The sequence below is a fragment of the Uranotaenia lowii genome, chromosome 1 (assembly GCF_029784155.1).
Source record: "Uranotaenia lowii strain MFRU-FL chromosome 1, ASM2978415v1, whole genome shotgun sequence".
Taxonomy (NCBI): domain Eukaryota; kingdom Metazoa; phylum Arthropoda; class Insecta; order Diptera; family Culicidae; genus Uranotaenia; species Uranotaenia lowii.
In genome coordinates this window covers 214,525,351-214,657,622 of record NC_073691.1, presented here as the reverse complement: position 1 = coordinate 214,657,622, position 132,272 = coordinate 214,525,351, and the positions used below count along the sequence as shown (strand labels likewise).

The window sequence follows — 132,272 nt, the reverse complement described above, 5'->3', positions numbered from 1 at the left end:
TGGCATAAAATTTTTAGTTTTTTTTAGTTTTCAAAATGCTGTTTGTAGAAGTATAAAAATTTCTTATGTCTCTTTGACTGATAGAAGATCCGAGTTGCCAAATTACCATTTAAAATTTCTTCTTGCAATGGTAGGAGTTTCAAAGCAAAAAACAGTTAATTGACATAAATTCAAAACTATTATTTGGCATTTCTACAGATAAAAAATGTTGTCGGGGTACTCTTAAGTATTAAAAAACTGTGAAGACAATTCTGCAATATTGGCAACCAGTTTAATAATTCTTGTTGCAGTCAAACAAGACAACGACGCTCAAAGATTGGGCAGCAAATTTATTCTTCTTGCCCAGAGAACCCTTATCGGCTCACTGCTGCTGCTTCCATCACCCGGGTAACCGAGCATCGAACGACGACGCCGACGACGGTTGGTTGCAACATCAAATCCCATCTTCCAGAAGCACCAAGTTCCGCCTCATCCTTGTACTATGCAAAACGGTTTGGTTCACTTTCAGCCAAACGACACAGCATTATTGCCACCGCCATCCACCAACCTCCATGCGATATGCGCTCTACGATATGCTTTTACAATGCGATGGGATGGTGGCAACACTTTCATGTCCTTCCCTTGCCTGGAAACTGCGATATGAACCAAACGAGAAACAGACTGGCGTCTCGTAGAAGGAAACACAACCATCGTCGTCTTATTTGACTTCTTCTTCGTCGTCCTTCTTCGGTGTCGTGCTGTCGTCCCGTTGGAAATTTGCATACCAAATATATATCCCAAGAAGCTCATACATGTGCGAAACAAAATGTCTGCGATTTCCCTCGCAGTCCAAATTTCCTGACACCCCTTGCCCTGCGCCATGGCCATCTTTGATTGGCTTGTGAACAGTTTATTGCCGGTTCCATCGGTCCCTTTAATGGGTGCATATTTTATACATTACACCATCAAGCAAGGCAAGAAGAGCCAAGGCAAGGCTTACTTTGATGTGGTGAGATGGTACCTATTTACATTCTGACATTCCTCGGCCAACTGCGACAGCCTTCACTCGGATGCCTTCTAAGCTCCATTACGTTGTCCTACACACATAGGTACACAATCAAAAGTAAAATGATTGTAATTTGTCGTTTGGAATTCGGAGCAGTCCGTCTCCGGTCGGTAGTCCCCATTGGAGGACGGACGAGTTCTATCGTCCAAAATGGGCTTTCATCGTGTAATCCTCTTACACGGTCCTACCCACCTTACTATCATAAATGGTCAGAGATGGGTTCACCTAATTTACATCAGGTAATCTTCAAAGCAACCCAGCCCCACGACAACATCACATCAACGGGCTAAGAGTACACCGCATCAACTTTGTCTAACAATGTAGGACGTTTGTTCGTGGGAACATGAGGTGATTATTCTAAAAAGTTAGAATTTGGGAGTAATCGGCTTAGAACGTGAGGGAAGCGAATAATTTGGCCTTTTGATAGTTTGAAAGGCAAAGAGGTCCGGTCTCCGGAACGTAAAAATGCTAGCATCCCTGGAACCATCTTATCTACAAATGGCAACAAAGTTGCATGCGCTGAGTAGTTAGTATTTATTATTCAATCGAGTACCTTGTTATGAATCACTCAATGAACTGAAGAGAGCGCTTGATTTGCGCTTCGAAATGACGCATCATGGCAAACTGAACTATGGATTGAGTTTCATTGTGTCGGATAGAACTGCATCAGTTGTTGTTCTATTCTCGTGAACTACGGATATCTTTTCCAAGTCAAGATTACCTAGTTATGGAAAAACTCCAGAGATGTGTGTCCGTGCAAGGTTTGAGCAACGATGTGACCAAGGAATTGCTAAGGAGTACTTTTGAACCGTTTGGCGAAATTGAAGACTGTTCTATAGTGTGGAGAGCAACTACGCGGAAAATTATACATGCAAGTGTGACGGTAAGTTGAGGTTTCAACACAGACGAGTAGTCATGTAGTTTCAATACCTTAGAGTAATGGATAATTTTTAACCATCTCACCAGTTCCGTAGAATCGAAGATGCGAGACGAGCCGTGAAGGAGTTGAATGGGTTTTTGCTAGCCGGACAACCGATAAGTACGGGTTTCTTGGAATACAATTTGGCCAAGAGGTGATGAAGTGACAAGATGCCGAGCAATGTTTTGTTATACGGATGTCAAAAGTTGTGATTAATTAAAGGAATAATAGGAATAAATATGATCAAACGTTCAAAGAACGGCAATGTTGTATTAATATATAATTGGTTTTGTTGGGAAATGGTTTTGTTTCAAATTGCTCATCATCAGGGCCAGATTAAGCCATCGGGTGGCCCAGGGCGTTTTTTTTCACGGGGGCCTCTATCACCCCTCGGGCCCGAAGGGAAAATAATTTTCTTTTTATGATTAAATGCAAATCATCGAAAGCAGAATAAATATTTCCATCATGACAACTGGGAAACAACACTAAAATCTTAGACTTAGAATTTTAAAATAAAAAAATATAAAAAATTCAAAAAATTCAAATTCTATACAGATACAGATATACAAAGTTCAAGAGTAAAATTCGAAACCTATAATCGGATTTCATTCAGAACCACAATTCAGTGTCTCAAGTTAAAAACATCATTTACAATCAAGATTTGAGAAACAAATGAATTTCTAATTCAAAATTGAGAAACCAAGTTGCAATCAGAGCCACAGAAGGAATTGCCAAATGTACCGTCAACTGGGGCAACATGCAACAATTTTCAACTTCAATGGCTTCTAAAAAACTTATGGCCACAGTTAACCTTACCCCTTATGCATCAAAAGTTTTTAGGATGATGGTTGATGTCCCATTGGCTTAGTTAAAAAATTATTGATTTCTTTTATGAAATTATTTTATCGGCTGTATCGGTGAAATTTTATATTCATTGAGAAATAATATTTAAGAATTGAAAGAATATAGACGGACGGTTCCCTGATAGACGAATGTACCGGGTTTGGAGTTTTCAACCAAATTTCAAGTGCATCTTACAGTCTTCAATCTCCATGCTCAGTCTATATTGCCGAATTACCAGCTATACATTGGGCAGTGGAAAATATAGCCACACGACCCGTTGGACACTACTTCATTGTAACGGATAGCCTCAGCTCTGTTGAGGCTATTCGTTCAATAAGGCCCGGAAGGCACTCGCCGTACTTTCTTGAGAAGATATGGGTAACGTTGGGTGCCTTCACATTGCTCAATAATGGGCAATGAGAAGGCAGACTCGCTGGCAAAGGGGCAAAGGTGGGCGCGGTTGAAGGCGACATTTATCAGCGTCAAATCGCCTTCAACGAATTTTACTTTCTAGTTCGAAGTAACTCTCTTGTCAACTGGCAGCGAAAATGGGATGAGGATGAGTTGGGTCGGTGGCTTCATTCGATTATCCCAAAGGTAAGCCTTAAACCTTGGTTCAATAGATTGGACCTGAGTCGGGATTTTATTAAAACATTTTCCCGTCTCATGTCCAATCATTGTTCCTTAGACGCGTTACTCTTTCGTGTGAATCTCGCTGGCAGCAATTTGTGTCGCTATGGCCAGGGTTACCACGACATCGAGCATATTGTTTGGTCTTGTGAGGACCATCTTATCGCCAGAGCGAATTTGATAGACTCCCTTCGGGCCCGAGGGAAACCACCTAGCGTTCCAGTGAGGGATGTGCTGGCTGCGCGGTAGACCTTGACTGCATGTTCGAAATATATCTTTTTCTTAAATCATCGATCTCCGCGTTTAAGTATCCTTTTCATCTTTTTCTTCCTTCTTTTTGGCTATATTAGTTTTAGAATAATGAACTGTAAATAATTAAACCAGACTACATAAAACCAATAATTGACCATCAAACGAAAAACAGTGTGGAAAATAAATCTGTGACGTAGATTTAAGCAATTGATGTAAAAAAAGGAACTTTGGCTCCGTAATACTACAAGGTCTGAGCCGGTTGAAATAAACGAATAATTAAAAAAAAGGAATATAGACTGATAGAAGATTAGAATAAGGTGAAAGATGTTGAAAATGAGCGGAAGGGTAATTTTAATTTAAAAAAACTTTTCATCACATTTCATCGTTTTGTTCCTCACAGGCCTACTATTTTGCAGTGGTTGATACTGATAGAGTTGTAGCAACCACCACACAATAGTAGGCCTAGCGTGGTTCGGCCGAATATTCGGCCGAATATTCGGTCGAATATTCTATTAAGTTTTCAATGAAAAAAACAAAAGCTATTATTTCAATTTCCTTCTATTTCTTCCATATAAATACACCTCATGATTTTTAGTCGATTATTTTCAACCATATCATATAATCGGATGATGTATTACAAATTATTTTTTAAGTAGATGTCTTTCTGATTTTTTTTATTTTATTTTTTTTGCAATGATTTTCATCCGTATGGATGATTCATCCCGATTGCCGGGATTCTCATCCTTAGGGATGATTTATCTCAACTGATTTTTAAAATGTCACAAATAACTGAAAAGCATCAAATGACTAGTCGCATCTAGGGCGTTTGTCACCATAGAGATTGCGTTCCTGTGAAATGTGGGATAAAACATGTCGAAACAAGTACCAAGCTATTTGAAATTGCTTCTCTGATATTTAATTAGATGAAGGTCGAATTTGAGCAAAATATATATATAACTAGCTGATTTTACCCGGCCTTGCTCGGGTTCATAAAATATAAATCGAAATGAGTCGTTTGACTTTTTTAAATTTTGAAAGCTTTTTGTTCATCATCATAACAAATTGGACCATGTTTGGCCATGTGAGCTTTGTAAGTTTTGTCAGTCTTCTTAAAGTTTTAATTGGGATTATTAGCAAAGTTTGTCGTTTTCATATTATTAAATAACTATTAACTCAAGCTAAAGCTTTGCTAATAGAAATTTGAAAAAATTTCCCTTGAATGCTAACCCATTCTATCACGAAAAACATTTCAATCTAAGGTTGCCAGGTGGCCAGGATTTATCCGGATTTGTTAGAACATTTGAATCAAAATTTGAGGTAAGTCCGGTCTGGCCCGGTTTCCAGGTTTTTTTTTGCAAAAAGCCAGGATTTGCCCGGATTTATTCACATCATTTTTAAAACGTAACATAAACTTGAGATGTTTTCATTTTTACTTTCAAAAAGAAGTTTTAAATGGCAAGTTTTAGAAATAATTATGACTCGTGTTTGGAAGCTTGGTATACAATTTAAAATCTGCTGATGTGGTTTGTTGAAAACAAAATAATTGCAAGTATATTTTTCGTTATTTTTACTTAATAAATCCTACAATCAAAGTGTTGAGATCGCAGCCTTGAACTTACAACACAACTTTCAGTTTTATGAATTGTTTTCCCATGAGAAGTTCCGAAAATATGAAAATGGTTGGTTCCTAAAAGCTGGAACATAAGTTTTCTGTCCAAATAGTTATTCAACTGAAGAAGTCAATTCATAATGAACATAAATTAATGTATCCATACTTTACACACTGCATATTCTAGGAGATTCTCAACCACTGTTCTTCTCAATATATTTCTAACAGGCGAGAAATTTTTTTTAAATCCTAAATAAAGGCTCATTATTGCAATCAAATGACTCGCACCGGTACCACGTGATTCGAACAGTAGAAGGGAAAAACACCCGCCAAAATTTCTCCTTCCAAATTTTTTATGCTCAGCAAGCTTTGATTTGCTATCCAGTACACGTGAACTCTGGATGGTCGTTTCTAATGCCCAGCCCATGGTGATGGTGAAAACAATCCCGCCAAAAGAAACGAAAATCGACCGACCAAATGGGTGCCATGACTTTTGGTTTGTGGGAAAAAAACGAAAGTTCTATGGGAGGGTCCCTTTTCTCAGGTGGGAGGGGCTCGAAACTATTACTAAAACCTTCCCATGGTCCAAACACATAACTGTACCAAATTTCAGGCTGATCGGTTAAGCGGTGTGAATTTGTATAAGGTGCATACAAACATATATAGTCCAACTCATCTTTATATATTAGATAGTTATTGGAAAGATAGATGATCTTTAACCTTAAGCATACCATACTTTCAGCCACACGTATCCACACGGCCAGGCTTTCAGGACGATTATTGAAAAAAAAATAATAAAAGGGCAAAATTTAATTAAATTTTAAAATTTTTGAAAAATCGTTATTTAACATAAAATCTAAAAAATTTTTTAAACGGAATTTGAATTTTTTATTTGATTTCGCAAATAATCTGAATAAACCTGAGCGAAACTCGGGAAGCTTTAAACAATATTTAATTGGACATCCCGGCCAGATTTGACTTATCTGGATTCTTACTGGATTTGTGGTCTGAATATATTCAGAAAACCATGAATAAACTATAATCAAAGAATAAAGCGATACCTTTCAGCATACTCCTGTACTATCTAAGAAGATACGCGGATACACCTTAGATATTTTGCTGAAACCATAAGTTTTTAATGATTGTGTAGCTTTTACAACATAACTTTTGGATATTTTATAAATTATCCTAAATTATTTGAAAAATTTACAAGTCTGTAGTAGATATTCGGCCTATTCGGCATATTCGGCCGAATACTTAGCTCCACTATTCGGTGAGCCGAATATTCGGTACATCTCTATTACTAATGAACTAACAAACCTACATAGAAAAACCCGTTTCTGAATTTGTGTCATACTTCATTCAATTAGGAAAAAAAAATGATGAAGATATTGAAAAGGATCTTGAAAATTTAAATTCTACACTTTTTAAAAATTAAAAAAAAGTCTAAAGAAAGTCTGAAAAAAGGTTTTTTAATCCTGAAAAACGATTTGATGTTTGCTTCAAAAAATATCCTAAATTAAATTGGGTTATTACCTTTCTTAAAATCGTTTAAATTCTCGTATTTTACAAATAGAAATCTTCTATAACTTTTTTCGTAGGAGTTAAAAATACTTGCGGTCTTAAAGAAAGCTGTTATGAAGAAAACCAATTGTATATTTGAATTCGGAAACTAAATTGATCATAATAAGTTCTTAAATTCCTTGGAAAAATGAGAATTTTGTGGCCTCGTGTAATTTATCAAAGCCCTTTAATATGAATGTGCAGTTGAGCATTAAGAAGAACAATAAAAAATTTCTTAATTAAGGCTGAAATTGGTTTCTTATTACTTCATATTAGCATAACATTTATAATGAAATACTCACTTTTTATTTATAATATAAAGATTAATAATTAAGTAAAGGATACTAGGTTTTAGTTTTTTTTTTTGCTATTTCCATTGACTATTGTGAGTATTGATCACCTGTCAAATGGCTTCTAACTTGTTGATGTGTTAAATAATTATTTGATGCATAAATTTGAAGTTAATATGGTCGGATTCAAATTCTGAACTTATTCAGTTACACTTCTTAATAAAAACCCGTTCCAAAGGTAGGGTATTGTGTCTCAAGATTTGAGTTTCAATACAATAGGTTCATTAAAATAAAATTCTAAACTTACAATAAAAAATAAGTTTCAATCGTGAAGGTCATACAGTGTTGTAAAAATAAATGTCCTAATGAATTAAGTCCAAACTCCGCCGGAGACGAGTCATTTTTCTGATACATTTTATCCACTTTTTTTTACTATAGCAAATTCATTTCTGGATCCAATAATTTTACTAAGAAAAAATTTCCATGGAGGGGGTTCAACCTCTAAAACCTCCCCTCGTTAGCACTGCCTTATTTCATGTAGAAAATAACAGGCAATTCGATAAAATATTTACATTAGATCGCACAAAATATCAAAAGACATATGGGAGCCAACAGTCAATTTTTGCATTTTCGGGTCTAGTAATGTACATAATGTATGTTATGTACATCGTTCAGATAGAAACAACGTTTCAAAACCGATAAAAGATTCAACAGAACTCGATGTTCGATGCGTGCAGCTGCATCAATCGTAACAAAGATCGCAACAAATAATTTCCAAGCCTATCTCGAAAAAATGATTTCAAGTGACAATTGTCGCTCGGAAGCAAATTTCCATTCAGTCACTCTAACCGGGAAAAAAACCGAAAGAGTGCTCATCCTGCGTTCACACCGGAATGATCAACTTCGAAACGCTTTATCAACTTATTGAATCGCTCAGCCCAGCCCAGCTCAGTTCATCCCACACAGCTTCCATTCGCCATTTTCCGTAATTGTGACCATCGTAAATCAAACATGACGTGATATTCTACGCTACGCGAAACGAACGTCAATCACTGCTGGGTCGGGATTCGCAATAGGACCATTTCACATAAAGTGGAGGGTTGGTGAGGGGATTTTGTCTGATGGATGGACGATTCTGACCGTGATGGAAAACCGAGACGATCAAGGACTCTCGTGTATCGTTCCTGGGTAAAAGCTTGCAAGCTGCATGCATTGTTCGACGAATAACCCAACCCGTTAGTGGCAGAAGTCAATTAACAACTCTCAACTGTCATACCATTTTAGAGAGAGTCATGCCAAACCAGCTCGGGAAGTGAAGTGGAAGTTTTTAGTTTGCTGCTGCAGCAGTTTCGATTGCATTTGTCTCTAGTCCGGAGAAGTGGGGTTTTTTTACTTCATCTACGGAAATGTCGCTGTGAAGAGAAAGTTTCGCGAGAGGTAAACGGTAAATGCGAAAGTTAAATTGCCTTGCAGGCGCATTCCTGAGTAGCACTTTGGTGTCGAACCTTCTCGTTTCGGAACTATTCTCGTTTTCCTCTTTGCACGAAAGGCAGCATTCACCTGAGTTGTTTTTAAACCCATCCAGGGCAAAATAAAATGCACTGCACCATCCACAAAAAAAAACAACGGGCTGGTACCTGTTTACGGAAATCGGCACAGGATTAAGCATTCCTGTCGCAGAAATCGTTTCCGAAATTGTATTTCGGTCACGACTCACTTGGCTCCTGATTAGATTGTTTCGGTACCTACTAGCTAGAGAGTGTATTTCTCTGCCTCCAGGCCAGAATACGTTGCTGCTGCTGGCATCACTGGCTGACTGGAAGTTGAACTCGGAACAACACGACAACGTTTCGGTCTTCATTCCAATCCTGGGAAAAGATGCAAACTTCCTCCACCCGGCAGAAAGTAAACAACACAACTCCTTCCAACTTCACTCTGATGTGGTTGACTCATTTCCGTCGAGCCCGAAAGTTGGCCATTTCTATTGTGGGTATTTGAGAAAGGGGGGATGATTGCTGGCTGAGGTTATGGATTCGTTATCATTGTTAAAATTCGTTCCTCGCTCTCCCTGACTGTGGTTGATCCATCGAGGCTTTATCGAGTCTACGGTCTCGAAGTTCATCGTTCGAGTTTTGTCCTCCTGTCTAGTTATATTTTGTATTCTGGCCTGCTCATGCTTCTGGAACATGAACTCATTTGACCCATGGGATTGATACTGATTATTACGCCTGGATGTATGCATGTAGCCATCATCATGTTTGCATAGGCATTTGAAAGCCAGATGTTTGAGTTTTTGCAACGCTGTTTCAATGTATTTTGAGGTTAAAGTTTAGTAAAATAGGGAAATTTGCTTAAAATGACAATCAATGCATTTGAGAACCAATATTTTTTTTAACTTTTGGATTGAATTTATGTGAAAATTGTCTAATTTTAATGTAGAATAATAAAGTGTTTTTTTCCAAAATATCGAAGGAGACAAAAACGACAGAAATGACAAAAATGACAAAAATGACAAAAAATGACAAAAAATGACAAAAAATGACAAAAAAAGACAAAAATTACAAAAATGACAAAAATGACAAAAATGACAAAAATGACAAAAATGACAAAAATGACAAAAATGACAAAAATGACAAAAATGACAAAAATGACAAAAATGACAAAAATGACAAAAATGACAAAAATGACAAAAATGACAAAAATGACAAAAATGACAAAAATGACAAAAATGACAAAAATGACAAAAATGACAAAAATGACAAAAATGACAAAAATGACAAAAATGACAAAAATGACAAAAATGACAAAAAGGATAAAAATTACAAAAATTACAAAAATTACAAAAATTACAAAAAAAATACAAAAAAAATACAAAAATTACAAAAATGACAAAAATGACCAAAAATGACCAAAAATGACCAAAATGACAAAAATCTAACGGTTATTCCTCTAATTACATTTTTTACACTTTTAAATCATGATTGAAAAACGAGCATATAATCTTAAAAACAAATCAAGTATTGTTTTATTTTGTTGTACCATAAAAAAAAAAGCTTGGAATTAGGAATCACACATTCAGATATACCTAAAGGTAGAGATAAAATATGTACATTGTTTTCCCAAAACTTTTGACAACCATGTAATCAGCTTAGCTTAGCTTAGCTTGGTTGACTACTCATATCCACCTTAAATCATCGAACTGGAAACGCTGTGTAAGTATGTTTATACAACGATAAAAAATATTCAGATATGACGATATATGATATGCTTAGATATGATCATTTTTTAAACTACAGATAACATATTTGATTATACTTTGCTCAACTTATGCATTTCCAATTCCATGATCGCTGGCGTGGCTAGGCAGAACAAGTTCTACTTCGCCAATGGTTGCTACTCCGCGATTAACCGAGGCCATCAACTTTGTGCAAAGGCCAATAGAATGCTGCTTGGGATTAGCAGTACATTCTCGTTGCACAAAATTCATGCTCTCTCTCTTTGAATATGGTTAATAGCGGCGCCGGCCACGTCCTAGTAGTCAATGGGGGAAACATGAAAGGATGTTAGTTAGTTGGATACTTTCTAGGTTCAATCAACAACCATTTGTCCCTAGATATTCCAAATACTAGCTTTGAAAAATCTAAATACAAAGGTAAGTCAATATCGCCAACTATGAAAACCGTCTGTACGTCTGCGAATCTATATTCAAATATCCATGGAAAGGGTTTTGTTAGTAGGGAAGGGTTTATAGATCAGGATCCATTTTGGTTAATGGTGTGATCGTTTTTCCTACACCTTCTATGCTCCTAGATATTTCCTAAGGAAACTCCTACTTATACCTATGAGGCAGTGATATAAGCTCCAAAGCTTTCTGAAAGACAGAAGTATTCCAATAACGTTAAAACATTTTTTTTTAAAAACCCTCTCCAAGCTAACTTGTTTTCCTAGCTAATGTTCCTATTATTTTGATGTTTTTCAAAAACGACCTTTCAGCAATAACAAGCCGATTATATTTCAAAGTATAGTTATAATAAAAATTTTGAAATTTTAAAACTTTGTTAATGAATAACATGCGCCTCGGTGATTGGGATAGAAATTTTAAATGAGCTGTCAGTTGTAATAATAGATGAAGGTCGTTTTTGAAAACTCATCAGTGCAATTCTACTTTTTGCCTCATGTTGATTTCTTTATTATGGAGAAAAAAAGGCTTGCGCTTGCTATCAACTATGAACAGAAAAAATAACTCGTCTCAAATAATTTGGTCTAATTCAATGAATGCCACTAAACAGTAAAGAAATATATTGAAGTGATACAAAAGGCTAGATAACTTAATATTGGTTTTGGAGAATCTGATAAAATTATTTCATTTGAGCTGTAGTTTTGCAATGTTTGAGATATATGATTGTGTACAAAGTATTTGGAAGTGAAAAAATTCAAATTGTGAAAATAACCAAAAAAAAAAAGAAAAAATTAAAAGTCATTATTCCATTAATCTTGCTATCTAGGTTTCCAATTTTTATAAAATTATAATCAAGTGGAGATGTTCGCGTACTTTTATTTTATTTTTCACTCTTCTATTTGCCCTTCTAACCTTTTACGCGACGTTTGATGCTATTGCATTTACCCAGATTCAACCCTCATATCAATATACTGATTTCTACCATAATGTCTCAAAAGCAGCATATGACCTGGTTAGGCTACTTACTGATTTGATGTACTTTTCAAAAAACCTGTCAAACTCCCCAAATCATGTTTAGCCACACATCACTCTCAACCAAACCTCAACACCATCCAGACGCAACCCTTTCCAACCTAGAATAGTCTTTCAAGCTTCGAACAACAATAGAAAAGTGTATTATTGTAATAAAATAATTTGGTAGTGAAAAACTCGATTCAAATTCATGGATGTTTTCACCATATGTTATTATGGGAGCAAAAAAGTTTAGCAAGTAAATAAGTTATTTTTTAAATAAATTCTCAATATATTTTGATAACATGATCGTTGAAAATTTTGCTACTTGAAAATGAAAATGAATTCTTTAAAACAATTTGAATTAACTTTGTAAAGAGCTAAGATTGTAAGAGCTGTAGACAGAGCTGCCAATGGTCAGTGTCAGACACAAAATTGACTGACATTTAGCAGCCTGGGCTGTAGAAAAAGGTATATCGAATGATACCGCATGAATATTGTTTCATTTTACTATAATGAATATTAAGGCAATAATCTTATCACAGATAATAAACAATTGGATATCTTAAAAATCTGGTTGAAATGATATTTCCAGAATCAAGATATACTTTCTAGGAAAATGATTGGTAAGGGACAAAAGATTATTTGAGATGGAATGGTAACTCTACTTAAGTTGATGCATTTGAGTGATGCATTAAAACAAGCAATCCATAAACTTACAGAGCAAGAATATAAAAGTTATGAAATCTAACAAATATGGAAAAAAAAATTCTTCGATGAAATTACGTTTTGTTTTTGACGCAAGGGTTATATCCTATGTTAAATGAATTACTATGTGCTAATAAACTACTCAAAATTATTTAAAGTTATATGATTCAAGAAAGAAAATTGGAATTACAAATAAGCGATTGTTTCGAAACATGAATTGTTTTGTCTCCTCTTCAAGAAAGTAACTCTCAATAACCATACTTCTGCTACTTGCCGCTGTACTATAAAAGGCGCTTCATACAGATAGCATAGTAAAATACTAACACATACAATAAATATACAATGGAAAGAGCTCACCAAATTTCTCTCGCATCGGGCAGTTGGACCTCCATCTCCATGATCTCCATAGCTTGCACTAGTAGGAAACAACTTCGACTTGGGCTGCCCCTTCATCCTGAGCCAAACCGATCTCGCTAAAACAAACACCTTGCCACGTGACACTCTTCCGAAGCAAATATTATTTTGAATTTCTCTTTTTATCCCTTCTCACAAGTTCTCCTCCACACTCATACCAATATGGAGAAAAAAAAATCAAGCCGAGATAGAATAACGCAAAAGTTGCATCCAGCACAAGAAAGGCAGCCATCTTTTTTCACTTTATGCATTCCCATCACTTTTAACATAGGATATAATGAGGCTTGTCGGGAAGCGCTCTAAACTAGCGACCGCTTGGAGTCGCCACTCTCATTGCACGCTCACTCCAGTATACTCAAATCGATACACGCTAACTTTTTTTTTCTTAATCTGAAACACACACTTAAATTTATAAAACTTTACACATTATGCAAGTTACGGTCGGACCCGACGCGCACCGAAGGAAGCGCACCCGAATTGCTGATTCAGCTGGGATACGCCAGACACCGCGAGGTACTCAGGTGTCAACCAACAACGCGTGCAAAAGTGGATCGTTTTGTGTAACATCGAAAGCGAGTGAAATAAAGTTTAGTTCATATTTAGGTTTGTAACGTGCAGGTTGTTCTTTTTAAAAAGACCGAAAACCCCACCCGGACATAACTGGCGCCCGAAAGTCGGGACCTCTGCTGCCGCAAAAGTATAAGTCACTAAATACTAGCATTAATTATTTGCCCTTTATTTTAGATAGACGAAGCTGTTCTAGTCACCCATCAATTGGAACCGAGGATCCGGACCCAGCGCCATCGGTTATTAATTAACTGAGTTGCGATCCACGGAGGCGAAGAACACGTGGCAACGAAAGAGGAACCCAGACAAACTAACAACCCAAGGAGCATCCCAAATGATAAAATATCTGAGTAAGTAACTACCTCACAAAACCTGAAAGAACTCAAAACTTTAAAACACAAAAAATACTAATTCAGAGGTCACTTGGCACATCTAAACCCCGCCAGTACCTTCAATATCACAAATCCGAAACCAGGCACAACTAACAATAAAAACCAAATCAAATAACCCCGCGACGCGACGCGAGTAATCAAGTGTATTTTATTTTCATTTGTGCGAAATCACAAAATATCAAAAAATGAACCCGATTGAAAACAATGGCAATGGATTTAACATTGACCAAAACGTAAATTTTGAGGACAGAGGAAAAATCCCACAAATTGTGCGGGACATTCCGGAATTTTTAGGGAATCCTAGAGACTTGGCGCAATGGATTCTAGATGTGGAAGACATACTAGAATTGTACCAAGATCTAAATATGGATTTCAGATATCACCTAATAATAAAAACTATCAGAAGAAAAATTAAGGGTGAAGCTAATGACGCCTTAGTCACTAGCAACACGCCTACAAGTTGGCTCAGCATAAAAGAAACTCTTAGGCTTTATTATGCTGACAAAAGAGATCTGATGACATTAGATCATCAACTAAAATCTCTTGTTAGAAATAGCCATGAAAGCATAGAATCTTATTACAGCAAAGTTCGCGAGATGATTTCTTTAATATCCTCAGCCATAAATTTAGACGAGCAATGGAAAGGACACGAGTCCATCATTATAAAACTTTACAATCAAATTGCCCTAGATACTTTCATCAGAGGCTTGGGAGATCCGCTCTCAAGATTTTGCAAAAACTTTAAACCAAATTCGTTAGCACAGGCATTTAATTACTGTGTTGAATATCTAAACCTCGATGCTAGAAACGCTCCGGTAAAATCAGACCCGTGGAGAAACAATCCAACTCCAACTCCTTCACCAATTTATCGTCCTACACCACCTCCGAGGAATTTCAAACCAATTCCTCCACCTAGATTAAACCAAAATATCCCACAAGCCAGATTTAACCAGACATTTCCCCAAAGATTGAACACACCCCCGGTGCCACAGGCAAGATTTAACCAACCAGCAAGGCGGCCAATTCCAAACGCCTTTGCCCCAAACAGAACATTTTTTAACGCACAGCCACATCCAACACCCATGGAAGTGGACGAATCTATCAGATCCCGACAAATTAATTATCAGAATAGAGCAAAACTAGCTAGACATGCGACAGATTCCATGCAAGCGCATAATCCGCAAGCAAAAAGATTTGCGCACGTCACAGAGGAAATTCCTCAAAAGGAAACATCTCATTACAATACACTACGAGAACAAGAATTCTATGAAAGTTATAATGACAAATTTAATGATTTTCAACCACAGAATCAAAGTAAAGAAAATAATTCTGCAGAGCTGAATTTTTTAGAAAACAAAGAATGGAAAAGCAAGTGGGTCGAATGACGACCGCAGCTCTTCCATACATCCATGTACCCACATCCAGAGGAGAAATAAAACTTCTCATCGATAGTGGCGCAAACATAAACATTATAAACAAAAAATGGGCATTATCGTCCGGCAAAGAAATTGAAAAAACTCAACTTAGGAATGTGAAAGGAATAACTGGAGATAAATCCTCCGCTGAAGTTGTGAGACTAAAAATATTTGAACCACTAGTAGAAACAAACTTCGAGTTTCTTATTTTAGATTTTCATCCATTTTTCGATGGAATTATTGGAACCGATATAATATTCGGCAACCAATTTAACTTAATATCAAACAAAAGAGTTTTGCAAATTTTCTCAAACAATCATAAAACATTTGAAGTACCACTGGACTTCTATCACCCAAATCTATCAATAAATATTTCTGAAAATCTAAATGAAAAAATCAGAACAGAGCATCTCAACTCTTCAGAAAAGAATGCGCTTATCCCAATCCTAGAAGAACAAAAAACCATATTCTACAATCCCGATTTAAAACTAACTTGCACATCCAACATTGAATGTGAAATAAGGACCACAGATGAGGTTCCAGTTTTTCAAAAAACTTATCCCTACCCTTACGCTTATAAAGAAGAAGTTGATAAGCAAATCAACAAGATGCTCAGAGATAATATAATTAGACCATCTCGTTCCCCATGGAATTCACCCATCTGGGTAGTCCCCAAGAAACAAGATGCGTCTAACGAGAAAAAATTTAGATTAGTGATCGATTATCGTAAACTCAACGAGAAAACGATATCCGATCGCTATCCAATGCCAGAAATTGCAAACATTTTAGATCAGTTAGGTGGAAACAAATACTTCACGACACTGGACATGGCTTCCGGATTTCATCAGATTCAAATGAAACAGTCAGACATTGAAAAAACTGCCTTCTCAGTAAACAATGCAAAATTTGAATTCTGTAGAATGCCATATGGCTTACGCAATGCAAGTTCCATATATCAACGTTGCATGGATGATATTCTAAGAGAGCACATCGGAAAAAGGTGCTATGTCTACATTGACGATGTGATAGTTTTCGGAAGAAGTTTAGAAGAACATCTAGAAAATCTAAAAATCATCCTCAAAACTTTATCAGACGCCAACCTAAAGGTTCAGTTAGACAAATCAGAATTCCTACATAAATCTATTGAATTCCTAGGTTACGTTATAACTAATGAAGGGATCAAACCCAGCAACAAAAAAATTGAAACTATAACAAAGTACCCAGAACCCAAATCCACCAAAGAAATAAAAGGATTTCTTGGTCTAATGGGTTATTACAGAAGGTTTGTCCAGGATTTTGCTAAAATCGCAAAACCCCTAACAAACACTCTCAGAGGGGAGGGGAATGCCTCCTCAAACAAAAAAATTAACCTTAATGAAGATCAAAGAAAATGTTTTGAAGAAATGAAACAAATTCTTTCAGATCAAACAATCCTTAATTTCCCAGACTTTTCGAAACCTTTTCTACTAACGACAGACGCCTCCAACTTTGCAATCGGAGCCGTTCTAAGTCAAGGAGAAATAGGAAACGACAAGCCTATTCATTTTGCCTCAAGAACTCTCAATCGTACCGAAGAATCATATTCGGCTACCGAAAAAGAGCTTCTAGCAATTATTTGGGCCCTTAAAGTATTCAGGAACTACCTATACGGACAGAAAGTAATAATAATCACTGACCACCAACCGCTAACATTCAATTTATCTCACAAAAGCTGCAACGCAAAACTTATGAGATGGAAATCGTTTCTTGAAGAACACGATCATGAAATTGCCTACAAGCCAGGGAAAACAAATGTCGTTGCTGACGCCCTGAGCAGAATACAAATATGTACCCTCACACCATCACAACACTCCGCCGATAATGATGACAGCAATTATATTCTATCCACAGAAGCACCGCTGAATGTCTTTCGAAGCCAAATCATCATTGAAAAAGTCAACACCCAACCTGACACAATTATCTCCCATCCATTTGAAGGATTTCGACGAGTAATAATCAGAAGAACTAAATTCGACGAACAAATCCTCACTACTTTGCTTAAAGAATACTTCGACCCCTCAAAAATAAACGGTCTATACACAACTGAAGAAATTTTAGGACAACTGCAAGAAATTTACAAAAAATACTTCAGCAGAGCAGGAATCCTAAAAATAAGATTCACTCAAATCTTTTTGACAGATATCCCTGATCAAGACCGACAAGATAGAATCATCAAGGACACTCATGAAAGAGCTCACAGAGGAATCTCGGAAAATAAAGCTCAAATCCTAAGAGAGTTCTACTTTCCAAAATTATCTGCCAAAATAAAAAATTACATTCGTACATGTGACACTTGCAATGTTTCCAAGTATGATCGCCAACCTCTTGTCATCCCCATTCAAGAAACTCCCACAGCTCAATACCCTTTTCAAATACTTCACATTGATATTTTCCAAATTGAAAAACAATATTTTCTATCCTGCATTGACAAATTCAGTAAGTACGGAAGAATGATACCCATACGGTCAAGAAATGCAACACACGTAGAACCAGCATTATGGAATGCTGTAACTTCCTTTGTAGTGCCTGACACTATTGTGACGGACAACGAAAGGTCGTTCCAGACTCCAAACATGCGTGGAAAGTTAATAGATCTGAATGTCCACGTATACCTTACGCCAAGCAACAAATCAGAAGTAAATGGACCAGTTGAACGGTTTCACTCAACTATCGTTGAGCTATATCGAATTCAAAAACTCATATCTCCGAACAGACGACCCCGTGACATTATCAACATAATTGTTGAAAAATACAACAACACAATACACTCCTCTACTTCAAAAACTCCTAAAGAAATTGTTTTTGGCAAAACTCATTCACCAGACGCTGACATTGACCCAGACAGATTAGAACAAATAAGACAAAAAAGATATGACGAAGTTTTAGTTAAAATCAAACAAGCACAAGATAGACTTTTATCAACCGCAAATAAAAATGTACCTCCAGAACCCCCAAAACTTGAAATAGGACAACAAGTTTTTGTAAAAGACAAGATTATAAGAGCAAAAAGTAAACCAAAATTCAAAAAACACTTTGTACAAGTAGATAATAAAGTAACTTTCAATAACGAAAATAACTCCAAACTTCATAAATCCAATGTGAAAAATTTATTATAATTATATTTCAGATATTCTACCCATGGCACTAGCAGCCATACAAATTCACAACTTAGCAGACAACCACATTGCCGTAGTGAAACAAGGAAATGCCAAAATCATTCATGGATTTACAAAAATTCAACAAATAATCAACATAACAGCAATACAGAATGCAATATTTGACATTGAGACCTATTTAATGACAAACAAGCAAAATTTTCCTGACATGATTCCAACACTTACTCTTAAACTTAACGAACTGAAATCAAACATTGATCAACTGAGACCTAGAACAAGGACTAAGAGATGGGACGCACTAGGCAGAACCTGGAAATGGATGTCCGGCTCACCTGACGCCGATGACTTACGAATGATCAGCAAAGGCATAAATGATGTAGTAGACAATAATAACATACAGATAAAAATTAACGACAATCTTAATGAAAACCTTAATAACATTACGAAATCAGTTAGGTTGTTAGCAAATACAGATCATGAAAACTCTAAAATCATGGAAAATAATTTAAATTTGATAAACATTATTTTGAACATTAATATTGTAAATGACGAGATAAACACCATTCAAAATTCTATACTTCTCTCTCAACTAAAAATTGTCAATCATAAACAATTAAGATTATCAGAAATTAAAATGATTAACAGTATTCTCAGAAGCCAGCACATATTATCAGAATCTCTTCAGGAAGCACTCACTTTTGCAACAGCAACCATAGGCACCAACGGAGAAGCAATCCTATACATCGTAAACGTCCCAATGGTTGGAAATTCAACCTTCGAACTCCTCAAAATAGAACCTATTATCTCGGAATCACATCGAATCAAACTTGAAGGTAAAGAGTACTTATACGGAGAAGGAAAACTGTTCTTAAAAACACATGAATGCAAGAATGTGAATAATTGGACAATCTGTCACTCAGCAGATATAACAGATGCTTCTGATGATCAATGCATCTCTAAGATAATCAATGGGCATGATGGAAATTGCACATACGAAATCGTAATAAACCACAACCCGATAATTGAAATGAGTCCCAACATCCTACTCTTCAACAACATCAACGAAACCATGAAAACTACATGTGGAATCGCAGATAGAAGACTTATAGGATCATTTCTAATCAATTACGAGAACTGCTCAATCATCATTGCAAAAAGAAGCTTTACAAGCAAACCACTAGAAACCAAACATACACCAATATTTGCACCCACAACCAATATCAAAATCACGAAAACTGCAATAGAATTGCCGACAGATCCAAAATCACTTCAACAATTGCATAAAATTCATCTGAAACATTTGGAACATCTCAAGATTCAATCTTCGCAACAGCAATGGACCCTAATTGGAGGATTCTCCATTTCATCCACCGTAATTATTACGCTTACTCTTTTCATATTTTTCAAGAGGTCAAAATACTCAGCTACCATCAAAGTTTCTCAACCGAGAATTCCAAAAATGCCGAATCAGCTGGAACGTTTCTACAACCCACCATCTTCCAATGAATTCACATCAAACCAGGAGGTTCGAATCTGAAGGAGGAGCAGTTACGGTCGGACCCGACGCGCACCGAAGGAAGCGCACCCGAATTGCTGATTCAGCTGGGATACGCCAGACACCGCGAGGTACTCAGGTGTCAACCAACAACGCGTGCAAAAGTGGATCGTTTTGTGTAACATCGAAAGCGAGTGAAATAAAGTTTAGTTCATATTTAGGTTTGTAACGTGCAGGTTGTTCTTTTTAAAAAGACCGAAAACCCCACCCGGACATAACTTGCAGTCTACGAATATTCAGAATGGAATGGAAATATTAGTTTTAAATCACTGATCGTTGCAGATTTATTTTTGAGTTACAAATATAACCATTTATTAAATGCAATGTTTATAATGAATTTGATATGTTTTTGCATTCATCATCCCCAACATCAAGTTTCAAGCTTCTCGATCAGAATATTCGGGATGGATTGTTCTGTATGAGGATCAGAACGCGGATGTCAATACATAAATTGAATTATTCAAAAATTTGAATAAATGGGAAATTGCCCGTTGCATGGTTGGATTTTGTGAATTGTTGTGCAGTTGCAGCCATTATACTTATTTCACCATTTCTCCAACTTGCCAACTTTCTTACACTCAGTTTCAAGGTGAAATTTATTTAATACAACGAAACTTTTTTTTTAAATATGATAGCATCTTTTCAAATTCTGGTAGTGTTAGTTTGAATAATGGTTGCACAAATTGTGCTACATAGGAAAAAAATCTGATACTTGATTAATAAAAAATATTGCATTTCATAGCGTTATCAAAGCACAGGAACGAATTGATTTTTTTTCAAGTTTTTTTTTCAAGTGATTATAGGTAATATTTTTATTTTTCTTTAACAAAATCCTAGAAAAGCGAAACAGAACTGCATTTGCATAGCCTCTAGAGATAATGTCTGCCGTTTGTAGAATTTCTCACTTGAGGAACCATCATTGAACGTAGGAAATGTGTGAGGGCGGGATTCACACCATGATTTGATTAATGTTATTTAACGGGACACATTATCCAATCTTATGATGAAATATTAATTATAATTTGAAACACTGTATGCCTTCTTTAACCTCCCCAATCTTCACCCAGAAAGCAATGTAATGGAGAAAAACGATAATTTCCTCCTTATCACAGTTGTTTTTTTTTTCGTACTACCAGACAAAATTCCAACTGCAGATTTAAATTGCTATTCTGTGTACTTCTAATTGGTTAGTTATTATCTTTCTTGGAATGAAAATAGTTTTACTCTGTATTTACATTGGATGGAATAAATATCGAATTTGGGTTCTCTAAGCTGAACGTGAGCTGATGTCAACATTTGTAAACAAACTGGAGGAACCTGGTCAGCCGAAACAGCAGGGAGAAAAACCAATTTCTTGAAGCCGAAACTCAAGATCTCAAGTTTGAAGATTGAAACCAAGGGCTCCTTTGCAACAAAAACCTCCTGCAAGGTAATCAATCAATCATAATTATTATCTTGATCTAAATATGAGTTTATTGCTCTCCTCTAGGATTCGCGCTTTTTAGTTTCACCACACATGCACTTCATACCCCATTCAATGCTGCTTCCGATCACAACCAAAACTATCGCTGCTCAGAACTGAAGTCCTCGCAAGGACCTCCCTCATTAAGTGCTTCGTTCAACCGATTCGGATATCACGAACGTAATGTGCTACTGAATTGGATCCAATTGCGCTGCTTGCACCACTACTTTCTTGTTGCGGTCACGGCTGCTTTCTGTCCTTCTTCCTCCGGCAATCGTTTGGACGTGCAGTGACACCACGTTCAGGATGGCAATGCCGAGAACCCTTCCAGGAGCACCTGTTTATGGAAGGAGTCCTCGCTGCACAAAAGGATTTACATGCCTCAAACCATCTGGAACTGGAAGCCATCCCGAAATTGCGCTTAAAGGCGATTCAATCAAGAAGCAGTTTGCCTGGTGTTACTACTACTGGTATCTGACCAATGAGGGTGTCAAAAATCGGCGCCCCTGGCTGCAACTGCCCATGAAGTTTGTTCGGGGTCCGGACAAGAAAAGAGACATTGGTGCCGGAGCCGGCGATGTGAAGCTCCGTGGGAGATTCAGATGTAGATCTCGACCCAATAAGCTACATTGGTTCAAGATGCACAACAAAACAACGTTGCTGCGAACACATTCGTCCTTTTTGTGTACATTAACCGTCACTAGCTAGATTTATTTCGACTGTACTAATTCGCCTCTGCTCCATAAATATAAAAACAAATGTTTGGAGCGGATCCTTGCAAAAAATAACTGCTTAGATTCTTATTTCGTTCACTGTTTCGATGATATGTTACTTATTAAATAAAAAGTACCATACAAGTGCTTGAGTCTTTTTGATTGGGAGCATGATTAATGATACCAATGATACTGACTAGTTGCTATCTGTCTAGATTTTTGCTAAATTGTATGCTAGAGGTTTTAAGTTGTTACAAGTTTCATATCTGTAGATAGTTGATAAACTAACTACTACTACTATTACACATATTTTTGTTGGCACTCTTTTGCCCCACAAATTCAGCTTCAGCCACTGCTAGTTAATAAGCGTTATAAGTCAAAATACACATTGGGTCGATTTTATTTTTACTAACGAGTTTGTTACCTTCTATTTTTACCTCATCAGGCATAGCTTTTTGAAATTTCGTTTAAACTATTTTAAATCAAATGAATATTTTTTGGTCAATAGGTATTATAAAAAATGTGCCTATTTCAAATGAAAAATTAAGATTTTCTTATAATTTTTTTTGTTTAAAAATATAAATATAATTCTGCCATTTTAATGCTTGACAATGCAATAACATTACCTTAATCTGTTTTCAATATAACTAACTTTTTAAAGATTAGTTTGAATGGAAAAAAAAATAACACCAAAAATTACACATAAACTTCTTTTGATAAAATTTCGTGTAGCTTGTATGGAACCGATGCAAAAAAAATTACAGTGCATGTATTCGTTTCGATAATGCAGAGATGCCAATTTTTTTCAAAACATTGAGTTTTGTTTTTTTCATTTAATGTTTTTAAGCAACAAATATAATCTGAATACATAGGGGCTTATTTTGTGAATCGAGTGACAAGAAGTGCGAAATTGCAATTTGTCATCCTGAATCCAGAAAAGAAGTACAAACTCCGTAGACAGTTTGCAGTTCATTAGCGCCAAGAATTCAAGCTCTGCTCTGATTAGTTACTATAGTCTGGGCTAAAAGACGAAATATGGGATGTCACTTATAAGCTTTTTCATCTGACATGATTAAACACAATAATTTAGTATATAAGCTTACATTTTTGGTTAATTTAAATTGATTGATATTTAATTTTTCTGAGATATTTTTGTTTACAATATTAGAAAAACTTAGTTTTCGAAAGTATTTCTAGTAAATTAGAACTCAACATACCTCTATATGAAAATTCAATAAGTTTAACACAAAATTCAACACAGTTCGGTTGTTGAATTTTGTCATTTTTTAATGTAAATGATAGATATCGATGGAATTCCGTTTTCCAGCTTTCAGCGTTTGTTAGTTTCAATTCATTTATAATAATATTTAGCACTGAAGAAATAAAGTTTATAGAATTATTAATTATTACAAAAATTTTACGAAAATAAATAAAACATACTGCAACTGGCACCATTGCCACCGTCCGAAAAGTAAACAAACATGAAAAAATTCGAAAAGTTTTTCGCGATTTTAGCAATTTTCACCACCTCATTCGGTATCAACACCCAGCGCAAAAGATGCGGGACATTAATGGAAATCTTCAGAACTCTTCAAAAAGTGTGCCACCCTCACCAAAAAAATTTAAAAAATGTAAGTAGATTTTTTTCCATACAAAATTTTACCAAAAAGAACCAATTTGGTCAGCACCACCTGTTAGTGAATAGTGAACTAGGTTGTCAAAAATCATACCCCATTGATCAATCAAAGACTATTGAGGCGTATTTTGATGGAATTCGGATGATTTTTTAAGAAACAATGTTTCTTCACAAAAGCTGGTACAATCGCCCAGTAAGATCCGATAATTCAAGTACCCGACCGTGGTACAGCAAGCAACGCACAAATTGAATAACTTTCTTCCCATTTACTAAACCAGTTTTGCCGTATAATATCTAAATCACTTCACTGTTACGACAAACTTTCTTTGCACTTTCTTCAAAACGACATTACAACTAAACGACACGATTAATTTTATCACTCGACCCCGACCTACAGAGAATAAAAAAAAAGCGCACCGCACGCGACGAGAGCACGAACCGGAATGTCTTTTGACAACCATGTAATCACCATAAAAACTTTTTTTCGCGCTACACCCAGAAAGAACGTGTTCAATTATTGTAGGGACTAGGTAGGCTTAGATTAATTTAGGATAGTTAAGAAGGCTAGGATTTATAACTTGTCAGAATAACTCGAGACGTTCAACAATAAACATGTCAAACTGAATTGAAGAGTTTCATTCAACACCGGCAATCCTGCAGATTCAGAAGTGGGATGAAGGATCGACGCCCATTGTAAAATGCTGAGGATTTCAAGAACCTTCATACAGATTTAGGACGCGGCTGAAGCTTCTGATCCGGGCAATACCTGAACTGAAAACTTTGGGAAGACTTGAAACGTTCCGGATGCTCTGGTAAGAGCTGTTGAAGCAGTTTCCAGGCACTGGCGCCATGGCCGTAGGAACGGGGGGGGTTTTGGGGGTTAAACCCCCCCCATGAGGATCCAGAACAGCAAGCGAGGTGTTCTACTCTACGCTCAAAATTTTAATTTCAGAACCAAATTATGATAATAGAGTAAGGTTAATGAAGAGAAAAAATCTTGACTTTAAAACTAATGCCATAACCTCAAAAATCCATCTCAAGTCCAAAATTCTGCTACACTTTTTCAAAATGTTCTCACTTGTTCTTCGAAATTCAGGTCTGAATATTAAATTTTGAATTAAATTAAACCCATTTTGGAATTTCTGATTCTATATTACCGATTACCAAAATTGTATTCCTAATTTATTATTTCGGATTTTGTAACCTGTTTAGAATTCTTGATTTTCAGTTCGAATAATTAGAAATTAGAATAGAAAAGCTTCTTTGAACTCCTACACACAACGAAAAAAATCTGTAAAATTACATCACATATGATGTAAATAAAAAGAAGCATCATATATGACGGAATTTTCAGTGTGTGTTGAATTTTACACGCCTGTGAAATTTTAAAGACGTGTAATTTAAAAGTCATGTAAATTTTAAAACCACTGAATTTAGGTAAAATTTTCCTATTGGATTTTTTTGGTTTACTTTTTAGTCACTTTTAGGAATGCCAAAGCCAATTTAATAGCGGATTTTCATCTCTAAAATAAAATCAATTTGGTTTTAATAAAAATCATTTATTTGTTAAACATCCAATTCTATGATCTCTACAATTATTTTTTATCGTCTAAAGAACAAAGATTTTCGAAGGCATTAGAATTTATAACACATGGGAACACTAAATAATTTTTATCCGAAAATGTTTGCATATTTCATCAGCAACTTTTCCGGATTGCCAGCTTCGAAGGACAATTATGTACAGGATGCCGCTCCCAGAGTTGCATCCTGTGGGTCCGCTGCCGTAGCGCCGCAATGAATTCGATGAATCAACAGTATCCACTAACTTACAAACGTGAAAACTTCTTCAAAGCAACTTTCGACTAATTGCAACACTTGACGCAATACTTTGTTTACTTTTGTGTGTGCCAGTTTGACAGGCTGTATTTTTACATGATATATTGCGTTCAGTGTAAAGTAATTTCCATTTAATTAAAATTCAATGTCCATATAACATTCCAGGTCATGTAATTTTAAGAAAATTGTCTTCAGTGCTGTTGATAATTTTGTGTGACCAAATAAATTTGTAAAATTACGTCACATATGATGTAACGAAAAAGAAGCATCATATATGATTGAATTTCCAGTGCGAGTTGAATATTACACGATTGTAAACTTCAACAGACGTGTATAATTTGAAAGGCATGTAAAATATTTAAGACGTGTAATATTCAATCCGTACTAAAAATTCCGTCATATGGGATGCTTCTTTTTATTTACATCATATGTGATGTAAATTTACATCAAATAATCGCGTTCCGTGTCAAGTAATATTTGTGTCATTAGAATTCAGTGCTGTTAAGGATTCAACTTTATTTGAATCTGTAAATTTACATTAATAAATCGCGTTCTACGTCATGTAATATTAGAGGTTTTCAATTTCAGTGTTGTTAAGGATTCAGATTTTTTTGCTGTGTAGTTCAAATGTGATTTTGCATTTTATATCAAAATCAAATCATGTCTTTTGAGATCATATGCATTTTCAATATTTGGATAGTAGTTTTCCGAATAGAGAGAAATTTTGTGTCATATTCAAATTCGAAGTTCTTTAACTTAAATCTTACATAAATTTCAATTATTTAAAGCTCTGAAATGACAATCCATATTTTAATTCTCATTCACAATACAGATTTAAAATAAATAATTCAAACAGTGATTTCACCTGAACTAAAGAATTTAAATAATAGATTCAGGAATAAGGGCTCTAAACTTAGCTCATAAAATTCTGATCTGGAATAAGAAGATTCGGAAAACGTTTTTTTTTTGTACATATCAGAAATTGTATGGAAATCTGGATACAGATTCAAAGCGCAATTTTTGATTTTTTGGTTCAAAATAGAGATTAAGAATGCAGATTCAAAATTTAAAAAAAATATTGTACTTGTAAATAAATTTTACAATCAATATTAGTTGTTGAAGAATTCAAGAAATCAAGAACTTAACACATTGCGGACCAAATACGAGATATCTCGCTTTTTCTTGCTTGCCAAAAGTGTGCTACACTTCGAAGTATAACTCGAATGGACTGAATTTGAGTGTTAATCTTTATTCGACAAAATTGAACACAACATGGGCCGTAACTTAAAAATGCTAGATTTTTAAAATTTAGTCCAGAGGTTTCTGAGATGTAGAATGCCAAATTTCGGTGTTCCTCGTCATAGATTTCTTCGTGGTCCTTTATGTGTTAAGATTGCTTGTCAATTCATTTTCCAGATTTCAATTTTTTAAACAAAATTAGTTTGTGTACACAATTTAATTGAAAATCACAAATAAAAGGTAGAATTTGAATGCTTTGTTTCATCCGAAAAACTCTAATTTTTTTTTTTAAATCATCCACAGGAATTTAATTATGGAATTGATTTTATGAAAAATATTTGCTGTAAAAGAAACATCTTCACCTTAAAATCTGCACAAAATTTTATATTTTCCCAGTGTATTGTTTAACATTTTTAACACATTAAGGACACAAAAATTCGGCATTTTATGTTTCAGAAATCAATAAATTCTGCAATTCAAATTCCTGCTAATTTTATATAGATATTTGAGTAACGGGAAAAGTTGTGTTAAATTTTGTAGAATGAGGTTTCATTATCAAATTCATAACGTTTGAATTATGCCATATAAAGGAGCATATTAGCGGCAAGCAAAAATTCCAGATTTCTCGTATTTGGTCCACAATGTGTTAGTATTACAGCTTTTTAAAGCCAAATTTAATACTGACATCATTAATTTAGTTCAAGTTTGCCTCAAAAACATTTTATCCGAAAATCTGATGATTTTCATCTTTTAATTTTTTTTTGAAAATTTTATTTATTTTCATCGAAGGTTAAAATCTTTGAACTTGCATAATAGTTTGGAAGATTAAGTTTGTTTGATTTGAGTATTGAATAAGTTTTTTACGCCCTTGTTTTATGTTCAAATCAACTAAGTTTGAACTACAAGACTCATAAACAAATTCAAAAATTTTAACTATAGATGAAAGCGAATTTAGTTCACCTTTGACGTTTATTATCAATTTTCTAAAGTTACGACTTAATACGAAAACTTTTAATGTCAAAGTTTTTTTTTGTATTCGTGAGATTTTGGACAAAAAATGTAAGGTAAAAATCAGTCACCAAAACCCCCCCCATGAGTCGGTTCTTCCTACGGCCCTGACTGGCGCTGTCAGAATGGCAGGCAGTGGTGGAGTCAGGGATCGCGGATGACGTTTGGCCTTCTGCCAGACGATGCGAGGAGCATCTCAGTGTCAGTTGACGGATCCAGCAGTGGTGGCCAATCGCGAAGAAGGTTCAAGAGTGAAATCAATTTGTTTTTAGAAGCTTCAAGACAGACCAAAAACAAGTTAGATCAAAATTTAAGGTGTAGGCACAATGAATATGGAATCAATATGGACAGATGGTACATCGAGGACGATGTATTGGTCAGGATGGCCGAACTGTAGGGACTAGGTAGGCTTAGATTAATTTAGGATAGTTAAGAAGGCTAGGATTTATAACTTGTCAGAATAACTCGAGACGTTCAACAATAAACATGTCAAACTGAATTGAAGAATTTCATTCAACACCGGCAATCCTGCATTATATACTTATCAAATCACCTCAATTGAGACACGAAACCATCTGCTTGGTTGAACAGCTCAATCGACTCCAACGATTTACAACCCAAAAAATCTCGATTTATATCCGTCGCTGTTCGAGCACCGAAAAGCATGACTCTGCAAATTTCCAGTTGCAAAATTAATTTAAGCAATTTTCAGCAACGTTGAAACTACATTATAGAACATTATAGAAACTTTTGGTCGGTCGGTTCGGTCCGAAAGAAGAAGACCGAACGGGAAAGATTTCCCGCACCTAGAGAATCAGCCTTTTTTGCCCAACGAAACGAACGTTCCAGCCTACCGGAAAATTGCGGCCATAAATCTTTGGCCCCGGGAACGAACCAACGAACGAACGAACCGCGGCCAAACGGTTCCCGCGGAGTTGGGAGATTTATTCCTATTTGTTTCATCCGGGTCGCAAACATCACACGACGGACAGACTGGAGGAGAAGGACCTACAAGGCTGGAGGACCTTGGTGCTGGTGCATCCGTTTCGCGTTTTGGGGCTTTTGGCGACCTCTTGTTTGGCCCAGTCAGCGATAGATGGCCATCGGGGTTACGGATCCGCCTCGAGGCCTACGGGATTATTCGAAAACGATAAACAATCATCGTTTATCTGTAAACTTGCGTTTCGCATCAGGGAGAGGCTGGTAGAATGAAAGCATCTCTGAACGGTCATCTAAGGAACATAAATTTTCAGTAAAAATTGAATGTCTTTGATATGCCTTCCGTTTCTGAGACTAAACTGACGAGAAATTGAAATATTACAATCGATTAACAAATAATTTGATAATGTGTCGTTAACTTTCAATCCATATCAATCGTAAACCGTACGTTATCCATCTGTTAATTCGAGAATGTCCCATGAATGAATGAATGAATGCAAACCAAACATCACGCTATCAATACCGGGAGGTCGTTATCTGATGACAAGTGTCTTGAGCAGCGTTTCATGAAATGAACCAATTAACCGTCGCTATCGAACGTGTTTATCATGTATTGTGGTCATACTTGGCCCCTTTATAAACGTCGTCAAAACAGGAACACGTCACGTGGACAATATCCTCACCGTTTGTACTACAACCACAACTGGGACTGGGACAGTGAAAAACATGACCGCATCAAGCGATAGCGGAAATAAAAACACATTTTTCTCCCACACACACACACAACCCGACTGGAATGGGGGAATGATGTTGTTCACATCATTCCGATAACGACTTTGGTTGGTGCCTTTCTATGTATTGGACTACTATTGAATGTCCGGGAATCGATGGGGGTGGATCGCCAGGTGTGAGTCGCGGAAACGTTAAAGCGGAAATCGACCAGTTCAACCTCATTCGATTGTCAGCGCACACAACTGTCTCGAACTTCATCCTAAATACCCCAGTCGATACACAAAACATGATTTTCGATTCAATGACCTCATTTTCGGGTGAGCTATTTCAATCCAGCCGGGGTTCTCCGGCTGCTGCTAGCAGCTAGCATCAATGATGGCGTCTCGATGCTGTGATCAACATTTTTGTGCCACGCTTCCTACACGCCATGAATGAATGGTCAAAGACCGACCTACGATGACCGATTTCGCACAAAGCTTTCTAGTGTTTTTCCCCTCAATATCCTCTCCCGCACAACAGTCAGGAATTTTATCGACTGGGGAATACTTGTCACCGGATTTTTATCTGAATGGACAAGTCAGCCAGCTAGCCGGAGAACATTTGCTATTAAATGCAGTACACACATTTCTAGCACTGCGAATTTCGGTTTCGGTTTTCGGTCATCGGATTTTTATCGTATTTCAATCTGTTGTTGGCCCTGGCCTAGGTGGGTGGTTGATTCAAAAGTGCTGAAAAATATTTATGATTGGGTTTGAGTGCAAAGGTATTTTGGAGCATATCGTTCGATTTGTGCAACTAGAATACGCTCAAATGAAAGTCGCTGCACGGAAAATGGATTGCATTTGACTAGTGGAGCGCACAAATATTTGATTCAACGTAATTGAAAAACCGTACCATTCGACAGTCTGACGACAATTATTGATTTGGCGAACTTTGAACTTTCTATTTTGAGAAAAGTGACGTGAACATCTCCAAGTAATTACTTCCTTTGATTTGAATTCAAACAATTAATAGCTATAATTGAGCAAAAATATTATTAATTATTTGGAACTGAATGAAAATTTGAAATCGAAAATGCTGGGACATGTATTCAAAATGTTGTGGCAACTTATAACTCCTTGCTTACTACTTGCTCAAAAAAAAGTTACAAAGTCAGTAAAACTCAAAGGCGATTACTGCCCGTGGATGTCTTTTGATCTCTGGACGTAAATAAGAATAGCATAGCATAGGCTGACTACACACATCTTGAATTGGCTGATACAAGAGGTACAACTGATAATAAAGAGCAACTGAAGCGTTATAATTAAGTATTTGTGGTTGTTTAATTTTGAGCGTGTAGTGATTGGGTTCATTCGAACCAAAATTCAGTGTTTAGAATTAAGAGTGCGGAATGTCAAACACGCACAAACAGGAAAATAAACAATAACAAAACAACATCGTGACCAGAAAGACGCAAAGTTGTACGACAAAGTTTGTTTTGGCACCAGTTGCCCGTAAAAGACCGGACCACTCCACTCCACCACAAATAAAAGTCGTTTAGCACGAATCGGATGTTAATTCTTTCCAACTCCCAGGAAACGGTAGAGTTGAAGGCAACAATATCCTGCCACGATGGGTCATGGCCAAACCGAACAAAGCGGTAGGCAGAACCAGCTTGCCGATACCGACGGCCCCACTAGGTGAGTGAAGAATTAACAGCAAGAAACTCTTGAGAAACAACGAACCAACGTTTGTTTTTCGATGGGGCCGATGTTTGGGATCTGAAATCGTTTGTTTGCGAGCCGATCAGCCGTCGCATGGCCAAGCCGGAACAGATCCAGCCGGAAGCAGTCGTCGGATGTGCTCCGGGTCTTTGTCATGAAGAGCAGTGCGGCCAGACAGGGTTGCCAGAATACCAGATATTCCTGTGATACATGAGGAAACCGAGCTGTGATACGAATTTTCGTTCTTTTGGATGTTGTCTTTGATGTTATGGTACGAAACGAGCCCGTGAGTAGAAATTATGTTAAGCTAGCTTAGGTTTCGAGAATGTCGTAAGAGTAAATGGTAATTATTGCTACAAAGTTTTGGGTTTTGCGTGTTTGTGTTTTGGGTAAAAGTTGGCCGTGCAGCACACACTGAAAGTCAATGGTGCTCAACTTGTTTCACAACACAAGATACCAAAATAAGTATATGGATTCAATGTTCATTGTTGTGCTCTTGAAGATCAATGCACACCGTGACAAGTCCATGTGGTCATGGAAGGGAAATAGGATTGACTAAATATGTAAAAAAATAATTAAAATATAATGAAACAATCTCACTAAAGTCCATATATAGGCGATAAGGGAAAAAAGGCAGCATGTGTTGATTTGTATTGGATGGTTCTGTTGTACTAATGGTGATCATCCCTGCACCTTTCAGCCACTGTTCCTCGATAATCCAGTGTTTATGAATCACATTTTTCGACAGTTGCCTGTGCTTTGTTTTTCTTCGAAGAATTTACACTCAGTCTTAGCAATCGGGCAAAATAGATTTCTTTGGCACGATGCCCTTGTGACCAAAATTACTGACAACTTAATACATTTTTCACGGTAAAACTCACAATTTTTTCCGAAATGTTATCCCCCAAAGCATCATTCTGTTTTGAATATTTCGAATTCTCTGGGAATGTAGATTCCATCATGCAAATTGGGAAATGTTTTTTTTTTTTCATTTAGAAGGAGCGGTCCTCGAAAGCCACTTTCTTCACAGTTCACACCGATTGAACATTTGCCAATTTAAAAAAAATGTAATTAATCACTGCTACACTACAAAGTTTTCGAATAGTACACTTATTCAACATCAAAAGAACAATTTTTCACTTATGTAACTTTGTTGATTTTCTCAGATCGAAATTTTGCAGCTACGAAAAATGCACGCCTACTCCTTTGCTTGTTAATTATTTTCATATAGTTTTAAAAAAACCTCTATACGTTAATAATAATAAAACACAATTATATCAAAAGAGTAAAAATGTATCCTGAAGATGCTCACTTAAGAGGACTTTAAGTGAACCATATTTTAAACAAAGTTAAAGTTACCAAGAGGAAATGTAAATAAAAACTATTACTAAGATATTTTAAACAACACACCCCATTCAATAATCTAGAAAAACATCATACAGTTCTCATACCAACTCCAAGAAAACTTAAAAGTCAAAAACATTTAATCACAATTTCACCAACGCACAGTGGTCAAAAATGCGAAAAACGGGATCGTTGCTCGTAACTTGTTTAGTTCACACCTGTATAAAAATGATTAGATAATAATTTGAATCATTTCATGACACTAAAAACTACATATTGTGCAAAATTTGATCATAATCGTTTGAAAATCGTTCGAGTTCTATAACATTTTACAATGAATTTATTAGGGACCCTCCCCCCCCGCTCTTCTTCAAAAAATCAACACAATTACTCATCAAATATATTAAAACCTTCTAATCAACATAATGAATCATTTACTTGATAAAAATCACATGTAAATTAATCAAATTGTATCATGTTTTATGTTATTTTTGTATGGGAGCCCCCTCCCTCAAGTCGGAGCGGTTTGTAACTACAGGTCGGACTCGATTATCCGGAGTATAGATTTTTTTTTCACTCCGGATAATCGAATTCTCCGGATAATCGAATCAAGAAAAAAAAAATTTTTTTTCAGTCTGAGGACGTTAAATTGTAATTTTTTTGTGCATTGTTTTTCTAAAATGCAGTGGCGTAGCCAGAAATCATTTTTATAGGAAAAAGAGGTTAAGTCGTGATAAGAAAAAAACAAATATGTAATCTTAAACAATTAATGGTTTCACTTTATCTTGACCTGACACATCTCGGAAGTGATTTAAAATCAGAAGGGTTGAGTACAAAACCACGACCGCAAGGTTGACGTTGAACTACAACTGTTTATTACATTTTTCTCAGATCTGATTGGTCAAATTTTGCATTTCAACAAGGCTTGACATTTGACATTATAACGTAAGAAAGCAGAACATGGGACAAAATTTGTCCTGATTGTCCTATTCAATATCGATACGACGACAGCGTAGTTCTACGTCAAAATGTATCGCTCCAAGCCCCATCGTTATTCCTGTCATTTGACGGACGAACCCTATACGACGCGGCGTGCCGCTTTACGCGCTATTGTGTGACGAGCTTCATTCTGACTCTTGTTTTGACAGTTCAAGTTGGTGATTTCATTCTGTGCAATTTCGTCTGTGTTCAAGTAGTGTTTCCGTGAAATGACACCCTAGCTTAAGTCCCTCTTTTTCTTACTTTGTCACGTTTGTACATTTGATCATACTTTGTAAATAATCTAAAATACATTTCAAAATCCACTCATTTTCAACCGAAGACAATCGATAATTAATTAAACTAGATAATAAATAATTAACCCGTTACTTCCCACGGTTTTTTTTAAAGATTTGAACAACAAAATAGCTTTTGTAAGGAAAGAGCTTGAACAAAAGTTGTTCCCCATGACCTCAAAAGTTGTAATTCGTTGAAATTTTTTTTGATTGTTTCAATAGCTGCTAGATTGTTTTTCAATAGTTACTCTATCTAAATTTCAAGAAGGCTTACAGACAAGCACAATGACTGCATCATAGTAGATTTACAAACTTGATAAAGACGCAAATGTTGTGGATCACTTGTGCTACCATGGGATGTAGAGGATTAAACACATTGAAAACTCTTATTCTTACCCCTCCTGTTCCTAGCTACGTTCTTCCTTGACCACATATTTATATAATGTATTATAGAGTTAATGAGTTTGATCTTGAACAATACACTGTGGATAACCGAGTTTTAATATAAAGTACAACTACTATACTAGCCTCTGACCCCCCTAACTCCGTCCGAAGCTGATAAAAATATTATTTTGTGAATTATAGTACTAAATTATTTAAAAAATAAAAATAAAAATTAAAAAAAAAAGTTGTAAAAAAAATACTCCGGATAATCGAGTCTAAAATTCCGGATAATCGAGTCTCCGGATAATCGAGTCCGACCTGTATTATAGAAATCGGTGAAATCGTTTATTTAAAATCAAATTAAATTTCTTTTTCAAGCTTTATTAGTAGGTATAAAATTCAGGAAAAATATTTAGTTAGGCTTCCGCTTTTCCAAATCCGAATTGCCGGGACTTACGCTTAACCCCTGCCATCAGATTTTGTACAGCCACCTTGTCCACCTTCTTCGCCGCAGAAAGCCAGTTTTCCTTGAACTGCTGCTCGTCCTTAGCAGTTTTTTTGGTCCTCTTTAGGTTCCGCTTGACAATAGCCCAGTATTTCTCAATTGGGCAGAGCTCTGGCGTGTTGGGAGGGTTCTTGTCCTTGGGATCCACCTGCACGTTGTTGGTGGCGTACCACTTCATGGCCTTCATAATAATCTCAAAATCACTGATATCGTAATCGAAAGAGTAAACAATTTCAAATATTGTGGTATTGCTCTAGATGAAACTCTTTCATGGAGCAATCACGTTTAAATTTACAAAAAAAATATCTCATTTCGTTCGACGTCACGTTTTGTTACCCAGAGTGTTAATACAGTCGTTAATATAGTCTATTTATTCAATTTTTTGCTATTTTTCATGCTAAACCAATTCGTTGAATGCACTTTCGAGAGCACTCTTGATTTCATTGCATGCCCTTTGCTAAAACGAAGCGAACTTCACTCAGGTGGCCAAACTGCAGTTCTAAAATTAACTTACCTCATGTTGAAAGAATGTGTGGGACGATGCATTTCTAAATTGATATCGACAATCTGGTTCTACCAAACGTCAATTATTGATCGGGTCCATCAGATGTTCCGTTTTTTGGAAACTGTATGTAGGTGGAGTACTTTTCCAAACCAATCAACGCCAGACTTTGTTGTAAGAGATAAATCAATTTAGAAGCAAAAAGTCACCCATGGGGTTTTGCCCTCATCGACAACGACTGTCTACTACAAATTTCTCAACAAATTTTCACCTCTGACATGGCAATAATTTTTCAGGCTCCCTTTCAGATGAGTTGTTGGTTTTGAAGTTGATGGATTTGAATGGAGGTCCATTCCTTCCAGTTGAAAGCAATCGGAAGGGAAAAGGGACAGCATCATGGTAGAAGATTCGGTCTTCCACTTGTAACACCTGTAGAAAGGGGTACAGAGCTGTGGAATCTAAACTGAAATAGGGGAAAGGGAAAACAACAGAAGGATATTAAAATTTAATTGAGTTGGTTCTCCTTTGGTTCTGGAGTGTATCCGGCTGGAGTTGACCTTATTTGAACGTTATTTTCGATTCCGAAGGCTTGTTTAGCAATTGGGATTTGATGCTGTGAATAAGTTACACATTTTCAGGAGTTGGGGGTTTGATTCCTTTTATTTTTACTTTCTCTTGGCCAGTAAAAACCAAGTGTTCTATTTTTCAAATCTTTTTTCGAAGTTTTTTTTTCTAAATCTTGCTGGCAACTGTTCACTGTGTTTCCGAAGTTTATTTAGAGCTGGCCATGATTTTTCAATTTTATTCTACCAAATGTTTTTAAAAAAATTATCGATTTTAAGCATAAAATGAATTTGCAAATATTTTCTAACTCTGCATCTTTAACCTTTAACAAGCTTAATAAAATTCCACCTTAAAGAGGCATCAGAAGCTCAAATTAAATGTAATGGTGTCATTCGGCCGATTAGGGATCCCAAATGGCACTAAATCCAACCATCACAACACCCAAACAAATGCTCGGCTCGTTTCAAGGACAAATTAGTTCAGTTCAGCCGGTAGATGAAAACCAACAGAAGAGAAAAAAAACCAATTTAACCCAAGCTAATAATGAGATAAAAAGATACCTGTTCCTCGTTGCTAGCCAACTAGTTCGTTCCGACGAAAAGCCGAAAACGGCCTATCCGCAAATCACAGTTGGCCGCAGGTGTGGCAATAATTTGACATTTACCCCACGTCAAATCCCCCTCAAAGTCGTGTACACATTGCTCCTCTTTCCTGCATCTGAGCACACGACAACAGAGATCCGACGGAATGTGAAAAGGAAAATAATAGAAAGGAAAAAGGCTAACTTTTCCCAACCTTCGTTGTCGTGTAGATGTCCAATGTATGTAGGTAGGTGTATCTATAACTAGCTATAGAGTTAGATCGGTGGCAATCGTTTTCGCACCGGGAATTCCGTGGTTTGCCCTATCTCTGCCGACAATGAATGTTATAGGAAGGTATTTCTGCAGAGAGACGTCCGTCCGCAGGGAAATACATAGTAGGCCTTGACTGGCCCTTTCGTGGTGACACTATCACAACATTGGATGACAGCGGCCGAGAGAGGCAGTCGGTTGCCGGGTTGATTTGTTTCTGATTTCGGTCACTGATAACCGATAAACTGCGTGTTTGGGTTTTATTCGACCTTGCTTTGTGTTTTGCTTTGTGCGTGCTTTGTGGGGGTGGGTTTGAGAAGGTAGTAAAAATGAAGGCTTCCAGGAAGGATCACACTCACGTGTGTAGGTAAGAATGGCTGATGCTCGTCAGCCATTTTCGGGTTTTCTGCTTTTCATTTCGGTGCGTTTCCCGTGTAGATGGAAGCCTTCCGGTCGGCTAAGCTTCGGTCACGAAAGAGTCCTATCCAAATATTTATCCTAAATGTAATTAAATTTATAAGTGTTTGCATCGGTTTCCATCAACAAACTGCGGTGGAAAATTTCGACTGGAATGCTTGGATTCGGCGTTATTGAAATTTCTCATTAAGTAGAATTAAAGAAGACTATGCAGGTTTTTCCAGGGGAATCGTTTCTCACGTTTATTTGTGTTAAATAAATTGAAATAAACTTATAAATTAGGCTTCTAATTTAGATTTATTTTACGAATTGAGCGCTCAGTTCAATTTTCTGTACATTTCAAACATTATGCCTTGCAAAAGCAGTGTTGTAAAATTTTCGGGCCGTAAAGAAATAATGCGCTTAGTGAAACACTCATCAATTTTATCTGTGACAGCAAAACATTAGCATCGTAAACCACTTTGGAGCGAGCGTTCGCAAAAGCACTTACATAAGCAGCAATCCGCAAACACAAACACATTCGTACTCCCAAACACAACTGCCATCATCCCGTTCGCCGAACGCAACATTGAAATAATAAACTATTTTATATTCAAAGAAAAACGACACTGTCTCACCCCCCGGAGCCGAAAGCAGAAACCCTTTCGGATTTGATTTCTTTCTCTTGAAATCGTAAAGAAAACAAAACAACAACGACAAAAATCAACGGCATTACACCGACCGAAATCCAGCAGGCAGCAGGCCGTGCTTGCGAAAATGTTGTCTCGCCTTTTTGGAAATTCCAACCCCCTTGAAACAATCACAACTTAAACAACAGTAGGCATGAAAAAATGATTCTTATTACTTACAGAGAAGAAGGGACCAAAAAGACATATCCACATCCAGTAGTTTGGGATGAGTATATGAGTGTATATGTTGTATGTCTGTTAAAGAGACCTCCCGGGGCGCGATGATGCTGGCGACATTCCAAATTTTATCATTTTTTATGATGCTCGTGCAATTATTTATCGCTTCGCTGTTTGGCAGGGCAGACGATAAATAAGTAAGCGGGGCGCTGATGTATTCCCCGTATGTAGGACATTTATGCATTTAGTGGAATGGTTGAGCGACCGACAATAGAACACTTAACTTAAACAGTTGGAATAATCCGTTAGAGCATCTACTGACTGAGCTAAAATAAAATAAAGTAAGTAGAACTCAATTTTAGCGTTCATAAATCTCTTAAAAAGTGTCTAGTGTCTAGTTTTCCCCTAATATTTTTCTTATTGGGATATTTTCAAAAGTCATCCATTGACCAGTAATGCTCATCATAAAACTATTTAGTCAGGGCAAATCTGACAAGTAGGAACACATTACTGGTCGTAATTGAATCCGAAAGGGCAGATATGACAGGTTACAGGTGGAAGACCGAATCTTCTACCAGATGCTGTCCCATTTTCCTTTCCGAATGAAGGGACCTCTATTCAAATCCATCAACTTCAAAAACAACAACGCATCTGGATGGAGGCTGAAAAATTATTGCCATGTCAAAGGTGGAAATTTGTTGGGAAATATGTAGCCGACAGTCGATGTCGATGAGGGTAAAATCCCCTGGACGGCTTTTTGCTTCTAAATTGATTTATCTCTTACAACAAAGTCTGGCGTTGATTGGTTTGGAAAAGTACTCCAACTACATACATACAGTTTCCAAAAACGGAACAACTGATGAACTCGATAAACAATTGACGTTCGGTAGAACCAGATTGTCGATATCAATTTAGAAATGCATCGTCCCACACATTCTTCAGCATGGGAAAAGTTTATTTTAGGAACTGCAGTTTGGCTACCATGAAGAGTAAAGGTCGCTTCAAATTTGTCTATACATGGGTAAAGCAATAGAAGGGTTCTTCCTCAATGTGTAAAATGAAACAAGAAGTCCACTCGAAGACGAGTTAGCTCAAGCTATGAAATGTGCAAAAATAAAAACAAGTAAATAGCTAACTTTCCGGATGAGATTTTATTCAAATTTATAACCAAGGTCGTGCCGTTGTCTCTTATCCCGGAACATCCCTCCTCCTCTTTAATTCATTCTTCACCCACAAAGTGCAGCATTTTTCTCCGAAGGATCCATACCAAAATAGCATCGCTCGTTGCTATATACCTATTTTCTAACGAATTTCTAATGTTTTCTTTTTTTTTTTGTGCGCTCACCAGATAAGGCCCCATCGGAGGCCACCTTTCGGGGCACGGAGTTTCTCTCGTACGATCTCGGTCAAACGGGGGGCGAACCGATCGTCAGCGCACAGGACGCCATCACGCTCTACTTCCGGACCCGGCAGCCCAACGGATTGCTCTTCTACACGGGTAAGTGACTCGTTTTTATTTTTTTAAGGGGGTATTTTTCTACTTTGTTGAGTTTTGATTTACTTTTACTTCACCCCCGGGAGAAATTATGTTACTCTAACTTGGATTGAATATTTTTATTCAAAATATTTGCAAAAAGCTGGCAAGAGTGAAGAATTCTAGTGAGGTAAATTCGCTTTCAAAAGATCTTCTGATGATGACAAAGCTAGAGTAAAGGACAAAAAATGAAGTTGAGGGCACTTCTTGAACGATAACATAACTTCCTAAAATAAAATCAAAGTGATTCGAACTTTCGAAAATATTTAATTGTCAAAATTATCAAAAATTCGAAATTGTCAAAAATGTCAAAATTGTCATTTGTGAGAAATTTATAAATTTTGTAAATTTTGTAAATTTTGTAAATTTTGAAAATTTTGTAAATTTCGTAAATTTTGTAAATTTTTTAAATTTTGTAAATTTTGTAAATTTTGTAAAATTTGTAAATTTTGTAAACTTTGTAAATTTTGTAAATTTAGTTAATTTTGTAAATTTTGTAAATTTTGTAAATTTTGTAAATTTTGTAAATTTTGTAAATTTTGTAAATTTTGTAAATTTTGTAAATTTTGTAAATTTTGTAAATTTTGTAAATTTTGTAAATTTTGTAAATTTTGTAAATTTTGTAAATTTTGTAAATTTTGTAAATTTTGTAAATTTTGTAAATTTTGTAAATTTTGTAAATTTTGTAAATTTTGTAAATTTTGTAAATTTTGTAAATTTTGTAAATTTTGTAAATTTTGTAAATTTTGTAAATTTTGTAAATTTTGTAAATTTTGTAAATTTTGTAAATTTTGTATATTTTGTAAATTTTGTAAATTTTGACAATTTTGTAAATTTTGTAAATTTCGTAAATTTTGTAAATTTTTTAAATTTTGTAAATTTCGTAAATTTTGTAAAATTTGAAAATTTTGTAAATTTTGTAAACTTTGTTAATTTAGTTAATTTTGTAAATTTTGTAAATTTTGTAAATTTTGTAAATTTTGTAAATTTTGTAAATTTTGTAAATTTTGTTAATTTTGTAAATTTTTTAAATTTTGTAAATTTTGTAAATTTTGTAAATTTTGTTAAATTTGTAAATTTTGTAAACTTTGTAAATTTTGTAAATTTTGTAAATTTTGTAAATTTTGTAAATTTTGTAAATTTTGTAAATTTTGTAAATTTTGTAAATTTTGTAAATTTTGTAAATTTTGTAAATTTTGTAAATTTTGTAAATTTTGTAAATTTTGTAAATTTTGTAAATTTTGTAAATTTTGTAAATTTTGTAAATTTTGTAAATTTTGTAAATTTTGTAAATTTTGTAAATTTTGTAAATTTTGTAAATTTTGTAAATTTTGTAAATTTTGTAAATTTTGTAAATTTTGTAAATTTTGTAAATTTTGTAAATTTTGTAAATTTTGTAAATTTTGTAAATTTTGTAAATTTTGTAAATTTTGTAAATTTTGTAAATTTTGTAAATTTTGTAAATTTTGTAAATTTTTTCAAAATTGTAAAATTGTCAAAAGTGTCAAAATTTTGTAAATTTTGTAAATTTTTTCAAAATTGTCAAAATTGTCAAAAGTGTCAAAATTGTCAAAATTGTCAAAATTGTCAAAATTGTCAAAATTGTCAAAATTGTCAAAATTGTCAAAATTGTCAAAATTGTCAAAATTGTCAAAATCGTCAAAATTGTCAAAATAATCAAATTGTCGAAATTGTCAAAATTGTCAAAATTGTCAAAATTGTCAAAATTGTCAAAATTGTCATGATTGTCAAAATTGTAAAAAATGTCAAAATTGTCAAAATTTTCCAAATTGCCAAAATTGTCAAAATTGTCAAAATTGTCAAAATCGTCAAAATTGTCAAAATAATCAAAATTGTCGAAATTGTCAAAATTGTCAAAATTGTCAAAATTGTCAAAATTGTCAAAATTGTCATGATTGTCAAAATTGTAAAAAATGTCAAAATTGTCAAAATTTTCCAAATTGCCAAAATTGTCAAAATTGTCAAAATTGTCAAAATTGTCAAAATTGTCAAAATTGTCAAAATTGTCAAAATTGTCAAAATTGTCAAAATTGTCAAAATTGTCAAAATTGTCAAAATTGTCAAAATTGTCAAAATTGTCAAAATTGTCAAAATTTTCAAAATTTTCAAAATTGTCAAAATTGTCAAAATTGTCAAAATTGTCAAAATTGTCAAAATTTGTCAAAATTGTCGAAATTGCCAATTTACAAATTGCCAAAATTTTCAAAATTGTGAAAATTGTGAAAATTGTCAAAATTGTCAAAATTGTCAAAATTGTCAAAATTGTCAAAATTGTCAAAATTGTCAAAATTGTCAAAATTGTCAAAATTGTCAAAATTGTTAAAATTGTCGAAATTGTCAAAATTGTCAAAATTGTCCAAATTGTCAAAATTGTCAGGATTGTCAAAATTGTCAAAATTGTCAAAATTGTCAAAATTGTCAAAATTGTCAAAATTGTCAAAATTGTCAAAATTGGCAAAATTGTCAAAATTGTCAAAATTGTCAAAATTGTCAAAATTGTCATAATAGTCAAAATTGTCAAAATTGTCAAAATTGTCAAAATTGTCAAAATTGTCAAAATTGTCAAAATTGTCAAAATTGTCAAAATTGTCAAAATTGTCAAAATTGTCAAAATTGTCAAAATTGTCAAAATTGTCAAAATTGTCAAAATTGTCAAAATTGTCAAAATTGTCAAATTGTCAAAATTGTCAAAATTGTCAAAATTGTCAAAATTGTCAAAATTGTCAAAATTGTCAAAATTGTCAAAATTGTCAAAATTGTCAAATTTGTCAAAATTGTCATAATAGTCAAAATTGTCAAAATTGTCAAAATTGTCAATATTGTCAAAATTGTCAAAACTGTCAAAATTGTCAGAATTGTCAAAATTGTCAAAATTGTCAAAATTGTCAAAATTGTCAAAATTGTCAAAATTGTCAAAATTGTCAAAATTGTCAAAATTGTCAAAATTGTCAAAATTGTCAAAATTGTCAAAATTGTCAAAATTGTCAAAATTGTCAAAATTGTCAAAATTGTCAAAATTGTCAAAATTGTCAAAATTGTCAAAATTGTCAAAATTGTCAAAATTGTCAAAATTGTCAAAATTGTCAAAATTGGCAAAATTGTCAAAATTGTCAATATTGTCAAAATTGTCAAAATTGTCAAAATTGTCAAAATTGTCAAAATTGTCAAAATTGTCAAAATTGTCAAAATTGTCAAAATTGTCAAAATGTTCAAAATTGTCAAAATTGTCAAAATTGTTAAAATTGTCAAAATTGTCAAAATTGTCAAAATTGTCAAAATTGTCAAAATTGTCAAAATTGTCATAATTGTCAAAATTGTCAAAATTGTCAAAATTGTCAAAATTGTCAAAATTGTCAAAATTGTCAAAATTGTCAAAATTGTCAAAATTGTCAAAATTGTCAAAATTGTCAAAATTGTCAAAATTTTCCAAATTGCCAAAATTGTCAAAATTGTCAAAATTGTCAAAATTGTCAAAATTGTCAAAATTGTCAAAATTGTCAAAATTGCCAAAATGGACAAAATTAACCATATTGTCAAAATTGTTAAAATTGTCAAAATTATCAAAATTGTCAAAAATGTCAAAATGTCAAAATTGTCAAAATTATCAAAATTGTCAAAAATGTCAAAATGTCAAAATGTCAAAATGTCAAAATTGTCAAAATTGTCAAAATTTAAGATATTGACAAAATGGTGAAAATCATCATAATTGATCAAATTATTTGATTTTTTCTGATTTATAAATCAGGCTTTATTGTCATTAATAGTTTAATCATCGAATTGTAGAATTTTAAAAATTGTTATGATGTCGAAATTATCAAAATTTTAAAATAATCCCGCATAGAATAAGTTTCAATTATTTTCAATGTTGTGAAAATTGTCAATTTTGTAAATAATATTCCTTTGCCTTACAATCGTACTGAGTTGGAGTGTCACTTCAAAACAGAAATGAATGTCACACCACTGCCCGAGGTCTGTCAGTCCCAGAGACAGCAAACGAATGGCGAGTGAAAAACCCACCTGAGGCAAAAGTGGCGCCGGAAATCAGCAAAGTCATAAAGAAAACAACTGTTCTGTCATAACCGTTTGACCGAGCTTAATTCGTCTCTCTGTCTGTCTGCTTGTGTCTCCTTTCCAGTTGAATGAAGGGGTAGGGAGGTAAAGTTCAAAATGGGAATAAAAACCCAGCGAACGGAATAACCTGCTCAAAAGTCCACTATCGAAGCGAGGATTTCATTTTGCTTTCAGTGTCTTCCTCCCTGCCTTACCTATCCCAATCCAGGAACGGAAGGAAGGGACCAAAACTGGGAACCATCCTCTTCCCAATTCGTTTGCTTTACGACTACTCCAGAGCTCTTGGCCATGCCCCTTTGAGTTTTTACTGCACCCACCGGAGTGCGGAGTTCTTTTTTTTTTCGTTTCGACACTGCAGCGCGCATTTTGAATGGGGATGTCGTAAAAAAACGGGCAAAAATTTGCACGCAAAACACATTTCACCATCATCAGTAGCCACCAGTAGTCGCCTTTCGGTGCTCCAAGATGGCAAATGTCACCATGGAAAGATTTTTTCCTTCCCTTCCGAAAAAAGCTGACGATAAATAATAAAAAAAAACCTCATCCGAGGAATGGGTCCGGTGTCGTCCGGTGGACAGATAAGAATGAATATGTATGTACGGACCGGAAAAAAGAGGGAGCCCCGAGGAAAAAAAGGAATGCAAAATGAGCAGCAGCAAGCAACACGATGCCGATGATGATAACCTGGAGTGTAATAAGAATATTACTTAATGCTTGCCAGGAGCTTTGGTCTGGCTTTTTATTTATTTTTTGGCATTGGAACCAAGAATGAGACAGAGGCGTTCCTTCCCTTTTGGATAAATGGAGAAACTAGGAGTTAAAGTGTGGAATTTTCATTGAATTACAATTTTACAAACAACATTATTCTAATCAGACTGGTAGTCTCTGAAGTGATGTCACTTTAAGTCTCTGACATGGCTGATTTAGCTTGTTTTCAGGTCTTGCGATAGAAAAAATTTAACCTCCAGTAAAATGCTTGTAAAACAACGATAAGATAAAGGAAGGAATTGAATAACAAATTAACATTTTGAGTGTGGCTCCAGAGAGTGGGAACAAAAAAAATGATTTAGAATAAAAGTCTTTGAGACCACTTACAGTGTTCACATGAAAGATATAGATTTGACATAAATTTTTTGTTTTTTCAATTTTGAAACACAGCAAAAATGCATGTTCAATGTAATGTTGAAATTAAAAATGATAAATTTATCAATTTCTTTTCCTGCAAGGTAAAATTCGGAATTCGAAGGTCTGATGAGGATCGAGTTATGCCATTTTATGGAGTCTATTAAAGTCTTTAAACATTCTTAACATTATGAAATTTTTTTACCAAAAAAAAAAGTTCGAAATGAAGGGAACTCATTTGGGCTACAACGTTTTGGAGAATTACGATGAATAATCAGAGTGGCTCCAGAGAGTGAAAATTACAAATTGTTTTATTTTAGATGAGGGTCATTCGAGCTAAATAATATCGTTGAAATTTTACTATATCTAAGTTGAGATAAAATGTTTATCCGGAAGGTTATTTAAACGACATGGAAGAATGGCCCTGTAGATGATTGTCTCATAAACAGACATCCATTATTTATGAGACTTCTACCATTTTCAGAAATTATTTTTTACAAAAATAAAATCAATAAATGATAGGACCAATGACGAGTTCTATCAAAAAATTTTCTCATGTTATTGAGGATTTCAAAGTTTACTTGAAACTCTATACCATAGCATAAAAGCAGAAATTTACATTTTTCAGGAAATAGAATTTTGTCTGATTTTTCCCTCGATTCCCCTATACTTTTCAATCAATTATGATAAAAGTTAGTTAAGACTTGGAAATTTTGTACCAAAAGAGACCTTTCTTGTGTGATTTTTTTTCCGGAAAATTTTGCCAATTTTTCCAATTTAGATAATTTTGACGATTTTGAGAATTTGAAAATTTTTGACAATTTTGACAATTTGACAATTTTGACAATTTTGACAATTTTAACGATTTTGACAATTATAACAATTTTGACAATTTTGACCATTTTGACAATTTTGACAATTTTCACAATTTTGATAATTTTGACAATTTTGACAATGTTGATATTTTCGACAATTTTGACAATTTTGACAATTTTGACAATTTTGACCATTTTGACAATTTTGACAATTTTGACAATTTTGACAATTTTGACAATTTTGACAATTTTGACAATTTTGTCAATTTTGATAATTTTGACAATTTTGACAATTTTAACAATTTTGACAATTTGGACAATTGTGACTATTTTGACTATTTTGACAATTTTGACCGTTTTGACAATTTTGACAATTTTGACAATTTTGGAAATTTGCACAATTTTGACAATTTTGACAATTTTGACAAATTCGACAACTTTGACAATTTTGACAATTTTGACCGTTTTGACAATTTTGACAATTTTTACAATTTTTACAATTTTTACAATTTTGACAATGTTGACAATGTTGGCAATTTTGACAATTTTGATAATTTTGACAATTTTGACAATTTCGAAAAATTTGACAATTTTGACAATTTTGACAATTTTGACAATTTTGACAATTTTGACAATTTTGACAATTTTGACAATTTTGACAATTTTGTCAATTATGACAATTTTGTCAATTATGACAATTTTGACTATTTTGGCAAGTTTGACAAGTTTGACATTTTTGACAATTTTGACAACTTTGACAATTTTAACAATTGAGAATATTGTGACAATTTTGTCAATTTTAACAATTTTGACAATTTTGTCAATTTTGACAATTTTGACGATTCTGTCAATTTTGACAATTTTGACAATTTTGACAATTGTTACAATTTTGACAATTTTGACAATTTTGACAATTTTGACAATTTTGACAATTTTGGAAATTATGACATTTTGACAATTTTGACAATTTTTACAATTTTTCCAATTTTTACAAATTTGACAATTTTAATAATTTTGACAATTTTGACAATTTTGACAATTTTGTCAATTTTGACAATTTTGACAGTCTTGACAATTCTGACAATTTTGACAATTTTGACAATTTTGACAATTTTGACAATTTGGACAATTTTGACAATTTTGAAAATTTTGACAATTTTGACAATTTTCACAATTTTTACAATTTTCACAATATTCAAAATTTTTTCAACTTTCACAATTTTAAAAATTAAAAAAAATATTGACAATTTTGACAGTTTTGACAATTTTAACGATTTTGACAATTATAACAATTTTGACAATTTTGACCATTTTGACAATTTTGACAATTTTCACAATTTTGACAATGTTGATAATTTCGACAATTTTGACAATTTTGACAATTTTGACAATTTTGACAATTTTGACAATTTTGACAATTTTGACAATTTTGACAATTTTGACAATTTTGTCAATTTTGATAATTTTGACAATTTTGACAATTTGGACAATTTTGACAATTTTGACTATTTTGACAATTTTGACCGTTTTGACAATTTTGACAATTTTGACAATTTTGGAAATTTGCACAATTTTGACAATTTTGACAATTTTGACAAATTCGACAACTTTGATAATTTTGACAATTTTGACCGTTTTGACAATTTTGACAATTTTTACAATTTTTACAATTTTGACAATGTTGACAATGTTGGCAATTTTGACAATTTTGATAATTTTGACAATTTTGACAATTTCGAAAAATTTGACAATTTTGACAGTTTTGACAATTTTGACAATTTTGACAATTTTGACAATTTTGACAATTTTGACAATTTTGACAATTTTGACAATTTTGTCAATTATGACAATTTTGACTATTTTGGCAAGTTTGACAAGTTTGACATTTTTGACAATTTTGACAACTTTGACAATTTTAACAATTTAGAATATTGTGACAATTTTGTCAATTTTAACAATTTGAGAATTTTGTCAATTTTGACAATTTTGACGATTCTGTCAATTTTGACAATTTTGACAATTTTGACAATTGTTACAATTTTGACAATTTTGACAATTTTGACAATTTTGGAAATTATGACATTTTGACAATTTTTACAATTTTTACAATTTTTCCAATTTTTACAAATTTAACAATTTTGACAATTTTGACAATTTTGTCAATTTTGACAATTTTGACAGTCTTGACAATTTTGACAATTTTGACAATTTTGACAATTTTGAAAATTTCGAATATTGTGACTATTGTTCAATTTTGAAAATTTTGTGAATTTTGACAATTTTGTCAATTTTGATAATTTTGACAATTTTGACAGTTTTGACCATTTCAACAATTTTGACAATTTTCACAATTTTCATAATTTTTATAATTTTGACAATTTTGACAATTTTGAAAATTTTGAAAATTTTGGCAATTGTGACTATTTCGGCAATTTTGACAATTTTCACAATTTTCACAATTTTTACAATTTTCACAATATTCAAAATTTTCACAACTTTCACAATTTTAAAAATTAAAAAAAAATTTGACAATTTTGACAATTTTGACAATTTTCACAGTTTTTAAATTTATTTACATCTTACGCAGCGTGTGAGGCAACAGACCTCATTCGATTCCTCGGATAAATCAGACAAGATAAGTGTCATTTGGTTCAAAATTTTAAAGTCTGAACATCCTTTTTCTGAATTCTACTAAAAATGTAAGAAAATTATGAGTAAAATAGCCATAACTCCACTTCTCAATGCGTGTGGTGGCTCAACCAGCCTCTCGAAAAAAGTCTCATAAGATAGGTCTCATTTTTCCCAAAATTTTCAAGTCCGAACTAACTTTTATCATACTTAATTGAAAAAGTATTGGGGATTGATGACGAAATCAGCCAATATTCCATTTTCCGAAGCGTGCAGTGGCTCAAACAGTTTTCATTTGATTTCTCGAAAAAAGAAACCACACAAGATAGATCTATTTTTGTTCTAAACTTTCTAGTCCAAATCAGTGTTTTTTCTGTCCAATCGATTTTCCGGACAATTTCATCAAAGGAACATATATTTTCATAAATTTGTTTCTTGTAGGAGGGAAGATATTGAATTTCTTCGTGGTTTATATTCTTTTTCATCACCTTGAGAAGTTCATATCATTTTTCAAGTTATTGTTGTTTTCTTTCAATTGAAAGCATTTGAAAATGATAAAAAAAACGTTTTGTCACAATTGGAAAAAAATTCAACCAAAGTCAAACTACTTAAAAAAATATTCAATGTTTCAAAGATAACAGTTAAATTTGTTTGTTTTACTTGGCACATTTTTCTTAACCTTTAGTGCTTAATAAGATATTTCAGTTATGAGGTATGGCTTAGGAATTCCCTGGCCCAGAAATCAAATCTCCTCATTATCGCTAAAGAAAAACTTCTTTCATTTGAGAGATACCATAACCTCATAAAACTTCACAAATAAAATAGAACGCTCAAATTTTCAAAGACACATCTGAACACTATTTAATTTTTTTTGTAAATTGAGATCCAAGGTCTCTGAAGCCACTTACAAACTTCATGTTTGACCTTTTTTCAGAACTAAAACCGTGCAATAATACCAGTCCTGGAAAAAACTAAAACTTATCAACAAACGGTTGTATGGGAAAATTATTAAACAAATTTAAACACATTCATACTGGCTCCAGAAAGTAAGAACTATAAAATTTCATAACATCGAATTTTGCTAACGTCAACACATGTCTGGATTCTATCAACAAACTCCAGAACGCCTCTGCTGCGTAACCAAGGTCACAATTTTTCACCGCCTCCTTCTCCTCTAAAAGTGCGACAATGAAAATAGATAGACAATGGCAAAAGTCACACAATTCAACGTCAACCAGCAAACACCTACACCTACACCCCGGAGCGCAGCGTTTAAGATCTTAAGATCTTCGCTTCGCTCGCTCGTCAAGTGTGTCCTGCTAATGCCACTTTATATTCATGGTTCGATGGGGAAGAGTTGAAGGGAAGGTAATTCTTTCCTCGGCATGCCTTTCAGCCAAAGTTGTTATAGTAACTTCCGACCTTCTGCAGAGCCATCTGCCATTTATTCCTTGACAGGAGAAAGAATGAGACCACTGCCAGATCAACGAGATTACAGCGATTAAATATGTCTTTCAAGAAGAGGTTACCGAACGAACAAAAATATAAAAAGTTAGTAAACACTGAACATAAAGAACGTTAAAAAAAACCTCAAATTGTTGCAATTTTGAATTTAACGTTGAATCCATTAAAAAAGTGCAATACAAAAATTTTGTCCATAACTAAAATCTCAGATCTTAGTTCGAGATTGAACTTCTCAATGGAATGAATACTCGTTCGAGCAAAAGTAGCTTCAAGCGAAGAAGCATTCGTGGAACGACAAATAAAAAGTGCTATCGCGCTGACTACTGTCGGTAATATAATTAAGATAATTGCACCTCTGACAGAGAGCAGTGTAACCGGATTCGGTGTGACACTCCTCGGCGTTTTGTGGCAGGCAGCACGGTTACTGTGAAATAGGTACCTCCTACCACCTGGAAGATGCGAAATGGAGCAGCAAAAAAAAAGTGGATACCTACACTGTCCAAAGTAACGTGCTGTGAAAAAAAACGATTGTTACCAGACGCGACTTTTCTTTTTCCTTTTTTTTTTGCTCACTGGTCACTCCGTACATATTAAGAACGAGAAAGTCGTTTCTTTTTCTGCCTTTAACTGCACACCACACCGATACCGGATCCTAGTAAGCTGAGATAATCCAATCAAGTCATCCACCCGTACAGGAAAAAAAACCCACGGATTTAGTTTTCCAACTCGTTCATGCGAACGTTCACGCAAACAAAGAGAATAAAAAAACACAGGTCACTACGTTTCTTTTTTTGTTTTGCTTTTTATCCTCGTACAACGGTCGATGAAAACGGTTAAGCCATCATCATCGTCCAGCGACCTTTCACAATTCCCACCGTCTTGGCTTGGCAGTTTCAATGCGCTTAGTTGGAATTTCAGCAGCCTGCCACCTAAAACACACCCACGCACACGCACACACATACACCCACCCACTTTGGAGCCAATAATCCACCCGGAAAACATCCATTCATTAAAAGAAAATGGTGAACATTGGTTGTAACGAAGATAACGGTGTTGTGTGCGGTTTATTTATTTTCTTTTAAGCTTCGACCAATTGATCGAGGCGATTCAACAACAAAACCAGGGAGCCATTCATCCAAACACTGATACTTTGAGGTTGAAGGGCGGCTACATAGTTGGGTAATTGTTTTCCCACCAAGCCGCTGATAAAAGCTGCCATCATAATCGATGAACGCTGATGAATAATGATGAGCAATTTTGGCCAAAATTATCATACCCAATGCAATCTCTGTCAATCGGGAGGCTCATCAATCAATCGATATACTCCTATGTGTTTGTAAGTATCTACATGGAAGTTCTTTTTTATCTCTCAAACACCCCAGAGTAAATGAACCGTTCAACCTTTGTTGTTGTTGACGTTTCCACGGACATCATTCTGGAAGGGGTGCAGAGGCTGGCAGTCAGGCAGTAAGTCAATCAATTCATCGCATTTCCCCCCCGTTCGCCCTTAAGCGCCGCTCTTTTTGCCCTTTGGTCCATTCCATATTTACCATCATTGAGCATATGTCCTATGTAGCAGATGTACATATTATTATTCAACCGACTTTGGGGACACTAATGAAAATAGATGAGTGTCAACGTGTGAGGATTAATCCTCCGGCAGCAGAGTTTCGATTCACCATTTCGAGCATAAGATTTTGATTGGTCTAGGCTAGATAGATGGTGGATTCTAGAACTGGAACAAAATTCCTCATTGGACCAAGTGAAAACGTAATCTCGATCAACAGAAAAAAAACTATCCCTTGTAGGTTGATTAGATGAACAATTGGTTTTTTTCCCTTTTCGGTTGCTGGCTCACTCTGTCCACTTCCTGCAACTAATTGCATTTGGCTGTTTGTCATTCATGCTGGGTAGTGTTCAGGGAGGAGTTTGGACTTGATTCTTGATTTGCTCACATTAACTTGGGGAATCGAATTATCGTTTGCTCCTGGAAGCTAAGCGTAACGTTACTTAGAAAAAAAAATTGACACCTTCTAGACATAAATAAACTTACATTTATCAATATATATTTCTTTAGTATAGTATGTTTTTTTTACCAAAAATCAAAGCCTACTAAACGTCAAACAGCCATACACACAACGCAATTCACTCCATTCTTATTGTTTGGGCAAGTGGACTGTATTTTGGGTTGTTCTTCAAATAAGATAGGATATCACTTCAACTTAACGGTTTCTCTTTATTTTCTACTCTTCAACTTACAAGGTTACATTACTTGGTAGGTTCACTTACGATTCAGACGATATAAACGCGCGCGATTATTGAATGGAACTGACCTCGTCTTGCAACACGAGGCTTTATTTAGACGCGCATCGAACCTTCTGAATGTTCCCGCTACGCGCTAACTTATATACAAAGATGGTTCTGGAACCTTCGGTAAGAGCAAATTGTGTGGAACAAAATAGAAATTCCAGAACATTCGATGCACGTGAGAATAATCATTTGCTACAAATTCTAGAACTTTCCGGACCTACAAAATTTTTCAAGCTGATGACAATTGGCTTGAACACTTATAATGTTCATTGGCTCAAAAGAAGGTGAAAAATTTAAGCTAGTTCGAACTGCTGTACTGACTTGCGATTAGTCTGAAGGCAAATGGGATTCTGAGTCATTTGACTCAGGAGAAGCATTAAAACTGATATCTTGTACTTAAGAATCATGATTTTCTTAATTTTCTTAAAGCCAAAATAAAGCCAAACATTTAAACACCAGATCGCATCAAGATAAGCGTTTTCACATTTCACGTATCAGGCCTTTCGGAGTCCTCAGAGCCCTTCGACTCAGTCGCGTTGTTTCTCCAGCCAGCGGCATCAGTCGTCCCGGCCCTGAGATCGATTGCGGCGACGAGGTTCTCCAGCCTGCATCGACAGGCAAGTATAAGTTGTCCTTTGGAACTTTTACACCGCGGAACGCTTTTTCGGTTTCCAGTCGTACCAACAGCGTTGAGTCCAGCCAGTATTACTTCGGCAACCACCCGCTCAACGAGAACATCTCCAACTATTCTGGGATTTCTGCACCGGGATGCAACGAGCTAGGCACTTCGGAGACCCCTGAGCCCTTCGACTCAGTCGCGATGATTCCTGCCAGCGTCATCAGTCGTCCCGGCCCTGAGTTCGTCTGTAAACCTGCTCGCAACTTCGTGTTCCTGCAATGACGTCATCGCCTTCACGGAAACATGGCTGAATGACCGCACACTATCAAGTCAGATCTTCGGCTCTGATTACGCAGTGTTCCACTGTGACCGAAGCGCCCGTAACAGCAAAAAAATCCAGTGGAGGCGGGGTGCTACTTGCCGTGAAGTCGAATCTTCCAACGCAGCTCATCGACAACAATCCTTGGTGCGATCTGCAACTTGTTTGGATTCGCATTGATCTTGTAGACCGAAAATTGAACATATGTGTAGTGTATCTGCCACCTGACCGCTCAAGAGATGTTGCCCTCGCTGAGTCGTTTTCTCGCTGCATCTTCGAAGTTAGTTCCTTCTGCGCTCCGGAAAATGACTTACTTGTCATTGGCGACTTCAATATCCCCGGTTTGAAGTGGTGCTCCAACCATGGCAGCTTTCTGTACCCGGACCCAGCACGCTCTACTTTTTCGGCGCCTTCAAACATCGTATTGGACTCCCTGAGTGCAGCGACCTTGCGCCAGATCAACGACGTGGTGAACGAATACGGTGGTACGCTGGACCTCTGCTTTGCCAATGATGGACCTCGTTTACCGACCATCGAATTCGCTCCTGCACCGCTTGTTAAAGTAGTCCCACATCACCCTGCTCTATTGGCATCACTTGAAGTAACTAGACTGAACGCTACAGTAGAGAAACCAGCGAACTTCTACCTCGACTTCAAGAACACTAACTCCGACGACATCTCTCAAATTCTAGGCACTATTGACTGGATATCTGAGCTTGATCTTTTCAATCCCAACGCTGCCGCTGATACCTTTTCACACATTCTGAATTATGTCATCGATCGCCACGTTCCAAAGCGCTCTAGCGACGGGAACATGCGAATCCCCTGGATCAGGACTGAACAGCGACAACTGAAGACGGCAAAAAGATGTGCTCTTCGAAACTACAAGAAGCAAAAATCATCCTATACTAGGGATATATATCGTAGACTTAACTCCGTTTATAAAAAAGCCAGTGAACGTTGTTACCATAACTATCTACGTCGTGTACAACGTAACCTCAAGTCTTGCCCAAAATCGTTTTGGAGGCACGTAAATAGTCAGCGGAAAGAACCTGGTATACCTTCAAATATGTTTTTGGACGGCATAACGGTGAACTCTGACCGTGGAATTTGCGATCTCTTTGCCCAAAAATTTTCCAGTATCTTCACTTCAGCTTCAACATCCCCAGAACATTTAGCTAGCGCTGTCAGGTACGTTTTGCCATTGGGATTTTCAATGAATGGTATTGAAATCGAAGAAGCAGTCATCTCTGCAGCAGCGAAACTTAAGAATTCCTTTTCTACGGTCCCGAACGGGATACCAGCTGCTGTTTAAAAAGTTTTATGCTTGTTTTGCTGACCCCTATTCGGCTCATTTTTCAAGCTTCGCTAGATAGAGCCACCTTCCCTCTACTATGGAAGGAAGCTTACATGTTCCCGGTACATAAAAAAGGAGATAGGAGAGATGTTAACAATTACCGTGGAATCTCTGCCTTATGTTCGATAGCCAAACTATTCGAATTGGTGGTTTTGGATCCTTTCTTCACGTACTGCAAATATAACATCTCCAATGATCAACACGGATTCATGCCCAAACGCTCTACGACAAGTAACTTGCTAACGTTACTTCTTTTGTGCATGAAAGTTTTGCTGCCAAATCTCAAATCGATGCAATCTATACCGATCTGTCCGCTGCATTCGACAAGGTGAATCATGAGATTGCCATCGGAAAACTCGAACGCTTAGGATTCTGTGGTACTCTACTCGGCTGGTTCCGCAGTTACTTAACTGGTCGTAAATTGATTGTTCGAACGGGTGACACCTCCTGCCACCTCCGGTGTGCCCCAAGGTAGCCATCTCGGACCGATTGTTTTCCTAATTTATTTCAACGACGTGTTGTCACTCCTCGACGTCCCCAAACTTTGCTTTGCTGATGACCTAAAACTATTTTACACCATAAACGACAACGACGACTTAAATTTTCTGCAATGTCAATTCAACCTCTTCGCTGAGTGGTGCGACATTAACTGCCTGCCATTAAACCGCAGCAAATGTGCAGTCATCAGCTTCCCAGACAACCATTTGGTGGGTATTTCGAATTTGCAACGCAAATATACGTGCAAATATACGTGTAAACATATCGTATATAATGTAGCAAAACCAGTATATACGTATCATTTTGGAGGCCATATAGGTACATTAGCAAACATATTCTTGATTTGGATTGTATTAAATTACGATTTGCACGACTTGTCATGCGCATCATTTACGACTACCCTGATTCTATTTGGAATATACTATGACAATTTACATCATCATATAGATGATTGAGGTTGTAATATACGACATTTTTCGTAACAATATGGAAAGTTTGACGACTTATTTGGTCGTCTTTTGCGACTTGAGTGCAGGGCTCTTGTTTTCCGTCAGTTGAAAAAAAATATTTTTTTTTGGGATTTTAAACCAATTGGTTTATTCATCCCCAAAAAATACTAAAAATAAGATTATTTCAAAGAAAAGTGTTTTTAGCTGTCAAATTCAAGTTTATATCGTACACATTTATTATTTGCCTGATTGCTGATTTTTTTCTACGTTCATGAATTTATTGTTAGCGCCTGGACTTGATCCCCTGACGATTCGATCAGCAGCTCATGATGGTTCCTCGACGCTATCTGGAATATATAAATTCAAGGGGATTTGCTTCAAAGGCATTAAACCAAAAGCAAATCGTATATTTCTATAACTTAAATCTTTTAAATCGTAGAACACGTCATCGATGATCTAAAAATAGACCAACATTTTGAAGCCTCCTTTAATACGATTCCAATCAACGATGTCCCATTATCATAAACGATTTTATTGAACTTTTTTGTATACTTTTACGATTGCCAGCAAATACGTTTAACGAAAATCATACATGCGAATTAATTTGCAAAGGTATACGATTGCATGCACATTATTACGAATCAATGCAGTTATATACGTTTTTTATTTCGAATTATTTTATGCATAGCACGACCAAATTTCTCAATCCCGGCTGATCACCGTATATCGGTCGTTTCACGGATTTTTTGCGAATTGTTTTACACAAAGCTCGAGTTCATATGTACATAAAAACTTCTTGTCGTAATAAAATCATGCAATGCTTTAAATACGATAAAGAATTTGCATGGACCGCACATTGTAGGTGCAGATATACGAAAATGAGTATAAATAACATTCTATACGATGTAATCTGTAAAACAAAATACGACTTCTGGTTGTCTGGGTTTTCCCGTAAGCGGCAGCCTTTAATTGCGGAGTACTTCCTTGGAGACGAACCCATCTCACGTGTGAACCACGTTAACGATCTTGGCGTAATCTTAGATCAGCGCCTGGAATTCAAGGCACACACCAACTACGTGATTGACAAAACATCCAGAAGTCTCGGTTTCATTTTTAGAGTGGCGAAGGACTTCAAGGACGTGTATTGCCTGAAAAGCTTATACTGCAGCATTGTTCGTTCCATCCTTGCATACGCTTCAGCTGTCTGGTGTCCCTACTACCAGAACGGTGTCGATCGGCTCGAGGCCATTCAGCGACGATTCTTGCGATATGCCTTTAAACACCTGAACTGGCAAGACCCTTTTCGCTTGCCTAGCTACGAAAATCGATGCCGCCTCATAGATATCGACACCCTTCAAGCCCGCAGACAAGCAACACGTGCCTCATTTGTCGTCGACCACAGCTAATTTCCATAGCTTTTGATGAGATTGTTGAGTTAATTAGTTATACCTAATAATATAAATATTAAAAAGTTATAGAGTTAGCACCTCTGAAATAAAAAAACACCTAAAATATGTAAACATATTTTTAAAAATATTTCAAATAGAAAATTTTCAAAAAAAAAGTGTATGAAGATCACCGACCAAATATTTTAATTTTCGGTGGAAATGAACCAGAAAAAGCAGGACTTTCTTCCCATGTAAAAATTAGCGTTACTATTTTTTTTTCTTTAAGTTCTTCTACGGAACACATCGTGTATCTGTTTTAAAGTATATTCTGCACGCGTATGAAATTTTGGTTAATTAATCAGAAGTACTATACTTTCCCAAAAAATGTTCCATGTCCTTCCTTCCCAAGTGATGATACAATATGGAACCAACAGAAAATTTACATAAATTACATTAAATCATGGGTTATCCAGATGAACAAAGCTGTAGTTTCAAGTGTAACTCACTTATTGTCCAATCTCGACTATTGTTCATTCCGATCACACACACATTTTTTTTTAATTCGTCTGTCAGTCACCAGGCACTAAAGTAGGCTATGGGTGTACCACAATACACAATATATAATTTTTCTGAACGAACGACTTCCCCCTTCACTTGAAGATATGTCCTACATAGGTACTAGGGCGACACATCGGGTGACTGAAACGCTGAAAGTCTGAAAGATGATGATATTGGACCCACAGCGCTATGGTCAAGTAAGTATGGGTACGGTCTCACAACGGGGTCCCATCATCAAAGTCGAGTCTTCGCTCAGTGAAAGTGTCGGCGGCACCAATCCCAGCCCAATGCCCAGGGTGTGTTCAACTACTTCCTACTAACATCACCTCCACCACCAATGGTGTTCGTCTGTCAGCAGCAGCAGCAGCAGTAGCTCCAAACAATAAAGGACAACTGCCGGACAAGCCAATTAACTCGATGATCCTTCAGTTACATCATGGCAGTCAGTGGTGCTGCTGTTTGACCAACCAAACGAAGAACGGTCGCCAGCCAGCCCATGAATGGAGCATGTTCTACACGACACGTGTTTGTTTGTGTGTACGCTCAAAAGTAGGAGCTAAGTAGGCGTCGACTCCAATGAATGGTGTGTACTTCCAAACTGACGAGGAGTCGAGAGTTGGTCAGTTGTTTGCATTATGGGTGACGCTGTGAGATTTTCAAGTGTTCAATGTCACCCGCAGTCACTCGATTTGACGTTTGTGAAGTTTGTTTCCAAATGAATTGATTTCCACGGGGTGGGATTTCTGGGCACAACAGAAACTCCATCACAAATTTCACAGAAGACACAGAAATGATTTTAATGTAATTTTTATATTCTTTTCACAAGAAAGAATCTTTGTTTCGGGAGAACTCATTGTTTCAATTCTACAAATTAATCAAAAGCCCGAGTTGATAACCTTCAACTCCAGGAGTGAGTGAAAAATAGCAGAAAAAATATTGATTTCCGGTTCCGTGTCCGCATTCGACTTGGATCTGGGGATGCCAGGTGAGTGTGGATCTATGTGTAGGTGTGTGTTCGTGTGCCAGACAGAAACGGGAAACCATCGGCTCGGGTCAAGTTTTCGGTGTGTGTAAATGTGTGTGTGTGTTTGGAACTTCTCCGGATTCGAAGCTGGATAATTGGAGAATGAATTGTTGATGAGTTTTAAAGTGCACACTCGTGAGTTTTCGACTTCCAGTGGCCGGCCAGTGGGACTTTTGCGTTCGATGGAATAAAAAAAATAGAGAGGCTTTTCTCATTTCATTAAATTTGTGGGGCTTCCGAAAAATAAGCGATTAAATTCGCCATTAACTATTCACTAAAATTTAAAACATTTTTCCAAGAACAAAACCTCATTAAAGAATGTATAAAACCAAAGTAAGCATTTGGTGGTAATGATTTTTCTAGCGTGATTTTCTTGCACCGTGTCGTTAGCAGGTCAGTTTTGTTGTTGAAAACATTGCGGAATCACTAACTGAATACTTAACCTCCTCTCGTAAAATGTTCACGAATGACATTTGCATCATTAAAGTTAGGAACTGTTATCGAGAGTACCGAAACCTCGTAAACAGCAGCTTTTCAATGAGGTTGTAGAAGATCCTTGCATGTTTCGGTGGTATACAAGGAGGTAAAAAACGATTTCCCACTCTAATTACCTCTTTTCGTGTATGCATTTGGAATCGAAGAAGAAGAAAAAAGTTCCAACCCAGACCACTCAGCGTTTGCCACACATAGTGTATGACAGCTCAAACCAACCCCAAGTTCCCAAGCGTGTCACGAGTTTCCGTCTGCCTTCCTGTGAACACGTCCAACTCTCGTGGGACTCCCTTCTTGGGTTGAAGGGGTGGGATCATTTCATGCACCGTATCGCTTCTACTGGTGGAATAAAAAGGACCAAATTCAGCAAATTTTCTACTCAAATACCTAGCACCTTTTTTCGTCATGTGTTTCCATGTGTTTGTACAAATGTGGGATTCAAAACTTTTCACTTAGTAGGCGATGGGCTGCCGTGCAATGGTGAAATGTCATCTCTCATTTTCCCCTTCACCCAAAACCGAGGCTGGTGAACTAAGCATGAAAAGTGCATTTCAGTTCCCATTTTTTATGCAAAAAAAATCGTCAGCGAAAGGTTCTTGCTCCTCGAAGCGAGATTCCTGCCCCTTGCTCGCTATTAAAAGTTCAGAAAATATATATATTTTAAAAATGCTCGTTTCCTTTTTCTCGCTTGCTGGAGAAAATTTCGTATTCCGCTTTTATGTCAAATCACCATGTCATCGTGCTATCGTTTTCGGTTAGCATTTTCGCGGCGGCCCTTTGAAGAAATTTTCCAAGTTCCCATGCAGAAAGTGCTCAAGTTAAGCCACCAATGTCACTCCCGAAACGGCTTGCGATAAAAAAAAAATCGATTCACTATGACATTAAGCCACCCACCATGTTCCTCCACTATCTTCCCGCCTACTTTCTATGGAGCCAGTGGCTGCAGCAAGGACGACTTGAAGTACCTATGTAGCAACCGATTTAAAAAAAAAAAAAATCCCAGCTTTCCATGGCATGTCACGCCAGCCCTCGAAAACTAGCATCAGTACTGGCTTTAATGAAAGTTTAATGTGGCCAATTTTACACTGAATAGGGTTCCCACGATAATTTGGTTGGTTGTGTGGTTGCAAAAAAAATGGAACGCAGCCCTGATCTGCTCTGTTCGGAGTGCACGCTCTGTTCATGCTGGCTGGTCCATCATCATCATCATCATCAGGAGCAGGGCTGCCACAGAGATCGAACTATGAAATGGTAATTTAGCTATATTTAATGATGCTATTTGAGTAAAGATCCTTGGGGGGAAAGTGCATGTTGAATGGGTTGGTCGGTCGCGTGATATGCGATAATTGACTGCTGTCCCGAGCCTGTCCATCCATCAGTTGCATACCATCATACTTCCACTTTTAGTTGGTGTACAGTTGGCTTCAACGAAAATTGTTAACGGAAAAGCGGCTGTTAACGGAAGGAAAAAAAAAGAAAACTCGTCATCTGCTGATGCACTACCACTACAACTACCTATCAACTTTTTCAACATTGTTGCAAATCCATATTGTCATCGAAAAGCGGCGGCTGTCGCGAGTCATTTGCATATTGCTGATGGCTGTTATTCGATACCGATCGTCAGTCAGGGTTTACAAGCGCTATTTGCTAATTATCGTCAATATTGACACGAAGAGTAATGGTTCAATTTAAGTTTGAGTTTTTCTTTTTTGAGTTGTTTTATGACAAAATATGAAATGGAAGACAGTGTGTTGTTTAATTGTTTGCTGTCTAACTAGTTGAGTCTCTGAATTGTGTGGAAAAAATTGAGAATTTATCGACTGATTAAAGGGTGTGTCACATCAAACGCTGTAAAAATTTAATTTTTAGGAGTTATATCTTCAGCTTTCGCTTATAATCAGATAAGACTGTATAGAAAAGCTCATAAAGTCTACAGAAGTGATAGAAGTGTTACAAATCATCAAAATTATATAAATTTATGCAACCAGCTTAATTCATGTATAAAAAGTTCTTTTGAAAAATACAATCAAAAAATTGAAAAAGAAATTAAACAAAACCCAAAAGCGTTCTTTGGCTATACTAAAAAGCAGATGAAAAATTCAAACTTTCCTACTCAATTGACACTTGATGGAAGCATTGGAAATAATCCACTGGAAATTTCTAACTTATTTGCAACATTTTTTCAAGAAGTGTACACTTCCTTCACTGAGGCTGACCGAGATAGGGAATACTTTTCAGTCATTCCAGATTTAGCGTGTGACATTCAGGTCAATGAAATTGATTACAATAATGTTTCCGAAGGACTTGGAAAACTTGATGCTTCCAAAGGAAAAAATCTTTTTTAATTCCGATTTTCAAGTCCGGGAAAATATCAGATGTACGAAATTATAGAGGAATAGCTATTTTGTCTGCATCCCAAAACTCTTTGAATCAATAATAAATGAAAAAATTTATCAACAAGTAAAAAATATTATAACGAGTAAACAACATGGTTTCTTCAAAGGACGCTCTACAGCATCAAATCTTCTCGAATTCGTTACATACGTTATCGATTCTATGAGCAAAGGCTTTCATGTTGAGGCTATTTATACCGACTTTAGCAAAGCCTTTGATCGCATTGACATACCCCTTCTAATCTTCAAATTAAAAAAAATTGGCTTTCATCCAAATCTTCTCTCCTGGTTACAATCATATTTAACTGATCGAACGCAAATCGTTCGTTTCCAAAACGAATTATCCAAATCTGTAGCTGTGACCTCTGGTGTGCCTCAGGGGTCTCATTTAGGACCTCTGCTTTTCATACTGTTCGTTAACGACATTTCCTTTATTCTAAAACGGATTGAATACCTAATATACGCCGACGATATTAAACTATTTCTGAAAATAAAAACAACCGAAGATGTTGAAACATTTCAAAACGAAATCAATGTTTTCTTTGAATGGTGCAACAAAAGTTTACTTCAATTGAATGTTAAAAAATGCAACTCTATATCATTTAGCAGAAAGCAAAGTTACCCCATCATTGAAACAAAATTAGGCAATCAACCAGTACAAAAATGCAAAATTGTAAGGGATCTCGGCGTCATACTGGATTCAAAACTCACGTTTGTAGAACATCAGAACAATATCATCAATAAAGCAAATTGCATGCTAGGATTTGTAAAACGTTTCAGCAAACACTTTCAAGACCCATACACCATAAAATCACTTTATATATCCTATGTTCGTTCGATATTGGAGTATTGTAGCATCATATGGAATCCTTATTCAAATATTCACGAGCAACGTCTCGAATCAGTTCAAAAACAATTTTTGTTATATGCGCTACGTAAAATAAATTGGACCACTTTTCCTCTGCCATCGTATGAATCTCGTTGTAAGCTTATTGATATAGAACCTCTCGGTAAACGCAGAGAATTTTCCCAAATTGCATTTGTAAATGATGTTGTTACACAAAGAATAGACAGTCCTGAATTACTTTCAAAACTAAATTTTTACGCACCCTCCCGTCCATTAAGAAATAAACATTTGTTCTACATTAAACTTTACGACAAAGACTATGCGAAACATCAACCCATTAATCAAATGATGTACAAATACAATTTACAAAGTGAAATTATAGACGTAGCGATGAACAAAACACAATTAAAAAAGGCATTCAAAAACAACTTCATACAACAACAAAATAGCTTACATTAGTTTTAAGTAGTTTTAAGTATTGTAGTCTACATAGTTTGACTTAATAAATAAATAAATAAATAAATAAATAGATCACGTTGGCCATGCTTCACTGTCAATTTTTCGTAAATTTGAAAAAATGTCGTCGAACTAACATCGGGACATCGGTAAAATGATGGGAATCGTCCAATCCACGATCAGCAGAGTACTAAAACGATACTTCGAGAATCTATCCATCGACCGGAAGGTGAAGAACGGCAAAAATGGATGCCGTTGTGGAAAAGATCACAAGCGCGTAGTTAGGCAGTTTAGACGTGATCCGAGAAGTTTGGTCCGGGATGTCGCCAAAAAGCTGAAAGTTTAAGCCCTTTCATCCAATATCCATATTGTGGCAGTTTCATACGATTTTCAGTGATTTACAGCATTTGATGAGCGAAAGCCGCTATACTGGATTTCAGGATGGCGTCAGATAGCAAAATTTGACATCTTCTAGTTTAGCACCTTCACCCAATACCCTTGTTGTTAGGGTTTAATGTGTTTTTGTCATTTACAGCGTTTAAAGTTTAAGCCGTCAATTCGACTTCTTCTTGTCTAGCCCTTTCACCCAATACCCATCTTATGGGAGTTTCAAGCGATTATCCACTTATATACAGGTTTGAAAAGAAAAGATGGTGTCAGAAAGTGAAATTCGACTTCTCCTCGTTGAGCCGTTCAACTAATATCCATATCCCGGGGGTTTCATGCCATTTTTAGTCATTTACAGCATTTTAAAGTTTTTCGGAAGAACAAAGAACAACAGAGGGAAAGGTGAAGCAGTTGATTGAAGCAAATCTCAACGTCTCAAGCCGTAATTTGGCTAAAAAGATCGGCATGTCGCAGAGCTACATCCAAAATGCAAAGAAGATCGCTGGACTACATACATACATGGTACAGAACTTCTCAAACCGCGATGAACGGCAACAGTTGACGGCCAAAACTCGGCACGGAAGCTCTACGAGAAGATGCAGACAAAATATGGCTGCTGTGTGATGGACGACGAAACGTATATAAAAGCCAATTTTAAGAAAAGTTTTTTACCGGCAAGAGCAAGTTCGATGTGGACGACAAATTTAAGAAGAAGAAAATGTCGAAGTTCGCCTCCAAATATCTCGTTTGGCAGGCCATCTGCTCTTGCGGACTGTGGAGTGAGCCTTTCGTGACAAAGGGCACAGTAAATGGCGAAATCTACAAATCTGAGTGCCTCGAGAATCCCTATTGTCGTTCTTGCAGCAGCACGACGAAGCGCCGCTATTTTGGCCAGATTTGGCATGATGCCGCTATTCTAAAAGTGTCCTAGCAGTACTAGGCAATAATGAAGCGGGAACTTCGGAAGAGCAAGAAGACAGTCAAAGACGAGAAGGACATGTTTAGAATTTTTTTAAAAAAAACTGAGAATCTGGATGACACAGTAAAGACTTTGATGGAGGTCATCAAGCGAAAACGCGTTCAATTTTACACTCAAGGCTCCATCGATTAACTTTTCTTTTGATTTTTGATGTAAATATATGTATAAAACTAACCTAAAATCTTGGTTTGATTTCAAACATTATAAGAAAATTGGCATGACATTTTCTGTGTCGGAATAATTTCGTGTTCGCCCTTTACTTGAACCCTTTCACTCTATACTCATATTGTTTATACAAAAGCCCCTCGACCCGTTCATCAAATCTGTCAGCTACTACACCGCACTACACCAGCTCACTAAGGTGAGCTACTACTCAACGGACCCGAAGAGCGAACCCGATGATGGTACACTAGCAGCAGTAGTAGCCGAGAGCACCCGACGATTTTGGCGCGATCACCCGAAGCAGTTGATCTTCGGCCGCGATCGTCCAACCACAGCTCGGCATCGTGAAATTTTGTAGCACCTAAGTTAGAATGTTAAGTTAATAAATAGCTAATCGAAATATCGTTCATTTTAATAAATACGCGTTTTGCTACCAAAATTGTGCCAGTGAGATTCAGTGGACCTTCCGGTATCGGAAAAGGCCAAGTTTACACGAAAATTCCGGAAAAATCAAACCAATTTGGACGGTAGGATCTACCGTATACAACCATAGATCCTATGGTAGGATCTATTCGCCAACATCACATCCCAAGGTACCTTCGACAAAAAGAACCTGGTCGGTTCTCCATCATTATTGGTCCTTCGAACCGGATGTTGGAGGTATCGGAACCGGAAACCGGACTTTTTCCGATCACAAAAGGATTTTCTTTCCGCCATTACCGCGTGGTCGCACAATAGGGGAATCGGAAACAAAGGAGCTTAGTCACAAGTATCATCGGACGCCATTGCATAAAAGAATTTTGTGCAACCCACGTGGAACCATTTCCAAATATTTATCATCCTTTCGGAACATTCCTGAATAACGCTGAAGCTGAGCTCTGGGAGCTAAGCTATCCTATTACCAAACTCTGGATTTCTTAATATACAAGGCATTGAATATTAAGAAAATACGTGAGTAGCACTCCAAAATACCACACCCGTTTGTCCGGTGTTTCGCTTTTGTTTTTTCGTTTCTATATCCTGGTACCGATCGATTCCGAGGACATCGAGACCTGAATATCTTCCCCGTATCGGAGCGCAGCGGAAAATAATTTGGTCTGGTTGAGACGTTATTTTCATTCCCCGGAGGAATTCCATGCTGGCGGTTGGCTTGGATCAGCTCAACGGTTGGAGAAACGGTATCCTGCTTCCCGATATATTTAATAAACCAAAGGCCCGAATTAATCGGGAGCAGGTGAGTACCACTCCAAACTTCCTTCATAAATTGTGTACGGTGTTACGCTTGGACCATTTTCTTAATTTAAGCTGGTGCGTGACATCGTTGGAGAAAGTTACGGGCGGTAACTTAAAACAAATCTACATCATTGTATCGAATCTGGATTGGGCAAGGAGTCCATCTTTATTTAAAACGCTTTTCGGAAATCCGAAACTTGGACCCTTGGTGGACCGACAACAGTGAGGTTGGTTTTCGGCTACGGCTCTGGTCATCGCTACAACGTTGGAAGCTGCGTGCAAAGAAGCATTCGTAAAAAAATACAAGGCCCAATTTTGATTGGGAGCAGGTGCGTACCTCTCCAATCTCATTCTATCCCCCCAAGGGTGCTTCTTTTGTTTTTTCGTTCTTCTTCGTCAGGGGTGAGTCATCAACGGAAGCCGCATCGAGATGTCGAAAACTCGATCCAAGACGTCGGTACTACGAGGCCTGCTGGCAACATTTTCGGGCATCTACAACTTCATGGAAAGGTACAACGAGGATAGGGATTCCGGAGAGCTGGTGGTGCGACTGGAAAAACTCGACCCACTGTGGGAAAAGGTCGAAGAAGCGTTTACGGAAGTGGAGGATGCGGATGGTGAGGCTGGAGGAGAAGAAAATCGGTATGTAAAAGATCGCCTGGATTTTCAAAATAAATTCTTCGAGTTGAAGGCATTCCTAACTGTTGGAATAATCGGCAATCGAAGAATGCTGGTTACCGGTCACCTCTATGGAAACGGAAGTTTTCTTTAATAAACAACCGTGAAAATTTTCTCAGTCTACATTAAGCTCTCCACCAAGCTGCCAATAAATCTTTTCCACTGTAAATCTTGTTGAAGTTATTTTTAACCAAATATCAAGAATCAAGAGGTTATGGGCGACTCACGCAAAGATCCGGTCCACGGGATCCCGCAGTTCTCGGGTACCGGCTTTGACAATTGGCGCTTCAGGGTGGAAGCTTACTTGAAATCGGTGAATCTTTTGGACGTGGTCAAGAACGATCCCCCGGCGGTTCCGGCTGAACGTGCTAAGTTCCTGGAGAAGGACGGAAAGGCGACGTATTTGCTGATTTCGTTCATTCACGATGACCTGCTGCACGTTGTACGGGACAAGGAGACGTCAAAGGAAATTTGGACAAGCCTGGAGAACGTTTATGCCAAGAAATCCGTTTCGTCGCAGACCTTCATCCGAAAGCAACTTGCGAAGCTAAAAATGGTTGAAGGATCGTCAGTGAAGGACCATTTGAAGATCTTCGAAGACCTTATTCGTCAGCTGAAGTTGGCCGGAGCGAAACTCGAAGAAAACGACGTTGTTGCTCAGCTTTTTGCCACTCTTCCCGAATCGTTTGATCCCTTAGTTACCGCCTTGGAGAATCTGGGAGAGGAAAATCTGAAACTGGACGTGGTTCGAGAGCGCCTTCTTGCAGAGGAATTGAAGAAAACGGACCGAGTTGCAGATTCCAACCAAGAAAAACCTGCTGCTTTTCAAGGATCGAAACAGAGGACGGCGTTCGTTAAATTCACGGGAAAGTGCAGACGCTGCCAAAAGAAGGGACATAAGGCCAAAGATTGTCGTGTCAAGCTTGCGTCGGACGGACGAGCTGAAGCTAATGCTGCAAGTGGAGGTAAAGCGATAGCCTTCATGACTGGAAGGAGTTTTTCCGAACGAGCGACGGGTGTCGTGACCTTCAAATTGGATTCTGGGGCCACGGACCACCTCGTGAACGTGAAACACTGTTTCGCTGACCTTACGAAGCTGAAGGCACCGGTGATCATCAATGTGGCGAAAGATGATCAGTCGCTGATATCCTGGCATCGAGGAACAATTACGGGTGTCAATAAGGAAGGCGTCAAGCTGGTCCTGAAAGATGTGCTGTTTGTTCCTGATCTTCGAGAAAATCTTCTCTCTGTGAAGAAGATGGCGAAAGCAAATTTGGACGTTACTTTCAAGAAAACGGAAGCAACTGTGCGGTACGACGGCAAGCTGATCGGAAAATGTCCCGTTCGTGGTGACCTTTACGAGCTTGATTTGGTCCTCGATACTGTGGCGGCCAACTTGTGTGGAGCTGTGAGCGGTAATCTATGGCACCGTCGACTTGGCCATTTGGGCATCCAGAATTTGCAAGCACTTGTAAAGCACAACATGGTAACAGGTATTTCCGAGGAACCAGGTAAATTGGATTTTTGTGATGTATGTGTTCTTGGAAAGCAGTGCCGAGAACCATTCTCGGGTACAAGAGTCCGTGCTTCAAGACCTTTAGAGAAAGTTCACTCCGACGTGTGTGGTCCTATTACACCGGCAGCTTGGGATGGTTCTCGGTACTTTGTCTCGTTTATTGACGATTTCACACACTTCGCAGTAGTGTATCCCCTTAAGAAGAAGTCCGAGGTATTCCAACGGTTCCGAGAATACGAAGCGATGGCAACTGTCGCTCTAGGACATTCGATTTCGAAGCTGACTGTGGATCAAGGCAGAGAATATTGCTCCAAAGACCAGCGGGAGTTTTACGTGTCCAAAGGGATCCAGGTTGAGCCAACTGCAGCGTATACACCACAGCAAAATGGTGTGTCAGAACGATTCAATCGAACAATCATCGAGAAGGTTCGTGCGATGTTGTCCGAATCTCAAACTCCGAAGTACCTGTGGAATGAAGCGGTTCTGGCTGCGGTGTACCTAACCAACAGAAGTCCAACGAGTGCTCTATCTTGCCAGAAGACCCCTGCGGAAATGTGGACAGGCCACAAGCCAGACCTGAGCAAACTTCGAGTTTTTGGCTGCAAAGCGTATGCTTGGGTGGCGGCGCAACAGAGAAGAAAACTGGACCCGAAAAGCAAACTGGCTGTGATGGTTGGGTATGCTCCAAATGCTTACCGTCTGTGGAATCCAGAGAAGAAGGAATTGTTCCTGTCAAGAGACGTCAAGTTTGATGAAAATAGTTTTCCGTTTGCTACTAAGGTTCCTTGCGAAAGTCCGTCGAGTGTGGTCCCTGTTCAATACGATTTCCAAGCTGAAGAAGTGCGGCCACATGAAAACCCCGTTCAAAGCGAAGAGGTGTCCCCGCCGGATCAGAACAGAAGCATCATGACTGACGACGAAGACGATGACGTTGACGAAACCGGAGCGCTCCCTTCGCAAACAGACCGTGGTTCGAACCTCGATATGGTAACCCCGAGGCGCGGCGAACGGGAGCGCAAGCTCCCCGGTAAGTTAAAAGACTTTGTTGTTGGAAAACTTTTCACTGCCGCGCAATCCTGTCCTACAGATATCGTTCCAAACGTTGATGCTGTTGTGGGACAAGATGAGGTCAAACGTTCCATTTCCGATGCTCCTGAGGCGTATAAGGACATTGCTGGGCGAGACGATGAGGTTTTCTGGAGGCAAGCAATCGATGAAGAACTGACGTCCCTGGCTGACAACCACGTGTGGCGGCTGGTAGAACGACCAGCTGGCGTGGTTCCTCTCAAATCCAAATGGGTGTTCCGGGTCAAGCAAGACGAAAATGGAAAACCTGTGCGATACAAGGCTCGTTTAGTCGCTAAAGGTTTCCTGCAGAAGGCTGGCGTCGACTACAGCGAAACTTATTCCCCTGTTGCTAAGTTGGCGACAATACGAATCGTTCTGGCTGTAGCGGTGCACCGGAAGATGTTCATCAATCAACTCGATGTCAAGACGGCGTTCCTGTACGGTGAACTAGAAGAAGACGTCTATTTATCCATACCCGATGGAGTCACCGCAAAACCGAATCTGGTGTGCAAGTTGGAACGGTCACTGTATGGACTCAAGCAAAGCCCACGATGTTGGAATAATAAACTGAATGACATCCTTCTGGTTTTCGGTTTCAAGCGTTCCTGCCATGACTATTGCTTATATACCCGAAACGACGATCGAGGGCGGGTGTATATCGTCATCTACGTTGACGACCTGCTCATCGTTGGCGATCGTCTGGAGCTGATGAAGCAGATCAAGCTATCACTTTCCAAAAACCTTCAGATGACGGACCTTGGGGAAGTGAACCTCTTTCTCGGAATCAAGATCCGATATGATCGTTCTGCTGGTTTGATGTCTCTGAGTCAAGAAGTCGCTGTGGATCGTGTATTGGCGAAATTCGGCATGAAAGATTGCAACAACGTTAAGACACCAATGGAGAAGGCCTGTTTTCTACCAACGAATGAAGGAAATCCGGTCTGCCATCCTTATCGTGAGCTACTTGGCAGTCTCATGTATACAATGCTATGTGTCCGTCCCGATATTGCATTCGCTGTTGCATACTTGGGACGTTTCCAAAGTCAACCTGGCGAAGCACACTGGCAAGCGCTGAAAAGAGTGGTCCGATACATGAAAGGCACAAAGAACCTCAAGCTCCAGTTCAAGCGAGACGAAAAGGCTGAAGTACTGATCGGGTACGCTGATGCGGATTGGGCGTCGGATACTGAAGATAGGAAATCCGTGAGCGGTTATGTCTTCAAGGTATTCGGCAATACGGTGTCCTGGGCAAGTAGGAAGCAACAAACCGTTGCATTGTCATCCTGTGAGGCAGAGTATGCAGCCTTAAGCGTAGCTGCTTCCGAAGGACTGTGGCTACAAGGAATCTTAGAAGATCTGCAGCAAGTTCCCCCTGGTAAACCAATCAAGATTTTTGAAGACAATCGTGGCTGCATTGCGATGGCCACAAACACCGAGAACAAGCGTGTGAAGCATATTGATGTGAAACACCATTTCCTGCGAGATCATGTGGCACATGGAAGGCTGCAGATCGTACCAATAGGAACAGCAAACCAACTTGCAGATGCGTTCACCAAAGCACTGGAACCCGGACGTTTCTGCAACCTGCGGCCCCTCCTGGGATTGACCGATTCAGGGCGGGTGTTGGAATAATCGGCAATCGAAGAATGCTGGTTACCGGTCACCTCTATGGAAACGGAAGTTTTCTTTAATAAACAACCGTGAAAATTTTCTCAGTCTACATTAAGCTCTCCACCAAGCTGCCAATAAATCTTTTCCACTGTAAATCTTGTTGAAGTTATTTTTAACCAAATATCAAGAATCAAGACTAACTTCGAGAATTCGGATGTGCTCTGAAATTAGTGCTGCCCTACCGACCCATGAGTCCACCATTATTACCTCCTCGCATCCACATGTTAAGTTGCCACTAATAAGTCTGCCTAAATTCTCGGGAAATGTGGAAGATTGGTTGGCCTTTCGGGACTTATTCTTGTCGCTAATTCATCATTCGCCTGACTTGCCAATGATTGAAAAATTTCATTACTTGCGAAGCCAATTAGAAGGAGAAGCATTATCGGTAATTTCATCGTTAGCTCTGACACAATCGAATTATATGATCGCATGGGACTTGCTTGTAGCTCGGTATTCTAACAACAAGGTTTTGAAAAAACGGCAGGTTCAGAACATCTTTGACCTTCCTGTCTTGAGGAAAGAATCGGCCACGGATCTCTACAAGCTGGTTGAGGGTTTTGATAAGGCGACAAAGGTTTTGGATCAAGTCATTCAAGCATCGGACTACAAGGATCTTCTCTTGATTCACGTTTTGAGTTCTCGGTTGGATGATAAAACACGTCGGAGTTGGGAGGAACATTCGTCCACAATGGAAGAGGAAACTTTGAAAGATTTTGTTGAGTTCTTGCGTCGTCGAATTCATATTCTAGATTCTCTACCCACAAGAACTATTGAGCCAACCCAATCACTTAATCGGAAATCCAATCATATCAAGGTCGCTAGTCACGGTGCGGTTCAATTACCATCGGAATCCTGGAAATGTATCTGCTGTTCAGAGTCTCATCCTTTACACACGTGTCCTGTTTTTGGAAGGTTGCCAGTGGAGGAAAGGGAAAGGCGTTTGCGTCTTCAATCGCTTTGCCGGAATTGTTTTCGTAGGGGACACAGGGCCCAAGAGTGTACATCTAAATTTTCCTGTCGGCGGTGCAAGGGGCGCCACCATACATTAGTATGCTTTAAAACGGAAGAGGGCCAAAATTTACAACAGGTGAAATCTGGTGATCCTAGGATTGGCCAAGCAGTTAACGATGGTGCATCTACTAGCGGAGGAAATGAAGCGCAGAGGGTTACTTCCAATGTGCTCAAAACATTCTGTTGGCCACAGCGATTGTTTGGGTGCAGGACGATTCTGGTCGCAAGGTTCCTGCGAGAGCGCTGTTGGACTCTGGATCAGAATGCAACATCATTTCCACGTCACTATCCCAGAGGTTACGAATCCAACGTGGAAGCGTGCAGGTGCAAATCAGCGGAGTAGGACAGGTTCCTACAAATACAAAGGAGAGGGTGCGAGCTACGATCCAATCACTTCAATCTGATTACTCGCAACCGATGGAGTTTTACGTTCTGCCCAAGGTAACGGAGGACCTTCCCACGTCGAACATTTCTATTTCTACCTGGCGCTTACCAGATGAAATCAAATTGGCTGATCCGGACTTTTTCAAATCTAATCCTATCGATCTTCTTCTTGGTGGCGAGTATTTTTTCTGCTTTTTCCCAACAAAGCAACGGATTCAATTGGGTGAAGGACTTCCAATGTTGGTTCACTCAGTTTTCGGATGGCTGGTTACTGGTCGATGTGGTGTAAGCAGTGGAGAGGCTCCTATCTTATGCCAGCATTCATCAATTTCACAATCCTTGGAAAGATTAATGAGCAAATTTTGGGAAATCGAAGAAGGTCGGTCTTTGTCTAAATATTCCGTGGAAGAAACCCGATGTGAGGAAATTTTTATTGAGACGGTAAAAAGAGCAGACGATGGTCGGTACATAGTTGGATTGCCGAAATCCCCCGAAGCTGTGGCACGTCTCGGAGATTCGAAATCTGCTGCTTTACGAAGGTTGCTACAGTTGGAACGGCGTTTAGGTCAGAATGAATCGCTGAGGAGCGAGTACAATGATTTCATGTCTGAGTAAAAAACGAATTTAGTGATTGGTATTTTTCTCAGTTCACCGATTATACGAAATTGGTTCGAGCCACAGCATACTTTCGACGTTTTTTGAAGTACCTACGAGCCACAGAAAAGAAGAAAATAAATTCGATACCTCTTTGCGCCCAAGCAGAACACCGACTGGTTTGTATGATACAAAAAGATTATTTCCCCAAAGAATATGCCGCTTTACAAAAAGGTAATCCTGTGCATCGATCATCCAAACTTCGTTGGTACGTTCCGAGACTCGACGAGGATGGAATTATTCGCATTGGTGGCCGACTGCAAAATTCCGAACAGCCCGAAGATGCGAAACACCCGATGGTCATCCCAGGAAAACACCCGTTTGCAGAGCTACTAGCTGATTGTTATCATCGCCGTCTACTACATGCCGGTTGTCAACTGCTGTTGAGCACGATTCGACTGAAATTTTGGCCGCTAGGAGGAAGGAATTTGTGTCGAAAGGTTATCCACAAATGTTTAATTTGTTTCCGAGCAAAACCCAACTTACAACAGCAATTTATGTCCCAATTACCGAAAACTAGAATTACCGTTTCAAAACCATTCACCAACACTGGCGTCGATTATTTTGGGCCAGTTTATATTCGACAAGGCTTTCGCAAAGGTCCCGTGAAGGCGTACGTGGCCGTCTTTGTTTGTTTTGCCACAAAGGCAGTCCATTTGGAACTAGTTTCCGATTTGTCCACCCCGAGATTCATCCAGGCACTTCGTCGTTTTATAGCAAGGAGGGGTAAATGTAGCAATATATATTCCGACAACGGAACGAATTTCGTCGGTGCCCGAAATACGATGAAGGAACTCATCAAGAAGCTGAAAACCCAAACTCATCACGACGAAATCCAAAATGAATGCAGCCAAAACGGTATCAACTGGCACTTCATTCCCCCTGGTTCTCCCCACTTTGGCGGACTCTGGGAAGCCGCGGTCCGATCCGCTAAAAAACACCTCCTTCGCGTGTTAGGTACCTCCTCCGCTTCCCAAGAAGACTACATCACTCTCCTCGCCCAAGTTGAAGCCTGCCTCAATTCGCGCCCGCTGACCCAGCTCACCGATGATCCCACCGACCTAGAACCGCTCACCCCTGGCCACTTCCTCATTGGATCCTCGATGCAAGCACTCCCCGACGAAGAATTGAGCAGCGTTCCTGAGAATCGGCTAAACCAACTTCAGCTCAAGCAGCAGCAACTCGACCGTTTCTGGCGACGGTGGAGCACCGAATACCTGACACAGCTTCAAGCTCGTGTCAAAAATTGGCAGCCTCCTATTGACATCCAGCCTGGCAGACTCGTCATCATGATCGACGAAAACCAACCCTCGATGAACTGGAAAATGGCCCGTATCCATCAACTTCACCCTGGTGACGACGGTGTGACAAGAGTCGTTACACTCAAGACTGCTAAAGGCTACACCAAGAGGGCCATCAACAAGATTTGCCTTCTTCCCATCACCACGGATCCTGCAGACGAGCAGAAGGTTTCTGAAATGTAGTCATTTCAGGGGGGTCGGGAATGTTTATACAAAAGCCCCTCGACCCGTTCATCGAAGCTGTCAGCTACTACACCGCACTACACCAGCTCACTAAGGTGAGCTACTACTCAACGGACCCGAAGAGCGAACACAATGATCGTCGACTAGCAGCAGGAGTAGTAGCCGAGAGCACCCGACGATTTTGGCGCGATCTCCCGAAGCAGTTGATCCTCGGCCGCGATCGTCCAACCATCGCTAGACATCGTGTTTTTCTATTTCGTAGTATCTAAGTTAGCCATTAAAGTAAAATAAAGCGAAAGATAGAAATATTATTGAATTTAATAAACAAGGTGTTTCCAATATTAAATACGCGCGTGTGAATCTGTGTGGCCTCAGGATTTGGAAAAGGCCAATTTCATCCCGTAATTCCCAAATTTGCAAACCATTTGGACGGTAGGATCTACCGTATGCAACCATAGATCCTATGGTAGGATCTATTCGCCAACATCACATCCCAAGGTACCTTCGACAAAAAGAACCTGGTCGGTTCTCCATCACATATTATAGATATATTCATACCACTTCTGGTAACTGAAAGTATTTTAAAGATTTTTATATACATTTTTTTTATTTCCCCGACTAAAAACAAAAGAGTTGTTTGAAAATGGAGATGAAAACTTTATGAATTAATATATCAAATAAAAAAGAGCGACTCAAAAAGCAAACGAGCTAGATAAGCGATCCAATGAAAAAAAATTTGCCTCCTATTGAAAATAAAAAGTTAGGCTCGTCTAGAAGAATCAACTGTCAGATATAACAGAAAAACAATTGAAGCTTTATTGTGGCCTTACTCAAATCAGCATTTAGCAGCTGATACCCTTTGAACATCCTGCGCGAGATTAGTTGTCAATAAGTACAACAATATGTTGATTAAAAATGCCACAAAGATGGTAAAACGACTATAATCGAAACAAACAAAAAGAAAATTGACGCTCTCTGGAGCCACGACTAAAATGTAAGAGCTTATAACCCAACTTCTTCAGATTCACTTAAGAATGTTTTTGTTGAATTGCTTAACGTATCCAGTTGCTGATCGCGAGAACGCAAATGTAAAAATGGAACTTTTGCTGACAGCTTCAATTACTCTCTGGAGCCACGATTTTCGCACTTCATCGTTTGAAACCACCTTGAATTTTGCATTATTCATCACAGTTGATTATTGAAAACGACTTTCACTACTCTTGAATTAATTTTAAAGCGCTCAGAAAGTTTCTAAAAGTTTAAATGATGATTAAATAAGTTAGCCATCGAACAGCGCGAGCACTAAAACTTAGCTCAACGGCATAAACGGAATGCGAAAGCCATTACATTTTTTCTAATGTGCGGCTCTCTTGTCTCCTCGCTTACCTTGGACAAGGGTCAAAACATTCCATCTTCGCTAGCTTCATTAAAAATACAGTTAAGCTTTTCAATTCCATACGCAATGTCTGGATCAAGGTGGTCTTCTGTGGATTTTTCAAAGTTGACCCAATTGACTTGATCGTAGATTGAACTTTGCTTGCGGTTGATAGGTATATAAGTGAAGAGTTTTCTCTGATAGTGATTTGAATCAATTTTCAAAGAATTCGAAAGTAAATAATTGTAGCAGAATATTGTATGACAGTATGAGTTGTAACGTTTTCAAAACTTTAAAAATTTGTACAAACCGGAAATGTAGCGGTTTAAGTTTGGAGTGTCAAATTAATACTCCAAGTACACTAACGGGTAAAAAATTCTGATCCATCAATATGACTTCATGATAACTGGCTTAGAAGCAGAAACCGAAACCATATAGCCTTATTCTACAGTTGTTTCTCTTAAAAGTCGGCCAACCGACCGACCAAATCAATGCACTTTTCATTAACTTCAGGCTGCCCATTGTTGCTAACCACATGAAGGCAAAACCTCCTAACGGAAAATCTTCCCCATGTGTGCCAAACATCAGGAAAAGCGATTTCACTGGTGACCCCATCCAAACAATAGCACTTGTCGAATACGGACACTAATCTTTGTTTAAGTTTATTTTTGGAATAACTTTTATTACATTTGGAATGTCAAATTTGTATAAAGTGTTAAATGGAGTTTAAAAAAATATCAGCAGGGATTTCGATTTATTTAGAAATGTCCTAAGTGAAGAATCCTTAAAGCATCGTCCACATTCAACTAAAAGCAACCGAAAGGCAACAGCAAATTGTGGAACGCGAAAACCAATCGATCAAAAAGCTTTTAGGGGAAACATCATCATCATCATCGTCATCATCATCGCCACGCCATCATCATCATCATGAGTGCTGTGGCCCGTGGCTGTGACCCAATCGAGTTGAGGCAGCCAGGAAAAGCCTTTGCCAAAAACTAGCTAACAGCGCGACATGCAATTTGTTTGGCCAACTTCATTGCCCGCGAGATTTACGACGACAAAGGAAGACGGCGATGGCGGCCCGAAAACTTATAGGAAAAGCTAATAACCCCATACATACTCTTGGAATGTTCGGGGGGACGAATAAATCTGTCACGAAGTCGGTTTATTTTTTTTTTTTTTTCGTCTCAAGTTTGTAAAGCGCGCTTTCGGATTCGAAGCTTAACTCAATCACGAATAAAGTTCTTTTGTAATACAGTCCGACTCGCTGGTGCTTTCATCAACAATAAAGATTCAATTTAATGCACTTGCATGATTCAACAATTGTCTGGGGTCAAGATGTTTTACAATTTAACCAGTACCACGTGCTTCAAGCAAATGTTCTTAGGTCTACCGTTTATCAATGTGTCTCATAAATTTAAACTTCCCATTGCGGAAACAATTCTTACACTCTTGCCAGCAGAACCTCCCTAGTTATAACCAATCGAAAGCCATTTCCTAGAGAAAGAATCGATTTCTTTCGGAAAAGCGCTCAAGCAACTAAAATAAATACACGACTAACCTAATCTCGTTTTCTTTTTCTCCTCAATCCCTCAACGCCAACAATAAACTACCGACTACATTGATCGTATTTAATTGCTACTGGTCGAACTTCTTCTTGCCCACCCACCCCATCAACATTCCCCCCCGTCCTCGATTTTTGCGGTGGCGGCGTGGAATTGCTGGTGAAAAAAAATAACCAGGCCACGGGACCGATTACCTGAACCTGGCCCTCCGGGATGGCGGAGTGTCGCTTACGATGGGATTGTCCAACGGCAAACAGGAGATGCACATCAAGCCGGCCCGGGTTCGCTTCGACGACCACCAGTGGCACAAAGTTACGGTGCATCGGCGGATACAGGAGGTAAGCTTCATTTTATGTGGTTCTTCTTGTTCGAATGACCGAAATCGGCTCTTACATTCTTGCACTGTGAGTTTTTTTTTTCACGTTCAAGCGAAAACAATAACTTCCGAATTTCAGTTTTTAATGGAAATAGCGAAAAACCCAAAAACAATTCAAAAAACAATGGTTACGTACAAAGTGAAGTTTAGGTGTCCGAGACTACGACCCTAGGGATTTCATCAACAAAATAAGCAACAATAGCACCAAATCAAAACGAATCCACTTCAAAAACGATAACATTAAAAATCAACCTCTATGTTTGCAACATTAACCATCTTTTTCGAACAGTGCAGTAGAAGACGCTCTAGCAACGACCATACAGCACAGAAGAAAAAAAACTCAAATTAATGAAATTTTGATGACCCATTGCAGCGAGCAGGCTGCCTGTCGACCTGCATCCGGTGCAGTGTGCAGCAGCCCCAGTTGTGAATGATAATTGCAAGCAGTTCTATTTTTGAAATTCCATTTCACGACAACGACGATAGCCATCATTTTCTTTCTCTTCTTCTCGTTTTTTTTTCGTGTGCTTTTAACGTCCGCCTTGTGCCATCTCGTTCCCGTGGATGTAATAGATTTCATCGATAACCAGCTTCTGTCGGGTAAGTAAATTCTATTTACGATTCAAATCGATTTTTGAGACCTTCGATGGAAATTGTAGGAGTGAACTGAATTTAGAAAGTTTGCCATCCTTTGTTTTGAATGATGTTTTAACCATTTGCAATCTATTCTGACAATCGAGTGCTACACTCAAAATCTTCAAAAATTTAAAATGCTTCGAGTATTTCCAACATGATTTTAAATATTCCTGATGTTTCAAGGATTTAATCAATTTGGAAATATGAAAGTTTTGAAAGAAATAATAATTTTCAAATACAAATCGCAATTGACAGAAAAGTTAACAAAGGAGCTTATCTTAAATTTGTTAAAATAAAAACTAAGGAATCGATGCTAAAAATAAATGAAAAAATAATTTCAGAATAAGAAGTTGTATACATTTTTGTAAATTGTCAACATTGTCGAAAAAAACATTTTTTTATTCTCAGTAAGGTTAATAATAAGGTTACAAGATTTAAAGCAATTACAAGTATGAAATTTCTAAAATATTGACAAGCTACCTTTAAATTACAAAAAAAGAAATCAAATTACAGCTGTAAAATTGCCAAAACTTTCAAATAAAAAAAACGGGTACCGAAGGAAAATACCAAACATCATGAAATTGATAAAAACGACATGAATGTATGTATGTATGAAAACCCACCAGTGGCTGATAGGTCTTTCGACCCGAGTCGATACGGAAAGACTCGATTCCACATTCAAATATTGTTAATTGCAGACTACCACTTTCTTGGGACAGGTTTGAGCCATTTTACTCCCTTCCAACTGCTCGAAATAAAAAAAATCCTTTATATTATTCATCATTATTACAATTTACCACACTATCAATGTAACCGAATTCATAAGAGCAAGTTCATTGGTGTTGGGAGAAAGTGGTAGAAATTTTGACATTTTAGCACATTTTGAAAACTTTACCATGTGAAAACAATTCAAGATCCGTGGCCTTCAAGAGTTTTTACAACACGTGTTGTATTCTCGCATGCTGTGATGCAAAAATAGCTCGATTTCTATCACAAACGGCTAAAATGGAAACCGTGCTGTAAAAAAATTAACGCCCAAAGATCTTGAAAACATTTTTGCATAGTAAAATTTTCAAAACGTGCTGCAAGTGTCATAATTTCTACCACTTTCCCTCAACACCATTGAACTTGCTCTAAAGGAAAAAAAACCTTCGAATAACAACTATAGAAATTTTTCAGGTCCCAGTAAGCCAATTTAGCAGGACGTTTTGAAAAGCTGAAAATAAAAACACTTTTTTCGCACCATTAAACCTGGTTTGTTCTACTAAAAAACATTTCCCAATTTTTTAAGCTCAAATCTGGAGAAATGCACATCCAATTTCATTGGGAACCAACTTTTCTAAAATTATTTTCTTTTTTGGCTTATTGGCGGACATTTCCAAGAAAACAGTGGAAGATCTGAGGGACAACTCACTAGCCAGAATATTTTCCATTTTTTTCCAAGAAACAGCAATGGCGAACCCACGCTGGTAGGATTATTTATAGTGTTTTACAATAGTGCACATGTTTACAGCATCTTTTTTCTAACAACTTTTCTTTTTGGCCAACTATTGGCGATCTTTCCCAAGGAAACAGCGACAGATCTGGAGGAAAATTCACTACCATGATAGCACATTTCTCTGACTTCAATTGCTCACCCGCGTTGGGAAAATATTTTGTTTCACCATATCACAATAAACTCCATATGCAGTTCACAAACATTTAAGAGCAATACAACTCTTAATCTAACATTTAAAACTTCATTTAATTAAAAATTTTCACGGAGCTCGAATAAAATGCGTGCGATGTCAATAAAATCAAAGCCTACTCCCCAAAATTGATAAACATAAAATGAATAACAAAAAAAGCCTACAATGACTAGAACGAAAGGTGAAAAAAAATTTCAAACATGACAAAAAAACTAGTTTTTCAGAATTGATAAAATAAAGAATAAAATATAATGACATACACATCAAAAAACATAAAATTCACCATTGATAGTAGAACGGTATAAATCACAAAAAAAAGGAAAATTAACAAAAATGATAAAAATTAAAAATAATAAACCCGATTAACATGATAACACAGTCTAAACTTTCACAATTATTGCGAAAATTGACGAAATCAATATCAAACAAGCAATTCCACATTTCGGATACGCGCTTTACAAAAAGTATGCCTAGGCAAATAGGCACGTTATGGGGTTCTGGGTTTGAGATGACTGTGCTGCATTGTGCAATAGGGAAAAAGTGTATAAACCGCGAAGAAATTCAATATCTTCCCTCCTACACGGACCAAATATATGAAAATATACTTTGCTTTAGTGAACATGTCCGAAAAATCGATTGGACACAGTTTCAGACGTCACACGAGCTTATTTACAAACAGAGATTTGGTGCCTTTTTAACCAATAATTCTCCTTTATTTTGTGAACAATTCAGAAAAACACTACCTTGAACTAAAAAAAATTGCACAAAAACGAACCTCTCGTGTGTGATTTTTCCCGAGAAATCAAATTGGGAAAATTTAAGCCAATACAATCTTCGGAAAATGGAGTTATGGCTGACTCTACCCTCGATTCCCCTATATTTCTCATTAAATTATGGAAAAAGTAACCTCGGATTTGAAAATTTTGAACCAAATTAGAGCTCTCTTATGTAATTTTTCCCAAAAAACGAATAAAGGCTATTTAAGCCACCGCACGCACCGGATAATGGAGTTATGAAAAAAAATTAGACAGAATTTTTCAAATTGTCATAATTTTCCAAAATAAAAAAACTGACAAAAATTCTTAAATTGACCGAATTCAAGAAATCGAGAAAAAAACACAAAATTGACGAAATCAACAAAACTTCTAAAATAACTTAATTTACAGAATTGACAAAATACATAGTTGATTAAATTAACAAGATTTGTAAATCAGATAAAATTGATAAAATAGGAAAAAAAATGGCAAATTGATAAAATGGACGAAAATGCCAAAAATCACAGAATGAAAATAGAGTAAAAAATGACCAAATTGAAAATTTTACGAAAAAAAGTTTTTTGTGGTAGAAATATTTGACTGGAAATATGTTTTTTCGGGGAGTTTTTTCGGCTTGCAGTCTTGTTTTGAGCAAAAGCGACGTTTTGATTTACGGAAACCTAAATCATAACGTCGTTTTTGCTAAAAACAAGACTGCAAACCTTAAAAACTCCCCGAAAAAAAAACTTACTTACTTACTTGATGATCCCGCGCCGATCCTCCGGTGCATAGGGCCGTGGTAAAAGACCTCCACTGTTGACGATCTGGAGCCAGCGTCTTCACTTGGTCCCAGTCAAGTTTCTCGTCGACAGTTCGGATTTCAGCGGCTAGGCTTCGCCGCCACGAGTTTCTGGGTCTGCCTCTTCTTCGATGACCTTCTGGATTCCAACCAAGCGCCTCTCTGCAAATCTCGTTTTCATCTCTTCGCAGCGTGTGCCCAATCCATCTCCACTTACGTTCCCGAATCTCGATTTCTAGCGCCTTTTGATGACACCGGCGATGTAGTTCCTCATTTGAGATCCAGTTGCCAGGCCACCAAGCGCGGGTGATATTCCGCAGGCAGCGGATTACAAATACTTGCAGTTTTCGCGTCGTTACCGCATATGTGCACCAAGTTTCGCACCCGTACAGCAATACGGATTTGACGTTTGAGTTGAAGATTCGGATTTTCGTTCGTAGAGAGATCTGGCGTGACCGCCAGATGTTTCGGAGACTCGCAAACGCAAATCGGGCCTTTCTGATCCGGGTTTCGATGTCTTTTCTGGTACCACCATCAGGCGTAATTTGGCTACCAAGATACTGGAAGCACTCCACTTTCTCAACTTGTTGCCCAGCTACCATGAAACTGGAGGGATTTCCTGTGTTGATCTCCATCGACTTGGTCTTTCCGACATTGACTTTGAGACCTGCTGTCTTGGAACTTTCGGTGAGGTCGTCGAGTTTGCTCTGCATATCTGGTTGTGTTTGGGCGAGCAAAACAATATCGTCAGCCAGGTCAAGGTCGTTCAGTTGCTCTATTGATGAAGGATTCCACGGCAATCCTCGGTTCGGTGCACAGTCGATCGATCCAGGCAGAATCTCATCCATTACGATTAGAAAAAGTAACGGTGATAGAATACATCCTTGTCTCACTCCAGCAGTTACCGGGATTGGTTAGGACAGGATACCGTCGTGCAAGACCTTGCACGAAAATGCCTCGTATTGTGCTTCGATGAGATGGACTAGTTTCTCTGGGACCCCTCGTCGCCTTAGAGCCGCCCAGATGTTTTCATGGTTAAGTCGGTCGAATGCTTTTTCGAAATCAACGAACACCAGCAGAAGAGAGTCCTGGAATTCGTTGATTTGTTCCAGTATGATTCGTAGCGTTGTGATGTGGTCCACACATGATCGTCCGGATCGGAATCCAGCTTGTTGCCGTCGGAGTGTTGCGTCGATTTTCTTCTGGATCCTGTTCAGGATCACTCTGCAAAGTACTTTGAGGGTTGTACAGATCAACGTTATGCCTCGCCAGTTACCGCACTCTGTCAGGTCTCCTTTCTTCGGGACCTTTACGAGGATACCCTGCATCCAGTCGGCCGGGAATGTTTCAGTATCCCAGATGTCAGCGAAAAGACGGTGCAACATTTGTGCTGACAGGGCAGGGTCGGCTTTCAGCATTTCAGCAGGGATGCAATCGATCCCAGGTGCTTTGTTGGATTTCATGTTTTCGATTGCCGCTTCTATTTCAGCCAGCGAGGGCGCTTCCGAGTTGACGCCATTTATGCGACTTACTGTTGGCGCTTCGGCCTGCGGGTTTTGTTGGCCATCCCTATTCGTGACTCTGAAGAGTTGTTCGAAGTACTCAGTCCATCGTTTGAGCTGATCTGTTGATCGGTCAATAACTGACCTGCTCGGTCTTTTAGCGGCATTCTTGCATTAGTCCTTGCACCACTGAGGCGGCGAGAGATGTCATAAAGTAATCGGATATCTCCATTGGCGGCGGCTCTTTCTCCCTCTTCGGTTAGGGAGTTTGTCCAGGCTCTCTTGTCTCGTCTACAAGCTCGTTTAACTGCCTTTTCCAGCTCCGCATATCGTAAGCGGGCGGCTGCTTTGGCTGACCCCGTACATGCCATGCCTGAAAAAAAAAAACGAAAATAAAAAAATAATAACACAAAAATACAGAAATGAAAAAAAAAGTGAAAATGAAAAAAAAAATGGTTTTGTATTAGAAAGGCATCTTATATATTTCTCTCGGGTTTTTTGTGTAAATTTTTAATTTTTCATGTTATTTTTATTATTTAGTCAGTTCACTCATTTTATTTCTCTGACCATTTATTAAAATAGACAAAGTTGGCTAAATTGACAAATATGATAAATTTAAAAAAAAGGCAAATTGTTTCAATTGAACAAATTTATAAACTAACAGCATTAACAATTTGAAACTTTTTCAAAAAGTCAAAATTGTCTCAATCGACAAAAAAACATTTTTTTAACTGACATTCGTTTTGAAGAACAGTTTTCAAGTATTTCGGGTTCAACGATTCGAAGTGGATGTGAGTAGTCATATAAACTCAGTTAAGTTAAGCTAAACAACATTTTTTATAACTGACAAGATAGATAAACTTAAAAAAAAATCTCATTAATGTTAAAAACTACCAATGGATGATATAGACTAAGTTGATCAAATTTAAAAACTGACAAAATATCAAAACTACCTAAATTTCACAGGTTTAAAAAACTGAAATCATAAAATTTTTCAAAATTTAATAAATTTAACTGTAAAATCGATAGAATTGACTATCTTTTCAATGTTGGCAATTCTATCAACTGTGGAACTGTTATCATATTTTTTTTATGAATCTTACAGTTTTCTTTAATGAAAAACAACCCAGTAACAAAAATTTCCATGAAACAACCAAAACACGTGTTTTGTTAACCGACCAGAGGCTACCTGTCTTGCAAACATTTAAACCACATCTTATACTGGCCATAGCCTACTTGATTCACAAATATTCGCAAACGCCAAATTTCGAAATACCATTTACAACTTCTTCGTTTTCCAACAACAACAGCCAACTGTCAGAAGAGAGAAAAAAAGCTCGCGCAAAACTCGGAAAGCCAACTTCAAATTAACGCTTCAAGCCAAAAAAGTGAACAAAACTCGCTTTGCCCCTGCTTCGGTTCGTAAGTTGAAATTTCACGGGATGTTTTCCGCTTTGCTGAATTCCGTGCCCTAATTTATGACGTTATTTGCATTTTTATTTACTCCACCAAATAGCCGCAGCAGTAACAGTAGCAGCAGCAGTACCACCACCAGAAGAAGTAGGTTTCTGACTGGAAAGTTGAGAGAGAAAAAAAACCGAAATCCTTACGAGTTCCCGTGTAGGTTCTCTACTCGCCTATAGCATCGGTGGCGCTTTATGTTCACTTTCTCACTTTTCCAGGAGTTGAATTTTGAACGAACAACCGGGATGCCGCTTTCTTTTGCTTTTTGTGCCCGGAAGCTGCTGAGATATCTTGCTCCCGGAAGGCAGCCGCCGTACAGCATTCGCATTTTGAACAGTTCTTTTGTAATGGAATTCATTCCAGAAGTTTGACAGGTTAATTTTTAACGGTTTTCGGATCCGCCCAAACTTTAAGTAACGAGTTTTAATTTTTTGTCTTTTTTTTTAATTGTATTCCTTGTAAAAAGAAGTTTTAAGCGAAAAAAGTTTTTAAATAGGAAAATTTTCAGAAATTAATAACTGAGGTCTGTTGAAGAGAGATACCTACCCTGTACTCAAGTAACTTTCAATTGGTGTGAGGCAATGAGGTTCTGTAATTCAATATTAACATATGAATTCACTTGACGCATAATTTCAAGTAATTGAATTGCTTTTTCGGGTAATAAGTTTAATGAATGGGAACCCCATTTCGAATTCGGACTACTCTTGCTTATCGAAACCATAAGTCTGATCGTGCTCTGCTTAAGCACAAAACCGACAGCCAAGTCAGTCAGTATTATTCAAGGCTCGAAATTGAAAGTTAAATTAATTTTTGCTTCGCTCACCCACGAATTCTGTCCTTTCAAAACAGAATACATATTGTCGTTCATCGGAATCGGAACCGGCGATGGCTGCTTGACTGGCTGCCAAAATTCAATTCTACGAAGTTTCTACTACCCCCACAGTCGGTCGATTGGGTCGTCGTAGGAAGGCAACCAAGCTCACATGCGAAAGTCAATCAATTGATTCAATTGATTGTGCTGCCTCGGGAGTCGTGTTTCGTGGAAAGAAAAGAGAGAGAAAAGCGGCTCAGAACCTTTTCCGAAAGCACACGACACGATTTCTTGGCGCTGCCTGATGCATATCGGATAAATTGATCCATTTCCGCTGTCACGGAAATGGTGCGATATAATCTTCATTTAAATTTTCGACGATGATGAATGGAACGCGGCTGCAGCATTAACTTTGGTGAAGTTGGGGGAACTGTGCTTGAATCGTCATAAATAGAGCTTTTCAGAACAGTTATTGGTAACATGGTGAGAACGGTTTAGGACTGAATGAGTTCTCCAGAAAGACAATCAGGACATCGGGAGGCCAAACGGCTCTTCTGAAAATCCGTCAGGTCTTGAAAAAGTCTATCAGATCTCTCGAAAGTCTGACGAAATTTCTAAAAGTCAACTAGCTCATTTTGAAGTCATTCAGTTATTTTCAACGCCAGACTATTTTTCTGCGAATCAGTTAGCTATTCAAAAGAATGCCAAATCATCTCGAAATCAAAAACTGAAAAAAATAAATGACAAATTGTCGAAACTATCAAAATTGTCAAAATTGTTAAAAAAGTCAAAACAGTCAAAATTTTCAAATTTTTCAAAATTGTCGATATGGTCAAAATTGACATAATTGTCAAAATTGACAAAATCGTCAAAATTGTCAAAATTGTTCAAATTGTCAAAATGATTCAAATTGCCATATTGTCAAAATTGTCTTATGTGTCAAAATTGTCCATATTGTCAAAATTATCAAAATTGTCAAAATTGTCAACATTGTTAAAACTGTCAAAAATAAAATTGTCGATGTTGTCAAAATTGTCAAAATTGATAAAGTTGACAAAATTGACAATATTGACAAAATTGTCGAAATTGTTATTGTCAAAATTATTAAAATTGTCAAAATTGTCAAAATTGTCAAAATTTTCAAATTGTCAAAATAAAATTTGCAAAATTTTAAAAATTGACAAATGTTTCAAAATTGTCCAAATTTTTGAATTATCAAATTAACAAAATTGTAAAAATTTTCAAAATTTTCAAAATTTTCATAATTGTTAAACTGTCAAAATTTTCAAAATAGTCAAGATTTTCAAATTGTCAAAATTTTCAAAATTGTCAAAATTGTTTAAATGGTCAAAATAGCAAAAATTTTTAATATTTTAAAAAATTTCCAAATTGTTACAACTGTCAAAATTATCGAAATTTTCTAAATTGTATAAATTGTCAAGATTGTCAAAATTGTCAAAATTGTCATATTGTCAAAATTTTAAAAACTCCTAAGATTGTCAAAAGATTATTAATTATCAAAATTGACACAATTGTCAAATTGTAAAAAATGTTAAAATTGTTAAAATTGGCGAAATGGTAAAAATTGTCAAAAATTGTCAAGATTGTCAAAATTTTCAAATTGTCAAATTGTTAAAGTTGTCAAAGTTGTCAATGTTGTCAAATTTGTCAAAATTGTCGAAATTGATAAAATTGTTGAAATTAACAAAATTGTCAATATTGTCAAAAAGGTCAGAATTTTCAAAATAGTCAAAATTGTCAAAATAATTTACTTAAAAAACAGGTGTCCACTTTCTATCGTCAACAATTCTTTCACAGCTGATAACCCTGTTTTGGAGAATAGAAGTTCAATTCCATCCAAAATAAAAAGGGCAAAACTGACAACTTCAAGGCCGCAACAAGACAAAATTTTGAACTGAAAAAAATGATCTTCAGTTCTCTAACTGAACTGATTGGATTTATAGATTTTTCCCAACTTTAAAATAAGTGAACACGGCCTGGCGCTTATCACACGTCCAAAACAGCCTTCAACTGCGTATTCATTCATTGTGCAACGTCAGCCCGTTTTTGCACACTCGAATTGCTGAAATTACTACATCACACTTCCAGCATCAAAGCATTGCTCGCTCTGAAAAGATCTTTTCATTTCAGCAGGAAAAATAGTTCATAGGACTCGTTCTTTTTCCCGCTTCAGTGCCTTCCCTTCGAAGTGTTATACTCTGACAAATTCAGAACTTTTACTTCACCCAACTCAACAGTTAATGGAAGTAGGGAGCCCCTTACAAACAGTGTCTGTAGTCCTATTGTTTGTCTCTGAGTAGCTAAACCCTACTGGGAAACAATTGTCTCCTCATCGCAACCTTTGACAGCAGCTGGGCAATTTCCTCCGCTACAAAGCAAGCCGGGTGTTGTGTCACATCACAGCACAGCCACCGGGTACGTGATGCATCAAAGCAACCCAACGAGCGGGAATTAATGAGTTGTCACATAGTAGTTGATTCAAGTTTACCCCGACAGAGAAGACATTAATTCTTCTGTGTAAGAGACGCTTCTTGGCGTTACTAAAACTGAAATGAGAACGCCCGCTCAAACTTTAGTACTATTGCCTATGCAAGACTGCAGCGCTTCTGAAATAAGTCGGTAAATGGGTGGGTGGATAGTTCTAGCTAGCAGAGTGTTTATCAACTGTTGGTGGAAAGCTGACTTTCTCCCTAATGCCGTTTGACAGGTGATTGAACGAAGTTGGCGCTGCTGGCATCCTAATGAGCAACAGCACGCACCAACTAACTTCGCCAAACCCCACCTCTTGAATGGAGATGTGGGTTGCTTTTGATGGAACATCACTTCCAAACGCAGCAGTTCCCGACACGCGAAAGCACATCATCCTTTTCCGAAAACCCTCCCGGAACGCGACGAAAGAGTAGGTACGCAAATAATGAGACGCTAATTGGTATTAAGTTTACTCATTATATTTCTTTCGCTTTTCACTTCTCATCGCTCTCGGAGTCGGGGGATGAGTTCGGTCAAAGTTCCCCCGATAGCAGATAGAAAATTTGTTTTTTGACATTATGCCCCGGGAAAAAAGTTGTTGGTACCTACCTCGTCTCGATGGGAGACGGACAGCACGGTTGTTGGGTAGCAGCTAAGCGGAAACTTTGGACGATACCCGTCTGAACTCACTCACAATACTTGTCCAAGCATAAGCAGATGAGACCCCGGTAATGAATCGATGCTGTAACGACGGAAAGATAAATTATATCTCTCTAGTGAGCAAGATGAATGATGATAGTAGAGTAGTAGGTTGTATGCACGAGATAAGTTATGGAAACTGGAGATTGCCAGCTGTGTAAGTTCTCCGAGGAGTACCTACATAAGTTTCGACGTAAATTGCAATTTTGGAATGTCTGCACCTACATAATTGTCAAAATTTCGACCAAACATAAAGGTTTTAAAAGGTAAAAAATGCTCAGCCTTGTGATAAGTTTCTATAGCAACTGTAGTGCACATCCATCAATGCGTGCTAATTTAGCGTAATTATCTGACGCACAATCAATAAGGAAAATCAATTAAGAAAATGTCACATCTTGCATTGGCTGATTTTTATAGAGGTTCTGGAACAATCTGTTTTCTTTATGGAGGTTTTTTTTTAATCCAGTCAATATACCTTCTAAGGAGGTAATTGAAATTATTTTCACTGAACAAAGTATGTAAAAGCAGAATAATGCTTCCAATAATTAACTATTTCTTTAAAATGTTTTATAGATTTTTCGTATAGATCGTAATTATAACGTTCGTTGGGATGAATAAACCCTAGAGGCTTAGAATCCCAAATAAAACAAAAAAAAAATATAACGTTTGAAAATGTCTATGCTTCAAATAATTGAACTCATAAAAGCTTCCGATTCTACGATTTTTTCAACATCCTTCAACAAATAAACATCATTAAAAGTTGATATCCTTATTTAGCTCCCGACGCCGACGATGATGGTGGCAAACTTTCCATTCGATTCGCATTTCCTTTCCCGTTTTCGCTAACTTATGAATAACTTTTGTTTCTCTGCCGTTTCTCGCGGAACTTACCACTTTTCGCAGCTGGTGGCCGTGGTGGACGACGTCTACACCGACCATTCGCACATCGCCGGAAAATTCACCATGCTGTCGTCGTCCCGGGTCTACGTGGGTGGTGCGGTGAATCCGCGAGCCTTGCTGGGCGCTCGGGTGCACAACAACTTCGTCGGCTGCCTGCGGAAGGTAAGAAGGGAGAATTTAATGAATGAGTAGTTTTTCTGGGTGGCGGAATTGTTAATTTTGTGTTTTTTGTTTTTGCCTTTCGTGCCAACAGGTGGAATTTTCGGCCGACACCCTACGGTTGAATCTGATCGATTTGGCCCGGACCGGTTCGAAGCTGATACAGGTTGCCGGACGGGTCGACTATCAGTGCCCCAGTGGCGATCCCCAGGATCCGGTTACCTTCACGACCCGGGAATCGTACTTGGTAAGTGTAATCTCTGATTGATTGATTTTACGATATTATCTGTGAAGTGTCAATCGTGTAAATCTAGGTTAGCACATATTCAAAATTGCCATTTGACTAATGTCCATGTTCCAGTAAGAATCATAAATTTCTATCCTGTGGCAATTGAGATCGATGGCTGTAACAGGTTGAAACGAAAAAATCTGAAATCCACCACAGAGGGGTGGTTGCGTGCATTCAGGCGCTACACGTTCCTGATTTGTTTTTCCCGCAATGTTCAACCTTGTTTCCATTCAAGAACCCTAGTAAATCCTGACTAGAAGCCTATCATTAAGAGGAGAGAGAGAGCCGTTACAGGACCCAAAAATTGAAGCCGTGGTAGGGTAGATGGTGACAGTTCCATCCGAAAACTAAGCTGATAAACTCAAGGTTCACTCTTCCTCTAATCATCTTCAGCTCCGAGATTTGTATTTATGTTAGACAAATCAAAAATAATGAGTTCTTTCCCTGAATACTTCATCAAAAGTCTTCGCAACATAAATAAACCAGCCGGCGGAGGCTTTATACACTGTACGAAAAAATAACAAATTTTCAGCAAATTTCTAACCCCCAATTACCGTAAGTCGGCAGACAATTGTGCATTTCCCGAACTCATAAATCGGTACAAATTTTCAGCTTAACTCGAGTTCCTAGTTGAAAAACAATGAAGTAATTATTTTCATTGTGTGCGCTCAAAGAAGGGAAAACGTGGTGTTGGATGCTAATGGCAAATCCTATTTATCCTATTTGGGCCTCTTCGGGCGCTGCGCCAGCCCAGTAAGTGAGTGAGTGTATGTGTGCAGCCAGCCATTTACGTCCTGGCGGGACACAACGAAGTTTCGATGACGCTTGGTGCCTGTTCCCGGTGGAGGAAAACAACCCCGGAGTAGAACGACTGCCATGGGGACACAAGGACGGGTTCATAATGTATGCTAATTACCCACGGTTGAACATTTTCATAAATAAATTATCTTCCCGGGGGTTTCATTCCGGTTCTGGAGGAACCAGGTCTGGGTCTGACGCTGGAGCTGGCTCGTGGAGTTGAAACGCTTCGCCTTCGCACGGAAGACATAAATTGTTCTTAGATGTTTTTGATAATTTGAACACGTTTCGAGTTCATATTTAATATGACAGGCGATGTTTTTCTGTGATTGCACCCGTAAGGTTGAATGACGAATCGACTCGTTCCTGGAACGAAAAAAAAACTGTATCAATGTTATAATTGAATTGTTTTTTTTTTTTAGATTCAGCTCTGTTCTGAATTGTTAAGCCCTCATAAATTATTACCAGGCATTAAAATCTACCGGATGGTTGCTGTGAGTAAGGCAAGGAAATCGCCTTGATTCCAGCACCCACGTGGGCTCATTTCCTCGATTAAATTTGTAAATCTTCAGCTTCGACCAACTTTCATTTCGTTTTTGTGTTAAGTTAAAGTCATTTTTATCAATTCCAGAGACAACTTTTTTTGTACAAAACTTAACAGTTCACCCGCAACCAAATAACAAAAAATCCAAACCCGCCAAGGGGAAAAACACGATTTCCGTCAATGATTAAATCAACTTTCACCGTAATGAACCCTCCAAGTTTTGAATTATCCGCAAATATTCCCCGCGGGTCAATCCACGGTGGACCACCATGGCGGCTGCTGGCTGTCTGGCGGGGCACACAAAAGGCAGCACGGAAACGGAAGAATGATTAAAATCGAAGCAATCCAAAAGTTTTTTTTTTTCCTTTTTCTCGCTTTATGGCAGAAGAATTCTACGAGGGCAAAAGAAAAATGGTGCACCCGATCCCAGGAGGCCAGTTTTTATCGTTTATGGGCGTCTTTTGAACCAGTTGGTACACGCTAGAAATTATTAAACCATTTACGATTCAAAAATAACCATTTTTGACCTTTTCCCGGGAAATGTCATTTTATGAGTTCTTCATGAGAAGTCATAAAATGACTTCTTGGGGAGAAGTTCGAATATGGTTATTTTTCAACCGAATGGGATTCTGGAGGAGAAGTTGAAAAATGGTTATTCTTCAACCGAAATTCAAATGAGCTGCTTTTTCAGATTCATGATGATTTCTCAAAAAACTGTCAATAACAATCAGAATTTTTAAATTAAGTATTCTTATTTATTTATGATTCTCAAAAAAATTATAAAAAATCAATCGAATAATTGAAATTGTCACCAGCTTTACACCAACAGCAGCCGAATCACCTGGTAGCAGAAGTAAAATTCCCCCGCGAGCGCTAACCAAACCTGATAAGAAAAAGAGCTCCTGCGGGATGGCCAATACTATTATCACTGCTATTTTTAACGGGGTGAGGGGTGGAGAAAGAGGGCCTGGTGAATAATTTTCGATTGGCTGGTGATGTTTTTTCAAACATACCGCTTTTCAAACAACAGCTCCTTCCGGATGGTGTGATAAACGATTCCTTTTGTACTTCCATTTGCTGTGGCTGGAAACGATGGACCGGTGAGCGAGGCCTCGTCCTTCTCAATGTTGTTGATACTCCCAACACGGAATTGAACCGGATTCATCCAATCGGTACCCTGAAATTTTTTATGATGTTGGAATCGACAAATAATTTGAATAAATCACTTACCTTTCTCCATCTCCTACAAATCCGAAGTTTCCACGATTCCCAGAACCGATTTTTCGGGAAACTGGATGCTGTTCCGCGGAAGAAATCAAATTGCTTTATGGGCGTTCGGCTGCAATTTGAACCGTTTTCAAAATGGCGATATAGAGAACATCAAATTATTCAACCATTTTCTGGTTTATACTCGAAAACTACCAAAATGGTTAAAATTCTTTCAGGAAAAATTATTGAAAAATAACCATATTGGCGGATTTGAAGTAAATATCATAAAATGGTTATTTAAGAACTATAAATGGTTATAACAAATCGAGCGTGTAAGGTAAGCGGGCTTTCTAAATCGTTCAAGATGAGTGATTGTCGCTTTGTGACATGGTCATCGAAAACTTCTTTTCGATGCTGTAGTTAAATGGTTATTGACTGCAGTTGAAAGAATAATTCTAGAATCGTTCCTAGATTGAATAACGTTTACCCTACTGTGAATCGTTACGGACAGAATTCGTACAATTGAACCCCGTTTCACCTTTGTGTGAAAGACGGACTCAATAAAATTATCACAGCTAAAACTCATCATAAAAGTTACTGGACTTATGTATTAATCCAGAACAATCTTAACATTGTTGCAGGCTTATGATCAATCAGTGGTCCAATTTCATTGCTTGCAATTTGGCCAGCTTAACCACTCGGTTTGTTGTCTTCATAGAGTTGTCAGACGTTCTACTTTAGAAGTACATGTCCTATTTTTTTACTCTTTGTCCTACCGTCCAAATTTGAACAAAAAAGTCTTACATTTCACGACTTGTTGCGACAAAAAAGTATGTTCGAACTTGTTGAACACCTTGTATATTAATGAAGTTTTTTGGAGTAAATATTTCTTGTTAATTTTCAAAATTCACTAAGATAATGAGGGGTAGAGTGTCTATGCCGAAAATTCCCGGGAATAGAAAAAATCAAGAATTTACAAATCCTGGGAAACGATCAAAACATCCGGGAATTCACTAACTCATAGTCCATAATTAGAGCTAAATTTCCAAAAATTTACATGATCTAAATTGTAAAAATCGGTTAAGTAAAATTATTGTTCTACCATGACACAATATGACAATATGACCCTTAAAAAAAGCAAAAAAAATGGACTGCTGTTTTGGGATGGTTTTGAAGACTTCTGATGATTTTTTGTTGTGTGTGTATTTGCCCTTACCATCATCGCATCAAATGTCAATTGACATAAACAATGCAGTTGTTCAGTATATCTTTTATCTTTTTTATCTTACTGTCGTTGTTTCGTTTTTCTATTTTTTAGATAACTTTTGGAAACTGGTAGAAATTCATAAATTAAATTTGTGCAATTTTTTGGCCAAGCTATAGAACATTACAAATTCATTGAAAATAAAGGTTTTCACTCAATAATCAACTTTCCGAAGACCACGAGTAATTTTGATTTCCGAGAAAAATGTTATTGAAGGTACAATTTTTAATCTTCATAAAACGGAAATTTTGACGAAATTCTAGAGAAATTTCAATGAAAAATTTAGTTTTTGTTATTTTTAAAACCATAAGTCAAATCGTTTCGCAGCTTTCAACAAAGTTGTTACCGACCTAGCGTCTTCACTTGCTGCCAGCCAAGGTTCTCGTCAGCTGTGCGGATTTCAGCGGCTAGACTTCGCCGCCACGAGCTTTTGGGCCTACCTCTTTTTCGATGCCCATATGGATTCTAGTCAAACGCCTCTCTGCAAATCTAGTTTTCATCCCTTCGCAGCGTATGCCCAATCCATCTCCACTTACGTTCCCGAATCTCGATTTCTAGCGCCTTTTGATGACAGCGGCGATGAAGTTCAACGTTTGAGATCCAGTTGCCAGGCCAACAAGCGCGGATGAGCAGTTTTCGCGTCGTCACCGCATATGCGCACCAAGTTTCACACCCGTACAGCAATACGGATTTGACGTTTGAGTTGAAGATTCGGATCTTAGTTCGTAGAGAGATCTGGCGTGAACGCCAGATGTTTCGGAGACTCGCAAACGCAAATCAGGCTTTTCTGATCCGGGTTTCGATGTCCTTCTTGGTACCACCATCAGGCGTAATCTGGCTACCAAGATACTGGAAGCACTCCACTGTCTCAACCTGTTGTCCAGCTACCACGAAATTGGAACGATTTTCTGTGTTGATTTCCATCGACTTGGTCTTTCCGACATTGATTTTGAGACCTGCTGCCTTGGAGCTTTCCTTGAGGTCATCGAGTTTGCTCTGCATGACTTGTTGTGTTTGTGTTTGTGTTCCACGGCAATCCTCGGTATGGTCTACAGTCAATCGATCCAGTCAAGATCTCATCCATTACGATGAGAAAAAGCAGCGGTGACAAAATACATCCTTGTCTCACTCCAGCAGTTACCGGGATTGGTTCGGACAAGACACCGTCGTGCAAGACCTTGCACGAAAATGCCTTGTACTGTGCTTCGATGAGATGGACTAGTTTCTCTGGGACCCCTCGTCGTCTAAGAGCAGCCCAGATGTTTTCGTGGTTCAGTCGGTCAAATGCTTTTTCGAAATCAACGAACACCAGCAGAAGAGAGTCCTGGAATTCGTTGATTTGTTCCAGTATTATTCGTGGCGTTGTGATGTGGTCCACACATGATCGTCCGGATCGGAATCCAGCTTGTTGCCAACAAAGTTGTTAAATGAGTTAAAATCTTGAAAATCAAATACTCAATGGCTTTCGTAAATGATGTCAGTATAGATGTAATCGTATAAACTCAAATTTCTAACAATTGTAAAATTCATTTTTTCACAACGTTGTAGCTCTGAAACAAGAATATCTAAAAAATCGAAAATGATGATTGAATGAAGGATATATTCAAAATCAGCTTTTAGTTTTCATGTAGGTTTATCAGTTTTTAGTCATCAAATTTCAACACGCCATGTCACCAGAACTAAAGGTGATAGATTAAAAATCCGATAGTTTTTCTGAATTCAGAATCCAAAATTTTCCCGAATCAGTTTTTTTAAACATAGGCACCGAAAATGCTGTTCCCATGTATAGTATTCAGTATAAAGAATTGAGAAGCATGAAAATACTAAATGATAATAGGCACTTAAACAGAAAATATGATGTTTTAAAATCGCGATACTAGCAAAATACCATTTTTTTTCAGTGTCCTTTTAATAATTTGTTTAAAAATATTTGAAAAAATCGGTATTTATACCGATTTTAATGTGGAATCACTGGCTTCAATAATGTCAAAGGTTTATATTGCGAAAGTATGATCCCGATTCAGATCTCGCCTGGAAAGAGTAGTTGAGAACGAAAGTTTAAAAACTTGACATGAATCTTAGAAGTAATTCAAAATCGATAAAAGATGAAAAATTTGGATATCTTGAGTGCTTTTAACTCTTAAATTGGCCTCAACCTATCCGCATCGTAATTCAAATAACTCCTTAGCAAAAAATTGAAAAATTGACTATAATGACTTTTTCACACAGTAAAACTTGAATAACTTTGAACCAACTAGTTATAACTATTCTTCTGCAAAGTTGCAATTCATAATATTATCATAATATTATTTCATAATATTGCGTATCTTTTGAGTCCGTTTCTGATTGGAAACTTCATTCAAAAGTACACTTATTTATTGATTGAAAATATTGTTTAGGGGTCTAAATATTGTTTAGGGTCTAAATACTGCAGAATTATACAAACAAATTACGAGTCCGAAACAATCTCCAAAAAATTTACAGTTTAAAGCTTACATTACAAATAATGTTTAAAAATATAACAGGCACATGTTTGATATTTTTTCAAGATCTAAGAATTTTATTAGGAAAACATGTCGAAAAAAAAAGAACTTTTTTCAAAAAATTCAATCAGTGCGACCTCCAAACATCATTTTTCTGAGTTGCCGCCATGTACATTTTTTTACACCCTAAGTTATTATTTCAAGGTTGAGACCCTAGAATCCCAGATATAGTTCAATTTCGGGCAACCCTTATACACACGCAGAGCATTGACCAAGCAGATCAATTTATCCTATGCTGGTGGATGTTTCCATCCTCTTTAATATTGTGATGGGACAGGGATGGACATGAGAACGTTTTTATTTTGTTTCCTTCAGTCATACGCATTTTGGTTGAGCTAGGAGATTAATGCCGGCGGTCTCAAATAGAATCATCGCCGCTGATGTCCACATCTTATGCCAATGACGTTGAAATATGGAGAACTCATGATTGGAGTCAAGGCTAAATTTTGGGTTTAGAATTTACCTTTACAAAAGTGAAAATGACAAAATTTTGAAAAGTAATCATGAACATTGTGTAGATTGGCCCAAAAACTGACCTGTGCAAAATTCCAGCTCAATCGGACTTGATTAAGGAGTGCCTCAAAGCGCTCAAAGTTTCGTTTTTTCTTACTCAAAAATCACCTAAGAAAATCGGAAAAATCGAAATTTGAATTTCGATGCCAAATGACTTAAAAATGCATAAAACATCGACATCTGGTTTTATTTTGTATTTTTTTTTTTTTTTGTCAAAAATCGAATTGAAAAATTTAAAAATCACCATAAGAAATTCGAAAAATCGAGATTATAAAATTTTATGTAAAATTACTTGGGAATGCAGGAAACGTCAAGATCTGATGTTATCTAAAAATAAAATTTGACCAAAATCGGTTTTCTATGAAAAGGCCCGTTTTCCAGAAAACGGAAGGAGCCCAAAAAGCCGATTTTTGGGATTTTTTTTTCGATATAACACCGGATCTCGAAGTTTCATTTCTAAGTCATTTAGCATCAAAATTAAAATTATGATTATTCGAGTTATCTCCTTTGATGATTTGTAAGGGTCAACAACCGATAGTTTAAACGCTTCAAAGCACCCCTAAATCAAGACCAATTGAGCAAAAAATTTTAACAGGCCAGTTTTTTGAACGAATGTGCAAATCGGAATTCGACATGCCCCATTTGGTTGCCACCCTAATGCGCCCATACACAGTAAAGCGACAACTAAAAACTATAGGATTTCAATATAATTTCAAGCTTCAATCAGATCATCCTCATATTATCATAACTAAAGATGTCTAGAGCTTAAGTTGATCTCAGTCATGCGGTTGTAGGGAACTGAGCTGAAATTCACCAAGGGAACCACCAAACGTTGAGGTTTATGAGAATAAATTGCAAAACTTATTCCTCACCACCCGCTACGTGTCGTCGCCCTTTCGGTTCCACGGTGCGGAATGAAAGTTTTCGGTTTAGGAGCAACAAATCTTCATCCTGTTAGTTGTGCCCTCCGTTTTTGTCGGACGGGAAACTAAACATCATAACTCTCCGTCAAATTGTAAAATCATCGTATCTCAAAATTTGCCAATTTTGTTGTTAACAAATTGATACAAATAAGAAGTGCACTGTTACAAAACGCAATTTCCCGAGTTTTTTTCTTCAAAGATAGTAGATTGCAATGATGGTTTTTCTACGAAATCCACAAAATAATATAAATATTTCAAATACTTTGCAAGGGATAATTCTGATGAAATTTCATTACCGATCAGCAGTAGTCGTTCAACAAACTATAGGATGTTCCACAGCCAGATGCTGGGATTCCCAACTTCATTCTTTCCCAGAGAAACCCCATTGTGGTCTTGCAAAATGGAGTAAAAGCGCTGTACAGTTTGCGGTTTTTGTGGCGGTTGTTGTTGTTGTTCACAGCCTTTCCACGTCAGTCAACTAGAAAGCTAGCCAGCCAGCCAGTCAGTCAGTCAAACTGAGCTAAGCCACCTCGCTCTCCCCCTGTACAGGCAGTCGCAAGTCACAAGCAGTTCGCCCTTCATTCAACGCAATTCGTGATGAAGACAATTGTTGTCAGAGTCCCCGAGATTCATCCCCCGCACGCAGATCCTACTTACATCCCAGCCAGCATCCACTATGGTCTGGTTGCCGGAATTCAGGCGCAAACTGGGGAAATTTGTACCAGAACTAGTTCAGTTCAGTTCAGCGGCATCCGTCGTCGTAACTAACTAACATAGAGAACCGAGTCCCGGATGGTAATAAATATCGTTGATGTTGTGGCACATTAATTTTGCCCGGATTTGTGCTCGAGTGGAACGGAATGGATTCATTACACAATTTCGCCTGGATGTGAAACGCAAATGGGGCGCGCGCAAGTTTGGTTTGGGGGCTGGATATTTTTTCCTCTGTTTTTGGAAGCGAAGGGGGAGAGAGAGTCAGTTTGAATAATGATACGTAGAAGCGTTATTTTTTCGTTTTATTTCGAAATTTGGAATATGCCCATTTGGGAGAGACTGCTTTTGATAGCCTTTTTGGTTTTATTTTCCGGAAGTGGACCAACTGAAATGACAGTATCAGTTCGAATTTCGAATGCAACTTTTAATTGTTTGATGATCCGATATATGGGATGCGATTCGGGTCGTGATAAAATCAATTCATTTTAAAGCTGTCTCTCAGTAGATTCTTTGAAATTTGCTGTCCCAACTAAAATTTTCGTCGATGACCTGCTTGAGCAGTTCCAACAAACTTCGTCCTGAGCAAACAGAGTGCTGTATGTAATATAAAGCGGGGGCCTTGGGTATTCACTCCCAGGAACGTAAACGACTGGAAATAGTTCATAAACTATCATGATCATAACCAACTGATAAAACCGAGGGAATTTGGGCGACTTTTGCTGGACAAAATTCACTAGCAACGCATCAGCAAAAGTGCCCGGAAGATTACGGATTGGTTTATGTAAACGGGATGTGTCTGTGTGCTGAGTCTGGGTCAGAGGAAGGAGTACGGGGATATTGCTTATCTAATCCTGATCCAGGCACGGATATGCTTCGCTCTGCTCTGAAAACGTAACGAATGGATTTTCGGAGACTCTTGTCCGTGGTAGGTATATGGCGCATCTCATGAAAGAAGGAAGTTGCTTTAGTAGCACATGGAAATGGTGAATGGTGGGGCAATAGAAAAGTAAACTTTCTGTGCTGCTGGAAGAGCTGATGTCTGATGAGAAATTACGGTAAACTTTGTGAGTTATTAGTTCGAATATGGCGTATAGCAAAGTTCGAGCATTTCCCCAGATTTCTTTAAGAAAATGCGAACGAAAGTGAGAATAGAGTTTATCTGCTCGCCTCGCTCGTTAAAAACGATGAAGGTCATATTTCGCGGAATACAAATGGAATTTCGAAAGTGTCATTACGGTGAACATTCCGAACGAAACAAACCCACGGTGCGAGATTCCTTTCCGAAAGAATTCAAACAACGTGCTAACTTCGAAAAACCAAAAGCCAAGTACAAACAAGGGAACATTCACATAAAACTTAATCAGGCGGATGAGCTCACACATTTGTCTGCTTCCTTCGACTCGGTGCGGTACTGCCGAGGTGGTTGAGGAGTGGCCGCTTCTTCAAAGGGTAGGAACGTACGACGATGAAATTTCTTCCACCGAGATTTGTGAGAACTGTTGTGTGGTGGTCCCGATTTGCTAGAGGGTGGTTGTTGAGTGGCTTTGTTTGGTGATTGGTCGCTGAAATCCAAACCCATCATTAGAAGCAGCAAAAGGGAAAAGTGGGTGCAAGTGAAAGGGTGCTGCGGCACACTGCAAGCCAAGTAACAAATAGCGCACATTTTCCATTCCAGCATGAAGGAGCATCAACTTAGAGCAGAGAAGCTTGTCTCAGGATAGCCGCCGCAGTTTGAAGACAGTGATGGATGTGTGTTTGTCATAGATGAAATTCAGAGAATTTGTTATTCTTTTTTTTTTAAGTAAATTTCGCTTCACAAGCGTTTACTTGGGTGTGTCGTTTCATAAAAATGACAGTTTTATATCATGAAGAAACACTGCTCAAATTATTCTGATTATTACCAAAGTAATGAAAAAAAAAAATGGTAGAGAGGGACAGTAAATTATTTTCGCATATCAAAATTTAAAAATATAATTTATTTTCATTTCAGCTTGATAAACTGAACTCATCTCGACAAAATTACGATCTATATAGAATTAGATTTTGGAAATGTTACTATCGAGTCTAAAACTGTCGATAAAATAAAATTTTCTCTTAAAATAAGCATTTATGGTAAATTTTTCGATCACAACTTCACTAATGTCAACAATACTGTTGATTATACACAAAATGAAGTTTAGATGATCGATAGAAAATTTATTTATCTTCAATATTAAAAAAAGAGATAAAAAATTAATGTTATGAAGTTTTAGATATTTTAATATATTTTTTTTTAAAGATATTTCAATTTCAGAGCTCCATGTTCGGATTCAGCGCCCGATTTAACACTAAAAATTTTGGTTAATCGATGAAGTTCACGATTTTTTTTAATTTTGTAAACTAGTATAATCGGTCGAATTACCAGTTGATTTAAAAAAAATTATATGACAGTTTTAAAAATTTTGTCAATAATTTCAATTTCGTCGCTTTGGCATTTTTATCAATTTAATGTAGTTTTAAATTTTGTAATTTATGTCAATTGAGTTAAAATCAACTGTATTTTTTGTTTTATTCCATCACTTTTGTAAGTGGCATCATTTTCATGTAATTTACAAAAGTAACAGATTTGAGAAAAATCAAAATAAAACGACAAAAATTGACAAAAATAACTAAACTGAGAAAAATTCGAAAAATTTACAAAATTGACAAATAAAATAAAAATAACGAAATAAACATAAATAAAAAAACTGACGAAATTGACAAAAATGGCGACATTGACAAAAATGATCAAATTAAAAAAAAACATGATAAAATTACCAAATTGACGAAACTGACAAAATTGACCACATTGATAAAATTAGTTAATTTGAAAACACATTACAAAATATACAAAATTGACAAAATTGAAGAAATTTACAAAATTGATAGAGATGAAAAAAATGAACATAGTTGACATGAATGACACCAGTGAATTTTGTCATTTTTGTCATATTTATCATCTTTGTAATTTTTGTCATTCTTCGTCATTTTTGTCATTATCGTCATTTTTTGGTATTTATGTTATTTATGTCATTTTTGTCATTTTTCTTATTACTGTAAATTTTGTCATTTTTGTCATTTTTGTCATTTTTGTCATTTTTGTCATTTTTGTCATTTTTGTCATTTTTATCATTTCTGTCATTTATGTTATATTGTCATTGTTGTCATTCTTGTCAGTTTTGTCAATCTTGTTATAATTATCAATTTTGTCATTTTTTTCATTTTTGTCATTTTTGTCAGTTTTGTCGATCTTGTAGTTATTTTCAATTTTGTCATTTTTGTAATTTATTTATTCATTTAAATCATCTTTGTGGATTTTGTCATTTTTGTTATTTTTATCATTTTTATTATTTCTGTTATTTTTGTCATTTTTGCAGTTTTTGTGATTTCTGATTGTGATCAACTTTGTAGTTTTTGTCATTTTTGTTATTTTTTGTCATTTTTATTATTTTTATTATTTTTGTCATTTTTGTCATTTTTGTCATTTTTGTCATTTTTGTCATTTTTATCATTTTTGTCATTTTGTCATTTTGTAATTTTTGTAATTTTTGTGATTTCTGTCATTTTTTGTCGTTTTAATCATTTTAGTCTTTTTTGTATTTTTTGTCATCTTTGATATTTTTATCATTTGTCAATTTTTCGTTTCTGTCATTTTTGTCAATCTTGTCATTTATGTCATTTTTTTCATTTTTGTCATTTTTATCATTTTTATCATTTTGGTTATTTTTTTTTTCATTTTTATCATATTTATCATTTTTGTCATTTTTGTCATTCTTGTCATTTTTGTCATTTATGTTATTTTTGACATCATTATAATTTTTGTCATTTTTGTCATTTTCATCATTTTTGTCATTTTGGTAATTATTTTCATTTCTGTCATTTTTGTCATTTTTGTCACTTTTTTCATTTTTATCATTTTTGTCATTTTTGTCATTTCTGTAATTTTCTTGTCATTTTTGTGATTTTTGTCATTTTTGGCATTTTTGTCATTTTTGACATTTCTCTTATCTTTTTCATTTTTGTCATTTTTAATGTTTTTGTTATTTTCTGTAATTTTTGTCAATCTTGTATTTATTATTATCAATTTTATCGTTTTTGTCATTTTGACATGTTTTTCATTTTTCTCAAATTTGTGGTTTTTGTCATTTTTCTCATTTTTGTCATTTTTATCATTTTTGTCATTTTTGTCATTTTTGTTATTTTTCTCAAATTTGTGGTTTTTGTCATTTTTCTCATTTTTGTCATTTTTATCATTTTTGTCATTTTTGTCATTTTTGTTATTTTTATCATTTTTGTGATTTTTGTCATTTTTGTCATTTTTGGCATTTTTGCCATTTTAATTATTTTTGCCATTTTGTCATTTTTGTAATTTTTGTCATTTTTGTCATTTTTGTCATTTTTGTCATTTTTGTCATTTTTGTCATTTTTGTCATTTTTGTCATTTTTGTCATTTTTGTCATTTTTGTCATTTTTGTCATTTTTTTTAGTTGTGTCATTTTTGTCATTTTTGCTCTGGTCAAAGCTGTTTCACATCAGTGGGGTTGTTCTTGTTTGCTAGTTTTCAACAATGCTCACGAACTGAACACCACGGAAAATTTAATCTTCTTTCTAAAAACTTGAAAGCCAACAGTGAAATTTGAGGGAACGTCATTCAAAAAATCGAATGATTTTCATCCATTGGAATTTCAAATTCAAATTGCAACGGAGAATTAATTACGATACTTCACAGGAAAAGGATAATAAAAAAAACAGCACATTTTCAAATTTCGTGATAATGCCCCGTTACAACGAAAATATAATTACGAATTCTATGAAGCGTAATTATATCCGCATCAATTATTACCCGCAAACCACTTTACCCGATTGACAGTTTCACCGAGCCTTCCGGTGGCTTTGAGGAGGACAAGAGCAAGTACGAAGGGGAAGTTTGTAATAACAATAATAATAATAAGGGGAAAAAGCGACAACTCAAAGTGCAAAAAGCGCCACAAAAGTCACCGCCAAGCCACCCGTCATTTGAAGAGGCCATCGTCGTCGTCGTCATCTTCGTCGCCATCATCCTCAACATCATTTTAAATTCAAATTTAATTACTTCATTTCGGGGTCGGTTCGGTGGGTATCCTTCCAGGGCTTAACTTCATCTGTCTGCTCGTGGGTCCTTTTCATTTCTTTTCCGCCGTTTTTCACTCTCCCCCTCACTAACTGTCTTCGTTTTCTTTTCTCACTTTTTTCCCAGCTCCTTCCGCCGTGGGACGTCTCGAAGCAGGGCATGCTGTCCTTCAAGTTCCGCACAAATGAACCGAACGGATTAATTATCCTAAATACCGTGACGCGCCAGCCGAGGGTAAGTGACCAAACCAGACCTCGGTCAGGGTGACGAGAAGAGAAAGTCTGTTTAATTTAAAAAGAGGGTTCCCTTTCTCGAAGCATTGAAATCTCTTTAATGATAATTTAAAATGTTTTTCACATCCAGCCGGACTTTTTCGCGGTGGAGCTTCTGAATGGACACATCTACATTCACATGGATTTGGGCTCGGGAGCGGTCAAGGTTCGGGCATCTAGACGCCGAGTAGACGACGGAGTTTGGCACGAGCTATCGCTGAGGCGCAATGGACGTGACGGCAAGGTCGGAGTCGATGGTCAGTGGAACGATTTTCGAACGCCGGGCGATTCAACCCAGCTGGAACTGGACAGCCCGATGTATTTCGGTGGGATAGGGCCACCCTATGCGGAGGTGGTGATTCCGCCGGCCATCTGGACTGCTACGTTGAGGCAGGGATTCGTCGGATGTCTACGCGATTTGGTTCTGTCGGGAAAACCGATAGACATTGCGGCCTACGCCAGACAGCAGGATTCGGGTTGGGAGATTGCCCTTGTTGTGAATCTGGTTGAATGATTCATAATGTTTGTTTTGATTTTTAGGGGCCATTAAGCCGTCTTGTCACGTTGTGGCCAACCAATGTGGTGGATCGGTGTCGCCTTGCCAAAACGGAGGACAGTGTACCGAAGGCTGGAACAGGCCGTTGTGTGATTGTTCGGCCACTCTGTTCACGGGACCAACTTGTGGAAGGGAATCCGCTACGTTGGCCTTCAACGGGTCGCAACATATGGCAATCTGGATCGGTGGCAGCCAAGGAACACGAACCCAGACGGAGGAGCTCGTTATCCGATTCAAAACTTCTCGCCCTGCCGGTCTGCTTCTGCTAACCAGTGCCGAATCTAGCTCGTCGGATCGTCTCGAAATCGGACTGGTAGCTGGCCGGGTTCGGGCAAACGTAAGACTGGGTGAACGCGAAAAGGTAACGGCACCAATTGCAGGCTTTGCCATCACTTTCTTCAGTTTGATTAAGCCCCTTTTCATTTGATATGATTGCTTCACAATTTGCCAACAAGGCTTCAGTAGAAAACCAACAGCACCTTAATGTCAATTTTAATTCTCGTTTTATCTACCCATCTCATGTGAAAAACTAAAAAAAAACGAACTTTCCTAATGTGAATGCATTCCACTGCTGCTCGCACCGTATCCGAAACTGAAGAACCTGCTGGCCGGCCAGGGTGTCCTCAATGACAATAACTGGCACACGGTGAGATTTTCCCGGCGAGCGTCCAATCTTCGACTGCAAGTTGACGGGGCAGCTCCCGTCAGGGGTATGTTATGTATGTATCACCAGCACCATATTTTTGCCCTAATACGTGTCGTGACGTGTCGTTTCTCTTGTTTGATGATGATGATGATGATGAAAATGATGAAAACAAACACGAAAAAGTGCTCAGCAAAGAGTGATAACGGAAGGAACGAATTACCAAAAAGTCGAATCATTCTTGCATCGCTCTTTCTTTCTCGTACTTTGAGCAAACAATAATAATAACTACTGAATTGGTATCGATCGAGCTACAAAATCACAGAAAACGTTCTAAAATCGGTGTAACTTTATCGGTCTCCAAACTCTACTGCATACAGAACGCAATCAAAGACGTGCACAGGAAGAAACCTCCCCCACCAAACTCAATCAAGACCAACTCTTCAAAATTTATCCCCTTCTCAACACAACAACGTGAAAAAAACAGAAGATAAAATACACTGAACAAAGCTCCATTTTCCGGTATATTTTGTCCATTCACTGCCAATCACTACCGCAAAAAATTTCCCATAAAGACACAACAACTTCAAAAGCAAACCCACCATCGAAAGCAAAAATAAAAAAGAAACACCAAAACCACAATATGAAATCAAGCGCGGAAAATTGCTCATCTGTAATTTTCATCTTTCGTTCCCCATCCAGGGGTTGTCCTTCCCAGGAACATCATTAGCTGGCTGCTGCTGCTGTAACTGGGAAGGAAAACTGGACGGGAGAGATGAAAAACAACAACCAAATCATGAACTTTCTTTTGTTATCATCCCTCCGTCCCCTCGCTTAGCTCCCCCCACTTTCCCCGTGATTTCACGATGTCCGAAACAACCATTCCCCGTTTAAGTTTGTTTCATTTCTTTTTTCGGTTGCCATATTTATTTTATCAACCCATAATCGCAAAACTGCCATCGTCATGTAGTCAAAACGAAAAAAAACCCTCAAAGGACCGGTTCATATAAATATAACATATAGTTTTCACCATTTTCATAAACTTAGATTATCGCTTTTGAACATACATACTCAGGACGATTCATACAACAATTTCTGGCTTTCTCTCATAATATCATCCTTATTTTTTCTCTTATTTCAAGTTATCAATCTTATCATCAAAAGCAAAACAGCAAGCAGAATTCAAAGTAAATAAAGTTCCTCTCCTCGCTGGTGAAGCGTTCTAAAATTTGAAGAATCGAAAAAACCACATTGAGACCAAAAGAAAAGTTCGAATGGACGAAAAGGAAGCAAACAGCTAACGATGTGGTCAAACTTGTTTCCTCTTCGATAGGACACGAACTGTTTGAGGTAAAATAACATCGTTGGATTTTAACCAATTTGACAAACAACTGTCATTCTTGAGCTTCAGCTTGAGCTTGCTATCAACTATGGTCCACCAATGTCATAATACTTGCACTCAGAGATGCCAATATGCCTGATTTTTCAGGGATTGCCTGATTTTTCGAGGCTCTGCCTGACAACCTGAAAAGCCATTGAATTTCCCTGATTTTTCAAAAAATGCCTGATTTTGCCTGATTTTTGCGAATGTGATGAAAAATGGGTAGTAAGGAACTAAATTAGGTACCATTACTGAAGTTAAAAAGCGAAAATGTGGCTGAATGAAACCAATCGAAAGATTCCCATTAATTCATATCTTAAAAAGGGAATGAAAAGGAATCTTTCGCTTTGATTCAGTAGAATTATGCAACCAAGTAGGCCCACAACACAGTAAAAATGTAGAGTGATGACCAAAAAAAAAAAAGGTCATCACTTTTAGAGGAATTTCCGTTACTTATGTAGCCTGATTTTGCCTGATTTTTATTTCACCAGTTCCCTGATTTTTGAAAATATATGTTGGCTGCACTTCGTGATTGGTCCGACAAAATAAACATTGTCCAATGAACCAAATGACAGATTGCTGGGAACAATCATTACGATCTCACTGTACAATTTTGAGAATCTCATACTTCCAATTTCAATTTGATCAAAACAAAATATATGTAGATATCAACATTATTTTTAAACTTGATGATTATCACGCAGATATGAACGAAGGAATAAGTTAGTGAAAAATGAAATTTTCAAACTTTTTACTACTTGCAAGTTTCTACCTTATTGGTTGGGGATTAAAGTTAAAACTGATGCTTTAGAAAATTTTTGGAATATTTTTTCCCAGTGCCTAAATTTAAAATTTTGATAAAAATGACAAACTGCTGTTTAATTCTCAATCCTTTAATGGTTGACTTTTTTCTGCAAACATTTTTTTTGAATTATCGAATAGTCTTCATTATATTAAAAAAAAAACCAAGACAAATGTTTATATTTTTTATATAATTTTAGTATGTTGTTTTAAACAAAATGGTGCACTCCACGGAGATTAATGGTTTCTTTTATGGAAATGTTTCAAAAATAAAACTAGATAATTGTTTTTTATACTATCGAATTGAAAATTTATTCGATGGTACTTGTATATGGGTTATGATAACGATAAAAAAGTCGTTGGTGGTAGAATCGCAAAGTGATAATTTGCATTTATCGCTAAATCTTTTGATAAACCTTGGCAATTGGCATATTTACATCTTGCTTGCTTGTTTTTTTTTTTTGCAAATTTCCAAGTGAGAAGTTTGTTCAAATTTTACCTTTTGAGGCGGACAGGATTGAATGGATCACGACGTAATCGTTTGAGAGGCAGATCCTTCCTTGGACATCCTTTTTTTGGAGAGATTTCACCAATCTTACACAAACTTTCAGCCAATTCAAACCTGAATTTCTATAGCATTAGTATCTTGGTATTTTGCTGGTTTCGAAGCACAACCTTCTTGTAGACATGCCAGTTTACCATATCCAAAAAATAATTTAAAAAAAAAACGTCTGGTCCATTTGCTACTCTTGAATTAAATCTACCAATCAAACGAATAAGCTGCTTCTTATCAAATCGACTTAAAGTACCAACTGGCTCTGCTTCAACGTAAGAAGACAGCAAAGTGGCCGGTTTGTTGTCCTTTCATCCAACAACACTGACATCGGTCCCTTCAATGTTATACGTTCTTTCTCAGAAAAAGCCTCTCGGAATGTCCTTTTGCATCATTTTTTGCTTACCCATTAGCTGACAATTTCGTAGACTTTGAGTGCGCACATACATTACGTGGTTCATATATCTTGGAACGTTCCGACACAATCGCACTACCACGTTTCCAACTTCACCTAAATCTGGTTCTTCTCAGGGTAAAGGTTTTGAACCAGATCCAGTGCAAATTTCGAATTTGTGAGCGAATTCATCCGTTCCACAAATAATAATTAAAACCCCCATTTTAGGGTTTATTTGGTAAATATTGCTTTATATAGGAGCTCATATTCATGGCACACATTTTTTAATCTGCTGAAAGCTTCTGTCCAAAGGGTAATTGACCGAAACGTTCGTTGAAAAAGTTAAATCAGTGGTCGAACTTTGGCTAGTCGATCAAATTGTGGATGATGTTTAGATAGAATCTCGTCATTATTTGTAAAGTGGAGATTTGATCGAATGCGTTCGAAATCTTTCAAACACATGGCTGACCTTATTGGTTCATATCCAAAGGACGCATTCCAATAAGAACGTACATTTGAGCAATTTATGACTGAACTATAGACAAGAAAGCCAACAAATTTATCTAATTCAGATGTGTGCATGGAAATGTGTTGGCAATATTCTTTTGCATGACATACAAATCACTTTCATCAACAACTTTTTGTTTGATATCAAGTTAAAAAAATAGGAATAAAACTCGTAGGGCGTTTCACATCCTATCAATTCTATGAGATTACTACTTTGAAAGCCAAATTAAAGATCACTTTGGCTGAGTATAAGATTTTTTTGAGCAACTCTACGTCAAGAAGTTTCTTACGACTTGACTTCGAGCTACCTGGTGTCTTGGGCCCATCGATGACTTGTATATATCCTTCGTCCATCTTCCGAATTTGATAAATTCTCTAGTTATTGCTGCAGTTCCTTATCACGCATCCTATAAATAGGGAATAAGAAAATTATATGTGACACAAAATAGAGATGTGCCAATGAATCTCAATGGAATGCACAATGTTGTTTTCAAACAACATAAGAATTTGTGCTTATATAATAAAAAACGGGAGCATTTCGCTCAAATCATCTACCAAAACACGTTTTTGAATTAAAAACAAACCATTTATTTAGTATATTGTTTGCCATTCTTACCAGCTGAATTGAATGAATACATTGCACTTTACGTTCAGGAAAAATGTCTAATGCGTCGTTCAATTGTTTGACAGCTGTGGGTTTGCTTACATTTTTATTTAATTTTGATCGTACTTACATGTCAAAAAAATACACCTGAGGCCTGCAGTTCGTTTCTTACTTTTTGAAATGAATAAAATTTCAACGTCAATTGAGGAAAACATTGACTGTTTGATGCGAAGATTGTGATATTACACTACACGACGTGATCGCATTGTGTACATCGTTCAGATGAATTATAACAACAGAATACCCTAATAGTAGATCATCTCAAGAAATTACATCGTCCATCGTTACCTTTTTTAGCTGTGTAGTAAAATAACTAGTTTATTCACAAATGAAATTTATGATTGTCATTCTTCACTAATCTTCAGACGTAAAAAAATATAAGGTAGCCAAATTCAGGGTTGCTAGCGATTTTTCGTTTTGAAATTCAAAAGTTTTTCCCGGTTTTTCCCAGGTTTTCTCCCGGTTATAAATGCTGATTTTCCAGATATTTATTATACTCGTTTTTTAAATAAAATCAAAGTAAATAAAAAAAATCAATATAAAGGGCTTAAAATTTCTAATAATTGCATACCAAAACTTGTTAAACGGTTCTAGATCATGACAAACACTTCGGCGTCTTCTAACACGTAGTCTTTTCGTATCAAATTGATATGTTTTCATGATTTTTTTAACAAATCTAATGAACTCCACAAATTGAATTTTTTTTGAAAAAATAAGTCCGGTAAAATTGATCTTGAAAGTATAATGTAGGTAGTACTTTTAAGCCGATATAAATTTTCTTGAATTTTTAAAGAGTTCTAGAAAAAAGGTAGAGTATGGTGGGGTTAAAGTACGACCTAAGTGCTATCCGATTTTTTAGACGTCGAAGATAAACGATCGACGCATATGATAGCAGTAGTCGAAATGCCTAACTACTATCGAAACGTACTTTTATCCCCCCTCTGGGGCAAAAGTTCGAATGACGTGGGGTAAACGAACGATCATTCAAAATTCCACATTTCTGAATGAAGTCAAGAGAAAAACTATTTTATATCAATTTTTGCCTACAGCAGCTTGTGTGTTCATTTCTGATACAAATCCTTTACATAGGCAAACAACCTGAGCGAATTCGAAGTTCTCCACTAATTGTTTATATTCGTCTGGTTTACGAAGTCCAGTTCTCATCGTATTTGAGCAATTTTTCGAGCAAGCAGGTTTTTGTAGATTCAAGAATATGCGCTGATGTTTCCAGTGCATTAAAAAAAAGTTAAAACTTTGGATTGTGTATATCATTTGTACTTTTGCCCCATTTGCAGTTTGTACTTTTGCCCCTTTAAGGTTTTTTGTGATTCATAAAATGCAACTGTCTCTCATTTTTGGGATTATTTTCTAAATTCAGTTAATATGTTTTTGTACAAACCCAAAGACATGTTTTTGAAATAAGTGTTTTTTAAATACAAAAATATGAATAAGTTTAGTAATAGTCATTTGAACTAAAGATTCGTGAAAATATAAAAATCGTGTATAAGACAGGGCTGAGCTTTAATTGTTTGAGTGAAAGATTTTATTTTTAATCAAGGTTAAGACCTTAGATTTCGGAAACTTCAAGCAATAGCTTAACGTAGAATGGATTAAAAACTCAACACTTGCAATGTAATGCTTCGTTCTTCAGGCCAATTCAAACGAAATACACAACAACAACATTGGAAAACCAATATCTTTATCTGGTGAAAAAGAGGTGTAACACTGCTTAAAAACGTCTCACGCTGCCAAATTATTTGCTTGCGGAGAGTGAAAAAATCAGATAAGTTATATTTCTCCGCGTTAAAAAAGCGCTTCAAACTTCGTTTGTTTACTAATGAACGAAAATAAGCGTTTATGAGAAAATATCAAACATGTCAATTTTCCCGGTGAGGTGCCGAAATTCCCGGTATTTTCCCGGTTTCCCGGTGACGTGATGAAATTCCAAAGTTTTTCCCGGTTTTCCCGGTTCGCTAGCAACCCTGCAAATTTTCGAGCAACATTTAAGAAAAAAAGCCCTGACTGTTCCATCAACCGAAAAATATCAAAGTTTAAAAAGATATAAAGATACTTAGCTCCTGATAAATTTTCCGCAGCTTTTAGCTTTTTAGCTTCTGATAGATTTTTCGCATATCTTTGTGCATCTTATAATTGCCGAATGTTCTGGCAGTATCCATGGGAAGTGCGGCTTCCTCTTAAGATTTTCACATACCTTTCACATACTATGCACTGAACTTAACAGTATCATTTAATTTATCATATTTTATCACAAACAAAAACATAAAATAAATTTCAGGAATTTTGGCAGGATAAAACATTGTTCGCTGCTAACTAAACCAAGGCCTACTTCGAACTCGTGATTTTAAAACAACTGTCAGTCTAGAACAAAACCAAAATAGAGGCGAATATCCCTCTCCCTATAATCATTTTAGCATTTTTGCTTATTATGAACGTTGCACCTATGTAGTGCACTATGGGCAATTGTCATTAGAAGCATGAGTTGTTTTACTACATTGCGTGACAAAATCGGGTTTCCACTGTATAAGCATCCTTCTACAGCGAGATAGCAAAGTCTGGAACTAGAGTAGAAGAGAAAATGCATTGAAGCTTTGCTATGAACAACGTTCAATTGGTGCCGAAGAACATGAATAAACGCAACAGCTTAAAACTCTGTGAAAGTGCTACCAAAAACGGAAAAAACTGTAAGAAGCTTGTTAGCCTTTTGATTCCGAATCTGAATATGACCAGGATAAATCCCAATTTCGGGCATTCCAAGAAAATTGCCTAGTAGAAGAAAAGCATCAAATCCTAAACCGTAGAAAGCGTTCATATTCCGAAATTCTTAACGTGCGAAATCGAATTTCGATTAAACCCGGCACGGGCGGCAGCCAGCCATAAAACGTGTCAATACACACAAGAAGTAACTAATAAAAAAAAATCACCCCTCTTAATAATGGCTCCATCAGGGCCAATTATGGGGAAAAGTAATGTCTCAGAGCCAAGCGATGCGCTTCCTTTGCCATGATTGAACCTGACGAGACGATGAGAAACGAAAAGAGAGGAAAAAAAACTCCAAGGACAACTCTCGTTTTCAACCATCCAACGAGAAAGAATCTTTGATGGCAGAAGGAGCAATTTCATCTAATTTTATTCAACGAGATTATATTTTATTACCTGCATCCACCATTGGCATTGTTGTGACGAGCTTTTTTCGTCTTCTTTGGTATGTTCGATGTCCTAGCTGGGTTGTTTCTTAAAAGCTTTAGCTGGAGAAACGGACAATTTTTTGGAGTTGGTCCCTTTGATGCAAATTTTGACTTTTATACAGTTAAAAATCATGATCCATTATCATTATGGAGTGTGAAAGTGTCACGGTGTCGATTGAAAATTTGCACCTGGTTGTTAGAAATACAACAAAAAACGCGATAATCTATACGATAAACAAATAAATCGGTTTCATCCGTATCGAACCTAGCAGTAGTGTCAGTGTATTGAAATTATCGCCATTAATTGAGCCATATCAGATGAATATCTGGTGGTTTTTCTTTCCTGGAAGAGGAACAGGTTCACGGAACAGTTTACGTCATTCCGAATCCAATCGAAGTGAAAAACCAATTCCACATTCGCCCAGCCCAGCCTCCAGCGCCAGAATGAGCGTGATTATCATTTGCTTTTTACGCCTCGCTCAACAAAGCGGGCCTGCCTCGGAAAAAAGGTTTGGAAAAATTGAAATCCAACACGGAAGAAAAACACAAAAATCAAACTGGTTGGTACTTACCACACGGTTTAGCATCAATCGGCGATAAATTTTTGCAATCCGCTGCATACGCAATTTAACGGTGCAATGGAGGCACAAATTGATTGTTGCCGTAATTTTAATTGGAACTGTTCACAACAATATGGCTATGGATTTATTTCCGGTGGGGGGAAAACTCAACACAGGCTCGGGGGGTCTTTAAACGCTCAACGATGATTAGTTCGATCTAAAAAAAAGAAGAAACAAACACTGTTTTAGTCAAAAATACCTTTAGCATAATTGAGGATTAAAAACATATAATTGGTTGAAATATTTGAAATTCAACTTTTTTTAGAACTCAGCGAAATGAGAAAAAGCTCATTCATTGCCAAAAGGTCAACGCCTACTTCGCATTCGCATAACAGTCGCCTATAACTTCGGTTGGCGCTACTCAGCAACTCTCCGTTTTTTTTAAATAACAGTTTTTGGAAATTGCACAACCTTTTTTTCTGAGATGATGTCACACTTTCTGACCTATAATAAAAAGTTTGAAAGGTCATTGTCTACTTCTGCTCATTTTTTTGCGTTTGCAGAATTCTGCGTGTGTTTAAGTCAAATCAACCATTTAATCATCGGCAAATCACCTTTCTCATCAATGTATCAAAACCATCATCATGTTGATTTTGTTTTTAAATACGTCATACAGCCGCACCACAAGCATAGTGGACTAATAACAGTGACTTGACCATCATAAAGTTCGTTTTTATTTTTGTAACCAAAGTTCCCCACAAGTATCCATATTGAACAAATTCTGTAAAACGACTTTAGTCACGCGAATCACACGAATTTTCCCCCTAGATGAAACACCAACACACACATACCAACATATAAAAAAAAAACGAAAATAGAACAAAACCCCTTTTCCATTGTAATCGAACGGAAGTGCTCGGAAATCCTTCGATTGGAAGCGAAAGTTGAGAACGTCTATCGCGATTCGGTCCGCGGTCCGGACAGCTCCAAAAACGGTTTCGGGAAACGAAAAAAAACCCAGAAAAAAGAAACAATTCTCAACAAATCAATCAAATCGAACGTCAGGGCGCTAATTTATTTGCACCAAAAAAAAATTAAAAAAAAGTATTATTATTATTAAATTATTATTCTTATTATTGGTATGGTTATTATGATTGAGTATTATTCTAAGTAAGATATAGTTTGTTTGTTTTGTCGTTGGGAAATGATGCTCCCATATGATGATCCCTTCTTTAACCTTCCTCCGTTGAGTATTTCTTTACAAACAATATCCTAGGTCTGGATATTGCATTCATAGTTTCCTCAAATTTTCTCATTTTCGTTCATTCGATTGATGTTATTTTGTGTTGGTCGATTTTTATTGTCTTTGTCAATTGAAACCCAGCTTGCATTTGAATTCATTTATTATGCTCATTTTTTTACTATCTTTATTCTCATTGTTGAACAAAAGATGGCACATGATAAGTCCGAAATCATATAAAATTTAAACATTATTCTAAAACTAAACCAGATAGGAACATTCACAATCTTCGATGCACTTCTCAACAAAGGGTGTCAAACGATTACGCTATCTGAATTCAAATTGTTATGTCAGATAATGAATCTTCATTAAAACTCCTAAATCAATTTAAATAATGCCAATGCTAATCTTATCAAAATCTTCTTTTGTTCAACTTGTTTTCTCTAATATTTCTTTTGATTTTCGTATGATTTCAGTTAGTATTATTCGGAATTGAATGCGGCTTTACAAGCATGTCCAAAATTATATTTACCCCGGTCCAGCTAAACCAATGCATGCTTCTTAAAAAAAGATACTGTATTTGCAGTTATACAGAACCCAACAAACCCACAGCATCACCACCGAATGCATTGAAAAATATTCAAAAAATGTATCAATAAGCATCTCACAACAGCCACTAGATTCACATCTGTGTTCAATAGTAATAAGGCCCCCAAATGATTGGAAGTTTCATCACCAAAGACCCCAACAGAACACTGAACCAAAGAAAAAACATCAAGTATCGAAAAGCCCAACCCGCTTAAAGTCCTCAATTCATTGGAAACATTGAACTAAAAAAAATCATCAATCAGGAACCTCCCATTATTCTCGCATTCTCGTTGATCGAATCCGAATGAGTTTTGATTTATTTTTTTAGTTTATCAAATGTTTGGTTTTTGTATATTGAGCTTGATTTTGGAACCGCGCGTGTGTAATAAAGCACCTTCCCTCAAGCCGGAAGCAATCAATCGTATCTTGTCGCGTACCTAGTAGTTTCAAGTCAATCCTTTCGCTGGCAGCCCTTGTCCAAATTAGAAACACACGAGCTTACTCAATGGGTACAAACAACTAGAGATGAAACCGACAATGCAATCACAAACTTTTGTGCGCTGTTTAGATGATGAAAAATACACATTAAAAAAATCCCTTTCAATTGTTAAGCGATTAGTTTCATTTAAACAATTTTTCGTTTCTGCCCTCCCGAACCCTTTCCAGGTGATTCCATTTCCGCCAGAGATGTCTATTGTATGTTTATTCACATTTTCATTCGTTAAAAAAAATGCAACCTGTTCAATCAAATCTAGGTAAATCATCTGGCAGCACTGCCAATCATCAGTTCGAATAAAACAAGACGATGGATGTTCCAAATCAGGCTAATAATTCAAATTACCGAGATTTGATTCCCCATAATATTATCAGCTTTCGTGCACCGTTACTAATAGCTTAGATTGAAGAAAAATGGGCACCACCTGCACTCACAAACCGAAAAAATGCTGTTCGCGTGCAAAATTAGATCCCGTCTATATTTTTTTATATTCACTGACCGCACTGACTCGCACACAACTCCCCTCACAACCCTCACTTCCAACCAATAAAAAAATATTTATAAACGTTCAAATGAAAGCACCGTTTTATAGTATTTGCTCTAGCATCTGAAAGTTTAGCTGAAAAAAATAGATTCAAGCAAAAATCAGCACTCGTCGACACCATTTTCACCGTTTATTATTATTGTTATGATGATATGGCGATTGAAATCAGAAGCAATCAGAGGCGAAAAATTAGTTTCCGACCAGAAATGTTTGGCAAACTGTAGCAAATGAAAAAAAAATCTAAAAAAGTAATAAGAGCACCATGCTTTTTGGCTGTGAATAGATTGTTTGATTTTCCCTCACCGCTGACACCCCTCTATCATCACATCGAAACTGTCTGAAATCACCAATCGTGAGCTTCCCCATTCAGAACGCCATTTCTTCTCTCATCAGTCCTTCAAATTAGTCACCAACCACTCCCCCCGAACTCCCGTTTAGTTTGTTACTTTGAACAGCACACACCTGATGATGAAAAAAAACCACAATGTTCGCAAGCTTTCTAGTGCATCATGTGCTGATGTGAAACACTTTGTTCGGCCTTATGTTCACAATCAGTTTCGATCCAACTCCCACTCGTTTTGAATTCGCATCCATCCTACATCTATCCATATATGATCGTTGAGATTGGTACGGAGGCGTTTTGAAATCAGTTTTACTTGTTTTTATGATAGCTGGTAGCACTGTTAACTTTTAAAATACACTGGATTCTTTTTATAAACGATCTTATTTCACAGGTTTTTTTTAACGATTTTCTCGAAATAAGACGATACAACAACGACAACAAGTTGAACCAATTTGAGCTTCACAAAAACGTGAAAAAAATGATGAGGTTGTCGTGATGTTGAGACTTGCGGGGCCGTTCATCACATCCAGCCCACCTTCTATAGATCCGAAACATCCGTAATTTGGGTCTACATACAAAACAGTTTCTTGACATTTTGTTTTATTTTCCCAACCACTCGCAAAGTTCAATTAATAAAAACGTGTTTGTTCATAAAATCATGGTTCAGATTTTTTACTGGGACGTTGTACGGAAAATCCGTAACAATCGAAAAACAGACAAATTTTTAAAATAAGTTTTAATGAGTTGATTATAAAAAAACAACTTAGTTATATAAAAAAAGAAAAGCAATTTTCATGAGAGTTCATCAATTGTTCATGGATTTCTAAAGTTCTTTGTGCCTTGCCATGCAAAATTGAATATCTTTATAGAACGCCTTAGCTCTTTTCGCGACAGAATCGGTTTCTAAAAAATAGTTTCCTAACTGCTCTAGTCGGAAACCTTCTTACAGCTTTTCAGTAGTCAATTCCGAAACGGAAACTTCATCAGCGATTTCCTCTGGATCAGTTTTGTAGCATCTCTTTTAGATCCTCATCCGCAAGAACTGGTTGCTGTAACAATTCAGAAACATCCTCTTCAGGCATATCGTCGAAACCTTCGTCCGACCTGTGGTTTACTTGCTGAAATTCGGTCGATTGCACACATTCACGCCAAAGAGAAAGCCATCAAGCCTTAAGAGTTGATGGTGTGATGTCTAAAGTCTGCTTCATTTAATATTGGAACACAAACAATTGCGTGTAGTTCAGTCATTTATTAACGAATTCATAATTTGTTTTTCATACAAATGTAGCATTTTCTTTACTCTTTCATAAAAAAAAATTAAAAAAATTATTCATTGCTGTTTCGAAGAAATTCTCGTACTTTTCCCGTAATACGGCACATTAGGCGGCGCACACCCTTTTCGTCCACCGTTTTGGCGATTTGATTCCACCAGTTCTTCATTTGAGTCATGTTCCTAACAAGTTTTCCCTTTGCCTTAAGCCTCCGCTTCGTGATTGCCCAATATTTCTCTATCGGCCGGAACTGGGGACAGTTTGGGGGGTTGAGGTCCTTCGGTATTACGCTGACCCCGTTCGTTGCGTACCATTCCATAACCGTTTTGCTGTAATGGCAGCTTGCGAGGTCCGGCCAAAACATTACTGGACGGTCGTGGGCACGAATAAACGGCAGAATCCGTTTCTGTAGGCACTCTTTTTTGTAGACTTCTGATGTCATTGTCTTGTCAGTGAGAAAGACTTTGGTTTTCTGTCCACAACTGCATATCCCCTGTCAAATCATGTACTTGCGGGCGAATTTATCCGCAAACACGAACTTAAATTTTGCAGGTACATCCCCCCGAGCCGTCGCCAAATAAAATTTTTGACCTGGGATTTGCCCAAAGTCCGCCTTCACGTAGGTCTCATCGTCCATCAGAATACATCCGTCGAACTTGGTCAGCACTTGGTCGTACAGCTTTCGAGCACGGATTCTGGCCACATTGTTCTGCTTCAGCGTCCGATTTGGCTGTTTGCTGGCTCGGAATGACCTTATTCCTTCCCGGAGACGAATTCGTCGCACCGTACTGTGAGCGGCCTGGAACTTATTGGCCAAATCGCGGTCTGAAAGATTGGGATTCCTCTTGACGGCCTTGATGACTTTCCCACGCAGTTTCCGGTCGACAGTTCCACTCCGACGCTTCGAATGCGGCTTCCGAGCCGTCGTCAATGTTTCCTTGTACTGCTTGATAACACGCCATACGGTATTTCTGGGCATTTTAAGCTGTTTAGCTAGCTTCGATGCCGACAACAATGGATTTTCAAGAAAACTGTGCACAATTTGATCTCTCCGTTCGGCTTCCATGGCGGTTGTTTACAAAATGCTATCGTTTGGTGTTATGACATAAATACATGGTGAAAGGTAATGAATTTCCCGACATGTGGGTGGAAAAAGTTTCCAAATCCGTCCACTAGGAGCGCCACAATGAGCAAAAGAATTTGTTCCAATATTAAATGAAGCAGACTTTAGTAGAACCGCTCTAGTTTGCTCCAAGCATTCTTTCATAGTGAAAGATTTCCAAGCTTCTGGAAACGTCATTCTGGAACAGTCAGTGTCGGATGCTTTTTCATCATTTCCTAAATAAATCGCATCGTCCTGCCTATGTACAGCTTCTTGAAGCTTGCAATGATGTCCTGGTCAAGGGGCTAGATCAACGATGTTGTGTTTGATGGTAAAAACACCACTTTCACATTCGAGTGTTCCAGCTGAGGATAACCGTTGTCGATAATTAAAAGAGCATGAAAGTGTTCTTCTTTTGTCTCTTGACTTGAGGAACATTTCTTCGAACCTCTGTATAAAATCGGTTTGCGTGATCCCTGGTGTTTGGTTAGTTAGTCAATGTACCGGAAGCTGATCAAAATCCATGCCCTTCAAGGTACGAGGACGCAAAGAATCAGAAGTGGCTTAAAAAGACGGTCTCCCGAAGCATAGCGCAAAAAAGAAGCGTTATTCTTTCCTTCGCAGTTTTAAATCAGTTTGCCAATTTACCGATTTAACTAGATGGGTTCTAGATGGCATGCGTTTCCAGAACAGACCCGATTCATCTGCGTTTAAAATCTGGTGGGCATTGTAGCCTCCCTCCAAAATTATGGAAGCCAATTCTGCCGGATAATTTCTTGCAGCGGTTTCATCTGCTGAAGCGCTTTGTCACCGGAGCTTTACATTATGGAGAGAATATCGCTTATTAGCGTTAAACGTCTTGATTCCGTCACTCGAAGATGGTTCCTGTTGGATGAACCACAGGAACCCTCTTTAGGTTATGTTCCTCGATCCACAAACTAGTGCCTTTTCCATTTTTTCGACTACGGAACGATTATTTAGCTGACATATCAGTTCCAGTTGCCATTGCATCACGGATTCTTTTTTCGTTTCACTAAAGCGTAATGCAATGCGAACTTTCTGTTAACCACTGCACTGCCTAAGTTTCGTCTTAAGCAAGGCAGTCGAGGATTTCGATTTTCATCTCTAGCGCTTAGAAGCGCCTGGACTTTTTCTCCGAAGTGGCCATTGACAAGGTTGCGTCTGTAATGTAAGAACAATTATTTGATATTAATATAAGATTAAGGTATGGAGAACCAGAGAACGGTAGAAAACCGGCAGCTGCCTGATCGGTTTCTAATCACGCAAACACTACGGAGAAAAGAAAGTTAACGTTTTTCTGATGAAATGAATGTGCCTCCTTGGTATTATTTTTTGGCGTTGTTGGACATAAACTGACATAAAATTTAAAAAAAAAGTTAATATCTACACAAATCAATTCATTATGAAGATCTAAACATTTACACAAATTAGCAAAATTTCGATGTAATACTTCCACTATCCTAGATGCTTTTCTTCTGAGTATTAAGTATTTACCGCGGCACATTTGAAGTAAACAAATTTTAAAACATAGACAAATTTTAGATAAATAAAATTTTAAAAGTCTGCCGTTACCAATCTCAATCATCCTCCCACCATCACCACCCACTTCTTCACCCGATCCGGCTGAATCAAACAGAACAATAGCAACCGAAACAAAAAAAATGCTCCCCTGTTTTCAAGATTGCCTACATATATATTTAACAATACAGTCCAAGTATACTTTTATATTCTATTATAACCAACAATTAAAAAAAAACTAGCATCAGCTCTCGCATCACAATTACACAACCGAGAGGAGAGAGAAACGAAACCAATCGTTTTTTACTAGAATGTGTCCTCTTCTTCTTTCTCTTCTTATTCTCTCTTGTTCTTCTCTTCACCCCGCACAACAACAACAACAACAATCCATTGTATTTCGTCATTGTGTCCACATCATCAATGTACCCCCATCAACAAAACCATATGTGTCCGCGCGACGTTCGATGATGCTGCAACGGAAAAAAAACTCAACATCGCATCGCAAATTGCAAACAAAACCACTCGCTCGGTTCGAAATCGAAAACAATCAATCTAAATTTGTCACGTGCACACACACACACATTATCCACTCGATAAAATGCATCACACATACAACATCAACAATCACATGCATACACATCGCATCACTTACCAAAAACAACAACGATATCGATATGCGCTCCAACGATAACAAAAAAAAAAACTAGCGGAAGCAATCCTGGGCCGACACAGCACCCTGGAGGTGAAGTCGCTGCATCTGGGTGGGTTGTTCCATGCGGAGGAGGAAATCCAGATGACGGCTGCGATGCCCAACTTCGTCGGTCAGCTGCAGGGATTCGTGTACAATGGTCACCGGTGAGTAACCCTGAAACTTAAACGGAAAAATGCAGTAAAAATTCGTTGGCTTTTTGGTTTTGTTGCTTGTGGCTCCAGAGAGTAGAAACGATGCGTGGATCATAGAACGTAAAATGTTAAGTTACTAATGCTATGAAAATGTTAAAACGATTAAAATCGAATCAATAACGAAAAAACCACTGAATTAACTTTTATGAAATAATCTATTTCTGTCACTTTTTTGTTAATGGTGGCTCCAGAGAGTAATAACAAAATTCAGGTGATCTAATGAAAGTTCGATAAATTTATCTGTTTTCGGAAAGTCTACTATAAACTCCATTCAAAGTCGTGATATATTTTGCAGGTAATGCAGATTGGCCAGATTTCTGCCTCCATAACTGAGGTTTTCAAACTGAATTTCATGGATTGTTAATTAAACCTTTAAGAGTCAACATTGAGATTGAAGTATCCTCAGGCCTTAGGCTTTTTGTGGAAGGGATTATCAAAGTTCTTTGGGAGATAAAAAGTATTTCGCACATAGAAAACATTTATTCCAAGCAAAATCTAGTAAATATATTCCTAACGTGTTCTTTAATCCAAAATGTAGGCTCATTATTGCATCCAAATATTTCGTACCGGTACCAAAGCAAAAGGAACAAAAATAATCCACCAAATATTTCCTTTCAAATTTGTAGTGCTTAAAGCATGGATCACGCAAAATCTGGACGCATTAAAAAGGGTCTATCTCAGGGCTATGTAAACGAAATAAAAATGTTTTGTAATCAAAATGTAGGGTTTTTATTGTACTTCAAAGAAAAATTTAAAAAAATATTCCTATGTTGTTTTGATGAAATTTCGAACTTTTCGTCGAGAACCACTCATCATAGTTTGGACACCCTATTCACTGACCTCAGCGGCCATTTTGTTCCACAATCTCTTCATTTCTGTTGCATCCCGATTCATCCTACCATTCTTCTTCATCTTCTGTTTGACAATTGCCCAAAATTTTTCGATAGGGCGAATTTGAGGGCAGTTGGGTTGGTTGATGTCCTTTTCGACAAAATCCACCCGTTGGCCCGATACCACAGTACATACTTCTTAGCTGTAGTGGCAGCTTGCCAAATCTGGCGGAAACTTTACTGTTCCTTTGTGAGATCTAATGTACGAAAAAAAACGTTTTTAAGGCACTCCTCCTTGTACATTTCGGAGTCCATGGTCTTGTTTTTCACAAAAACCGGGGTTTTTTGTCCGCAGCTGCAAATACCTTGCCTGATCAAACACTTTCTTGTCAACTTATCGGCAAAAACGAATTGGAACTTGGCGGGGACATCACCCCGACCAGTGGCTTTGTAAATGTTTGGCCAGGAAGCCGCCCAAAATCAGATTTCACTATTTTTGAACCAGACCACGTCGGGTTTTTGACGTGTGTGTCCAACATTAATTTTCGCCTCGCGGCTTCCATTACGTGTAACTTTATTGGAACAAAACGAATCGTTATGAAATTTTCAGCCCTGATAGAGGAAAAATTTCCAAACAAAGTACTGTAAAAACATTCTCGATCCGACAACTAGGAGCGCTATGGTATAATAAACAGTGCGTCCAGATTTTGGATGATCCATGCTTTAGCTAGCTTCGATTTGCTATCCAGTACACGTGAACTCGGGACGGTCGTTTCTAAAGAGACTACATACAAAGAAGCGCCGGCTGATTCCTTCCAAAATAATGAATTTGCAACCCTGCTGTCCGGCTGCCTTTCAGACTACTTGGTTTTACTTAACGAGCCTATAGTAAACAAAGAGACGAAATGTCATGATTGGAATTTTTGATTTTCTGTCAGCGTCATTCCAATCGAGCAAAACCTAGCAGTATTAATTAAATGCAGCCCTACAGCAGGGTTGCAAGCTCATTATTTTAAAAGGGATCAGATTGCGATTCTTTGTTTACTATAGTTTATTTAGTTTTACTCGATTGGAATGACACTGACAGTTATTCCAAAATTCCAATCGAAACATGACGCCTCTTTGTTTATGTAGCTTCTTTAGTCGTTCCTAATGCCACGACTTTTGGTTCGTGAGGAATAAAAACAAAAGTTGTATTGGAGGGGCCCTTTTCTTGGATGGGAGGGATCCAAAACTATTACCACGACCTTTCTCGTGTCCAATGACATTACTTCACCAAATTTCAAACTGACTCATCTTTATGTATTAAATTTAGGATCACTATTTAAAATTGTGTTTCCTAATCTTTCTAAGCGTTTTGTCGCAAATTAGACCGAAACTTGAAATCGCAACTTTAGCATGCGTTTGCTAGCCTTTCGATTTACAAATTCTGATGAGTTTAATTACATTTCTTTCCCACAGCTACGTCGATTTGGTAAAAACGCTTGGACCGGAACTATCAGCTCTGCCGACAACTTCCTTCAAGTTGACGGCCCGGTTCGTGAATTCCCCACCCGGATCTCCCTATCAACCGGCAACTTACCGCTCAAAGCACTCGTACGTAGGTCTTCCGATGCTGAAGGCCTATTCGTCCGTTTTCATTGACTTCCGATTTAAAACGCTCGAACCGAACGGATTGCTGTTCTACAACGGAGGCAAACGAAACGATTTCCTGGCCGTGGAGCTGGTTAATGGACACATCCACTATGTGTTCGATTTGGGTGATGGACCGATCACCATCCGTGACAAGGCAAGGATCCACATGAACGACAACCGCTGGCATTCGGTTAGCATTCGACGGCCGGGACCCAAGACACACACTTTGGCGGTGGATGAATCGATCGAGATCTACACGGCAAGCGGCAACAATATGCACCTGGAGTTGGAAGGAATTCTGTATGTGGGAGGTGTATTCAAGGATATGTATACAAGACTACCGTCGAGCATTGCATCGAGGATCGGCTTCGAAGGTTGCATGGCATCGGTAGATTTGGCGGATACTTCACCCAGTTTGACAGAGGACGCTGTGGTGCCATCTTCGCTGGTGGTGTCCGGCTGTGAGGGACCGACAAAATGTAGCCAGAATGCCTGTGCCAATCGGGGGGTTTGTGTGCAGCAATGGAACGCCTACGCCTGTGAATGTGACATGACCTCGTTCACTGGACCAACTTGTTATGACGGTATGTCGTGGTCCTGTGGAATAAGTTATCATTGATTTTAACATTGTTTTTTTTTTCTAGAATCTATTTCTTACGAGTTTGGAAACAACAAAGGGTTGATTCAGTACAGCTTTCCACCCGGTCGGCAACCGGACACTGAGGAAGATAACATTGCTCTTGGATTCGTGACTACCAAAACAGATGCTGTGCTTCTACGAATTGAAAGCTCCACGACACAGGATTACATTGAAATGGAAATTGTAATTATAATTTATCAATGTACTGTTTAGAATTATTTTTAAATTATTTTTTTCATCACCAGGTCGAAGGAAATGTGTTCATGGTCTATAACGTTGGTTCGAACGATCTTCCGTTGGGCGAAATTGGTGTCAAGGTTAATGACAATAATTATCACGTTGTACGATTTACTCGGTCCGGGGCTAATGCGTCACTCCAGATTGATGACTACAACGTCCAAACACTATTTCCCTCGGGTAACCAAGTGCTAACTTCTTGAAGTGGGTTCAAAGCTAACATAGGTTTTTTTCCAACCCACAGGCCATCAATCAACCGTGTTCACCTCGATGGCTAACATTCAGGTTGGCGGTAAGATCTCGCGCAATGGCCGATCGCGTATCGAGCGCCCCTTCGGTGGGGTCATTGCCGGACTGTCCGTCAATCGACTCCGGGTGCTGGACCTGGCGGCTGAACGTGACCCGCACATTAACGTGCGGGGTGATGTGCAATTGGTAACTGGCGTTTTAGATAGAAATGACCAAAGAATGCAGCAGGTTAGAATTTTAAACAAAAAGCAATTTTTCAACCAAAAAATATCAATGACAAACAAATCGCTCGTTTTTTTCTTTTTTAAATTCTCTTGAACTTCTTAATATCTATTGATTGTTTTTTTTTTTCTTTCGAAGAAAACCCTTGATTTCTGATCGTTTTGTTCAGAAGTTTGTGCCATCGAGTGGAAACTTTCAACACAAGTTTCGAACCTAGCTGTGAAACAATTTTGATTTTTTGTATAGTATTAAATCTTAACGTTATTACCAGTTGAATTTAGCGAATACTGTGGCTTCCATTTTGAGCTAACAACGTTCACACTACGATGGCACAACATGAATATCATGCTAAATTGTAATTTTTCAATTATTTGATTTTCTTTTTCAAAACGTTCTAAATGTTTGTTTTGTGCTGTCCTGTTTGCGAGTGATTCAGTAAAACCTTTATCGATTAGATGAGTGTGTTCTCGTATTCTGCACAGATTTCTAACTTTTTGCACACAAACGGGTTAAATAACTTTCAATATAGAGCTGTTTCGACGACCCACATTCCGGAAAAAATGATGACAAAAGTCGACAAACCCCAACGAAAAACATCTGTTTATTTAGACCGCTTCAAAGTTAAAGAACAATATTCAAGCACATTTGATTTCTGTATATATTTCTGCTTTTGTGTTGTTTTAGAAAAATTCTAACCGAAGAAAAACCAGCTGAGAGTAATAAAAGAACAGATAAAAGAAACTAAGTTGCATGATTGTTTTTTATTTATAATTTGTAAACCAGCTGCAATCAACTTTCGTCAATTAAAAACCCCTTCCGAATTTCACCCCACGTTTTCAATGCTATAAAACCCAAGAAACCTCACGTCAGCTCAACCTACAACAATAACAAATTTCGAACAGCTACACACCAAAAAACCTACGGAAACACACGCACACAACGAGAATCAAAAAATTAATTATAAATTCTTCGAAGCACAGCACAAAACAAACAATAGCACTCAACACAAGTCCCATGAAACTCCTTCTAATCATGCACACAAAACTCATTACCATTCCATTTGTTTGGTTTTAAAGTCAAAAACAGCGTCTTATGAATGAACTGAAAATCCTCAAACAGTAAGAGTTTCGATTTTTTCAGGAATTTCAATTCATTCACAGCTTCATTGCCGTATGGTTTACAAAACTCATTTGTAGTGTTTAAACAATAGGTTTTATCATCTTTTAACGCACATCTTCCCTTCCAAATACGCCTTGTGAATCGCGCACACTATCACTCTTCCTCCTTTCGCTTATCTATCGAATATCTCACACTATCGCGTAACCTCTCATTTTCCACACATTGTACCAATATGAATGTATTTCTAATGAGCACGGTTCGTCTGTCTCACCCCGGCTGATCGAACCGTGGCGCTATCGTGAATGTTAATTAAAGAATTCTTCGGATGCTTTCAAGACACCGGCAAGCGGCTATCCGGGTGTGATGGACGATCTGATCTTCAGCGGAGCAGGATCTGGCTGCCGGGGAGACGACGAGGATGAGTGCACACCGCCCTTCGAGAACGGGAGCGGCGATGATCTCATTACGCCGGTCTACGTGCCACCGACAAAGCAAACGACTCCACAGGGTGGCAAAGGTGGCCGCAAGAAGGACGACGGAAAGCTGTGCGACGATGAGGACTGCATACATGGGTCAGGTTCGGGTGAAGTAACGGAGGTGTTTACCACGTCGACGGCCAAGAGCTCAGGTTAGTCGGGTGGCAGTCATATAGGTTAGGTTAGGTCATGTTCATTAATGTAATTTATTTCAGAAACGAGTCCCGAGATGACGTACACCACGATCGACTTCGATAGGAAAACGGACGGAACGACTACGCTGACGACACAGGGTCGATCGGATACGTATCAACCGAGCGAAACAACTCGGGAGATAGATACGACCAGCAGTGGAACGACGGCATATGGAAGCAGTAGTAGCTACGGTAGCAGTAGCAGTAGTGGAGGAAGTAGTTCAACCAGCTATGGAACAACTGTTTCGATGGGTACCACTACGGGCAGTACGAGTGGAACGACTGGTGGAACTAGCAGTAGGACGACCTTCACTACAGGGTCGACGGCTGGCTCTAGCACCTATGGTTCGACTACACAGCAACAAACACCTTCAGAAACGACGGTTAGCTACCGCGATCGAGATAGGGATCATATTCGAGAAACGACGTATCCTCAAACACCATCGACAACCGAAGACGATGAGGTTATCGATGTTAGACGACCTGAACCGGATGACGATGATGTTGAAACCGATGAGAAGCCGAGTGGTGGTAGAAGACCACCGCCAGTGAAGGTCATGGAGCCTCCAAATCCAGAACCAGAACCTCCATTTAATCATCCGCCGGCATATTCACCGACAAGGGTACCCAAACATAAGAGTGGACGAATCAATTCGGAAGCAGAGGAACGAACGGCAATGATCATCGGAATCGTAGCAGGTGCATTGATAGCAGTGATTCTAGTCATTTTACTTGTGTTGTGGATCAAGTCCAACGGGGATCGATCGTACAAAACGGAACACGACAAGAGTGGACTCTACGGACAGGGACCCAGTGCAGCTCTGTTGGGAGGAGCACACGCCAATGCACACAACTCCCATTACAACACACACCAACAGCAACCGCATCACCAGCAACCTCCACACTACAATGGCAACGGAAATGGTGGAGGTGCCATGGCAGGAAATGGTCATCACAATGGCGGAAGTACGCTACCGTTGAATGGATCTTTGCGACACTATCACAACGGAGGCAACGGAATGGGAGGAAACAATGGAGGAGGAGGTGGTGGTGGCGGAGGTATGGGAGGAGGTGGAGGGGGAAATATGGGCATGGGCGGCGGTGGAAACATGGGATACAGTGGAAGCGATAGGGGCAGCATGCAATCCAGTGGAATGGGTCAATCACAGAAATCCAAGAATCGAAACTCCAAAGACATAAAAGAATGGTACGTCTAAATGAGCTAAAACGCGAAGGGCACACTACTAAAAAAAACACTACCACTCTCAGAAACTCAAAGCAAAGTAAGATAAACACAAAACAAATACACACGAGCGCATCAGATAAGAGAAATGATATTTATCTCTTCACTGCGAAAACAACTGTAATGGTGAAAACCCACTTTCACCAACTTACACACATCCACAACACACCTTACTTATTTATATTCATCATTGACTACTCTTAATCATACTAATAAAGACGATTGTGATGAAATAAAAATAATGGACAGATAATCTAAGCCGTAACTAGGTTTATCAACGGACCCTACCAAATAAGCAGAGACCCCGATGAACAGTTTGGCTTAAAACTGAGAATGAAGAAAGCAAACCAAAATATTGAAGCAGAAGAAAAATTCAACTAGCATATAAGCAAAAAATGTAAATAGAAAAGAAAAAAAAAGACAACAAAGACACAAAGAGACAAACTGAGAAATTAAAATGGGTACAAACGAAAGCAAGGTTCGAATGATTGTAGTGCATATGAGGAAAATCCAAACAGTGAAGAAGTAAAATATAGGTGTTCAGAAAACGCGCAGCCATCATAGAAACAGTCTTTGCAATGCAAGGAAACCATAAGCGAAACTCTTATTATGGAATGAAATTTGAATCACTACCGAAAGAAAACAAACAAACACAAGCACACTTGTTATTGCGGTTGGCCTCTTGCAAGCGTCCGAGCCAAAAAAAAAAGTAAGGAAAAATACTTAAAACTAAAATACAGATGGACATTGTTTAGATTGTAACCGAAACTGTTTTTCTTCGACTTTAATGGATGTTATTTCTTCTCATTATTAAAGATCTCTCACTCTTTCGCTCGGTAAATTCAGCAGAAATGTTCAACTCTCCGAAAACGGAATCGAATTTAATAAAAGAAAAAAATAATATTGTAAAACAACAATCCCCGTGACTCTTTGTTGGACGCATCTTTTCCAAAAAGGTGTTTGAAAAGAATTTAAACAAACAAAAAAACAACTGTCGCTAGGCGCAAATCGTTTTGGTGAAATGTTGCACCGCGAGATGATTTTTTCCTTTAACCAAAGTAAAAACCTATCGTTGAAATTTGCGAACGATGATTGATTGATTGATTGAGGTGTCCAATCGTGACACATGTGAGTTTGAGATTAGTACAGAGCAGTTTACGAAGAGGAACTACACTTGTAAAATATCTTTAAAATACCAAAAAAAAAACTGGACATCACAACCAGATCAAATCTTTAAGCAAGCAAATTGTTTTTGAGCACAAATTTAAGAATACTAAGACTAAGCGAAACAAAACAAAAATCGTCAAAAACGCAAAACAAAAACTACCGTATTTTTAATTGAACTTGATACGAAAAAAAACTCGATAAAGCTACCAGTTTCTTCAATGTGAAAATCAAACTGGCATGGCAAGTGTTCTAATTTAATCGATCTATGAAAAAAATATCGTTCAAGTTTGTTCTTTTTTATGTTCTAAGAATCATAGTTAGTTAATTATGTTTTGGATTGGAGACGCCTTTGTTTCTACAGAAAATAAGAAAAAGCTAGAACAACATATTTACACAATCACCAACACTTTAAGCCAACACGATATCCCAAATTCTAAGATTTCTTGAGACTTACGACCAACAAATGTGTAAGTAAAATCTAAACGAAAAAAAAAATCTTTAACGAAAAACCTAAACTTGAAACCGCCGGATTATTTTGACTACCAACTCAAGCCAGAAAACTATTTGGGAAGAATAAGTTTTTGTATCGGAGGCAAACAATCTTCTCTGCAATATTTTTTCCAAGAATACAAAAAAAAACTTGAACCGACCACTTAAGAGAATCATTTTTTCCAATCAAGAGCGACCCTACCGACAATTTGAATACACGAACCTTCAAATTCAAACGTTTACAACTATTCAACTCAAAACTAAGCTCACCACACAAATTAAACTGTTTGTTTCTTTTTGCCAGAAATGAATATCTTCTTCTTGCACTTAAATGAGAAACATAAAAAAAACTCCGTTACTTACTAATGAAAGAGCACACACAACTTTTACACTCGCAAAAAAATAAATTGGACAGAAGCAAACCAAAACTCTGCTATTTTATCTTCTCAAAAAAGAACAAAAAGATCGATGACATTCGAAACATACTGCAAGAAAAACGATAGAACACAAACACACTCAGTAAAGTAATACTTTCCTATGTGAAAAAAAATCTGTAAAAAGAACAACTTGAAATTGAACAATAAATCGTAAATGTCCTTAAGCCCAGACCAAGTGTCCATGAGTACTTAAACATACACACACAATAACAGTTCTTCATGAAAACACAGACATAACATACACACAAGCACACGAACACAAACACACAACTAAACATGACTGCAAACAGGATTTCTTTTGTGTGCTTTCATGGTTCCTCGACGACTTATTTCTCAACTCTAAACTGAGATTCCCTACGAATGACTTGAAATACTGAAACAGGTCGTTAGAAATTGTTACAATTGGATAGGTCAGAAATGTTTTCGAAAAAAAAACTTTGAATTGCGATACCGAAATTTGGAAAACGAAGAAAGTAAATGTTACAATCTTTTTTTTTCATTAAAAACTGCAGTCTGCTCATAAGTCAAATATTCTTCAAACGTGACCAATCATTTGAAACATTTTATTGTTTGTTTTAAATTTATTGTATCGCTTCCGATTGATCTTACATGTCACAATTGCTGAATGCTTGTTAGTTTTTTTTTAATGCTGGGCCTTCAAGGAAATTTTTTTGGACACCTTAATACACTTTTCCTTGAACCACTGCAAAACTATTTTTTACACATCTTCTTCTTGTTGTAATGTATATCGGCATTCGAAAAATAACTATTTATGCAGGAACTGATAGTTTTTCTTTTCTGTCCAAAATAATCACCTTGGTTACGATATTATCGATGAACTCAAGTTCTACAATACAGGATGTAGTAATTAATCCCCGCACCAAGACTCTACCTATGTTGGTTCAAAAATGAATGTTTTTAAAGATACTCACATGAAGTCGTGGCCTCAAAAACTCCTTTTTCTAACATTCACTGATTATTCGCCATTTTCTCGTGATACCATAAGACCTAAATATTATAAATTTCGATCCGTTTGACCCAATCACCTTATTCCAGTCATCACAGGCCCATGAAAAGTTGTCTTTGGTTCACTTCAATCTTCAAGTCTTTCTTCAAAACGATTTCGCACTCCGCATTTTTCACTTTGAAAAGCTCCTCGATAGCTTAACTGAAAGAATCTGTTGACGGAGCACTTAGGGTAGCAGGTTCATTCTTGTGTGGTTGAACTTTGAACCTTATTATAGAATTTCATCCACTTTCACCATTTCACCATTTTCATGGTTACATATCATAATTTGTTTACTCCTGATAAACACCACTATGTGTGTGATGTTATTCATCTCAACGATTGCTTTGATGAGAGAATCTCAATACGCCTCCTCAACACACGTATTCCTGCAGTCTTCTAACTGCCTCCGGTGGCTTCTGGTAATGGGGCTGCCCCTCTTCAACGGTCGCACCGGATCTCAATCGTCGCCTTCATTTGCACGACGCTCTAGTCCTTCTTGTTGCAGCTCGACGACCTTCTATGGCACTGGTTCGACGACCTTCCAGTGGTTTCCCAATGAATCTGGCCCAACGACCATCCCTGGCTCTAGTCTCGACGCTCTTCCTGCGGCTCGAAGCTTTCCTTCCACCTCGCTGGCTTTCGTGAGGCCTGACGCCTCCGGTTGGTCCCAGTCCGACGATATCCACTTGGCTTTCCGGATCCTTTTTAATTGGTAAGCAGTGGAAAAACTTGGTTTGCATACTGTTTAAGCACGTTTTATCATTTTTCAATGGCTATTTAAAAGATAGTCATAGTCATGAACTGAAGCATTTTTAAAAAAGGCTTTTGTTAAAGATTTCAATTAGAGAGCAAAATGATAGAATACCAGAATCCCTTTAGTTACAAATCACTCAACTTCATTACCTTGTTTTAATAAGTATTTTAGATTTTCTTTCCTACAGCCAAAACAACTATACTATCAAATTAAAACATACAAACCAAGAGAGTTGAGAATGCATCTAAACGAGCGACTTAGGAATATGAATCTTATATGGAACAACATATCAGTTTTTATACCAGAAGCCTCTTTAGGAAAGACAAGAATAATGAAATACTTACAAAAATTCAAACTTGACATTGACTTTGATGAAGTAAAGCAAAACAATAGGAGAGAGTGAGCGGAAAGTTAGCTTATGCAATAAGACATCAAACTGAGTTCAGAAACAAAAGAAAAATCCTGTCGAAAGAAACAATCAAATCACTTTAAAAATTGACTTTCCCGCTCTCTGCTATCTTTCTTCACTCTCTGGATCTCTTGTTCCCTTCCCTCTCTATTCGAATCAAATATGAAGACACCCTTAAAGAAAGAAATCTCTCCATTGATTCAAAAGCCCCCAAATCAGAATCTATTTGTATAGGAAGTATCCCTGTTTACACTCGAATTCTCTTATCTCATCTTTAGATAGGTAGATCAAATGAACTCTTGCTCTTTGAAATGTTTATGTTATTCCCTCAATAGAATCAAGAAGAAGCTGTAGAATTAATTAGTTGAATCGAACCCTGCCTCCCTGAACTTACAAACAAAAACATCGAATTATTTCCGGTCCCCCATTTTTTGAGAGACAATGTCATACAAGTGACACTATTCCTCAGATGGAAAAAGTCTAAACTAAACATAGATTAAGCCCTGTTAAACAAACAAGAAATTCAACCGGGCGCGTGAAAGGATTTGACTGACAACTTATAGGAAAATGGAAAAGCAAAAACATATTGTAAACCAAAAACATACACATACACTTGCATACCAAACACATAAATAGTTAAGCTTATCAGAGTAGGCGAAATGAATAGCAAACTAAAGAAATAATAGTTAAAAGGATGGATTGCGTAAGGAACGAAGCTTTAAGTTTAAAGAAGAAGAAAAACTTACCTACACAGACAAAATTTACCAAACTCCCTCCTCCCTGGCGGCTCTGGTTGAGTATTGAAACAACTCCTAAGCAAAAATAGCCAACATATGATGCAGCATCAAAAGCTTAGAGCAAA

At 37.4% G+C, this 132,272-nt stretch overlaps 1 protein-coding gene across 6 annotated transcripts; it reads left to right on the top strand.

Annotated features, from left to right (window-relative positions):
• The first annotated feature begins 13,734 nt into the window (after positions 1-13,734).
• Positions 13,735-127,234, top strand: LOC129747393 (neurexin-1-like). Of its 6 annotated transcripts, none has more exons than XM_055741605.1 (17): positions 13,735-13,880; positions 39,350-39,499; positions 76,711-76,871; positions 77,483-77,509; positions 88,657-88,815; positions 88,907-89,059; positions 102,864-102,971; positions 103,101-103,485; positions 103,550-103,926; positions 104,164-104,275; positions 120,105-120,252; positions 122,592-123,349; positions 123,410-123,588; positions 123,651-123,822; positions 123,887-124,119; positions 125,548-125,860; positions 125,924-127,234. In XM_055741605.1, exons 1-17 carry the CDS (start codon positions 13,865-13,867, stop codon positions 127,117-127,119), a joined length of 4,647 nt encoding a protein of 1,548 aa, XP_055597580.1. In that variant the 5' UTR covers positions 13,735-13,864; the 3' UTR covers positions 127,120-127,234. The 6 variants fall into 6 exon arrangements, with proteins under 6 accessions (XP_055597580.1, XP_055597610.1, XP_055597602.1 ...); XM_055741635.1 differs by having other exon boundaries at positions 104,164-104,284; positions 123,887-124,077; positions 125,569-125,860; XM_055741627.1 differs by having other exon boundaries at positions 104,164-104,284; positions 123,887-124,077.
• Positions 127,235-132,272: the final 5,038 nt, after the last annotated feature.

What these genes read in the sequence shown, in the direction of transcription:
- LOC129747393 (XM_055741596.1), top strand. An exon ending in TGGACCAACTTGTTATGACG is followed by an intron (nt 123,350 to 123,409) that starts GTATGTCGTGGT and finishes TTTTTTTTCTAG; the next exon opens with AATCTATTTCTTACGAGTTT. An exon ending in ATTACATTGAAATGGAAATT is followed by an intron (nt 123,589 to 123,650) that starts GTAATTATAATT and finishes TTTCATCACCAG; the next exon opens with GTCGAAGGAAATGTGTTCAT.